Source organism: Protomyctophum parallelum (assembly GCF_964188405.1).
Source record: "Protomyctophum parallelum genome assembly, chromosome: 18".
In the NCBI taxonomy this organism is placed as follows: Eukaryota; Metazoa; Chordata; class Actinopteri; order Myctophiformes; family Myctophidae; genus Protomyctophum; species Protomyctophum parallelum.
Window position 1 is genome coordinate 41999732 of NC_139716.1, and position 144179 is coordinate 42143910.

The following is a 144179-nucleotide window of genomic DNA, read 5'->3' on the forward strand; positions in this document are numbered from 1 at the left end:
TAGTGCTCACAGAGCCCAACCTGTGGTGCAGTAGAGCTCACAGAGCCCAACCTGTGTTGCAGTAGAGCTCACAGAGCCCAACCTGTGGTGCAGTAGAGCTCACAGAGCCCAACCTGTGGTGCAGTAGAGCTCACAGAGCCAACCTGTGGTGCAGTAGAGCTCACAGAGCCAACCTGTGGTGCAGTAGTGCTCACAGAGCCCAACCTGTGGTGCAGTAGTGCTCACAGAGCTCAACCTGTGGTGCAGTAGAGCTCACAGAGCCAACCTGTGGTGCAGTATAGCTCACAGAGCCCAACCTGTGGTGCAGTATAGCTCACAGAGCCCAACCTGTGGTGCAGTAGTGCTCACAGAGCTCAACCTGTGGTGCAGTAGAGCTCACAGAGCCAACCTGTGGTGCAGTATAGCTCACAGAGCCCAACCTGTGGTGCAGTAGAGCTCACAGAGCCAACCTGTGGTGCAGTATAGCTCACAGAGCCCAACCTGTGGTGCAGTAGTGCTCACAGAGCCCAACCTGTGGTGCAGTATAGCTCACAGAGCCCAACCTGTGGTGCAGTAGTGCTCACAGAGCCCAACCTGTGGTGCAGTAGAGCTCACAGAGCCCAACCTGTGGTGCAGTAGAGCTCACAGAGCCAACCTGTGGTGCAGTAGAGCTCACAGAGCCCAACCTGTGGTGCAGTAGTGCTCACAGAGCTCAACCTGTGGTGCAGTAGTGCTCACAGAGCTCAACCTGTGGTGCAGTAGTGCTCACAGAGCTCAACCTGTGGTGCAGTAGAGCTCACAGAGCCAACCTGTGGTGCAGTAGAGCTCACAGAGCCCAACCTGTGGTGCAGTAGAGCTCACAGAGCCCAACCTGTGGTGCAGTAGAGCTCACAGAGCCAACCTGTGGTGCAGTAGAGCTCACAGAGCCCAACCTGTGGTGCAGTAGTGCTCACAGAGCCCAACCTGTGGTGCAGTAGTGCTCACAGAGCCAACCTGTGGTGCAGTAGAGCTCAGAGCCAACCTGTGGTGCAGTAGAGCTCACAGAGCCAACCTGTGGTGCAGTAGAGCTCACAGAGCCCAACCTGTGGTGCAGTAGAGCTCACAGAGCCCAACCTGTGGTGCAGTAGTGCTCACAGAGCCCAACCTGTGGTGCAGTAGAGCTCACAGAGCTCAACCTGTGGTGCAGTAGAGCTCACAGAGCTCAACCTGTGGTGCAGTAGAGCTCACAGAGCTCAACCTGTGGTGCAGTAGTGCTCACAGAGCTTCAGTCTTCCTCAGACATGCTTAGACGTCAGTGTTGATTTTAACAGAACATTTAGATTTTAGTTTTAGTCATAGTCTTTTGAATTGTTTCCATTTAGTTTAGTCGACTAAATCTGCAGTTAATTTAGTCGACTAAAATACATTTTGGCGGGCCTCGATGCCGTCGTAATGAATGATTTTACACGTGTTACGCGCTATGCAGCGCGTTATGAGCTTGTAGATCGGCCATTTTCAGCATACAACAAAGTGTAAAATGACTTATATATACTGGATCTCTTGTCCACTATAGTCTAGTTTGTATTTGTTGACTAAATTGTCAATTTTTATTTAGTTTAGTTTAGCTTTAAGCTTGTTTTCATGCATTTAGTCTTCATCAGTGAAAAAAGGTAGTCGACGAACATTTCTCGTCATAGTATTAGTCAGTTAATATTAGTAATCAACAGTGCTTTGACACGACGATGGGAGGAGCCATGTGGTGGAACCGTTGGGCTGCTCCGCCTCCTGAGACACCGCCACCACCACTGGGTGTAGTGCATGATGGGATACGATAAGATAAACCATTATTGATCCCCGTAGGGACATTCAGGGCCATCATTGCTGCAGCTCTATTTCCTCACGACGAGGCTTCGCAAGTCTCTCTCTCTCTCTCTCACACACTCACATAAAACACAAGGGTGTGCACGGCTGCACGCATGCATGCATGCACGCACGCACGCACGCACGCACGCACCCTCTCAACCGCCATCCACATCTGTCTCTCTGTCATTGCAAGTCGACACCAATGGCATCTCTGTCATCCCCAACGGCAAAATTTGCACCGACCACTACCGACGACCGTAAAAACGACTCTAAACACGACCTAGTCATCATGATTGGCTAGCTGCCTCCTAGTGACCTTACTAGCAGTCGTGATTGGCTGCCTCCTAAGCCAATGGGAGTCTGAACGGCATAAAAAACCCATAGTCTCTGAACACCGCAAAGCGGAGGGAGTGGCTACAGCAGCTAATGTTATGAGCTAACTAGAGCTACAGGAAAGCCATAACGAAACAGTGTGTGAACCAACAAAAGAATGCCGGAAAACGAACGAAAACGGGGCTACAAGAGCTTGTTGCAAGTTATTTTCTTGTATTTAACTGCTTGGGGGACTAAGGGCAGTGGCGCCATGCCCACTGAAGACAACAGACGCATGCACGCACACACGCACACACACACGTGTAAGTGTGTGTGCGTGTAAAGATTACATTCACCAACTCATGGATATGTCCTCATGAGACACCACACATGTCACTCAGCACTCCATGGGCACAAGTAGCAGTATATGGCAGCAGAGACGGCAAAATACTTTGCCAGCCGCATTCTGCCTCGTCTTAGGGTGGGTTTGAAAATACAGCTCTTATATTTTTGGCAGACTCCTTTATTTCCTTTCATCTGTGACTTTGTGTTCTCTAAATGAATTGGCATTTTGAATGTAGTGTCTGTATAGGAATGTGGTGAAGGAGACAGGAATTATTTCCAGCACACTTTTCAATCACCATAACAGCACAAATAATTTATATGGACATCTCTGAGTGAACATACTGTGTGCTTTGCCCTAATGCCAAGTGGTACTGAGCTACACAAAACTGATTTAGTTTCATTTAAAATCAAATAATCATATATAGCATACAATTATTTCCTACTTGCCTCTAACATGAACAGTACAGTACAGTACAGTACAGTCTTATTTTGCGTTGATGGATTGCTTATAAATTATGCTCAGGTTCTAAAGTCAGCAACAAAAGTTTGGAAACTTAACTTTGGTCCATTATTTCTCTACTTTAATAATACCAATTGGTATTGTATTCCACAAACACCCGATCCTTACCCCATCTATACCCCATTGTAAAGGTGACTAATCAACGATTAAAATGATATAAAATACAATATCAATTGGTATTAATAAAGTGGAAAAATAATGAACCAAAGATAAGTTTCAGAACTTTTGTTTGTGAGTTTATATAAGTTTGTTCAAAAAGACAATGAAGAAAAGAGTCCTTATGCACACCTAGGACACGACGGGTGGAACTGGAGAAATAGAAAAAAATCACACCTGTGTGAAGTGAGAGGTGTTAATATATGAAAGTCTAACTCATGTTGATTAGGTGGTGTAATGGTGATGTAAAACAAACGGTGACAAAACAAACATTTAATGGCATTTAATGTGTTAGTGTTAGGGACAAGATGACGTACATTTTCCCTTCATTGTCAATGGCGTTTTTAAAACAAACATTGAACTAAAAACAAACATTAAACCGTCAATGGCGTTTTTAAAACAAACATTGAACCTTAGGAGGGGCTAGCGCCCCTCAAAAATGGGGGGGGGGGGGGCGCCGGGGGGCGGCGGTGGCTCAGGGGTAGAGTGCCTGGATGGTAACTGTAAGGTTGCCAGTTCGAACCCGGGCTCCCCCAGAGTTACTGTCGAAGTGTCCTTGAGCAAGACACTGAACCCCTAATTGCTCCCGATGTGCTAGTTGGTGCCTTGCATGGTTTCCGCTGCCATCGGTGTATGAATGTGTGTGTGAATGGGTGAATGTAAAGCGCAATCTCTGCAAAAGCGCCTTGGATAAAGGCGCTATATAAATGCACCATTTACCGTCTTCACTTACAGCATAATAAGAAAGAATAAAAAATGAGCAGACATAGCAACACTGATTACGATTTATGACATACTAGTCTGGCCATGGCAAGGTTGTTCTTGGTGTGACTCACTGTCTGCTCTCATAACAACCGTCTGCCGTGTCTGGTGTGTCATGAGCTAAAGTGTCTGACATCCAGGGAGACGTAATGACTAAGTGTTGACAGTCTTCGTCTTTGTCAGCGTGCAGCTATGGGGGAACTGGCAATGAGGACCGAAGAACAACACGTTATGTCACCCATAATGTGCGGTCCCCGATGTTTCATCTTTTAAAACGCCCAACGTCCATTAAGCCATTCTGACCGGGCACCCATTTTGGTGTCGGCATCACGTCGTGCTTTAGCTATTTAAAAATAGCAGATCTACAAGCTCATATCGCGCCACCGAGTGGCGCGATATGAGCTTGTAGGTCTGCTATTTTTTTTTAATCGAAGAACGACTGACATTTTTTTTATCTGATCTCAGGTCAGAATGGGTTCATCAGACCAGTGTGTGTCCGGCGGAAACCTCGTATGAATCTGATCTCGGGTCAGAATGGGATAAGCTAATCTGTGGCAGAAGTCTTGTTCGGCTCCTCTCTGGCCTTTGCGGAAGACAACGCAGGCGTGTCGTCAGTGTTGTTAATGCCTGTGTGTGTGCGTGTGTGTCTGTGCGTGTCTGTCTGTCTGTCTGTCTGCGTGCGTGCGTGCGTGCGTGCGTGCGTGCGTGCGTCACTGCATGTGTCACTGCATGAGGTTCACTCCTAGTTCAATATACTTTGGGATGCAGTGGTGGAAAAAGTACTCAATGCATTTACTTAAGTAAAAGTATCAATACTGTAATGAAGAAGTACTCTGTTACAAGTAAAAAAATCACACCCGTGTGAAGTGAGGGGTGCTCTTATCATCATACATCATCACCATTCATTGTCAATGGGAATTTAGTTTTGTGCAGGACAAATATTGCCGATTTGCCCGTCCACATATGACATAAAGGCACTCAGGGGGACACTGGGGAGGCACTTTGCAGACACTGGGCAGACACTGGGGTGGCACTTGGGGAGGCACTGGGGAGGTACTGGACATTTAATATCACACACACCATGATTCACTAGGCCCCTCAAAAAATAAAAAACAGCTTGGCATGGCGCGATTTATTTCAAGCATGGCGCAGCGCCATGCCAACAACATTGTGCAGGAAACCCTGGCAGTGTTGCATGTACAGTACATGCACTATGCAGCCCTGTAGTGCTGCATGTACAGTATGTGCACTGGTTATTAATATTTGGTTATGTGTGGCTTTCTGGAAAAAGATAAATGTTTACGTTTAGGCACCCCCTGCGATAGTCACACTTTTTCTGTTAAAAACTGACCCTGGCCCCCATCAGAGAAGGGAAACGTTATGTGGCCCTCACAGGAAAAAGTTTGGGGACCCCTGATCTACACACTAGCTGAATATACGAGGGGATAGAACCCCTAATGAATAAATACGGAATTAAAAATGTACTAAAAATGACTGTCTTGGCTGGTACAAATAACCACGCCGAAAAGCCGAACAGACTGAAAAAATCACTCTCCAGTCTCTCCCCTATTGCTCTTAGTGCGCCTTGTTCTATCATCCAGTCCAACAATAAGGGATCCTTTGCAGGTCTTTTCATCCAGGGCCAGGTGACGTACGAGGGCTCGAGTGCTGTGCAATTACCTGCCTCCCTTATGGTACCCTGTTCCACTCAAGCCCCGGTTCATACTTTGCCATACGCCGGACGGTGTGGCGGCTCATCGAAAGCAGACGATCTACAAGCTCAGGGCGTGCCGTGAATGCGTTCTCCGTGAGCTTGTAGACCGTATATTTCCGCAGAGTGACGCTGTCACACGACAAAGTGTAAATAAACCTCTCACAAGTAGGTAGCTTCACAGCTATAGTGAGGCCATTTTCTCTCAGTAAAAGCTGTCGCCTGCATGGACAAGACATGGGGAGGCCACTTCACACACGGGAGGGGAAAAGTGCTCAAGTATGATGTGATATACTTTCTACGGGAGATGAAAGAGCAACTACTGCCTCTCGCTGCTGGTTTAACCCATTCTGACCTGAGATCAGATTAAAAAAATGTCAGTCGCTCTTCGATTTTTCAAAAATAGCAGACCTACAAGCTCGTATCGCGCCACTCGGTGGCGCGATATGAGCTTGTAGATCTGCTATTTTTAAATAGCTAAAGCATAACATGATGCTGACACCAAAATGGGTGCCCGGTCAGAATGGGCTAAGCTCACCGTGTTACTGCAGAAGTGTGTAAAAGAAGAAACGCATGAGCTGAAAACACCACTATTATAAAAAGGAGAACTTAATGGCACCTCTTCTTTTGTATCCAATCACCTGTGCCTTTAAAAATCACACACGTGTGAACTGAGTGGTGCAATTCCCCCCCCCCCCCCCCCCCCCTCTCTCTCTCTCTCTCTCTCTCACTCTCTCTCATTAGAGTCACTACCCCTCTCACTGTTTCTGGCGCCCCCTACTGCTATTATTAAGTCACATACTCATGCTCACACAGACAGACACACACAAACAAGTACGAGGACATTGCAAGCTGGTTGTAGGAGTGGTTGCACCACTCAAAAATATGCTTGTACTGTACATGTTAATATCGGCCACATCGGCCACATGGCGTCTTACGTCGACTATAGGCAAGCCAAGTGATGTACGTCATGAGGGCTCTATAAACAAACATTGTAATATCCTTTAATCCATAGTTTTGGCTGGCAAACGATTTACGTCATACAGTAAATGCTCTATAAAGAAACGTATATAGACTATAGGCTGCCATATGACGTAATCTTCAAAAGCCATACATTGGAGGTGCTGCTCAGAAATGGAGATTTTAATTTTGGGTGTCTGTGAACCCTTCAGTAACACTGTGTACGCTGCGGTGTCATTTTATAATCGATGTATAAAAGGTAAGAACATGTGTGCGCATCACTCCTATTTCTCTCTTTTGTTTCCTCATATTCCAGCACTTTTCAATGCTGCACTGCGGTTGGCTGCGAGATGGTCATCTGTTTTTTTTTTTTTTTTTTTAGATCGTAGTATGATTGATCCCCATTCTAAATTATAATCCCCGATATGTTTACTCCACTGTTCCCGTGATAACATGACTGTAAAATAAGAATGTGTTCTTTGTCAACTTGCCTACGATATGGGTTAAAAATAAAAAAGTCTTTGGCAGATACATTGCTTTCTCCTTCCTGCGTTTTCCCCTTGCATTTAGTGCATTAAATGCATTTATTGTGTTGTTTTTGATCGAATGTATTAATGTGAAAATACGTATACGCAGGTAATGGTATACCCACAATATACCCCAATACTAAAGCCTGCACTGTAGGACACAACAAACAGTCAAATATGATGAATTCCTGTTCTGTTCTTTAGCTACATAGAAATGTCTATTTGTATGTCTCTAAATGTTTGTATGTCTCTAAATGTTTTGATGAATTGAACAATGTGGACCCTGTTGTAAACAAGTGTAATGCTTAATTGGCTCGTCCACTCACAGTTAACAGTCTTTGTATTGAGTTTGTGCTTAAAATGTACTGTAAATTCTACAAACTGTTAATAAATATTTCAATCAATCAATCAAAAAAGTCACAGACCATACAGTGTCCACTGTGGACACTACATAGTGTATATTGTGGAAATCAAGTATGTTTACAGTCCACTTACACTGTTTACCACAAGATACAGTATGTTCTGCGACATAGCTGGGGGATTGACTTAATACTCACATATACTAACTTATCACAACAGCACTGCAAACTCGTGTTGCTAAACTGCTAGGTTTTAAGGAGATTATGCTTTGGATTTAAAAATATAAGCTCAAGAGAACAACTTATTTGCAGAGGGTTGACTTGATTTTTGTGGTCGGCTTTTTAGCACTTTTCGCAAAACATATGTTCCACTTTAGAGAATGCGGTTCTCTAAAAAGCGGAACTTGTTTTGTTATGACAGACAAATAATAAGTAATCTGGGTACGGTGGCACAGTCGGTACTCGGTAGTGCTGTCGGCGCACAGCTAGAATCCTGGGTTCGATTTCCCTGGCCAGATGATGGAGGGGAAAGGAACTGGTTGGAATAATGTGTTCATTCCACGCGCTACGCCCAACCGGGGAAACTCCCCCCTGTCACATGGAAAGAAGCAGCTTGGGACTCCTCATGCATTGAAGGAGGCATGAGGTCAGCTGCTCTCCCCAGGTTGCCAGAGAGCCCATGGGATTACATTAGATAATTGACAAAAATGGGTTATAAAATTGTGGGGATAAAAAAAAAAAAAAAAAAAAAAATACCAAACCTCTGCGAATAGGCTGCGTGGGTGCGTGCATGCAATACGTGCATAGCATGTGGTCATGATCATTGGTCTCGTATGCGCCCACGGTCGCAGCCGCTGCGCCGGTTGCTCCCTTGCCCTGCTCACCTGGAGTTGTACACCGGGTCACCCTTGACCCCGGCTCTGCGCCTCTCTTCCTGCTCCCTCCAGGCTCCTCCCTGACCCACCGAGCTGCATCTCCCACTGTGCCAGCCAGCCTCCGGGACTCCATCCACCTCCATCCACCTCCTCCATCCAACTCCATCCTCCTCCTGCTTCCAACTGCATGCCCTCTGACCCACTCGCACCGTACACACACCGTCTCTTCTTCATGCCTTCATGCAGCACTGCACTGCACCTGAAATCAGTGGTGGAAAAAAAGTACCCGCATGTTTTAGTATCACTGCTGGAATGTAGAAATACTCTGTTGCAAGTGAAACATGTATTGAGTAAAAGTACCACAGTGTTGGTATCAAAATGTACTAAAAGTAGTAGGAAGTGGCACAATTAAGGCTCAAGGCTCCACCAAGTATACACAGGTCCACGAGTACAGTTTTGAGTATAGTTTATTCCCCAAAGGTTCATTAGACAGTGCAAGCCAGCAACAAATACAACATTAATAATAATAACTGGGCAAAACTACGTTCCAAAAAACAAACAGGAACTTAACCCATTCTGACCGGGCACCCATGCTCAAGCATCATGTTATGCTTTAGCTATTTAAAAATAGCAGATCTACAAGCTCATATCGCGCCACCGAGTGGCGCGATATGAGCTTGTAGGTCTGCTATTTTTTGAAAAATCGAAGAACGACTGACATTTTTAGAATCTGATCTCAGGTCAGAATGGGTTCATCAGACCAGTGTGTGTCCAGTGGAAACCTCGTATGAATCTGATCTCAGGTCAGAATGGGTTAATACTGCTAACAGCTATGCCTTCCATGAGGCCCAGGCAGCTCTCCCCTGGTGTTGTTAAGCCTCAAATCCAACTGAACATCTGCTCACCTGCAGCACAAACGAGCAGGCAAGGCAAACCAAGCACAGTCACAGTAATTTGTGTCAGTGGCTACGTTTACATGAAGGGTGATCATTCCGAATAAATACTTCAGAATAAAATACATCCGATGTAATGTTTTTTGCAGCGAGTTTACATGGGAAATGGTCATTCCGAATGAGTGTTTATATGGAGAAGTGATAGAAGACATGATACATGTTAATTCACGTGAAACTACGCCATCTGTTGGACACATAAAATATAGGCAGTTCATTCATTGTGACTTTCAGACGAAAGACGACACTTTGAAATCATTTCATTCCGCAGTAGTTTTGAGACTGCTGCTTGGATAGGGACGGACATATTATGTTTACCGTCTTTTTTTCCCCACCTGCTGCCTCCCCTTCTCCGCTGGGAAGGTGATCATCTCGTTTTTATGTGTAGCCTACTTTATTATCTACAGCACGGCCAGGGCACGCAACACACTGATTATTATTGTATCGGGTCGCTCGTTATTTTTGAGAGAGAGAGAGAGAGAGAGAGAGAGAGAGACACCGTTGAACACACACACACACACACACACACACACACACACACACACACAAAATGCACGAAATAACGCGCTCTATGTGCAAACTCCTCGGCGCGCCTTGGATATGAGGCTTATGAGCGCCTTGGAGTTGGAGCGCAATGGAAATGAGCATCAGAAAGACCAGAATTAATTTACATCCGAAGCAGTGTATACATGAGTCCAATTTTCTTTCAATCACATTGAACATCGGAGTAATCCGGCCAGTGACATCGGAATGGTTTTTAGATCGCATCGAGCGTTTTCATTCGGATGTAAGTTTTTGTAGGTGTTTACATAACAACGTTTAATAGGATTGAACTTCTATTCGGAATGAAAAGGGGATTTAACTGCTCATGTAAACGTAGCCAATGACTCAAACCAAGGCCCCTGAGTTGATCTACAATTACATACTGCTTTTCAAACTTATTTTCAATGAGTACAATTCAATAAATATGTCAGGCGCCAAACACAACATTACAATAAACATATTAACAAACACCCCTCCTCCTCTACCGTGGTTGGCCCCTTCCAATCAACAGGATTAGACTGCCAGCACTGCAGAGGAGAGACAGGTGACCACACAGTGTCAATAAATAAAGAAATAAACCTATTTAAACGTCTTTCAATGCTTGTGTTTTACTTTAAAATGTCAGATGTACATACTGTACTGTACATTATGCCCTTGATTGTGTGTGTAAGTCTGCCCTAGTCATTTATGCAGATTGTCCCAATTTAAGTTTGCAAATGTATAACAACATTTTTGTGTGGTATGAATTGTATGTAATATTAATAATCCAAATGTACAAAGTTTTCAAATAAACTAAAACTAAATAAAAAAATAAAGTTTTCAAATAAATGCAGTAAAAGTAAAAGTACAATATTTTGATCTGATATGTAGTATTTAAATAAATGTACTTAACTAAGCTATGATGATGACTAAAACTAACACTAAATATATTGGCAATTTTGTCAACAAATAAAAACTAGACTGGATGAGAGAACTAGTATGAGTAAATACACCAAAAGTCATTTTTTTCTAATGAACTGTAGATTTAGTCACGTACACTAAAACATTCCAGGTGACTAAAATGTGACTTAAACTAAATGAAAACTATTCAAAAGACTACGACAAAGTAAAATAAAAATTTGCTGTCAAAATCTGTCCTCCTCAGCCCGATGAGCGCGGCATCGTCCAACTGTCTGTATTCTCTTCAAAGGCAAGATGAGGCAGAGACAACAGAGACTGAAACACTGGATATACTGTAGACCTGCAAGTGAGTGGGTTCCCTCCTGTCACCGCTCAGCCCCAGAGCTGTGACAAGGAGGGGGAGACGGACGTGCCAGCAAAAAACATCATTTATTTAACCCATTCTGACCTGAGATCAGATTCATACGAAGGTTTCCACTGGACACACACTGGTCTGATGAACCCATTCTGACCTGAGATCAGATTCTAAAAATGTCAGTCGCTCTTCGATTTTTCAAAAAATAGCAGACCTACAAGCTCATATCGCGCCACTCGGTGGCGCGATATGAGCTTGTAGATCTGCTATTTTTAAATAGCTAAAGCATAACATGATGCTGACACCAAAATGGGTGCCCGTTCAGAATGGGTTAGAACTAAATGGAATAAATAACAGAATAAAGGGTTATGGAGAATGCATGTCAGTCAAGACATTGGTGTCTTGACTGCATTTTGTTGACAGTATGGTATGGTTGCAGTGGTGTAAAGTCCCAAAGTGCCAACCAAACTGAAAAGGTGTCTGTCTAGATCCAGGAGAGAGACAGAGAGAGATTGGGGTAGTAGTTCCCAAACAGTGTGCCTTGGGATTATATGACAACCGCACATTGTTATTGCACTGTGTACACGACAAAAACCTTTGCATTGTTTTATTTTATTTTAATACCATTTAACTTTTTCTTTTTACAGGCAAGTAATAGCAGATCTATACACGCTCACAATGCGTTGCCCTGCAATGCATTGTGAGCTATTTTCGGCGAAGATATATGGTTAATAACCTGGGGGTGCCATTAACACCAGGGGGCTCAAATTACTTGACAATTTGGATCAGTCCTATGGGGCGATATCCATCAAACAACACCGCTGTTTGGGTGGAGGAGGTTTTGAAGTGCTGTGGAACAACTGTTCGTCTGCATCATAATATTATGCTGTTTGTCTCTTGTGTTTGTGAAGTTTGTTATTGGTTTTCTTTTGGTTGTCGTCTATCGTCTAATGCCACAGGACAGGTTGGATGTTTGTCGTCCCGAGCGCCGCTCCATCCGCCTATCTTTAAAAGTGTTCCGGGGCTTTGTTCTCGCAGCAGTCTGACCTCCGTTTCACCTCCTCTCTGTAGGATGTTCCATTGTTTCCGCTGATGAAGCCCACTATACTGTTTGCTCTCTGAAGATGCTCCAGTCTGTGTGCTTGAAGCAGTTATGCAGAGCTTAGGTGGCTCCCTCTGGCCAAACTATGATTTGTTTTGTGCTTGGTTGGTTTGTGCTCTCCTCAGCAGCGATGCTGAATGAGCAACGGCTGAGATACGAGTCCAAATTGAGGGCAGGGTGTTGTGGGAGAGCCTTTGTTGTTTGTGAAGACGTCATCCAGCATGTTTTCTCCTCTGGTAGCAAAATTCACACACAGGCCCAGTTTTGGTAATACTTTTAGATTTACGTAATAATCCCTGGCAAAAAAAATAAGCCATTGTTCATTTTTCTTGCCGTTGTTGTAAACGTTGTATTGTGATTGATGCTATTCAAAACATGAATTTAGATTTCACACACAATCGGCTTCTTGCCCTATAGCTTAAAAAAAAAGAAAAGGGTGATGTCCAGCCTGGTCCCGTGTGACACCAATCTTCACAAATATACTGTATCTGTGTGTGTATGTATATATATATATATATGAAAATATGCAAAACATAAATTATGAAAAAGATACTACTGTGGAAGGGTTATCTTATGTTAATTGACTTATATTGATCCTATAAACAATGTAACTCATAGCCAAATAAGCCAATAACTTCAGTATCGTGTTTTCATTAACTCCCGGAGTGCCAATGACTTATTGCATGTGTTATTTAGCCTCCCATTCATTGATATGAATATAACATAACCGCATAATAAGGCTCCCGTTCGATCGATAGCTCTCGGCTCGATTGACTTTGCCTGGAGCCTAATGTAGATCTGCACACAATGGAGAGGCATGGAGGAATGTATAGTTTTTTTGTCTCATATTTACGGCTCTTATCGCGCTGCGGATAAACAAAGCGACTATGTTTAGTGGCTCAAATAGTAACTATGTTATCTTGCGGGCGTTTCAAAAGACTCTCAGATAGATCAGCGTGATATCAGCGTTAGCTTCTCCCCCGTAGCTGCTTTAGCCCATTCTGACCTGAGATCAGATTCTAAAAATGTCTATTACATCCTGACAGTTTAATTATTAACCCATTCTGACCTGAGATCAGATTCTAAAAGTGTCTTCGATTTTTCAAAAATAGCAGACCTACAAGCTCGTATCGCGCCACTCGGTGGCGCGATATGAGCTTGTAGATCTGCTATTTTTAAATAGCTAAAGCACGACACGATGCTAACACCAAAATGGGTGCCCGGTCAGAATTGGTTAGGGGAGGCAGAAGTGCTCTTCTTCTACAAGCAAAAATTGAACGGGAGTCAACAGTGGCAGGAGCTGAACTATCGCTACTGCCCCCTGGCGATGGATGAGTTTTAATATAGGTATGATTTTTGCATACTCAATTCATAGCTAACGTTCCAATTTTGGAGGTCTGGCTCATGGACTAAGAATCCAAAAGAACTGAACCGGTCCCCAACCGGTGGAAAAGAAGGCCACAGAGAAACCCAACACACAGCTGCATTGCATCGGTTTTAAATACACGCGTTACTATAACATCGTGGAATAATTTCTGTCACGTGACATCATGCAAGTCTGTGTGACACTTGAAAGATGCACTCTCTGCTCTCATGAACTTGAAAGCACGTACACCCCGAGTTCAGTTGACGTGAACATTTGTCCCAAGGCTGCTCTTTGCTGTTATTGAGAAACAGCCATTCTTGTTATCTGTTTAGGAGCTTGGCTCTGCTAGATAAGCTGCGAGGGGTGTTGCTTTTGTTGCAGGTCCCAGGTAGCCAGGACAAGCACGCAGATAATATTGTCCTGTTAAACAGGAGAAAGAAGCACACAGAACGTTTCAGTTTGCAGACTGGTTGCTCTTATTAGAATGTATTCACACAACAAAAAAAAAATCACAAATCCACAATTCACTTTGTTTCCCATTTATTTAGTTTCCTTGTATTATTATTGCATTAATATTGCAATTTCAGATATTCTTCTGTGGATACTACCCTGCCCATCAAGAGGAACACGACCTCTCACATTTCCAGATGTTCTGAGTAGGGACACAGAACTGACTGCACGAACTTGGTGTGGCGATGAGCAACAGAGACCAGTGGAAGCAGCTTGTGTCGCAGATCTCGAGGGCTGATGATGATTGCGAACGCACTGAGCACTAACTATGAGACCCTGCAGATCGTGTCTGTCTGTGTGTCTGTCTGTCTGTCCCGCTGTGACACCACCCGCCCGCCACCAGAGGGCGCAGCTGTAGCACACACACACACACACACACACACACACACACACACACACACACACAAACAACCACACACACACACAGTAGAAAACTTAAAAAAATTACTAACTAAAAAGAAAAAAAAAGTACGTAATTTATTCTAATTGTTGTTATTGCAATTTACGAGCTGCGTTCGCTTCCCGCGTTTGCGCGTCTTACTTGTTATTGCAATGTATTTAACTTCATCTTCAACTCTGTTTTCACCAAAATACACAATAAACCATCACTGTATCACTGGAGTTATTATTTACCATTACAATACTGCATGTTTTCCCATATTCTTTTACATAGCAAAGCTGGTACACTTCATCACTTCAAAACATACAATAAAGTACCATAATTAGACCTTCATTCATTGCGTTCTCTTTCTCAGGAATATTCACCTTTAACGCTCATTTAAGTAATTATACTCCTCATTTTCCTTAGTTTCTGCAATAACAGCTTTGAGTTACTGTACTTACTGTAAATATTTAATTATGAATCCTGAGAGCTTATTTATAACCATGTCCAAATTCAATAAAATAGCTGGTCACACTTCTTACAATACACATACCAGTAGTTCACCATTACAAAAACATAATACAAAAAGGGGAGCTCTAGAAACTAGGATCAGTTCCCTTGTAAAACATTGCACATGGACGTCACCATTTTGTATTGTTGCCACAGCCAAACTGTGTTCTGCCCTGAATTCACTCAAAACCAATAATCACATCTAGCAAACACTTTAAAGTTAGGCTCCACCATCAGAACGTGTACTTAATGTTATTATATTCACATAGATATCATTCAGTGAGTTGATGCACCAAAACTAACCTGTTAAACAGGAGAAAGAAGCACACACAACGTTTCAGTTGACTAAAATGAATCAATGTTCCCAAACGGTTACACTCCGACATTCCGATGCATCGCCATTCCGACTCTCTACAGTATGTTGTCCTCAGACTAGCCCTCCATCGTCGCTTCCGCAGTCATCCCGGTTCTCAAAATAGAATATCTGGCCATGGTTCGTTGTGTATCATTCTTCAGTACACCCACGTGTGTTAGTGTGGGATGTCCTCGTGATCGATGACCGTGTGTTGGTTCCCACAGCACCAATTTGCTGCTCGACAGTTCTTGATGTCTTTGGCAGTGTCCTAGTCTCCTTATCCTGGCTGCGATTTTCTGGCTCACCATCGGCATTCCTTCACACAGAATCTTGTTGGTAACATGTGTATTCTTGCTGATGTTAAGTACTGCACACAACATTCTGGTGTAGCAGCCGGAAGAGACTTCTGCAGGGTTGGTTTCAGGGTCCAGCATTCACTGCCGTATAGAAGAACAGACTCTACCGCTGCGTAGAAGAAGGTTTTGACGGGGGAGGTTGGAGTTCCATACACTCGTCAGAGTCGTCATGCCGTTCAGGGCCCTCCATGCAAGTGCCCCATTACTAACCCAGTCACTAACCACTCGTGGAAGCCATGTAGTCAGAATATGGCAGTGTGTCGGAATACCACTCGGTCCCCTTCCCAAACTGCTCTACCTCCTGGGCCACTGCCCCTGACACTTCATTGGATCCTGACAGCTGTGACCCACGACTTACACAGCCCTGGCTTTGGGAAACCCAGCCTGGCGGAGATATGCACTCCCCTTTGTAGTTGTTTATTTTTATATGATACTACATTGGCTTATAATAATGTGGAATTTGCCAAACACTGGTAACTGTAGTTGAAAAACTCAATAGAAAGATTTTGAAAAGAAAAACAGAAAAAAGGCAGGCTGATAGGCAGAGCATGGGGGCCATGACACCAAGACCCTGACTCGAGTGTGTGTGTGTGTGTGTGTGTGTGTGTGTGTGTGTGTGTGTGTGTGTGTGCAAGATAAAATGTGTCAAAAGTAGTTGTTCCAGCCTGTTAACCCTTAGACTACCAGTCCCAATTTTTTGGTTTGGGTAACAAATTGGCATATTTTTAATTCATCGTTTTAACATACAAGAAAGATCTGGTGGATTGAAGAGATGTTTTTCTTTTTTCATTCATAGCAAATGTATTCTCTCGATTCGCCACCAGATGGCGGGAAAGCATCATTATGCAGATTTTGGCTAAAATAGACAGATCTTCCTAAGTCACTTCCGGTTCAACGATCAACAACAACCTGTAGTATTTTGACCCTAGTCAATAGCTTGGCTGGTCCGGATTGCTAAGCTAATGCTATATTTTTCATAACTAAGTCAAATTTACCTCAAATCAACCCCAAAAGATCGCAAAATATCACATTTTTTACAGCGACGCACATAGAGACGGCGCGGGGTGCACGATAGCGCACGATCACGCGGATTTCGGCCGTTTTTTGGTAAATTACATCCAACATTAGTGATATTAGCGAAAAAAATATTAATTTTTGCTCTTTTGACCCCGCGATAACTGATATTGATTGTCATTCCGTTTTTTCCGTTAACGGGAGGTTTAGATTTTCGATTAATTCCGTTTTTTCCGTGAATTGTAGGCCAAGGGTTAACACGCAGCCCAGTTCCTAAAACAAAATAAATGTCGGTGCACACTAAAGGTCGCTGCGTGTTCCACATGTGTCTTTTTGGTTCGGTCGCACGTGTTCATGTGAGAAAATAAGGTTTCGCGTGACATGTATTCATTTATTTGGTTCATTTCACCTCTGTTGGATGGATGATAAATGAGGGCAAAACAGTATGAATACCATATGCATACATGCATTTGACCATATTGTATATGTGCATCTCCTGGAAGTGGGCGGATGAGCTGCACACACATACTTGTGCGTGCGTGTTGCGTGCGTGTGATACACGAAGGTCTCCTTCACAGCCCAAGAGCACGTCTTTGGAGAGCAGTTCTAACCCATTCTGACCTGAGATCAGATTCATACGAGGTTTCCGCCGGACACACACTGGTCTGATCAACCCATTCTGACCTGAGATCAGATTCTGAAAATGTCAGTCTCTCTTCGATTTTTCAAAAATAGCAGACCTACAAGCTCGTATCGCGCCACTCGGTGGCGCGATATGAGCTTGTAGATCTGCTATTTTTAAATAGCTAAAGCACAACATGATGCTGACACCAAAATGGGTGCCCGGTCAGAATGGGCTAACATGGTCCTGCTGATACTACTCCGTCAATGGCTGTCAGTTGAGCGTAAGGTACACAGCACACACACACACACACACACACACACACACACACACACACACACACACACGAAGCTGTCAGGCAACCAGAGCCACCGGTGATAGGCACAAACCTACAAGCATACCAATGCCATTCCAGCAGCGAAGGTGAACTGGGAGGGCTTCGGGAATGACGAATGGCTCAGAGGAGCGTAAATGACAAACAGGGAGCATCCGCTCCGACTAGTACTATAGCTTTTCCCCCCCAACTCGCACACGTCCTTATTTGCATTTCAGCCGAATTGCCAGTGTTGCCAAGGGAAATTATTATTAGTGTAGATGCCAGGGAGCGAAGCGTCGCTCCTTTTTCCTCTCCATTTCACACCCGTTGACGTCGAAGCATGGACATTACAGAGTCCTTAACCCATTCTGATCTGAGATCAGATTCTATACGAGGTTTCCACTGGACACACACTGGTCTGATGAACCCATTCTGACCTGAGATCAGATTCTAAAAATGTCAGTCGTTCTTCGATTTTTCAAAAATAGCAGACCTACAAGCTCGTATCGCGCCACTCGGTGGCGCGATATGAGCTTGTAGATCTGCTATTTTTCAATAGCTAAAGCATAACATGATGCCGACACCAAAATGGGTGCCCGTTCAGAATGGGTTAACTAGATGAAAGGGATCCGAATCCAATCAAAGAGGCGTTTTGAGTTACGATGGCCCTTTACGTTCCTCGGCCCTCTGTATTAATTAACGTTCCTCTCAAGCCCGGGCGCACGAGGGCCCGGTAATGAGGACGGCGAGTTAATGATGTCCCATTATGACGTGTGAGAGCCCTCGTCGCGCGCTCGCTCGCTCCGCTGCTGTCCGGCTCCCCGGGAATCTCAGCAGGATTCAGAATGTCAATATGACAGAAGGCAGTGGAAAGAAACACAACTGGTAATTGAGTCAGCGATAATGGCATGCGTTCACGTCTAGGTAAACATACAAAAAACTCATTTGAACCAAGTTATTATTAAAGTTAAATTAACACTGGAGAATTCTAGTGTCCCTGTTTAATCCATTTAACCCATACACCCTTTTGGTGTTTTTAGCATTATGTTATACTTTAGCTAGATCTTTGCGCTTGTAGATCTACTATTTCTTAAAGCTTGTGAAAATGTGGCGCAAATCTTTGAATATATATTCTTTCAGAGCAAACTTTTTTTACTCAAATCTTTGCATATGGGGGTCCCTGCAGGAACAACATATTTTCAGATGGGGGTCCACGGCCAAATACATATATTTCTGGGGGTCCTTGACATCATGAAAATGTTTGAGAAGGATATAAACATGGGGTTTTTCAGAAAACTGTCAGAATGCGAGGTCCGTTTGATGCCGCTGTGAAATGTGGCCACGGCAGAGAGAGAGAGAACAGAGGCAAGCGGAAAAAGAGAGAGAGAGAGAGAGAGCCACGTTTTTGTCATAGACTGTAAAAAATATGGACAAAGCGTTCCCCGGGTCTAACATGAACGTAAAATGAAGCCTGAAATCCCTTGCATTCTAATGCACTGTAAATCGCCATCTTTCTAGATCCGTTTTGGACCAGCTGGCCATTGGCTGGCTCCGTTTGGGTCCAGCTGGCCATTGGCTGCCCAGACAACGAGGCGGGACTTCCCCCCTTCTTCTCCGTTGGTTTTTATTTTGACTCGAGTGGGAGGAGAAGACTCTTGAGTGGGAGGGGAATCCCGATCATAGACGGTAACGGTAGACACGCCCCTCAGAACATACGCGACTTTATGGTCATTATTTTAATTAATGGGACAATAATTTTCCAAAAATAATATTATGACATTAGAAATGAGACTTTAAACTAGTGACTGGAAGCAGAAAGTATTCATGACCATGTTTATTAAGGTAATACAGTCTAGGTGAAGTTGGGCCAAAATACATGGGCCTCTATGGAGCTATGGGGCTTTTTGGGTCCAGTCCAGCGCCACAACAGGCCATTATATGAACTACCGATTTCAAATGAGGCTTCACGAAATATCTGGCTGACTGCCCCCCTGGTTTTTGTGCCATGTGTGTACGAGCGCTCCGAGGGGGAAGGCGGGGGAGGAAGAGGCTTTTTGAACACCTGGGAGAAGCAGGTGCGGGCCGGGGTTCTGCTGTGGGGAGCCACCGCGACATGTGGTCCATGTCACACCAAGGTTGCGCTGAGGAGGAGCTCGGGCCCGCACGGAGCTCCAGCCAAAACCCACACGGCGACAACCTAACATGTCCTCTAACGGTAGAGACCCTCTGGAGACAGGCATATAGTATGTCTCTGCTGTCGAGGAGGAGAAACCACCTAACTCCAAAATGTTCATTGTTCAGGAAATTAACCCATTCTGACCTGAGATCAGATTCATACGAGGTTTCCGCCGGACAAACACTGGGTCTGATGAACCCATTCTGACCTGAGATCAGATTCTAAAAATGTCAGTCGTTCTTCGATTTTTTTCAAAAATAGCAGACCTACAAGCTCGTATCGCGCCACTCGGTGGCGCGATATGAGCTTGTAGATCTGCTATTTTTAAATAGCTAAAGCATAACATGATGCTGACACCAAAATGGGTGCCCGGTCAGAATGGGTTAAGAAAACCTTATATTTCGAAAACAACGTTTTTCGGGGCAGCGGTGGCCTATAATGGGTTAGAGGAGCGTCCCTTGTTGCCGAAAGGTTGCCGGTTCGATTCCCCGGACGTCATCACTCATCCAACACCGCTTAAGTGCCCTTGAGCAAGGCACTGAACCCCCAACTGCTCCCCCCTGGAGTTGCTTAGTGGCTGTGGTTGTACTGGTCAGCTCCCAGGTTTTAACCCATTCTGAACGGGCACCCATTTTGGTGTCAGCATCATGTTATGCTTTAGCTATTGAAAAATAGCAGATCTACAAGCTCGTATCGCGCCACCGAGTGGCGCGATACGAGCTTGTAGGTCTGCTATTTTTTGAAAAATCGAAGAACGACTGACATTTTTAGAATCTGATCTCAGGTCAGAATGGGTTAATCAGACCAGTGTGTGTCCGGCGGAAACCTCGTATGAATCTGATCTCAGGTCAGAATGGGTTAATGTGTGCGCTCGTGCGTGTGTGTGCGTGCGTGTTTGTGTTTCTATGTGCAGGGCGTTGCTGAAAATGAGCACCTGTGCTCAGCTACTTCCCTGGGTAAATAAAAGGATAAAAAAATAAAAAATAAATAAAGTAATACTGCTCAATCAAAGTTGGTGCTGTGAAGTAATAATATGGTCAATTACTTGCATGAGAGGGGGAGAGGTGGTGGAGTTAGTTGCTTTAGCAGACAGTTTGAGGGTCCAATGGAGTTAAGAGGTTTTGTCCAAAGCGTTTTTTTTTGGACAAAACCTGGAGTTAGGTGGTTTCCTCCCGACAGCAACGTGAATAAACCGCCATTAACCCATTCTGACCGGGCACCCATTTTGGTGTTGGCATCATGTTATGCTTTAGCTATTGAAAAATAGCAGATCTACAAGCTCATATCGCGCCACCGAGTGGCGCGATATGAGCTTGTAGGTCTGCTATTTTTTGAAAAATCGAAGAACGACTGACATTTTTTAGAATCTGATCTCAGGTCAGAATGGGTTAATCAGACCAGTGTGTGTCCGGCGGAAACCTCGTATGAATCTGATCTCAGGTCAGAATGGGTTAAACGAAGTCATATCCCATGATAGACTGTGTGTGCTTAAAAACACTCACAGTTGGTGTCCACTGCTCTCATTGACAGGAACGACAGTGTTGGCAGATAATGGCAGGGATGACACAAGATAATAATAATAATAATAAAAATAAATAAAAAACACCGGCTGGTCAGATCGCAAGAAAAGCGTAAACCTCGTATAAGTTGGAAGCTGGTGGCTACGACGCAGTGGCGAGGGTCACACTAAATAACGCTAACCTGGGCATTTTATAAGAACTCCATCCACGATTCCACGCCATCTGCTGATGACAGCGTGGCAGGTTTTAACCCATTCTGACCTGAGATCAGATTCATACGAGGTTTCCGCCGGACACACACTGGTCTGATGAACCCATTCTGACCCGAGATCAGATTCTAAAAATGTCAGTCGTTCTTCGATTTTTCAAAAATAGCAGACCTACAAGCTCGTATCGCGCCACTCGGTGGCGCGATATGAGCTTGTAGATCTGCTATTTTTCAATAGCTAAAGCATGACATGATGCCGACACCAAAATGGGTGCCCGGTCAGAATGGGTTAAAGAGGCTCCCGGGCGCTCCGCTGATAGACATCATTTCGCAGCCCGTCTCGTTCCTGCGTGTGGGCCGGTGGGCGCCCGGTATGAGGCCGCCGCGCACGCAGGCCTTCATGAGTGCAGTGCGGCCCTCGGATGGCACATTAAGCTGGGACTCAATTGGTTGCCATCAGGCCGGCATTGACCTCTGCAATTAGATCTGCCTCCTCCATGCTCTTTAATGGGGGGGGGGGGACATAATTAGCCCCTTGTCTGCCATGGCCCCGTCGGTAATTTTCTGTCAATTATAAGTAAATACAGGGATGTAAAAATGTACGGGCATGCAGAGGGGGGTTGCAGGAAGCCTGGACATTTTTGCTGTGTTCTGCAGCGCATGCAGTATTCACACAGACGGTGCATTTTGCATGCCAGTACAGAGAACCTGAACAGACAAGACAATACGAAAAGAAAAACAAAACAATAACCCATGAAGAAATCATCACAATAGTAGGATGTAAAAAGCTAAAACTGCCTCTGCCCTTATAAACTCTCGCACAGTATACCGGGGGGGGGGGAGACTTACACCATTGCCTGAAAGGCTGCAAATAGTACTGCGAATGGATACAAAAATAAAATAGTTCATTCTTCGGGCTCCCCGTTCAGTTTATCCTTTCATACCTTTCCACCGTGCACAGACACCAGCCAGCACTCAGCGTTTCTGCAGCTTATCAGGAATTATTATTTGTGTTGTTCAGGGGGTGTGTGTGTGTGTGTGTGTGTGTGGGGGGGGGGGGGGTCCACTGAGAAAACAAGGGGTATTGTTAGTGCTGACCTCACCCAAAAGTCACAGAAAAAAGGAACTAAATTGGGCTGGGGCACTGCATGCGAAGCTCCCAGGGCGTCGCATTTGCATTTCGAAGGCAAAATTAGCGACATCGCACACTTTGTCATTGCCGGAGGAAAACTGATGTTAAAACCGTGGATCGACACGTGTTTACTATTCAAAACTTAACCCTTTAAACAACTGTCGGGAGACTCGGCAGGCATCATGACCTTTTGATGCCCTTTCCGACCCAAACCATCCTTTGTGCATTTAAAGAGAGAGACGTGGCGGGGTCGACGCCCGTCACATCCAATAAGTCAGAGGTAAATAAATCAAAATGACAAATTAGTGCCCGATAACTGCCCTTGCTTGTGCATGCGAAGAAGACACCACTCTCTCCTAGCCATGTTTATTGAAGTTTACTGGAGTAATCAGGCGAGTTGAGGGAAAGTGGTTTGAATGATACGTGGGTGGGTGTGTGGGTGCGTTAACCCATTCTGAACGGGCACCCATTTTGGTGTCAGCATCATGTCATGCTTTAGCTATTGAAAAATAGCAGATCTACAAGCTCATATCGCGCCACCGAGTGGCGCGATACGAGCTTGTAGGTCTGCTATTTTTGAAAAATCGAAGACACTTTTAGAATCTGATCTCAGGTCAGAATGGGTTAATAATGAAACTGTCAGGATGTAATAGACATTTTTAGAATCTGATCTCAGGTCAGAATGAGTTAAGATTCCATGCACGTGCAGACGCTCCGCTTTTTGGACAGGAGACTGCAGGCCCATCAGAGTGTGTATCATTGAGCATCAATCACACCATCTGTGATCAGAGATGCACACACACACACACACACACACACACACACACACACACACACACACACACACACACACACACACACACACACACACACACACACACACACACACACACACACACACACACACACACACACACACACACACACACACACACACACACACACACACACACACACACACAGAATACAAGTATAATTATTGTGGGGTTCCTCAAGGAAGCTGTTTGGGTCCTTTACTTTTCATTATTTTTACTAATGATCTCCCTTGTGTGGCTATGAACACCCATACGGTAATGTATGCTGATGACACAACTCTGTATAGTACTGCCCCTTCATTGAATGAGTTAGTGAGTCATTTAAATCTGGATCTTGAGAGGGTATCTAACTGGGTGAAAAATAACAAACTATAGCACTGAATGTTGCCAAAACAAAAAGTATTGTTTTTGGCACCAGGCATATGCTTATTGGTGACCCTCAGCTGCACCTATCAATGTCAGGTATACCAATAGAACAGGTTAAGACAACTAAACTGCTTGGAGTTCTACTGGACAGTGAATTATCATGGTCAGACCATATTGATGGCATTGTAACTAAGATGGGTAGAGGTATAGCCATGGTCAGGAAGTGCTCCTCATACTTGACATCCTCAGTCATGGGTCAGGTGATGCAGTCATTGGCGACTCAAGCAGACCTGAACAAACTACAACTTGTTCAGAACCGAGCTGCTAGACGGAGACTGGCACTTCATTGTTCTACTCGCACAAATATTGAATATATGCATAAACGCCTGTCCTGGTTATCTGTCAAAAACAAACTCCATTGCAGTGTCCTCATGTTTGTAAGAAACACAATTTCTAATCAGACACCAGATTACTTTTTCAAACAGTTATTAAAATCAAGTGACAGACATAATCATAACACCAGAATTGCCAGCCTCGGTCATTTATCACTCCCTGCTCCAAAAACGAACCTCCTTAAACAAACAGTTATGTATCGATCAATATCATTCTGGAACATGTTACCGCCTCACATTAATATAACACAACATAAATTATCTTTCAAATATGCTTTAAAGGAAACACTTGCTACAGCTGACCACATGACCATAATGTTATTCTCATTATGTTGCATTTAATTTTATAGAATAAATTGTAATTCTGTATTTTCATGTATTTAACTTCGTTGAATGTATTTGTAATTACCGTATGTATTTTTTTGTATGTATTTTATATGGACCCCAGGAACATTAGCTGTCGCCACGGCGTCAGCTAATGGGGATCCATTCAATAAACACACACACACACACACACACACACACACACACACACACACACACACACACACACACACACACACACACACACACACACACACACACACACACACACACACAAGAGAGCCTACATGACCTCCCAGAGAATTACAATTTAGGCATTTAGCAGACGCTCTTAATCCAGAGCGATTTACCTTAAGCAAGAACAAAAGCATGGGAGTACATCACAAAAAAGCATTTATCATAAAACATGCGTAAGCTAAGAAAGTAACAGTGGAATATCTATATTATGAGACTATACATATAAACTATATATATACTACTATGCTATACATTATGTACTATGGCTGTCTACATAACATGCTATAAGTCTGTATCAGATGCTATCTAAGTCTACAGAAATGCTATCTAAGGGGGTAGGGTAAGTGCTATGGGCCATGATGGAGTCTGAAAAGGTGGGTTTTCAGACTACGGCGGAAGATTGGGAGTGATGCTGCAGTTCTGACTGCAATGGGAAGTGCATTCCACAGTTTTGGAGAATGGAGACCTTATAAAGAGCCTCACGGCCTATTGTCTAATATCGCAGTGTGTGACTACTACTTGTGTGTCGATCTGTCTCCCTAATAATATGCCTATAATCCATGTGCATGCAGTGCACGGGCCAACGCGGCGCATCGTTCAACGCAATTACATCCTCGGCGAGCTTTGCCTGCCGCCATGCAGATCCCTCCTGGGGGGGGGGGGGGGGGGGGGGGGGGGGGGGGGGGGGGGGGGGGCGTTGAGTAATGATCATTGAAATCCATGACAGAAACTCAAGTTCACCTCCCCGATCCCGATCAGCTCAGACCAACAATGGACAGCCCGGCGAGGCTATTTCGGAGATAGTCGAGGAGTGAGGGTGAGGGGAGGGGGGCGTGGGAGGGGGGTGTTGCAAGTGAGGGTAGTGGTTAACCCATTCTGACCAGATTCATAAGAGGTTTCCACTGGACACACACTGGTCTGATTAACCCATTCTGACCTGAGATCAGATTCTAAAAATGTCAGTCGTTCTTCGATTTTTCAAAAATAGCAGACCTACAAGCTCGTAGCGCGCCACTTGGTGGCGCGATATGAGCTTGTAGATCTGCTATTTTTAAATAGCTAAAGCATAGCATGATGCTAACACCAAAATGGGTGCCCGGTCAGAATGGGTTAAATGAGCGTTGTGTTGGTGCGGCCCGACCTGTAATTATAGATAAAAAGCCCTTTGCATCAGACCATCATGTGCATCGTCAACTCACCCCCCCCCCCCCCCCCCCCCCCCCCTCATCCGCTCTTAAATCACTTATCGAAACGAGACCAGTGCAATACCCCCCCCCCCCCCCCCCACACACACACACACACACACACACACACACACACACACACACACACACACACACACACACACACACACACACACACACACACACACACACACACACACACACACACACACACACACACACACACACACACACACACACACACACACACACACACACACACACACACACACCTCGCCCAGATCTCTGTCTCTAAGGTGTTCGCCTCATCCGTGCCCATATACCCATTTTACATACGCTGGAAATACTTCACATCTACATATATTAACAGTATATACGTCTGCTATGCCTTGACTCACCTTGAAGTGGGGGGGGGGGGGGGGGGGGTTGGGAGGGGGGGGGGGGGGTCTTTTTCCTTTTTGAACTCACCAGAAATACATTTTATTATTTTTATTATAAAAAATAATAAAAAAGGCGAAAGCTCGCCTTTATTTTTTTCTTTTTATGGAGGGACAGACAGTAGGCTGACAGGAAATGCCGTAAAGGCCGTCGGGATCGGGAGTCGAACCCGCGGAACACTGCCAGACTGGGTTACCAGCATAGACTGTAAAAAATATGGACAAAGCGTTCCCCGGGTCTAACATGGACTTAAAATGAAGCCTGTAATTCCTTGCACTGTAAGTCGGCATATTTCTAGATCCGTTTGGGCCCAGCTGGCCATTGGCTGGCTCCGTTTGGGCCCAGCTGGCCATTGGCTGGCCCAGACAACGAGGCGGGACTTCCCCCCTTACTCTTCGTTGGTTTTTATTTTGACTGAACGGGGGGTGGCTCCCGTTCATAGACTGTAACGGTTGCCACGCCCCTCAGAACATAAGCGACTTTATGGTCATTCTTTTTATAAATGGGACCATCATTTTACCAAAAGAATATTATGACATGAGAAATGAGACTTTAAACTAGTGACTGGAAGCAGAAAGTATTCATGACCATGTTTATTAAGGTAATACAGTCTAGGTGAAGTTGGGCCCAAATACATGGGCCTCTATGGAGCTATGGGGTTTTTTTGGGCCCAATGACAGCGCCACAACAGGCCATTATATGAACTTTCAGGAAGTCCGATTTCCTTAGTGGCTTCACGAAATATCTGTCCGACTGCCCCCCTGGTTACCAGCCAAGGTGCCTGGACCACTGAGCCATGGCCCAGGCCCAAAGAGAAGATTTGTATGGCTCTGGCAGTGACTCTCTAGCTCAGAGATTGTACAGATGGAACCAAACGGACTCAATTTGTACACTCTCTAGTAACGGGTCCATTTGGTTCCATTTCTACACCCTCTGAGTTACAGTCCTTTTGGTTCCTAACTATCATTTAGCTGGGGACCCCCTGGAAGGACCCCTGGGGTTCCCCGGACCCCACTTTGAACACCACTGATGGGCACTAAGGTGGTAGCACTTCGATAGGTCCACAAAGCAGCAGCATTATTGTACATGACATAATTATAGTGCAAGAGTGTCAACATATTGTCAGGTTACCCCATTCTGACCTGAGATCAGATTCATACGAGGTTTCCACTGGACACACACTGGTCTGATTAACCCATTCTGACCTGAGATCAGATTCTAAAAATGTCAGTCGTTCTTCGATTCTTTCAAAAATAGCAGACCTACAAGCTCGTATCGCGCCACTCGGTGGCGCGATATGAGCTTGTAGATCTGCTATTTTTAAATAGCTAAAGCATAACATGATGCTGACACCAAAATGGGTGCCCGGTCAGAATGGGTTTAACTGCATAGTTCACAAACTAATGCAACCCGAAATGCTGGCTATGTTTCTCCAGAAATAACTTTATGCATGTTTTATTTATGAAACGTATCTAAATCTGTTCAGTAACCTTCCCCTCTGCATTAGGGTAAATAAATACTGTATGGTTATTAGAGAGTTTTATGTAAATCTGTGCTGTTATGGTTATTGGAAATGACACTCACACAGGCATTCACTAGCTTCTGCTGTCACTTATCTTGAAAAAGAATCAAATCCTATCTGCTTCAAACGCCTCATTTTAAGGGGTATAAATTCCCATACAAACACTACATCCAAAATGCAACAGAACAGAAAACCACAGATGAAAATGTAATATCTGTAATTTCAGACATGTTGATTGCACGGCACATAAACTATATATAGCCGAGTTTGTAGATCAGAAGAAGTATAACATGGGGCTTAATTGGTTCATGTATGTTTTGTTATCTAAATCTATGAAGTAACTTGTAACTAAAGTTCCCATATAATAGTAGCCGTGGAAAAAGTACAATAACATTATTTGCCTCTGGGAGTAGATGTAGAAATGTAGAAAGCAAAGTAGAAACGCCTAACAAATGTTCTTCACTACAGTACTTGGTTTGAGTGAAGCTAAGTATGTACATTGAACCTGACTGAGGTGAAATGGTAGAAAAAAAAACGAAAAAAAACCCTTAAAGATTATCTAGTACACAGCAAGCTAAAATAAATCAACACACCAGCACGCGAGGGACCAGAATACTTCAAACCCAAACAATTAGTCAAAAATAGAACTACAAAACGCGTGTTAGAGATTAAACAACGAATAACAACCAGAACCAGCAACTGCATTTACTTAATCACATGTGACAAATGTGGTTTACAATATGTCGGAGAAACGGGTAAAACAATAGGTACAAGGCTGGGACAACACAGGTACAATATTAACAATGGAAAAAAAAGACAACCACAAGATTTGTGCAACATTTCATGGCTCACGGCATTGAAGCTCTAAAATGCGCTGGACTTCAACACAATCCCAACTGGACAGCAGGACAAAGACGTTTTAATGAAAAACAGTGGATTAAGAACCTCAACACGGATTTTCCTGGAGGCTTAAACATGCCTAAAATCAGATCTTGAACACAACAAAAACTTAAACTCAGGATTAAACTGGAGAAATCTAAAAATGATTGGATCAGACTTCCTTCAGATACATGGCGAATGCATTTATTCCTTGCATTGTGCCTACACATGTTGGGACCTGCAGTTGCAACATGTGTAGGCACAATGCACTGAAGTTTTTTAATCCCCCCCCCCCCCATCTCTCTCTCTCAAATTGTGTCTATTCTTCTGCCATCTCTACCTCTCTTTCTTCCCCAAGGTCTGTCTCTATTGCTCGACTGCAGCTACCAGTCTACCTCGGACACTAAACCATGTTGCTTGTATCTGTGACCTGCAGTTGGAGGCAGGTTCAGGGAAACAGGGGAAGGTGATCTTTATGTCATTCCCCCAGTGGCATAACATCATGGTGAGAGGCCCCGGGGCAAATATGTGTTTGTTTGCATCAGGCACAAACAAATCAGTCGGCTCCGTATATGGGCACAGAGGGGGTACATATGTGACCAGATTTGACTGAGAGACTGCCATCGCGCACATTCCAGCTTTTCATTAAATGAGTTAATTGCACAGGCAGACTCTTCCCATACTAGAGCAAGTCTGAAATAAGTGTCAAAGCTGAAATTGACATGTAAATATGAAAAAAATGCTTAAACATGTAGCTATTGTAATGTTAGAGACCACAGAAGTGAACCTTTCAAGCCTGTTTTCTCAACTCGCTGTTTTCTGCAAGACATTACTCTATAAGCCATATCTCCAAAACTGGTGGGTCAAACTGAACAACCAATATATCAATTTGAAGCTATGATTCCCTGCTTTCATATGACATGAAAAAACAAAAATTCAAAAGAAATCCAATGGCAGTCTCCCAGTCAAATTTGGTCACATACGCACATATATAGGCATAATGCTGAAAGATCAGGCTTAAAAGGAACAAAGTCTTTGAGACGCCAATTATCTCCTGAAATGGACGCCAATTATCTCCTCAAATGGTGGTCCGTGTCTCAAGTGCCGAATATGGGCCTTCATATTAAAAAGGTTGAAAACCACTGCTTTAGATTGGTTAAATAAGTCATGATTGCAGCTTTAACACACACTCCCTCTTTCTAACACACACACACACTCCCTCCCTCTTTCTAACACACACACACACACACACACACACACACACACACACACACACACACACACACACACACACACACACACACACACACACACACACACACACACACACACACACACACACACACACACACACACACACACACACACACACACGCTTTTAATTCTCACTCGTTTTTCTGGGACACTTTCCTCGTTGTCTACTTAGCCGACTCTCTCATCCTCTCTCTCTCTCCCTCTCTGCGGGTCCCCTCCGATTCCCGATTCGCAAACGACATTAACCCATTCTGACCTGAGATCAGATTCATACGAGTTTTCCACTGGACACACACTGGTCTGATGAACCCATTCTGACCCGAGATCAGATTCTAAAAATGTCAGTCGTTCTTCGATTTTTCAAAAATGGCAGACCTACAAGCTCGTATCGCGCCACTCGGTGGCGCGATACGAGCTTGTAGATCTGCTATTTTTCAATAGATAAAGCATAACATGATGCTGACACCAAAATGGGTGCCCGGTCAGAATAGGTTAAGCCGCCCATTAATGTGAGGGCAATCTACATATGAAATGTAATTTGCGGGCAAATTAATTTCTACCCTCCATCTGTACGTTACGGTGGCTCTCTCTTCTGTATATTTCCATTTTAGGAGCAATTTCATTGGTCACCGACCATCTGGGCACTCAGAAAGAAGAGCTCCGCTTAACCCATTTAGGACGGGATCTGTGTTGCTGTAGCTTTTAACCACTTTTAACCATAATTTCAAACTTTAGCTGCTGAAAAATAGCAGATATACAAGCTGAAAATGTGGCACAAATCTTTGAGTATAATTATATTATTTCCCGGTGAACGCTTTAAACTCAAATATTTGCTTCTGGAGGGGTCCCTATAGGGAACAACATGGGGTTCTGTGGCCAAATACATACAGTAAATGACATAGAAACATAGGTTTTTCTGAACCTCCTGGACATTTTGAAGAATTTGGTCTCAGTCCTAAATGGGTTAACACCATCAGCGGTACATGGGCACCGCCACCGCGTATAAAAAACTTAACCCATGCTGACCCGAGATCAGATTCATACGAGGTTTCCACTGGACACACACTGGTCTGATGAACCCATTCTGACCTGAGATCAGATTCTAAAAATGTCAGTCGTTCTTCGATTCTTCAAAAATAGCAGACCTACAAGCTCGTATCGCGCCACTCGGTGGCGCGATATGAGCTTGTAGATCTGCTATTTTTCAATAGCTAAAGCATAACATGATGCTGACACCAAAATGGGTGCCCGTTCAGAATGGGTTAAAATGGGGAGAGAAAAAAAAGCGCAATACATCCCTATCATGTTGAAGGGACACAGATGTCATAACTAGAAAAAGTGCCCTTCCGGGCACAGGTCTCCACCAGGTTATCCACAGATCCGTGCAGTTAGAGGTAAAAGCACTTTTTGGCCAGTTATAGCGCCACCTTGAGGCTGAGTTGAAATTGTTCATGTGGCATTTCGTCCTCGGCCTAGTGGGAATGTGGGTGCACAATTTCACGGAAATCACGCGATGTGTTCATGATTTGCAGCATTTTGTTTGAAACTGAGCACTCCTGTGAACTTTGGAAGCCAATCTTAACCAATCAGGATGGAGTCTGATAAATCTGAAAGACCCGTTTCGTTGAATGGCTCTAGAGAGACTGTGTAGCAATTTGCGTGATGTTTGGACAAAATCTGTAGGTGTACTGTGCAAAAACGTGTTTTGCACAAAGCGGCCTCCTGGTGGCGCTATAACAGGCCGTTCTGGAAAGTTTGGGGCAGAGGTTCATGGTTGGCATCCAGGGAGTGTGTGTGCAAAATATGGCATTGAAAAACTTGTTTTGCACAAAGCGGCCTCCTGGTGGCGCTATAACAGGCCGTTCTGGAAAGTTTGGGGCAGAGGTTCATGGTTGGCATCCAGGGAGTGTGTGTGCAAAATATGGCATCGACCGGGTTAACGGTGGCCGAGATTAGCTGTTCACGGACACACGGACACACGGACGGACGGACGGACGGACGGACGGACGGAGTGCAAAACATACTCTCTCCCCATGCCTTCGGCCTGGTGGAGACAATAAACATTCAAAGTGGCTCTCGTTAACAAACACAAACACCACTTCAGAAGAGAAATAAATAAATAGAAACCTCCCCGACACCAGATGCACGCCATAACATTGGGGTTTTAATAGGAGAGTCGTTTCACACACAGGCGATGGCATAGACGGCATCAAATCGACCCACAGCCCACCCCCGGCACACACTCTACTATCTCTGTGATCGGTGCCCACACCGAGTGGCAGCAGAGCCTCTTGTTATGGCCGGGGCTGATGGGTTTGTTTACCGCTTCCCCGCGCCAACCAACCCTCGCAGAAGCCATACAAAAAACAGTCACTGCTGCCGCCACCACACCGCCACCATTGTGGGCAACTGGCAGCCACCAGTTCAGAGGCAGGAGGAGAATGGACACGCGGAGATGAGAGGGGGAGAGAGAGAGAGAGAGAGAGAGAGAGAGAGAGAGAGTAAAAGGCACAGGGCAGAAGCACATGTTCTTGGCTCGGCCTGAGCCAAGCCTCAATTAAAGCATTTCAATCAGCGACTAGGCAGCACTCTGCCTGGGGGTCGCGCCGAGTCAGTGGAGGGAACGGCAACGGGACTTTGGAGAGGAGAGAGATGACGAAGGGGAGGTAATGGAGGGAGGGAGTTCTGGGAGAATGGGAGGGATGAGAGAACATTGGAACTGTTGGGCAGCAGCGAGAGCAGCAGCAGCGGAGAGGCTGAATAGCGTGAGGCGGCTGGCAAATAACTTGGGTCAGAGTGCACGCCGCACTGTTCCCCTCACAGGGGCTAAGAGGTGTTTTAGATCACAGTTTCCCAAAAAGTGGGTCAGGACCCATTTGTGGGTCGCAGAATCATTTGTATGGGTGCCTTAACCCTACAGTAGAACACTAAACATGGGTGATTTTCACCCGGACGATGATATTTTTTGCAATTTACATAATGTTGCTGATGTCTGAGGTGGGTGGGTCTTTCAGTACCTTGATGATGCTCAGTGACATCAAAGAAGGTAGGTTTGTTTCCCTGCCCACATCCCTGATTTTTCCTATAGGCAGGTTTTCGGGTGAATTTCACCCGTGTTTAGTGATAGAGAAAAAAATGCAGAAAAACCCAATACACCCAGAAAAAGGGGTCTCCGCCCGAAATGGGTTAAAAAAAAATGGCAAAAATAGCAGATCGACAAGCTCGAGATGTGCGCTTCCAGCTTGCAGATCTGCTCCTTTTGCGTGACGCCGTCGTATGACCAAACAGGGTCGTAAATGTACCAAAAAAAATGAAGATAAGTCTGCCCGACAGCAAGAGGCCATTTGCATATGACTAACTAGTGACTGTTCTCCTCTCACTACATACACCGCTTTTCTTTTCTTCTTCACTAAATCACTCCAGCAGGAGGATGCACAACATTTGCATCACCTCGGGCCCCCAGCGAGCTGCATTTGGAGAGGAGGCCCCACGGGGGCCCCCCCGAGTGAAAGAGCAACGGGGAGAGGCAGCCAGACACGGAGGGGGTTACCGCTGAGCGCTACGCGCTCACGTGCACCTGGGGCGCCTTGATGGATGACGAGTATAATGACTGATGATATCTGGGAGGCCCAAGGGAGAACACCTGAGTGGTTCCATCAAGCACTCACTCACACACACACACACACACACACACACACACACACACACACACACACACACACACACACTCTGACACACACACACTAGAGCACTAGTTTAGACGTGGTCACGGTGCCAAATCAACATGCTATACAGGATAACAGAGTGTGGAAATATTAGCCCATTCTGACCTGAGATCAGATTCATACGAGGTTTCCACTGGACACACACTGGTCTGATGAACCCATTCTGACCTGAGATCAGATTCTAAAAATGTCAGTCGTTCTTCGATTTTTCTAAAAATAGCAGACCTACAAGCTCGTATCGCGCCACTCGGTGGCGCGATATGAGCTTGTAGATCTGCTATTTTTAAATAGCTAAAGCATAACATGATGCCAACACCAAAATGGGTGCCCGTTCAGAATGGGTTAGACCAGTGTTTCTTTCCCGAACGTCTGTGGATCAAAAGGGCTCACTTGAAAATAGTCTGCCCGCCCATCTGAACAACACACGGTTGTTTTATCTTTGTGTGTTTTGTGTTTTGGGCCGCGGTCAAATATTTAGGTGTCCTTGAGAACCGTTGGCCTCATAGTATATTATATACACTGGATTGATACGCACTTCATGGCTGCTGTTCTGAAGGGGAGCCGCTCGCATTAGTCCGACAACGTGGCTTTGGCGTGCGGTTAGGGTTAGTAATGGGCAGAGTCGGACCAACGCGCCGTCGGAATAGAGCACCGAAGTCCTGACGTAACTCGCTCATCCCTTCCATTCCCCTGGTTCGCGGAAGTAATTTCTCTATGGAGAATAACATGGGGTGATCTTAATATCGTCTACTCTACTATAAGCGTTGTGGTCCAAAAATAAACAAGCTGTCTCTGCGTTATTGTCTGGGAGGTGTCTCTGTATCGTTTGCAACAGTCAGTCACTCATATATGATACAGTCTGCTTCTAGCGAAAATCTAACTAATTCAGCAGCAGTAACATTAGCGTTTTCTCTCAGTCAGTTGATTCTTCATATCCATATGAGTGAAGCAGCCGGGGTGACATGTTTATTTTTCAAACACAGTTGTTATATGAGGCGATCTAAAATCGCCTCAATGGGGATTTCAATGCAACTAAACAAATACATGAACCTGGGGACTGACGCCCTCTACTGAAAGTGACGTCAGACTTCGGTGCTCTATTGTCTAAGGGTAAGACAGTCAGCAATGCTATCTCAGCAGACCAACAAACGCTCTGTGGTCGATGTTGAATTTTGCTTGCAGAGCTCAGCGGTAATGTATGATCAGGCTGTGCAAGTATAACAGTGCATGGGGCTAAACACACAGCCATATATAACAAGATGGCTTATGCGCAGTACACTGTAGGTTGAGTCACATGCAGGTGCATACAGCACATTGCAGAGGTAGCAGGGTTGTTCTTGTCTTGTTTTGTTTTGTTTTTCAGACCAAGGGCATGTCGTCGCTGTTGGGGCGAAAACCTGAGTCATCTCCACATGTTTCACATTGTTCCGCTTTCCATATACATACATCGATGCCCTGCTTCATGACACAACCGACCATAACGTGAGCCTGTAGATCTGCTTTTTTCCCCCCACTATCGAATTTTCTTTTCTTTTCCTTTTTTTCAAAAAAGCAACGATTTAGGACAACTGAAACAGACCGAGTATAGCATGCAGCGCAGGGACAGAGCTTTGCACTGAAGATGCCCACAGCATCCTACTTACTGCGTTATACAAAGTCATTCATTAGTCTTCTCTCCAATATCTACCGTAGGGAGCCAACAATTTTGCTGAATTGCTTTTGGATCATTTCACGTTTTATTCTTAGCAGAAAAGCCATATAATGTTCCTATCAAGTTGTACAACCATACCTCTGCTAAAACCCTGAGTTCCCTCTAGAAATAGACCATTTACACTGAAAGATGCATGGTTACCACGACATGAGCTATGGGAGTGAAAATGACTACCAGAAATACATGGATGCAACTGGCCCACGTGCTCCGCTCTGCATTAATCATTCCCTTAATTTAGCAAAACAAAGTCCAAGGAATTCAAAGCAAATAATGCCCTTGTTTTATTGAATAAAACAGCATTCCTTGTTTGGTAAGCTGTTCAGCAGGGTTGGGAAGAGAAGCCACTGCTGAGTGGTTCATAATGTAAATGATAAATGACCTACAGGTGTGTGTGTATATATAGAAACCATTGTTCATCCTCTCCGCTCAATTCCTCCTACTCCCCATCTGCTTTAACCCAACACTGGGTTGGTACTCAAAGTTTATTACTTATTTTTACTCAATCTATGGCAAATGCCAAGATTCGCCTGTGCCAGACGAAGATAATCCAGTCATCTATTTCTATGAATCCAGAATGAATAGCGCTGAATGTAATTGGTTAAAGGGTCAGGACTCCACCCTGAAAAGTGAAAAGTGGGGAATCCGAGCTTTAACCTTAAACCTGTCCACACAGACCATTTAGTATCAGTTAACGGAACTCTAAGGGACTAAATGGACATAAATTGGCCTGTAACACTGTGTACCGTTGCATCTAGATTGAGAATTGTGGACAGTACATCTCAAGGCCATCTGGATGGATTCACCAATTAAGCTACATGCGCTGCCAGAAGGCAGTTTACAGGCACAGGTTTACAAAAAGCTTGTAGATCTGCCATTTTCTCGACATTGGGTCAGGGAACCACCAGGGAACCACCAGGGGTCCAAATGGACATGAATTTGAGAGTGTAGTAGTGTACACGTTTGTAAGCTCTCAGAGTTAATCCATTCTGACTGACCGGGCACCCATTTTGGTGTCAGCATCATGTTATGCTTTAGCTATTGAAAAATAGCAGATCTACAAGCTCATATCGCGCCACCAAGTGGCGCGATATGAGCTTGTAGGTCTGCTATTTTTGAAAAATCGAAGAGCGACTGACATTTCTAGAATCTGATCTCAGGTCAGAATGGGTTAATCAGACCAGTGTGTGTCCAGTGGAAACCTCGTATGAATCTGATCTCAGGTCAGAATGGGTTAATCCAACTCTGAGGATTTGACAGTGCTGATTTGGGGTCCCAGAGATACATGGCCTATTAAATGCATACAGTATCAAACTGGGGGTCATTGCAAAAACAAACAAACACATAAAACAGCTTGAGAATCACTGTAATAGACAAGCTGGAGTGAATAAGCAAATGTAAGGATTTGCACTGAACTCACTTCTGCTCACACACCCCTGCAGCGACCTATGGTGCGTGCGTGCATGTGTGTGTGTGTGTGTATTACTTGCACTATATACTTGTGAGGACTGCATGTATACAATTTGAGAGACTTTCGCTGAAGTGAAAAGGTAGTTGGAGATAGGTTTACAATTAAATTTTGTTTATAATCAATTAATCAATCAATTAATCAATCAATCTGATCTCAGGTCAGAGTGGGTTAATAACTGTGGACGCCATTTCTGTGGCATACTGAAAACCGTAGAAGCTCATATATGAGCTTGTATGTCTACTATTTTGGAAAAATCGTGAAAATGTGGCGTAAATCTTTGAATATATATTATTTCAGAGCGAACGTTTTTCAACTCAAATCTTTGCTTCTTGTGGTGGGTCCCTGGAACGACATATTTTCAGATGGGGGTCGGAGGCCAATTACATATAATTTTTGGGGTCCTTGACATGAAATAGTTTGAGCACCACTGACACAGAAACGTAGGGTTTTTTCCAGAAAACTGTCATGATTTAGAAGACATTTTGTAGAATGGAGCTCAGGTCTAAGTGAAAGTGCTGGTGTTCAGCTCGGTCAGTGAGGAAACCATAAGTCCTGCACGTGGAGGACGCGCTAACAAAAAGCAGTTACATTAAAACTCTGCAGACTGGGGGAGGCAATAAAGACCGGCGACAATCTCAGCGTCCTGGGCTTCTATGCATTTAAAGCACATGCTTAACGCACCTCTCTGACCTTATCTGCATTGCACAGTGGCTCACCATCATCGCAATCAATGTAAGCTACTGTCTCATTCACCGCCGTGCGTGTATTGTTTAGCTTTTCTGTTTGTTTGTTTGATTTTTCAGTATATCTTCGCTGTCGGGCAGAAACCTCTTATCTCTATATTTTAAAGGCGCAGTGAAACGGAAATAGTGAACAACATGAAAATGGTGTTTCCACATGAAACACCGGTCTGAAGTTTCTGAACCAATCAGAGCGTCGCATCCCTTCAGGCGATGGGACGGTAGCTAGGGACGGTAGCTAATGCTATGCGCAACAGCGTGGTGTTGTTTGTTTATAAATCATATGGTCGGCCAGCACAACCAGTTTACTGTTATGTGGCTTATTTCTACCCTATAATGTTTTCAGATACATATTTTAGCGTGATGATTAAGTTGAAAGCGAGTAATACACTGTCTGGATGTTATCTGGAATGGAAATAAAAACGGAGGATTCTGTAATCAATAGCAGCTGTGATGGATGGACAAGCAAATATGGGAAATTAAACGGGTGAGCTTCATTGTTATTGGCTTTTATCGATGTGTATCTCTACACGTCATCACGCAGCACATTTTCGTTTTAATAAATAAATAATGCAATCGTTTTTATGGACCTTTGATATAAAAACACACAGAAATGAGAATTTTCACATTTTTTTGGCATCCATTGTTAGGTATGGCCATATAATGACCACGGATATGGTCTAAAAGTGTGAAAAACGTCTTTTTCATTTCACTGCACCTTTAACTGTTTTTTTCTTTCAAAAGTATTGTTTTGAGCTTGTCGATCTGCAACTTTTTTTTTTTAATCCTGAATTTGAATCAACAGTTTTGAACACATGAGGTTTCCACCTGACAGACGACGACAACCAAGTCTATACTTGGTACGCCTCCTTTTTCTCTCCTTAACAGCAAAGACCTCTGCCTAAAATAGCCGCTCTACTGTACAAGCTCACAATGTGAAGAAGATACACAGGTTGTGTGCATTAATTCTCGCCGAATATTTGCCCCCAGAATGTGGCTAAACTTTGGTTTGGTGGTTTGGTGACGGGTGCGTTAATAACGGTGCTTTGCCGTTAATCGTCCGACACCCCGTTGTTCCAAGCAGTGGCGGTTTCTAAGTTAGGGATGTAATGATACCAAAAACCCACAATACCATATCATCACCATAACTGCTATAGATAGATAGATAGATTCTTTATTTCTGTGTCATGCACCAAAGGCGCCCAGCCCACATGGACTTACAGGACACACCATAGCATTGCTTCAATATTGCATTGTGTAAAAGAAACATTTTTACACAAACAAAACATTCTGCCTCATTTCCCACGATTTGCATAAAAAGTCTGCCAAAGCAAAAATACCCCTCCCAAAACAAAACTCCAGCTTCTCATAGTCCTCCAACCAGAAAAAGCCAGCACAGATGTTTGTCATCTTACAAAACAATACATGTCTTAACTCTTCATATAAAGGGCAGTAAAACAAAAAATGAATTTCATTTTCAATTTCTTTCAAATCACACACTACTAGACACACTCTGTCCTCCTCAGGAGTACCAATGAATCTACCCGTTTCTAAAGCTAATGGTAAGGTCCCAGAATGCAGCTGTGCACAAAAAGATCTCTGACCTTTGGATATATTTTGTGTAACATAAGGATCAGGGCCATAATTATTTTGAATAAGACGATATGTTCTTAGTTTAGGTTTGTACCATAAATCAACAGCCCAACTCTCCTTATACCCAAGGAACATATAGTTCTGTATTTCATGAATATTACAGCGCAGTCTATTTAAATAAATAAATGATGAATTATTCTTAAAGAATAAAGATTTTACTTCATTAGCCCAGTGGTAACCATTAGAAATGTCCCAGTTAAAAATATTTTTGGTCAGTCTGTCATCGGACATATTAACAAGTCTATTCCAAAGTCTCAACATCTCACCTTTGTGTCTGATATTTACGGGCATCCATCCCATATCGCCGCTAATAGCCAAGATAGGCGTGAGCTTATGAACTCCAAGAAATGACCGTATGGCTCTATTTTGAATTGTGTTACAACTTTCATTGTTCGGAAAACCCCATACCCCGGAGGCATAATCCGAAACAGGGCATACACAAGACTGATATAATTGTGTATATGTATAATATCCTAAATCCTATAGTCGTCATCGCCAGGGACGTGCAGAGTGTTAGAGGGGCATAAATAAAATCCCGTAAAAGGGCACTTTTGGACAAACAAAATCTGCGAAAAGGGCAGATCTACAAGTTCACAACACGTCGCGCTGTGGCGCGTTGAGAGCTTGTAGATCAGCAATCTTTCGGGGTGCAACCCAGCACTCTTTGGCTATAGAGAGATGCAGTGTATATACGACAGATTCCTAAACAAATTTGTTCAACGCAAAATACTGTTCACGTTCAGGAGACTTCGGAAAAAAAGCTATTCCGGCATGGCATGGAAAGGAGAGGAGAGGAGAGGAGGGCATTTGCATTTCTTTCACCATGTAGTAAACGCTGCATTCGTGGTATGGAGAGGGCAGTTGTTTTACAGTCGGGTAAAAGGGCAGGGGCTGAAGCCCCCTTCGATGTCTATGTGCGCACGTCCCTGATCACCACACTATTTAATACTAACACATGTTAGTACATATGTCAGATGTTCATGTGATTAATGATGAGATTCACTCTGCTTGTTTGAGGCTTGTATGACTTTAGCTTGCGTCTCTTGGCAGCAGTTTTGACTAAAGCTACAGTATGTTAGCCACTAAGCTAAATGGCAAGGCTACAGTGCTCTGCCAACAACAAAGGGTTATAGTCTTCTTATCTTAACCCATTCTGAACGGGCACCCATTTTGGTGTCGGCATCATGTTATGCTTTAGCTATTGAAAAATAGCAGATCTACAAGCTCATATCGCGCCACCGAGTGGCGCGATACGAGCTTGTAGGTCTGCTATTTTTTGAAAAATCAAAGAACGACTGACATTTTTTAGAATCTGATCTCAGGTCAGAATGGGTTAATCAGACCAGTGTGTGTCCGGCGGAAACCTCGTGTGAATCTGATCTCAGGTCAGAATTGGTTAATGGAGCGAGAGTCGCTACAAAGTATAGAGGTAGGCTGTTTTACACCCGTCACTCGACTCACTGCTGTTCAAACAAAACAGGAACCACTGCGTTCCACTGCGTTCTCACTATATTCATGTGACTTATCTTGTGTATCATTTACCTTTTCCCTAACACCTTATTTTGCGGTATAACAAGTACAATGAATAAAATAAGAGAAATGGGTTGATTTGCTTTTATTGGGTGTGTCACAGCACCAGATGCCATTTGAACATTCATCGCACAAAACCTCACAGATGGCGATTCAGATTATATATTATGTGAAGAATTTATGCAGAATCGTCTTTTTTGGCAAATACAGCTCATTATTATCCACTCTGCCCTGTGTGTGTGTGTGTGTGTGTGTGTGTGTGTCGCTCTGTTACATCAACACCAAGCGTGGGCTCCTGCAATTTGCATTTGTCATATGTTTTGATCCTCTGAGGAAAGTCCCTTTGAGACACAATTGCTGAGTACACACACGTGCGCGCACGCATGCACTCACGCACGCGCACACAGTCACACACACACACACACACACACACAACGTGCACACACTTACGATGTTAAGCCTAAATGTTGCACTGACGCACAATGGATGTTGTTGTGCGTGCAGAGAACGGCAGGGAATAGCACACCTACAGTACAAGCTCTGAGGCAATTCTCTGTGCAAGACACTGACGCAAGACAGAGTATGAATCTCCTTCTCACACTAGTTTTCCTGAATCCGATGTTTAATCGCCGTTGATCAGGCAGTGTTTGTTTGACACTTAACACTCCGATTGCCAGGGGTCATTTAATCCATTAAATCATAACGCCCATGTGATTTATAGCAACGGAGCACTTTTACCGACTTTTTTCATATCAATAAACTTCGTCTTTTGTATACAACGATTTGATACGATATCGATACTTTGGGTGCTGATTCGATTTATATTGCAATTCTAAAAATATATTGCGCTTCAATTTGATATTGCAATATTTGATATTAGTTACTTTGCTTTTTATTATACTAGAACATTTTAAAGCAATTCCAAACAATATCGAGCATGAAAAGTTCAATCACTTCAATGTAGCCAGATCAGGTCTGTCAGTCTTTCTGGCATTCAAAATGAATAAATGCATAAATAGCGGGGGGGGGGAAATCGATTCTGAACTTGGCGATTCAATATTGATATTGTGACATTCAAAATTGCGATATAGGTCTATCACTGAATCATTTTTTTTGCCCACACCTAATAGGGAACTTATTAACCCATTCTGACCGGGCACCCATTTTGGTGTCGGCATCATGTTATGCTTTAGCTATTGAAAAATAGCAGATCTACAAGCTCGTATCGCGCCACCGAGTGGCGCGATACGAGCTTGTAGGTCTGCTATTTTTAAATCTATCACTGAATCATGTTTTTTTGCCCAAACCAAATAGGGAACTAAGTTTCCGTGCCAGGAATGAATTACTCCAGGTTATTGTCGCTGCCATACACGACAGACCCGCCTTTTGTTTTATGTGTTTAATCTGCCGTAATGTAATAATTAAAAATAAACTCCGTCTTCGTCGCAGAGATAGAGACTAGACGCATTCGTTTTGATGACGAAACCGGAAATCGTCACATGCTGTGGGCTGCTAGGGCTTCTGGGAAATCGAGGCCAATGCAAACGAATGGGGTTCAACGCCTCATGGAGGAGGCTCCTGTGCTGCGTCTTCCGGGTGTACCAAGATGGCGGGTGGTGCGGTCGTTCATAACAAACGGGGGAAGCTTTTTTCGCTCGATTTTCACAGATTAAAAGCCCAAATAATTCAGCGTATGCTCTAAAGGTAATACAACAATCTCGGCAGTGAAGGGGGGTTGATTAAAATGCGGGTTAAGCGTGTAAAACAGTCAAACTGTTAACCGTTATCTCTGCACAACAAAGAAACAAACAAAGAAACAAACAAAAGAAAACAAAGAAAGGCTGAGACAATATCAGGCCCCAATTAAATCACATCTAACATCAAGGAAAAGCTCTACCAAAAATATTGCCAACAACAAAAGAAAAAGGAAAAAAAAACACTTCCTGGAAGGGTGTGTATATAAGCTTTAATAACCCAGTCTGACCTGAGATCAGATTCATACGAGGTTTTCCACTGGACACACACTGGGTCTGATGAACCCATTCTGACCCGAGATCAGATTCTAAAAATGTCAGTCGTTCTTCGATTCTTTTCAAAAATAGCAGACCTACAAGCTCGTATCGCGCCACTCGGTGGCGCGATATGAGCTTGTAGATCTGCTATTTTTCAATAGCTAAAGCATAACATGATGCTGACACCAAAATGGGTGCCCGTTCAGAATGGGATAATAGACGCTAACAAACAACTATGAAAGAGACAGACAGATGCGATGCGCGGTGTGAGCCAAAATAGAAGAAATAGCTCTCAACGTTGTTGTTGACGTGTGTGTTAATACATGAAATATGCATGCATGCATGAGTGGAGGATTTTAATTAATAGGCCTACATGATAGCCTCGACTGCATGCATGTTTGCGCAACGTCTTAATTAATACACGACATGCTCATGTTGCATGTTTGTGTGCACATGTTGAGTACTGGATACATGTGGATATAGAGGCACATGTGTGGTGTGTGTGCGTGCGTGCGTGCGTGCGGGGGGGGGGGGGGGGGGTTGTGCGTGCGTGCGTGCACACTTTTATTACTGTACTTGTGAGAGCCGAGTGACATCATGATTTGTTTAATAATTTGAAGGGACATACTGCACGCACACACACACACACACACACACACACACACACACACACACACACATACACACACACACACACACACACACACACACATGCACACACACACACACACACACACACACACACACACACGTATATTTTGCATGCGTGCGTGCTGCATTAGTTATGTCTTATGTGCCAGGCAGTGACCTGACAGAGTGCTAGGGAAGGGGTGATGAATCTGACGCAGTCAGCTGCTGTTAACCCATTCTGACCTGAGATCAGATTCATACGAGGTTTCCACCGGACACACGCTGGTCTGACGAACCCATTCTGACCTGAGATCAGATTCATACGAGGTTTCCGCCGGACACACACTGGTCTGATGAAACCATTCTGACCTGAGATCAGATTATAAAAAATGTCAGTCGTTCTTTGATTTTTCAAAAAAATAGCAGACCTACAAGCTCGTAGCGCGCCACTCGGTGGCGCGATACGAGCTTGTAGATCTGCTATTTTTCAATAGCTAAAGCATAACATGATGCTGACACCAAAATGGGTGCCCGGTCAGAATGGGTTAATCAGGCTAGTGGTGACAGGCCGGCGTTCTTCGGTGTGCAGCAGTGCGCGTATCGCCGCTGCCACTCGCCGTCCCCGTCAACTATGAGACCAACCTCATGCACGTTGTCATAGGTTGTGGACCCACAGGGAACAAGTGGGGACAACAACACAGCCATAGTGGCATAACAGCCTGGGATAATTGGAATTATCAAGGGGTCGTACAAAGGTTAATTGTGACATTTTTTCCATGCCTTTTTCATATTTTTCAATAATATTACAAAAATAGCAGATATTATGCAAGCCCTGCACAGCGCATCACAAAGTGGCACGCTGTGAGCTTGTAGATCTGCTGTATTTGAATACCCGATATATAATTTTGGCCACATGGGATACGTTTCCAAAAAATTGTTTGCAAATCATTCTATAATTACAATTGAGAAGTGAACAAGTTGTGAGCGAACACTTCGTGCGCAGTTCAGTTGGCCAAGTCACACCAAGGGGACTAATGTAGTACTGTCACCTCATAAACACATGAAAAACTGAAAAAAATATAAAAATCCCAACACTCATTAAAACAATGTACACAGACAGCGGACACACAATATTCACGGAGAAACAACAACAACTACAACAACACAACCTGCCCAGCACGGAAAGAATGTCAGCGGACACACAACATTCACAGAGAAATGACCAAAGATAATTGTCTCCACCAGGCCGAAGGCATGGGGGGAGAGTATGTTTTGCACTCCGTCCGTCCGTCCGTGTGTGTGTGTGTGTGTGTGTGTGTGTCCGTCCGTGTGTCCGTGAGCAGCTAATCTCGGCCACCGTTAACCCGGTCAATGCCAAATTTTGCACACACACTCCCTGGATGCCAACGATGAACCTCTGCCCCAAACTTTCCAGAACGGCCTGTTATAGCGCCACCAGGAGGCCGCTTTGTGCAAAACAAGTTTTTGCACAGTACACCTACAGATTTTGTCCAAACATCGCGCAAATTGGTACACAGTCTCTCTAGAGCCATTCAACGAAACGGGTCTTTCAGATTTCTCAGACTCCATCCTGATTGGTTAAGATTGGCTTCCAAAGTTCACAGGAGTGCTCAATTTCAAACAAAATGCTGCAAATCATGAACACATCGCGTGATTTCCATGAAATTGTGCACGCACATTCCCACTAGGCCGAGGAAGAAATGCCACATGAACAATTTCAACTCAGCCTCAAGGTGGCGCTATAACTGGCCGAAAAGTGTTTTTACCTCTAACTGCACGGATCTGTGGATAACTTTGTATGCCAACTCCCTAGTTTACTTTTGTTGCCCTTTTATCCAACCACCAGATGAAGGCAAGCTGCAATGTCCTACATTCCTATCCTGGTGGAGACCTGTGCCCAGAAGGGCACTTTTTCTAGTTCAATGTCTGCCTTCGTTCAAAATAAACGTTTGTGTGTGTGTGTGTGTGTCACTCGGATCACACTGTGCCACAGACACGTGGCGTCGCAAGCCTATAGTTAACCAATTCTGACCTGAGATCAGATTCATACGAGGTTTCCACTGGACACACACACTGGTCTGATTAACCCATTCTGACCTGAGATCAGATTCTAAAAATGTCAGTCGTTCTTCGATTTTTCAAAAATAGCAGACCTACAAGCTCGTATCGCGCCACTCGGTGGCGCGATATGAGCTTGTAGATCTGCTATTTTTTCAATAGCTAAAGCATAACATGATGCTGACACCAAAATGGGTGCCCGGTCAGAATGGGTTAACCTACACGAGAAAGAGTCAGTCAGTTATTCGTTTATATATATATTTTGGTTAAGTGCTCAGCCCTAGTTTCATCGCACGCAAAAGCCAAATTCCAATACCAAAGATCTGACACTCGCTCACACTCGGTCACTCCAGCATGGCAAATTATGGTGAAATTGGTGACCTGCCGAAAAATATGTGACCATCCAGCGAGTGGCCGAGATTTGGGGAATTGGAATTTGGCTACAGATGCAGCATGTTGGGTTCTTGCTCATCGCTGCCCTGGACCAATAGGGGGCTGGTCTTGGAGCAGAAACTTGAACACTATGCCCTCTGCTGGTCAGGATGACTAATTCCAGGAATGTGCAATTTGTCCTTGGGAAGAAATGCAAGTTAACCTTGAGCAGCAATCATTCGCCAGGTGAAATTGGTTCATTTCCAAGGATTTCCTGACTCGCATCCACATCTGGGCAGGAAGATTATGTGTTTATTTTATTTTTGTTATCCTGGGCATGCTTTTAGCGCATTGGATTTGCTTCGGATATCACAAACCCACTTTAGCTTTGAGGGTTACTAGCAGGGAGTGTTGTACTCATGATGTAAAGGGGATTTGGAGCCATGATTTGTGCATTTGTGCTCATGTTCTTTCCCCGAAAGTAATTAAAGCTCGATATGAGCAAACGGAAATCCTTAGCAAATCACTTTTGTGTCTGAGCGATAGGATTGTTGCCTAGTGAGCTTACGCTCCTAATTACACTTTAGCCGCGTGTCTTTTTGGAATATAATAAAGGCAGAAGAACACTCTGGTTGCCACTCAGCCACCACAGTCTGGAACAGCGGACGCGCTGGCAGGAGCAGCCCCGTTGATGGACATCTTTAATTAGCCAGGCTTGACGGCTTGCACGCGTGCGTGCATGCATGTGTGTGCGTGCATGTGCGTGTGTGTGTGTGGGAGAGAGTTTTCCTGATGTTTCATTCATTCTGAACTGCCAGTGATTGGGTCAACTCCTTTTCGGCACTGTCCCAAATCTTGCTAAGGAGCCATTTGATGTGGCCGGCTTAAAGTGGTCGTCTCCATGGCGATAAGGAAATCCATGTGTGTGTAGAGGCTTACAGCACACCGCGCAGGGATATAGGAGCGTTTCCTTACATTTTACCCATTATTAAGACCTGAGAACAGACCAAGGCTAAGTCATTGATTTATTTGTTTTTTTTTCACGTCATGAAAGCAAGGAATCGTAGCTTCAAATTGACATACTGGTTGTTCAGTTTGACCCACCAGTTTTGGAGATATGGCTTATAGAGTAATGTCTTGCATGCGGGAAAACAGCGAGTTGAGAAAACAGGCTTGAAAGGTTCACTTCTGTGGACTCTAACATTACAGCTACATGTTTAAACATGTATTAAATATTTACATGACAATTTCAGCTCTGACATTGATTTCAGACATGCTCTAATCTAGTATGTGAAGGGTCTGCGTAAAAGTAAAAATAAGTCAGTTTTTCTCCTCTCCCGAACATTTAGTCTCGACATGACTGTCTCTGTATCAAAAGGAGTCACAGATTATACGAATGTCTTCTAAATCCTAAGCGTTTTCTAAAAACCTATGTTTCTTTATATCAGTGGCGCGCAGACAGTTTGACAGTGTTCTGAAAAACGTATCAGTGGTGCAATGGTCAACAACCCCCAGAATGATTTGGCCGCAGACCCCATCTCAAAATATGTTGTTCCAAAGAAGCAAGGACAAGAGTTAAAAAGCGTTTGCTGTGAAAGAATATACACTATATTCAAAGAGTTGCACACATTTTCACGATTTTTCAAAAAATACTTGTTAACCCATTCTGACCGGGCACCCATTTTGGTGTCGGCATCATGTTATGCTTTAGCTATTGAAAAATAGCAGATCTACAAGCTCATATCGCGCCACCGAGTGGCGCAATACGAGCTTGTAGGTCTGCTATTTTTTTGAAAAATCGAAGAACGACTGACATTTCTAGAATCCGATCTCAGGTCAGAATGGGTTCATCAGGACCAGTGTGTGTCCGGCGGAAACCTCGTATGAATCTGATCTCAGGTCAGAATGAGTTAAAGTTACTAAAAGCTAAGGTGACGGATGCGTCCTGGGATCTAAATGGATTAATCTGACCCTTATCTACAGGATGGATAGATACAGTAGATACAGTAGATAGATCTCACGAGACTCAAGAGAGAGCATTTCTCAGTACCAACCGCGGACCATACAGGGCCGGACCATACGTATATATAAAGAAAGAGAAAGTTTTACAGCATATTATTCTGCAATATTCATATCATATTCATATTAAAACCATGTACATTCGACATTCGAAATCAATCGAAATTTTTTCGAATGCATGTGGTGTTTTAAAAGGAATATTCTAATATCATTTTTGGCCAATTATGGCAGCACTATCACACACACACACACACACACGTCCATCTCAAATCTTCGTATGACTATACTGTAACAAGCGACAACTCTTTACTCACAACCTGCCAAAGTTGACAGCTCATTAGACTGAAGGATTTTCAACCTTTTCACGGAAACAGCACTTAAATTCCCGGGTTCTCCCGGTCCCCCAAAAGCCTGCAGAAGAATCTGGCACTGGGAAAGGAAATGGGGAAGGAAGCGTTGGAAGGGTTTAGGGGGGTGTGGGGGGGGGGAATCTTATTAAACAAATTCTCTAAAGCATTGAGACCAACTGGTATGGCGTGCACTGATAACAGCTGGCCATTTTGGAGTGTCACCTCGCTTTGGCAGCTGCACCACTGCAGAGAAGGCGAGGGGGGAGAGAGAGAGAGAGAGAGATTGGTTGGTTTAATGGCTCTGGCCTGCAGATTTGAACACTGTTATTTTGGCAACTTTTTAATTATCTCCAAATGAATGGATTGATAGGACCAGTCATAATAACGAGACACGAGATAGGAGGAAACTGTTCTGTTGAGGCAGTGTTTTTTCCCCTCATTCTATTTCTCTCACATGAACAGAATATATCTCGAGCGAGATGGCATCCACAGGAAGCCATTTGAAAGTTTCATCATGGACAACTTGGCTAATGTTTAATTTAACCCATTCTGACCTGAGATCAGATTCACACGAGGTTTCCACTGGACACACACTGGTCTGATGAACCCATTCTGACCCGAGATCAGATTCTAAAAATGTCAGTCGTTCTTTGATTTTTTTCAAAAATAGCAGACCTACAAGCTCGTATCGCGCCACTCGGTGGCGCGATATGAGCTTGTAGATCTGCTATTTTTCAATAGCTAAAGCATAACATGATGCCAACACCAAAATGGGTGCCCGGTCAGAATGGTTTAATTTAATATTGTACCTCTGGGGGGGAGCCGAGGTTAATGTGCGCTTGTCTGTGTTGTTCCGTGTGTTATCAGGAGGGAAGCTTGAAGTCAGCGCTATATGCAGTACAGTATCACACTCAGGCTATGCACAGCCAAAATCTGGAACGTTAATGTAAACCCTTTAGGGGTCCAATTTGTCAAATCAGCACCCTGGATGTGTCTGCTGTGTAAGGGCTTTTTTCCCCTGCTTTCTGTAGGAACAATTACAGCAGCGATTGGGAAGTCACTTATTTGTTTTAAGATTTAGTGTGAGTTCACGGCATCGCTATAATAATGCGACAAATGTATGTTTTCCTGAAAGAATTACGTGCGGCACGAAAATGTATCTCCAGATGTAATTGCTGCTACATTAACTTCAGACGTGTGAACATCAATCCAAATGTTGCATGTTTAGGTAAACATATGGCTCACTGAAGAGTGCTTTTCTTGTTGACAGTAAACTCTAGGCAAACACCGTCTGCTGGAAACCTCGTAGTGACACACGGACACACTCAACCGGAACCATGACTCGTTAATGACTCGATAACGTCACTGTGACTCGATAACGTCACTGTGACTCGGAGTCCGACATAACCATAAACAAATCTCAGATGTCCATGAAAGGGGACAAGGATAGGCCTATGCAGAGATCTACATACATTGGGGCCGCGCACTAGTTTGCAAAAATAACAAGCAGTACACATGGAAACACATTGTGAGCTTGTAGATCGGCTATTTTTGGGGGACTTTTGTGTGACTCTATGGCGAAGTAGAACATAAATTCACAAAAAAAAATCTAAAAACATTAAAAGTTGAAATATGGAGATACAAGGTTTCTGCCTTAAAGTGACGGTATGTATAGGCTATGCAATTTCAGGTGCAGATTTCCAGATGCATCGTACCAGAAGGAAGAAAAGAGATTGCACACCCAAAGTACTAGAGACACCAACTGGATTTATCCCATTCTGACCGGGCACCCATTTTGGTGTTGGCATCATGTTATGCTTTAGCTATTTAAAAATAGCAGATCTACAAGCTCATATCGCGCCACCGAGTGGCGCGATACGAGCTTGTAGGTCTGCTATTATTTTTTTTATCGAAGAACGACTGACATTTTTTTAGAATCTGATCTCAGATCAGAATGGGTTCATCAGACCAGTGTGTGTCCCACACACACTGGTGTATGAATCTGGTGTATCTGGTGTATGAACAACCTCGTATGAATCTGATCTCAGGTCAGAATGGGTTATTCAACCGCCATTTCAGCATTTGGAAGAGCGAGTGCCGTGGGACTGTTCTCTGCAACAGCAATGGCGCCGCAGCAAGCCAGGAAAAAAGTCCCCGCGCTGCTCAAAGTTGACAGCAGTGCAGCAAATCTCAGTCTGCCCAGGACAAAATGGAATGGAGTTTAATTGGCCACTTACATGTGCACATATACAGTACCTGGCCACGTGTAGCCCACATACAGTATGGAAAGGTGGGCAGCATAAGATGGGACGCATCTCTCCATACGGAGGTTTTTCGTATGAAGGAACACGTTACTGTGCATCCGTTTCTCATTATAAAGCAGTGTGGGTGTGTGTGTGCACACACGTGAAAGGCACACGCATCCACCACCATTTTATTCCTAAATGGTTAGGAAAAGCCCTATAGCATTAACCCGTTAACACCCTGCATGCATGTTTTAGAGTATAGTTAACGTTGGTTAAACGACTGAAGAAGCATAACCAACAGAAATCTAAGCTTTAAAGGTATATTCAGTGATTTCACTTAATTCAAATATCACTTATTTTTTTGTTTTGTTGTGATAATCCTCTCTACTATAGAGTGTGCTGACCATATAAGGAGTTCCTCCCTGTCCCCAGTTAACCCCTGGGGGTCAAAAAACCTTTTTCGTTTTTGACTCTCTATCCTGATTGGACGAAAGGCTGGGTCCCACAGCCAAAAACGAAACCTAAGGTTTTTTTTTTAGTGAAATCACTGAATATACCTTTAAATGAGGTAGAATACTAAAAGCAGTATTACAGTATTTGGCAGCCTAGTAGTGGCCTAGTAGTGGCCCATAGCACTTACCCTAACCCCTTAGATAGCATTTCTGTTGGCTTAGATAGCATTTGACACAGACTTATAGCATGTTATGTAGACAGCACTATAATTGTATTGTATATAGTCATAGTACATATGTATAGCATAGTAGTGAATATGTATAGTTTATTATGTATAGTGTATGTATAGTTTCATCATAAAGATATTCCACTGTTACTTTCTTAGCTTACGCATGTTTCATGATAAATGATAAATTATGTGATGTATTCCCATGCTTTTGTTCTTGCTTAAATGTAAGTCGCTCTGGATTAAGAGCGTCTGCTAAATGCCTAAAAAAAATCACACACGTGTGAACTGAGTGGTGCAATTCCCCCCCCCCCTCTCTCTCTCTCTCTCTCTCTCTCTCTCTCTCTCACTCTCTCTCATTAGAGTCACTACCCCTCTCACTGTTTCTGGCGCCCCCTACTGCTATTATTAAGTCACATACTCGTGCTCACACAGACACACACACAAACAGGTACGAGGACATTGCAAGCTGGTTGTAGGAGTGGTTGCACCACTCAAAAATATGAAGCAGAAATGGAGAGGACAGGGAGAAATTGCTGTGTGTCGTATAATTATGCTATATGCAATCAAGGAGTAGCCTGGTGTAGCCACCTTTATATAGTTTTACCAACACTTCAAAGCGTGTGTACTTCACATTCACCCATTCACAAAAATTATGGCCATTTAACCCATTCTGACCTGAGATCAGATTCATACGAGGTTTCGGCCGGACACACACTGGTCTGATGAACCCATTCTGACCTGAGATCAGATTCTAAAAATGTCAGTCGCTCTTCGATTTTTCAAAAATAGCAGACCTACAAGCTCGTATCGCGCCACTCGGTGGCGCGATATGAGCTTGTAGATCTGCTATTTTTAAATAGCTAAAGCATAACATGATGCTGACACCAAAATGGGTGCCCGGTCAGAATGGGTTAAGATAACAAAAACATTTCCAAAGAACTTGCTCCCTCAATAAGGTACACTAATGAACGAATAACTAATGAATCCCAAAGTTCCCCGCTCCGTTCAGACAAAACTTCCATAAACTGAAGTGAGACTTCAAAACAGTGAACTAAGTGAAAAAGATAAAACTGGGGCTAATGAATGGAACTCGACTGGCAGCCGCATCTCCAGATCCATCTGTTGTATCAGATGATGTTTTGTGATCATTAGCAAAACGGACGACGTGTGGGCAAGCTATGAAGTCCGCCGCCGATGCCAACGTGCTTGGAATGCTGATTAACCCATTCTGAACGGGCACCCATTTTGGTGTCGGCATCATGTTATGCTTTAGCTACTTAAAAATAGCAGATCTACAAGCTCATAGCGCGCCACCGAGTGGCGCGCTACGAGCTTGTAGGTCTGCTATTTTTGAAAGAAATCGAAGAACGACTGACATTTTTAGAATCTGATCTCAGGTCAGAATGGGTTAATCAGACCAGTGTGTGTGTGTCCAGTGGAAACCTCGTATGAATCTGATCTCAGGTCAGAATGGGTTAAGCAGCAGAACACGGGCACTCCCGAGTCAATGCCAAGAGGCAGTGCAGAAAACAACTCCGCCGTACTTTGAGAGAACAGGATAGTTTGTGTCTGTCATGGAAACCCCGCTGTTCCAAAGCAGAGGTTGCCACACTTTTCCATATACCATTGAGTCCCTAAAATAGGGAAGAAAACAATCTACAAGCTCAACGCATGCATGCATTTTGCCATTTTCATGGCGTTATGAACATTTTAGACAACAATGGCACAGCCCAAAATAGCCGTGCAATGTTGAAAGCGATGAAACGGTTGCAATAAGCGTATGAATTTAAATGTGATTTGTGATAGATAGCCTATTTGTATTTTCCTTTCATTGAACCCTGCCACACACACACACACACACACACACACACACACGCACGCACACAAAACATGCTCTGTAGAGTAACATGGTCAGTTGTCAATTTGGACGCCAACGTGCCGTACACGTGTTGTCGGAGGGGATGGATGGATATCTCAACATTCAAGCGTGAGGATGCGGTTTCCTTTGTCAAAGTGCTTATTTGCCAAGCGATTGAAGCAAAAGCGTGAACGGAGGGAAGGAAAATCATTCCAGCCGGGGATTTGGGTGACGATCAAAAGGTTGATTGTGAGGCAGATGGAAAAAGCGTCCCTGAAAGAATCCCATCCTTTTGTGAGCGGCTATACTCTATACACGCTGAGTTGGCGCGAGCATCCATGCTGTGCCGACATGAACCTCAAGGAAGTATAGGCACACAGTATTTACTTACCACTCAGACTTAATAACACTGCAATTCATCAAACTCTCTCTTTGATTGTGTTTAATGCTGTATATGATCTATAATGAAGGCGGAAATGTCAGGACATAACTGCGTCTGCCGGTAATGATAAACAATGTTGTTGTGTCTTCAAGGCTGGGAAAAACAAAATAAAAATAATAATACAATACACTGTGAAAGCGCTCTGATTGAGTGGCCATCTACTCTTAACACATTCTGACCTGAGATCAGATTCATACGAGGTTTCCACTGGACACACACTGGTCTGATTAACCCATTCTGACCTGAGATCAGATTCTAAAAATGTCAGTCGCTCTTCGATTTTTCAAAAATAGCAGACCTACAAGCTCGTATCGCGCCACTCGGTGGCGCGATGTGAGCTTGTAGATCTGCTATTTTTCAATAGCTAAAGCATAACATGATGCCGACACCAAAATGGGTGCCTGGTCAGAATGGGTTAAAAGATGGAGTGCTGGGATTTTTGAGTGCTGGCTCCCAGTTGCTACGGCAATGAAGTATGAAAAGGAATAAGAGGTTTTCTTTTGCATTTTTTTTTTTTAATCATAATTTATTATTGAATTTGTAGTAGGCATAAAAGTTATTCTTTCATTTTGATATTGCAAAACAATGTTGCCTTATACACCAGATAAAAATAAGAATCAAATTTAATGAAGGAAAATAGAAGAATAGAATAATATATTCATGATAAGACTGTTTGTTTTCACCACCAATGCTGCTGGCTTACTGGTACAGTATACTAGCCCATTCTGACCTGAGATCAGATTCATACGAGGTTTCCGCCGGACAAACACTGGGTCTGATTAACCCATTCTGACCTGAGATCAGATTAAAAAAATGTCAGTCGCTCTTCGATTTTTCAAAAATAGCAGACCTACAAGCTCATATCGCGCCACTCGGTGGCGCGATATGAGCTTGTAGATCTGCTATTTTTAAATAGCTAAAGCATAACATGATGCTGACACCAAAATGGGTGCCCGGTCAGAATGGGCTAGACATGCTTTGAGAAATTAGCAAACAATAAAATGTAATATTAAAAGACCAGAAAAAAATCACAAATAATTAAAGTTTGCTTAATTAAAGCAAACATATTTTGCGGCTCCAGATAGAATTGTAATACGTTTCTGGGCCAAAAATGGCTCTTCTGATAATAAAGGTTTATACCCCTCATGGGATAGGGTTATATAAAGTCACAAAAGATGCTGTATTTTCGATTGGGCCCTGCTGTAATTGCTGTATTATCCTATAACCCATTCTGACCGGGCACCCATTTTGGTGTTGGCATCATGTTATGCTTTATCTATTGAAAAATAGCAGATCTACAAGCTCATATCGCGCCACCGAGTGGCGCGATACGAGCTTGTAGGTCTGCTATTTTTGAAAAATCGAAGAGCGACTGACATTTTTTTAATCTGATCTCAGGTCAGAATCAGATCATCAGACCACTGTGTGTCTGGCGGAAACCTCGTGTGAATCTGATCTCAGGTCAGAATGGGATAACCAAGTGAGTGCATGTGCCCGCGTGCGTGCATGCCTGTGTTTACACTGCCAAGCTCAATTTATCGATAGCATTTACCACCCTGAAGGACACTGGCACCTCAGAGGTCTTCCCAGGAGTGATGGATTATCAAAGTCTACATCCATGAATCACCCCATTAGTATGAGTCATCCAGGAGGAGGTAATTGAGTTTACCTAAAATGCTTATGTCCGCACTCACTTCATGTGGACCAAAGTGATATTGGCAGGTTTCAAAGCTTGTGATTCTGCTCATTTCTAATAGTTTAAGTATAAAATAAGGCTTAAATGGTTAATTGATTATAGTGCACGATGATGATGCACGGTATGTGATTCTAAAATGGACATTCTGCAAAATGCGTACTTTTAACTTTTGCGATTTTAAGTATAATGTGCTGCCAATACCTTTGTACTTTTACTCAAGTACAATTCGGAATGCAGGAATTTTACTTGTAACGAAGTATTTCTACTGTACATTGTGGTACTGCAATTGTTTTTTAAGATATGTTCGTGGCATTTTGCCTTCTGGGCGGGAACCTCTTTTGGTGTTTTAACTAAGAATTATGTTATACTTTAGCTATTGAAAAATAGCAGATCTACAAGCTCATAGCGCGCCACCAAGTGGCGCGGTACGAGCTTGTAGGTCTGCTATTTTTGAAAAATCGTAAAAATGCAGCACAAATATTTGAATATTATATTCTTTCAGAGCAAAGGTTTTCTTTATTTCGACGTCAGGTCAAAATGGGTCAATTGATAGATTATCAGTAGTTTGTCAGGAAAGAGGGAGAGAAATGGGGGTTGAAGACAGTAGTTTGTCAGGACAGAGGGAGAGAAATGGGGGTTGAAGACAGAGGGAGAGAAATGGGGGTTGAAGACACACAGCAAGGTTCATCGGGATCAGGACTCAAAAACTCACAACAGGGATTACCAGCCTAGGTGCCTGGACCGCTAGGCCGGCCCAGGCCCAATGGCATTACTATACTTTTACACAAACATCCGAGGGCATCTTCCACCACTGGCCCAGACTAAGAACACTGGCCCAGACTAAGAACACTGGCCCAGACTAAGAACACCGGCCCAGACTAAGAACACTGGCCCAGACTAAGAACACTGGCCCAGACTAAGAACACTGGCCCAGACTAAGAACACCGGCCCAGACTAAGAACACTGGCCCAGACTAAGAACACCGGCCCAGACTAAGAACACTGGCCCAGACTAAGAACACCGGCCCAGACTAAGAACACCGGCCCAGACTAAGAACACTGGCCCAGACTAAGAACACTGGCCCAGACTAAGAACACTGGCCCAGACTAAGAACACCGGCCCAGACTAAGAACACTGGCCCAGACTAAGAACACCGGCCCAGACTAAGAACACCGGCCCAGACTAAGAACACCGGCCCAGACTAAGAACACCGGCCCAGACTAAGAACACTGGCCCAGACTAAGAACACCGGCCCAGACTAAGAACACCGGCCCAGACTAAGAACACCGGCCCAGACTAAGAACACTGGCCCAGACTAAGAACACCGGCCCAGACTAAGAACACTGGCCCAGACTAAGAACACCGGCCCAGACTAAGAACACTGGCCCAGACTAAGAACACCGGCCCAGACTAAGAACACTGGCCCAGACTAAGAACACTGGCCCAGACTAAGAACACCGGCCCAGACTAAGAACACTGGCCCAGACTAAGAACACCGGCCCAGACTAAGAACACCGGCCCAGACTAAGAACACCGGCCCAGACTAAGAACACTGGCCCAGACTAAGAACACCGGCCCAGACTAAGAACACCGGCCCAGACTAAGAACACCGGCCCAGACTAAGAACACCGGCCCAGACTAAGAACACCGGCCCAGACTAAGAACACTGGCCCAGACTAAGAACACCGGCCCAGACTAAGAACACTGGCCCAGACTAAGAACACTGGCCCAGACTAAGAACACCGGCCCAGACTAAGAACACCGGCCCAGACTAAGAACACCGGCCCAGACTAAGAACACCGGCCCAGACTAAGAACACCGGCCCAGACTAAGAACACCGGCCCAGACTAAGAACACCGGCCCAGACTAAGAACACCGGCCCAGACTAAGAACACCGGCCCAGACTAAGAACACCGGCCCAGACTAAGAACACCGGCCCAGACTAAGAACACTGGCCCAGACTAAGAACACTGGCCCAGACTAAGAACACTGGCCCAGACTAAGAACACTGGCCCAGACTAAGAACACTGGCCCAGACTAAGAACACTGGCCCAGACTAAGAACACTTGAGCATCTTCCACCACCGGCCCAGACTAAGAACACTGGCCCAGACTAAGAACACTGGCCCAGACTAAGAACACTGGCCCAGACTAAGAACACTGGCCCAGACTAAGAACACTTGAGCATGGTGTATCAAGGCGACAAAGCACAGTCTCAACTCCAAAGAGGTGAGGGGAGCGTAACGGGCCTGGAGACAGACAGCCTGACAACCCTTTCATTGCATGTATTCTGGCTGTGTGCTCCTATAGTATGCGTGCGTGCATGGATGTAACCGCTCACAAATATACATATACAGCGTGCAGCGAGGCAAAATACTTAAACACAATCTTTTCTTTTCCATCCTTGATGGAAAGCATAAGAATAGTAATCAGCTAAATCAGCAAATGCTTTCATGATTTCAGACAAGTCCCAGTCACACTCCAGAGACAAGTCAAATTACTCCGCAGTAAAACAATCCACTGATGAACAAAGGTTCACAAGGTTAAAACACACAGAAGTCACAATCTTAAGATCATTTCAGCTGTGACGACGACGCCGACTTCGGTCTCTTTGGTTGTGAAAGCAATCACTTTTGATTTCCTGAAGGCATGCAGGAGGTCCTGCTGTGTTCCTCGTGTGAAATATATGACATGCCTCTCTCGCAGCAATGTTTGGTTTGATGTGCCTTTATACTGCAGTGTCTCACGAGGCACACTGCAATATACTCACAGATTATAATAACATAAGCAGCCACATGTAATGTGTTTGACAGCAATGAGAGACAGAGCATCCACTTGGATGCTGCACAGTGTGAGCAGTGTAAACAAGAGGAACAGATTCCTGCATTATTTTACATTGCATTTGTTTTCCGTTTTCGGATTCAAAATCAGCAGCATTAAGAGAAATGTACATTGAAATTGAATCTCTTGGAAGAGCCTAATCCTGTATTTTAGGAATATAATATGCTGCCTAAAATGCTGCCTATCATCGTACATCACCATACATCATCTCATTCCGGCCAATAAGAATTTGCGTCCTCACCTTCATCTTCAATGAAGCGGCCATAGAGCACCGAAGTCCTGACGTAACTCGCTCATCCCGACGATTCCCCTGGTTCGCGGAAGTAATGTCTCTATGGAGAATAACATGGGGTGATCTAGTATCGTCTACTATAAGCGTTGTGGTCCAAAAATAAACAAGCTGTCTCGGCGTTATTGTCGGGAAGGTGTCTCTGTATCGTTTGCAACAGTCATATATGATACAGTCTGCTTCTAGCGAAAATCTAACTAATTCAGCAGCAGTAACATTAGCGTTTTCTCTCAGTCAGTTGATTCTTCATATCCATATGAGTGAAGCGGCCGGGGTTTATTTTTCAAACACAGTTGTTATATGAGGCAATCTCAAATCGCCTCAATGGGGATTTCAATGCAACTAAACAAATACATGAACCTGGGGACTGACGCCCTCTACTGAAAGTGACGTCAGACTTCGGTGCTCTATATCTTCCAGGCACCCCAAGCTTCTATTTTGAAGGAATCCTGGCACTGACTGTGTTAAAAAAAATCACACCTGTGTGAACCGAGTGGTGCATCTCTCTCTCTCTCTCTCTCTCTCTCTCTCTCTCTTTATTATTTTGGCTCTGCCTTTCCTTCTTTAGCGAACCTAGAACGGGTTGCACAACAGCGGTCCCGTTATACAGGCAAACTAAAAGCTGAATAACTCCTAATCTAAACTCCTAATATAAGTCAATTAGCACGATGTTCGGAGGTCTTTGCTGATTATCCGGTGGTCTAGATGGAAACATTGGTGCTTTCTAGAGCAAGGATGGCTATATTTTAGCTCGCTAGCATTGATCTGTTTCTGTGCTGCGTGCGCAGCCTCTCCAATTTCACGCATGCACACACCACTCGTGCTCACACAGGTACACAGGTACACGGACATTGCTGGATGTACGTAGGAGTGGTTGCACCACTCAAAAATGGGGGGGAACAATTTAAAACTTGTGTGAAGTGAGTGGCGCTCTTATTATACATCATCATACATCACACAGTACACTCCGTGCTCACCCAATCAAATAATTCCCGTGGTACACACACAAAGCTGGGCATAGCGCCCCTCCTAAAACGTATAATGCAAGTAAAAAGTGAAATCAAATCACTTATCTGTGCGAGTCTATCTTTCTTTTGCTGAAGGGGTCTAATTTGGTTCAGTACATGGTGACTATAGTGAAGAAGGGTCCTTCACCTATCTGCCACTAATATAGAACAGGTTATCCCATTTCTTCCATGGCAGTGAACACCTGTTCTATGGTGCAGGGTTTAGCAATCTTAGATTATTGGCTAAACAATGTCAACCCAGCTGTTTCAAGGTCGCTTCATGTCATCCAAAGAGGAGACATAAATGGGTTATGTACAATTGTTTTTAAGGGCCAATAGTAAGTGTGTAACCTGTATTTACTGAAAAATATAAATAGGATCATTGACAGGAGAAAGGAAGAGCTGTGGACCGGCCAACACTCATGCGTACCCTTGTACTGTACATGTGGGACCATGAAGCTTCAACTGAAGAAAAGAAAAAGAACATGCATTCCAGAAGTCCTTGAGCACACAAACCGAGAATCTACTGTATAAAAAGAGTGGAAAAGAGCAGCTATTTTAAAAGCTATTGTATAAAACCGCACGCTACTGATGATTTAAGTGCTGAGCTTTTCTTTTTTTTTTAGCCCAGCCTGAATAAAAAGCACACAATCCTGTCAGATATTGATAGATGGATGCACTTTAGATTCCTCTCTTTACTTGGTCCTGTCTTGTATTGTGGAGGATAATGCCGCGGTTGCAACGTGACCCTACTCACATACACCATCTCCACTATTATCTGCCATCAACCCCCTTCTCTTTTCAAATGCATAGTCTTCTCACGCAGCCCGACACCCTGGCAGGGTATTCTGTCACGAAGTTATTAACGCTGAATTGCACACAATCAATCTGTGGGTGTGAATTGTCTCACAACCGCATTATTTTTCTTTGCTACTGTATTAACCCATTTTGAGATCAGATTCTACATCCCGACAGTTTTCTGAAAAAGCTATGTTTCTATGTCAGTGGTTCTTTCGATTTTTCAAAAATAGCAGACCTGCAAGCTCCTAGCGCGCCACTCGGTGGCGCGCTATGAGCTTGTAGATCTGCTATTTTTCAATAGCCAAATCATAACATAACGCTAACACCAAAAGGGGTTCCCGCCCAAAATGGGTTAAGACCAAAGGCAGAGAGAGCGAGAGAGAAAGTTACAGACAGTCAAATTAAGTCTCTAGAAATGAATGTTCACATTTTGAAAGTGTATGAATCATATAGGTTTGATCAAGACGTAGAATAAAAAAATTAAATGCATTTGGGTGTGCAAACACAGAGTGAGTGTCACTCAATTATGGACTCAATTATGGATTATGAACTAAGGTTCTGGGCCATAAATCAATATCACAATTTTTATTTCAAACATTTTCCATGATTATGACTAATTAACAATTATTTTATGACATTGTTCATGTGAAAATAGCAGACCTACAAGAGAAAACCTGTACAATGATGTCGTACAAAACTAGTCAATCTACAAGTAAGCATATACATTGTTGTCTCCACCAGGCCGAAGGCATGGGGGGAGAGTATGTTTTGCACTCCGTCCGTCCGTCCGTCCGTCCGTCCGTCCGTCCGTGTGTGTGTGTGTGTCCGTGAGCAGCTAATCTCGGCCACCGTTAACCCGGTCGATGCCAAATTTTGCACACACACTCCCTGGATGCCAACGATGAACCTCTGCCCCAAACTTTCCAGAACGGCCTGTTATAGCGCCACCAGGAGGCCGCTTTGTGCAAAACAAGTTTTTGCACAGTACACCTACAGATTTTGTCCAAACATCGCGCAAATTGGTACACAGTCTCTCTAGAGCCATTCAACGAAACGGGTCTTTCAGATTTCTCACACTCCATCCTGATTGGTTAAGATTGGCTTCCAAAGTTCACAGGAGTGCTCAGTTTCAAACAAAATGCTGCAAATCATGAACACATCGCGTGATTTCCGTGAAATTGTGCACCCACATTCCCACTAGGCCGAGGACGAAATGCCACATGAACAATTTCAACTCAGCCTCAAGGTGGCGCTATAACTGGCCGAAAAGTGTTTTTACCTCTAACTGCACGGATCTGTGGATAACTTTGTATGCCATGTCCTACATTCCTATCCTGGTGGAGACCTGTGCCCAGAAGCGAGAAGGGCACTTTTTCTAGTTCAGGTCTATTACAAAACATTACAATTCTGTCATGTTGATTTGTTGATGTACTGATGTAAAAAGTTTACATTAATTATAACAAATGGCTGCTTCTCAATTATTCTATTAATCTACAGTAAACAAGCAAAAATAAGTTGGTTAGATGTTGTAAATGTCAGTTTCAATATATTTTCTGTTAATTGCCCATCCCTACGTTTATCCAAAACATAATCTCTTCCCGGGGAGCCTAGTGAACACTGTAATTCATGAACATCTGCCAATCCGCAGTCTCACGCACACACGCACGCACGTGCACACACACACGCACGTGCACACACACATGAAAGTAACTACAGTAAGTACGTTACTTGAATATTTCAACTTCAATACTACATTTCTACTCCACTACAGCTCAACTGCAATTATCTGAACATTTTAGTTACTCAACACCATGTTGTGATCATGCGACACATTGTTTGTTAGGCTACTTTTACTTTGATAGATTCGCTCACAGCAAAAAAAAAATATTTTATTCAATTTTTATTTATTTTACTTATTCCACGACTGCCAATGGAGTGTGATTAAAAGTGTAATTATACATGATTCATGGCTCTGCTTGGAGAGGCGGTCGCTGTTGTGTGACATTTATTCATCCTTTTTTTTATTTTGCCATTCTTCTGGAAACCCAAGGCAACAGAATAGGCAACATGTACTCTTTGTTTTTTTGTTGCTCTATACGGCGAGACGAAGCGCTGAATGGGACAGAGCTCAGAACACAATTTGTGCTTATCCCATTCTGACCTGAGATCAGATTCATACGAGGTTTCCACTGGACACACACTGGTCTGATTAACCCATTCTGACCTGAGATCAGATTCTAAAAATGTCAGTCGTTCTTCGATTATTCAAAAATAGCAGACCTACAAGCTCGTATCACGCCACTCGGTGGCGCGATATGAGCTTGTAGATCTGCTATTTTTCAATAGCTAAAGCATAACATGATGCTGACACCAAAATGGGTGCCACGGTCAGAATGGGTTATTTGAATGAGAAATATAACGTGATTGCAGAATACAAATCAGCCATTTGTTGTGACAGCGACAGATTGGAGGCAGAAGTAGACTGAAGCGAATGGAAACTGAGGCCAGGTGTGCTTCACATTTTCCTTTCATTTTATAATATAATTCATCCCGTTCAAATTGCATGTTTACGTTTGGAATATAAACCCCATTTCCAGTGAGCAGAAGGCGAAGAGATTGAACTTTTAGCCACTTAAACCCTATATAATTTCGTTTTCCCCGGTAGTTTATCCTTGGCCCCCTCCTCTCGTCTACTGTATACCTAATCTCTTCGCTTGTAGATTTGCTATTTTCACCGAATGTTCATGGTCTGTCTGTCTGTCTGTCTGTCTATGTTTGCATGCAATGTCAATTGAAGAAGATGATATTCAATTGTCTTCTTTTTTTTCATGGCAAAATAAATGGAACGCACAAGGCAGCAGCATAACGCAATACGACAAAGGTTATTTTGTATAGAACATTTCACAAAAAAACAATTCAAAGTGCGTTGCAGTGCACAAGGCATGAAAAACAACAACAAGACAGCGAGCAAAACAGCGGCTGTCGGCCATAAACATTTGACTAGCACATAGGCAAAGGCTTTCTGGAGGGGTACATATGTATGTAGGGCCGATCTACAAGCTCACAACGCATTGCGATACAATACGTTATGAATCTTATCTTACTACTTTTTAGAAATCTTCTATTCTGGCGGTTTCTACTGTAGCACAAAGTGAGTATGGGAGCTCTGACCGCAAGCGGGAGTTTATTGTGATGGACATTTTTGCAGATATAAATTCACAGACATTTTTTAGAGCTGGGACTCGATTAAAAAAATCAATCTAATTAATCAGAGGCTTTGCGATGAATTAATCTAGAATTAATCGCATTTTAATCGCATATCATTATTTGACCCGAGAACAGTGAGAAAGCAATTTTTTCAAATGGATGTTGGTATACTAGTGAATCAATGAATAGTGAATACATAAGTTTAAGCAATATAACATTGTTTTTGTAGTAATAGGGGTAATAATTCTATATTGAATAATTGCACACAACTGTGCTGTAATCCACGCTACCATCGGATAGCCTTTTAAATCCTATTTCCAATCCACGGGGACAAGCAAAGTGATCTCAGCGGCTTCCCCCAGTCTGGTGAACTGTCTGCGGTGTCTGGTGGTGACACGGACACTTGGTGCGCAGGTCCGTCTGAAAACTGTCCAGTGACAACGTTCCGCGGTGAAAAAAATAGTGCGATTAAAATGCGTTAATCTTTTTAATGCATTAATTTTTCTGTAGTTAATTAATCGTAATTAATCGCAATTAGTCCCGGCCCTAATAAATTCATATAATCACATAAATCGAGCAGTCAATAATATTACCAGAACCACTTACTTCTATCCCGTATGCTCGTGTGGACTCCAAATGTAACAGTTTATGTTCCAATGTGCTACATAATATATAAAAAATATATAGTTTTCTCCATATTATAAAGAAAACCTGGAGAGTGGCAAGTCAGCCACCGTATACAAGCATCAATGCAGCGTACCGTATGGTAGTCCGAGTCAGTTCTGTGTTTGGGATTTCAAAAATTAAATCTAATCAGTGTAATAATGTCAGTGCTTGAAATGTAAAATGTTTTTTTTTTGGTGAAAACAAATATGGACAGATCTTGTCAAGGACAACGGACACGTCGACGACCCCCCTGCCCTGTTTCGGGAGTCGTGACACTGCGGTATTAAACTGGTATGTGAGCACCGCACGTCTGCCACGATTACCAACACGCACAACAACACACTCAGCAATGTCATTCATCGTTTTATGAATAATAATGATGACGTTGATGAATTATTTATTTGAACCTTTCACGTATAGGCTGGCCCCTCAAAGATGGAGATCAACATCAAATGCGAGCCTGTGATTCTCAAGGTGGCTCGCTGGGCTGTGTGTGTGTGTGGAACCACACACACACACACACACACACACACACACACACACACACACACACACACACACACACACACACACACACACACACACACACACACACACACACACACACACACACACACACACACACACACACACACACACACACACACACACACACACACACACAACTCTAATGGATGAATTGTGATCAAGATGAACATGTATGGTATGCAGATTTCAATTGTCCCGCAGCATATGGCATCTCATTTGTATGAGTTTGCATACAGTGCATGAATTAATGTTGAATTCCTCTCATTGTTTTTGGACCCATTAACGCAATCAGCGCTGGGATTTCTTTCAAAATAGAAGGTCGGGGTGCACGGAAGATATGGCCACTTTTTACTCTGGAAATCTTTGAAAATATATTCTTTCACAGCAAACGTTTTAAACTCAAATATTTGCTTCTGGGGGTACCCTGGGACAACATATTTTGAGATACGGGTCCTTGGCCAAATACAGATAATGTTGGGGGTCCTTTATTCATTAAATGGTTTGAGAACCACTGACATATAGAATCGTAGGTTTTTCAGAAAACAGTCAGGATTTAGAATACATAACATTTGTAGAAACTGATCTCAGTCCTAAATGGGTTTAACCCATTCTGACCGGGCACCCATTTTGGTGTCGGCATCATGTCATGCTTTAGCTATATAAAAATAGCAGATCTACAAGCTCATATCGCGCCACCGAGTGGCGCGATACGAGCTTGTAGGTCTGCTATTTTTTGAAAAATCGAAGAACGACTGACATTTTTTAGAATCTGATCTCAGGTCAGAATGGGTTCGTCAAACCAGTGTGTGTCCGGCGGAAACCTCGTATATGAATCTGATCTCAGGTCAGAATGGGTTAAAGTACAGCACAACAGTACAGTACAACAGCAAAAGGCCCTGCAGGGCACTTGAGGACCACGTCAGAAACGTGGCCCTCTATACAGACCGAGGACTCCCGCGACTCACAGACAAGGTCAGAGAGAGCGAGAGAAGGATGAGGCTGGCTGGGCACTGTGTCAGACAGCCCAACCACACTGTGGGAGCCAACCCTAGAGAGGCTGCAGCCCAACGACACTGTGGGAGCCAACCCTAGAGAGGCTGCAGCCCAACGACACTGTGGGAGCCAACCCTAGAGAGGCTGCAGCCCAACGACACTGTGGGAGCCAACCCTAGAGAGGCTGCAGCCCAACGACACTGTGGGAGCCGACCCTAGAGAGGCTGCAGGGCTGGGAGGGGAGGCGGGTACGTATGTGCCGTGACAGCGAAGCTATAGCTCCAGACACTGATGGCGGATATAAGGAGGGAGAGTGTGAGGGCGCTCCTTCGCCTGGAAAGGAGCCAGCTGAGGTGGTTCGGGGCATCTGGTTAGGATGCCACTCGGGCGCCTCCCTAGGGAGGTCCTCGACGCATGTCCCACTGGGAGGAGACCCCGGGGCAGACCAAGGCGCAGTTGGAGGAAATACATCGACTCTCTGGCCTTGGAACGTCTCGGAATCCCCCAGGAGGAAGTCACTAATGTTGCTCGGGAGAGGGAAGTCTGGAGCTCTCTGGTGGAGCTGTTGCCCCCGCGACCCGACTACGGATAAGCGGTTGAAGATGGATGGATGGATGGTGTGAGGGCGCTGAAACAGGAGACCTGCGTTGATGCAGGCAGCATCACATTCCATTTAGGCATGACGTCGAAATTTAAAAGAAATGTCTTCAAAATCCTGACTGTTTTCTGTAGTCAGTAGTGCTCAATATTTCATGTCAAGGACCCCAAAAACTATAATATTATGCCTCCGCCCCCCATCTGAAAATATGTTGTTCCGGGGACGCCCCAGAAACGTTTTCCTACGTATGCCAACCTGTATAAGTGCTATATATTTGTTTTTCTGCATTTCTTTCTCTACAACTTAGCAATAGTTGCATTACAGAAACAGTAGAATCGACAGCAGAGAAACGCATCCACGCACTTTACCGTCCGTCCTCCAAATGAGTGCACGGACCCATCTTCATTATGCGAGCTCCCTCTGCGATTAACATACTGTTTGCAAGGCGTCCTTCACATTAGAGTCTCAATTGCCGTAACCATGACAACCTATGCTGACAAAATATCAGCCCAGTGCTTGTTATTGCTTCATTACGTTTGAGATTTTCTCCTCTCTTTTTTTCCCCTCCCTCTCCTCCCTAGAAACCTTGGAGCAGGAGATAAATGAGCTGTGGCTCCTTCAAAGGCTGCCCTCCATGCTCACCCCCCCTTCCCTCCTCCTCCTCCTCCTCCATGAACCTCAACATAGATCTTTCTTTCTTTTACTCAAGGATGGAACTCTTGTCCACCATGACTGACACACAACACGTTCATCAAAAGTCAGTTTTTTCCCATAATCGTTTTATTTGATACAAAAAAAAACCCTGTTATGATGGACTAAATAAATCGACTGATTAACCACATGAAGCTCTATTTCATATACTTCTTTCATTTTAACCGATAGCTGATCTACAATAATATGTGCAATCATCATGGGAGCTGCCCACTTCGGTGGCCTACTTGTATGTGTGTTAGATTAGACGTATAGAATGATGTAAAGTGTAATCCATGCTGAATAGATAGTGAACATGCAGACTGGTCTGTCATCCTTGCTTGTGGAGTGCCTTGAGAGATTCCACCAACAACAGCTTCTGATTCTGAACCATTCTTCGGCCCATGGTCACTAAATGAACTAAATGTTGAACCCGTCACAAGCACAAACAATAATCGCAAGATTTTCATACTAAAAATTGCTATTTTCATGAGAGAAAATCTACTTTATTATCGTCCTCTCTCTGTCCCAGGAACACACACACACTTGCGGGATCTATAGCACCAGTATACAGTGTTGTTTTTGTCAATCAAACATTTTGATTTTAGTTTTTGTCAGTCTCTTGAATAGCTTTAATTTAGTTTTAGTCACATTTTAGTCTCCTGGAATGTTTGGTCTAGTTTTTGTCGACTAAATATCATAAGATTTTAGTCGACTAAATCTACAGTTGATTCAGACGACTAAAAAGTATTTTGTTGGGCCTTGATGCCCGTTGTGAGCTTGTAGATCTGCTATTTTCAGCATGCAACCAAGTGTAAAATGACTCATACTGGATCCCTTGTCCACTAGTCTTGTCCACAAATTGTCACTATATTTAGTCTTAGTTTTAGTCATCATAGCTTAGTTTCCAATTAATTTCCATTTAGTTTTCTTTAGTGAAAAAAGGTAGTCGACGAACATTTTGCCATACTTTTAGTCGACGAAAACAACACTGCCAGTAAACATATAGGACATTTGCAACATTTGCCGTCAGATGAATGATTTCAACCCTCCTTTTATCTTTGGGGTCAATTTGATTCAATTTAAATTATTCTCCCTTCACAGGTCACCTTTGTGTATTTTAACCAATTCAGGACGGGAACCCCTTTCGGCGATTTAAGCATTATGTTATACTTTAGCTATTGAAAAATAGCAGACCTACAAGAGCCTCCAGAGGCTCCAATACATTCGAAACAACGCAGCTATGGATGCTGACGAGAGTGCGGAAATATGACCATTATTACACCCACCCTCTGTTCTCACTGGCTCCCCATCGCCTTCAGGACTGAATACAAGATTTCACTTCTCACTCACCAGTGCATTTACGGCAATGCCCCCCCCACACCTTAACCCATTCTGACCTGAGATCAGATTCATACGAGGTTTCCACCGGACACACGCTGGTCTGACGAACCCATTCTGACCTGAGATCAGATTCTAAAAATGTCAGTTGTTCTTCGATTTTTTTCAAAAATAGCAGACCTACAAGCTCGTATCGCGCCACTCGGTGGCGCGATATGAGCTTGTAGATCTGCTATTTTTCAATAGCTAAAGCATAACATGATGCCAACACCAAAATGGGTGCCCGGTCAGAATGGGTTAAATAACTCATTGACCCAAAACCCGCCACCCGAAGCCTCCGCTCTTCCAACACCCACCTTCTCCCCGTCCCTCACACCAATCTCCGCACCATGGGCAACCGGGGCCTTCTGCCACACATACTGATGCTTTTAAAAAACCTACCTACCTAAAGCATTACCGTGACCTTTTCTCCTCTTACTTAGCTTTAACCTGACCCTTATAGTTTAGCTAGGCTGGGTACCACACAGTTGATTGTTGTATAATGCTGCCTTTTACTTTTTTGCCATGCTTTTAACTCTGTAAGCACTTTGAGATTTGTGAGAATATAAAGCACTAAATAAATAAAATGCATTCATATTATTATTATTATTATTATTATTATATCTGCTATTTATTTATTTTCATGAAAATGTGGCCCAAATCTTTGAATCTATATTCTTTCAGAGCGAACATTTTTAAGTCAAATCTTTGCTTCTGGGGGGGGGGGTCCCTGGAACAACATATTTTCAGATGGGGGTCGGCGGCCAATTACATATAACTCTGATGCTCCTTAGTTTGAGAACTCACTGACATAGAAACAGGTTTTTCTAGAAAACTGTCAGGATTTACAGGATGTACAAATATTTGACAACTTCAGTTACTATAGATCTTGATTATAGTATTACAAAACCTACAGTAACCACTTCAGACCAGCCCTATATGCATTTTCGGACATTTGAAAATAGTATTGTGACTGACCTTGTAGATCAGCTATTTTCAAAATATTTGTATAGGCCTATACATTTGAAAACTTGAAATGACACATTCTGCATAGTGAGTACTTTCTTTTACATGTTGATGCCACTACTTTTACTCAAGTACATTTTGAATTCCGGACTTTGTAACGGAGTAGTTCTGTAACATTGCAGTATTGATACTTTTTTTTTTAACTTCTTTCCAGTGCACTGCCCCCCCCACATCAATAGTAGCTTGTTTCGTGGACCTCGTTACCTCACCGAGAGAGACTTCAGCTCCTTTGCGCCACAGCCATCAATTACCACCTTGAGCGGTTGTTGTGTCGATATACAGAGCCGGGGGTTGTGTAAGGACCACATTTCAATATGGGACTGCCATTGGATTTTATTTAACTTTTCGTTTTTTCATGTCATATGAAAGCAGGGAATCATAGCTTCAAATTGACATATTGGTTGTTCAGTTTGACTCATCTTTCAGTTTTGGAGATATGGCTTATAGAGTAATTCATGTCTTGCAGAAAACAGCGAGTTGACAAAACAGGCTTCTGTGGTCTCTAACATTACACCTAGCTGCATGTTTAAGCATTTATTTCATATTTACATGTTGATTTAAGCTCTGACACTTATTTCAGACATGCTCTAGTATGTGAAGAGTCTGCCTGTGCTATTAACTCATTTTGGATAAAAAACATTAAAAAAGGTTTTTCTCCTCTGGTGAAAAGCTGGAGTTTGTGCGATGGAAGGCTCTCAGTCAAATCTGAACACATATCGTTAAGACTAGAAACTGTATTAGCCCATGGCAGTGAGTGGTTTGCAAGCTTTTTGGATCAGGGCCCACTTGAAATCTCAATGTATTTTCAGAGAATGTTTATTTTAATAACCAGTTTCGGCTTGGATCAATGCAGCTAACGTGGTATACATTAAGTTATTCATTATCTGTAGCCCATAGCTACAGATAATACATATGAAAGCAGGGAATCATAGCTTCAATTTGACATTATTGGTTGTTCAGTTTGACCCACCAGTTTTGGAGATATGGCTTATAGAGTGATGTCTTGCAGAAAACAGCGAGAAAACAGTTGAGAAAACAGGCTTGAAAGGTTCACTTCTGTGGTCTCTAACATTACACCTGCCTGTGCTATTAACTCATTTTGGATTTTTTATTTTGTTTTTATCCTCTGATGAAAAGCTGGAGTTTGCGCAATGGCAGGCTCTCAGTGAAGTGGTCACATTTTACTAGTTATTTGGGGGCCCACTTGCAATAAAAAAAATGTGCGCATTCGTAATGCACAAATGCAGAATAGTTTTTTACAGATAGACTTTTTTTTTTTTACGAATACAAAATCTTTTTACGAATGCACACTTTTTTAATGGAGGCACACTTTTTCTTTCTTTCAAATACATCTTTTTACGAATGCACACATTTTATCCACATTTTTGGCCCTTTTGAGGCCCTTCTTGATGGTTCCCAGCCCCACTGGGCACGAGGCACCGACTGTCCCATTTGGAATGAATGAATGTATGCCGTTCATATAATGAGGGATGCCCCCATCGTATACAGTGTCTGCATTAACAACAACAAAAAAAAAGTCTGCTAATGATTTTCGACATTTGCCATTATATGACATGGGAAATTGCCTCTACGACAGACTGGAACGTCGCCAAGGTATTGGCATCTCATCCGTGCACTGCGTGAATGACACTTGAGACACAAGCACATGACACAATAGAGTATTCAGCACGCCATGGACGCCACGGCCATGGACGTCCCAGGACATTGCTAATAAATCACTAGCCCATTCTGACCGGGCACCCATTTTGGTGTCGGCATCATGTCATGCTTTAGCTATTTAAAAATAGCAGATCTACAAGCTCATATCGCGCCACCGCGTGGCGCGATACGAGCTTGTAGGTCTGCTATTTTTGATTTTTTTTAGAGCGACTGACATTTTTATAGAATCTGATCTCAGGTCAGAATGGGTTCATCAGACCAGTGTGTGTCCGGCCGGCGGAAACCTCGTATGAATCTGATCTCAGGTCAGAATGGGCTAGTGTCAATTCTCCACTCAGGAACGCCTCGTGTGCCGCAAAGCAGACAATAATTGCATTTCCACAATGACAAGTGCTTCAAGGACACAAACACAGTGTGCACCATCTGTGCACACCTCGTCTCTGTTCTGCTGGGGGCCCCGTTTCGGTGTACTGTTGTCACAGCCATATTCAAACACTCCTATTTATCCCATTCTGACCTGAGATCAGATTCATACGAGGTTTCCACTGGACACACACTGGTCTGATGAACCCATTCTGACCTGAGATCAGATTCATACGAGGTTTCCGCCGGACACACACTGGTCTGATGAACCCATTCTGACCCGAGATCAGATTCTAAAAATTGTCAGTCGCTCTTCGATTTTTCAAAAATAGCAGACCTACAAGCTCGTATCGCGCCACTCGGTGGCGCGATATGAGCTTGTAGATCTGCTATTTTTAAATAGCTAAAGCACGACATGATGCCGACACCAAAATGGGTGCCCGGTCAGAATGGGTTAAACTGCAAACGGATGTGCTAGTTTTCCCCAATAGATTGTATGGTTCAACAACTCACAAGATGGACACTGACTGGAGCATAATGCATTTATCTTCCAGGAACGGCTGTACAGACAGACCGTTGCCGGGCACAGCAATAATGGGCATGACCTCATAATATGCCAACCTGTTTCTAGGAGTGTGGTAGGAGATAATCCCTTTGAGCTCATCCAACCCCTATTTGGACAATTTACAATTTACAATTTAGGCATTTAGCAGACGCTCTTAATCCAGAGCGACTTACATTTAAGCAAGAACAAAAGCATGGGAATACATCACATAAAAGCATCTATCATGACACATGCGTAAGCCAAGAAAGTAACAGTGGAATATCTATATAATGAAACTATACATACACTATACATATAGACTATACATATTTACTACTATGCTATACATAATGTACTATGGCGTGCTATGACTATATACAATACAATTATAGTGCTGTCTACATAACATGCTATAAGTCTGTGTCAAATGCTATCTAAGTCAACAGAAATGCTATCTAAGGGGGTGGGGTAAGTGCTATGGGCCATGATGGAGTCTGAAAAGGTGGGTTTTCAGGCTACGGCGGAAGATTGGGAGTGATGCTGCAGTTCTGACTGCAATGGACAAAAGAAAGATGGTGTAATATTCGTTATGCAAAGTGAAGAACATGTGTGGAGACAAGGCCAGGCTAGGCAACTCTCAATACTGTGAGCGGTAAGACAGACACACACACATCATACAAGGACGATTCAATAGTTAACCCATTCTGACCTGAGATCAGATTCATACGAGGTTTCCGCCGGACACACACTGGTCTGATGAACCCATTCTGACCTGAGATCAGATTCTAAAAATGTCAGTCGCTCTTCGATTTAAAATAAAATAGCAGACCTACAAGCTCGTATCGCGCCACTCGGTGGCGCGATATGAGCTTGTAGATCTGCTATTTTTAAATAGCTAAAGCATAACATGATGCCCGTTCAGAATGGGTTAAAGAGTCAAGAGAATGTAATATAAGAATAAGTTACGGTGCAGAATAAATTAATCAAAAGGCTCAATACAAAGGCAGCAGCAAACAGAAAATGTCACCAGTACTTGTACTGGAATCTGCGGACATATGCTCAAAAGACAAATCATAATAATGAATAATGAGACAACACAAGAATTCGGAGTTATAGAGTATAGAGATTTACTCGAGTAAGGAGACGAGACTTACATGAACCTCCTCATGTATTGGAAACCCAGTCTAGCTCCCAGAATGACAACCAACGACAGCTTTTATAGCTCTTCTCTTCTCCCACACGACAACCCCCAACAATAGCCACAAGGCATTCACCACATGGGCAGTGACGTCATAAAACACTTGGAGTATTCTTACAATGTTTATCTCTAAACTTCCACGACATTACCCCACTTTTAAACATTTAAAAACTCATAAACACCATTTTATCAGTACATTGCAGATGCAGGCAAAAACCTGGAACACAAAATAAACACTCACTCATATCGTACGGGCAGGCGAAAAACCCCTTTTCATACAACATTATCTCGTAACGTTCTGGGAAAATTCCTACACCGGCCTATCTCATAAGAGAAAACGACCACCACATGGCTTACGACATGATAAAAACATAAAATCAACAACATAGTATATACAACAAAACACATCAGAATACACAGGTATTCAGGCACAAACATAAATCAATATACAGTGACACAATGGTTTTATAACAACAAACAAATAAGGCAACGCCAAAATTAAACATACAATAACCGTTGCCGACATTGGACCCAAGGAAACATCTCAGCACCATAGTGTGTCCATTCAGAATTGTCCATCAGCCCACTTTGAGGAGCAAGCCAAGTCTTTTTAGTTCTTTCACAATGTGCAGGGCCCAGACATGTTGCGAATTTGCAGATTGGCCATTTTCAACAGAACAGCACACGTCCCGGCTTCCCGAAAGACCAGAAATTGTCACCCCACAGGTGACATTCCTGGGGCACATGACCGCACATGATCGCCGGATTCAGAGTTCAGAGTGCTAACAGCACTCTCATTTAGGACCCTCAGTGTCATAGTAGCAGACATGATCGCACATCATCATCATCATCATCCTTCATCATCATCATCATTCATGTTGTCGTCTTCATAGGATCATATGGAGCTGGAAAAAACATACTACAAACCAATTTTTTTAAAAGCCCTACTCTATCTAGTCTACCTAGAGTGTTGACGGTGGACTCAACACTTTGTAATATGACGGGAATATGATAATACTTTTAACATGGACACATATATATATACCAGTCAGCTGTTACTTTATAGACTGTTGATACAGCTGTCTACCATCTGACATTCTGACCATCTCCTAAAATACATTATCCCGTCTCCTTAGTACACACAGCATTTGTTATGTCTATGTACTGCTTTAGTTTCTTTGTATAGGCCTATCATTTAATACACACATATTGTTCACCTTTCCGCTCCTAATTTTTTCATAACAAGAGCCAGCCATGACAATATAACTACAATATAACATACAGCAGTATCAAGGAAATCTCTTCAGAACATCAAAATGTTGCATTTAATACTCACAGATCCGATTTCCACAATCCAATGATACTTTTCCCTGTAATTACAGCGATATATACACTTTCGACGCGCATGCACAATTAGGTTAGTCATTCCATTAGTAACCATGCTACACACATGTGAGGGATCAATAAATCAATCTCATGACACAACACGCATCTGCTCGCCTCCTCCTTCTTGGACCTAATCATAAACTGAATCAAAACATAACATTTGTACAGGAAACACACATGTATTTCCATACTTTGTCTTTATTTCCGGGGCGTCCCCCACACATCAGAATCTTACTCACAGGCCTCATCACGGACTCAATTTTACTGCCTTCCTATTAGAGCATCACGACCGTGATCCACTATTATTCCCTGTTTTTATTATTTTCCCGGATATTTCCCTATGATGACACAAAACAGCTTACAGAGCATCAACCATTATTTTAAAAATGTTCACACCGGCCATATGTAGTCAGATCAACAGAGGTCCATGTACTGCTAAAACCCTTCCCTAACTTAGTTCTATCTAATCTGTGGTATACAGCCCCTTATCGGACTTTTTGAATAATCGAACAATGTATAACTCATAAATATAAGCCTAGCCTATTTTTAATAAGCCTAGCTTATTCCGGCTTGATCATATTCTGACCATGTAAACAGGTTATCCTAGTACAGTATGTTTTACATTTAACTCACACAATAGTAGTCATAATCACTATTATTTTCTTGTCCTGATGTCAGTGTCTTTCCCTTATTTATTTTACTTATTTAAATTGCATCGCTCTTACTAATGAGCATTTGCCTGTCATAGACATGCACAGAGCAAGTTCAGTCAGGGAACCTCAGTCAGCGCGCTGGCCGTTAATTGGACCACTGCAGCATCAGGCTCTCATCCACATGATTCACTCAGCCAATCACAGCTCACCCAATCTCTCATACCGGCTATTTTAACCAAAGGTTTTGCATTCATCCTCCTTCTTGCTCGCTTACTGTTGTTGTATCAGCGTGCTGCTGTCACACAACCTGCACTCAATTCTGCTTTCGTTTTGGATCTACTGTTTAGGTACGGGGGTTTCAGAGTCCCTATGGTCGGGACTGATGCGCTTGACCTGAGTACCTAAAAAAACAGATCCAATACATCGCCAAACCATAACAGATATATTGCATTGATTATCTTACATCAATAAATATATATATTACATCCTCCTTGAGTTGTCTGACTGAACTGTATTGAAGTTCCGCTTCTGTGACACACATTACACTAATACTATTCAAATCACTTGTTATTTAACAAAACTATGCCTCAATATACTGTACTTATCCTAATTACTTCTCTAACCGATCCAATACTATGTAGAGTTTGACTGATTTTATTCTGTTCCATTGTTGATGACATAACAGGGACGGATCACTATACAACCCCATTTTGTGATTATGTGACGGATTTTGATCCAACATTTCCGCAAAATGGTACACCGCCGCTTTCCCAGCGGAATCAAGAAACATCTGCAGCGCCCCTGTCTTAGACTCAGCTGCCTTTTTTCCATAGAGTCTGCAAACCAATTTCCCTCTGATACTGTATGGATAGTGACTGATTATTTTACCTCGACGTGACCTATATGACTGCAGTAGAATTCTAACTGTTCAACTTCTTATTTGAGTGCACACGCATACCTATTTCTCATGTAATACTGTACTATTGAACTGCACTAATTTATATTAGTATTGTAATATCTAAACTCTGACCAATTCAGTTCAGTGGCCTTGTGGTTAGAGTGTCCGCCCTGAGACTGGGAGGTTGGGTTCAATCCCCGGCCGGGACATACCAAAGACTGGGACTCCCTGCTTGACACTCAGCATCAATAATTGGACTGGGCAAGTTCCCGCGACACACTAGCGTCATGTCCAGGGGGTGTACTTGTACATCAGATGCCTCACGCTACAGAAGGAGTTAGGCTCCCGCCCCTCTGGCCTCATGGCTCAGCAAGGCTAGCTCTAAGCAGCTGATTATAGTATTGTGGCTTGACCATGTTGTAAAATCATTAACATTCAGGAGGAGGGGTTTTATTGTCTCCACTATTAACCATGTCAGATGACCTCAGATAAGTGCCGACAGCTGGAACCTTAGTTCCCTGTTAAGACAAGTTTACGTCCTGTCACTCACAGCAACCACAACCTACTGTTTTCCATAGCAGCTACAACTACACAAACGCAACTCTACTCACTCACTATCATTTTGATCCCAATGTACACCTGTCGGCTTCACCTCATCCCTCCATCACTGCAGAGAAACACAATCAGTCACAAAAATAGCTTCCTTTGCACTCAGCTGTCACAAGCAGGTTGGTTCGAATCGTACTCCCAGTTTTTCAGCGATTCCCAGTCCGCCAGTGTTTTCCATCTCACAATGTCAGTTCATCAATGTCCATTTAGTGACCAATGTTCAATGTTCAGTACGTTTATGCTGTATCAACCCTCCTCATACTGGAAAAAAAACAAAACCAGTAGGTTGGATTTGATCGTGGTATCCTCTTCTCAACGGAACAGGATGAAGCTTTGTTGACAGTTGTACATTTATCTTTCCATAATATTGCAATCCTTTGCATACTAAATTTTGCAATTTGTAGTTGTAGCTGTTATGTCCCCTCCCGTATTTTAACTTTTGGGTTCCTGTCCTTCAAATAATCTCATAATACTATTACATGCTCATTAAATGTAGTTTTTCATGTCGGCATATCTGGTTTATTCATCTCTGCATTCACTAACTAGTGATTGTGACTCTGAGAGGGCACATGCTTTCTACAACAACAAGACCCTCCCGACTGGCAGTGTTGCCAGATTTTGGAAGAGAAACAAGCAGCCATGTCTATGGAAACAAGCCCAGAAGAAGCCTGACTAGGCTATTATAATACAAGCCCAAAAACGCTTATAATAAGCGGACATGGCAACACCCAACTGCTCCGTCTCTGTGACAGTGGGGTTGACAGTGAGAGAGACGCTGTGAGCACTGATTTTCTTCCTATATAGACCACCAGCTGTTTCTCCCTGTTGACTATTTCAACTAACCACTACTACCCCCCCTCTGGGGTCACTGGGACAATCACCAGCTGGGAGATATGGCCGAGGCCGACACCTGGGGGCACATACCGGTGCATGTCGATTTGAACCATAGTTACTTTTGGACGAGACTGCATGTGGAACCAAGACAGTTCTTGTCTATATGCCACCAAAGATGAAGAAACTTTGACCAGCTGTAGCAGCTGAAAGCTGCTTTGAGTAGTATGCAACTGGTCATCTGTCACCCTGTTGCTGTAACAATACAGCACTATAGCCTAACCTTATCCTTCCATCCGCACTTCGTTAACCTCCTATTTTTACCAAGGCAAGAGGTATTTATAATTCGGCCCACATGCTTTTATCTTAAACCTCAACCAGTTTGACATTAACAACATACTATTATCTGTCACTATTACTTTTCCTTTTCTCAATCAACTCACTTCAAGGACAACATTCAATACTGTCTCTCTCACACCATCCACACAGGAAAGTGTAAAATAAAAAAACAAACAACCATAGAAATGCTACAAGGTAACTATCCTGGGAAGTAATCCTTTACATTCATAATAGGGGACCACCTAGCTTTGGTTAATTTCTACAATGGCTTCATAATGTACTTACTCTCCTGTCTGTAACATGAGCCGTCACACAGGGGCAGAGGAGCCCTCGGAATAGCAAATAAACAATACACCAATTACAGGGGTAATTATCTCACAGCATGACCCCAGGCTAGCATCAACACTAATTCTCACCGTTTCATTACTTTACTTTTTAACAACATGCTTGTAGAACTGCCATTTTTTTAACTCTTTCCTATCGGTATGCACAAATGTATCATCTTAAAAGTCACTGTCCTAACAATTTCCTTAAATTTAGGCTATGTGTTCTATTTTACTCAAACTGCTCCACACTAGCAAGTCAGTCACTGACTTCCTGCATGCACTCCACAGCTGTCAAATGCACTCAATCACTCCCTAATTTACATTTTAAGCAACTGCTTTGTCACAGAATCAAATTACCCATGCAGCTATATTGTTTTTGACTAAGATAAAACTTGTAGGCTTAACAACCCACATTAACCTATACCTAATTTTACAAAGGATATGAAATGTCCTAAATGTGATCATTTACAATGAGAAATATATCTCATCTACCTAGCTTGGACCTTCTAATTTTAAACCTCCCTGAGGCTCTAGCACATACGCTCTCAAACCGGAGCGATTTACAAGAATACCCATAACATACTCATACAACACGTCACGTATTTTCTCTTAAACTAACTTACAATATTAATCAGGGCAGGGCCTGCCTGGGGAATTTAGATTACATTTTGTTTTTCTACATAAAACAATCCTAAATTTTATGACAACTCCCCTTGCAGGGAGCCATATAGACTGCCATCATGCCAGGTTAAGGAGGAAGAAAAATAAATAGTCCTAATTCAGACATTCCACTGCACATTTGAGGTATTTCCGCAGTTACCATTTCCATCAAGAATACTTTGACCCCACATATAAAATGTAGTTGATAGATTAAACTACCATAGGCTCACTATTTCATCAAGATGTACTTTTAACTCCACAAATTACACAGTAACAATATCTAAAATAGAATATCTTATAATTTCAACACACCAAATATAATATGCCAAGAAAAAATGAAACCATACCACTCTCACACTCTCCTTCGTTTCACATCCTTACTTTCATCCATATTATGGAACCATTTCCATTTTCTCGACTCGAGAATTATGTCATATCATGTGACTAAAATGTATTACCATATCTCCATTTTAGATCATCAAAATCTCCCATTTCCACATATTCTCTCCCTGTCATCCTGACACCCTGCCTCACTCACAGTCACACACACACAGGCAGATAGGCAAACACACTCAAACACTCACACACCGTAGGCCTACGTTCACACACTGGCTAGCCAACTTTCGTTGTTTCTTAAAACAACAGGATACCCCTAGGCAGGATCTCTTGTCCCCCTATTAGACAGCAGGCAACTTAATGAATGGTTTATTGAATAGACTACTTTTTCCTAGCCATTCAACCAACCAAACACTATTCCTCCGTCTCTCATATGCACATATGAAAGGCAAAACTTCACAGTTTCCCTCTTTAGTATAGGCCATCCAAAAAAAAACAATTGTGATCACAACCAACTTCATCACTATACTTTAAAACTCCGAATAAAAGCAATACCTCATTTTCTGAACATCCAAACAGACCCATATACTCACTTGCGCGACGTCGGCCCAGCCGAAAGACAGAACTTTACCCCACCGGGCCAACCCGCCAAGCACAGCACATCTCGGTAGGACCTCCAAATTGTACTGGAATCTGCGGACATATGCTCAAAAGACAAATCATAATAATGAATAATGAGACAACACAAGAATTCGGAGTTATAGAGTATAGAGATTTACTCGAGTAAGGAGACGAGACTTACATGAACCTCCTCATGTATTGGAAACCCAGTCTAGCTCCCAGAATGACAACCAACGACAGCTTTTATAGCTCTTCTCTTCTCCCACACGACAACCCCCAACAATAGCCACAAGGCATTCACCACATGGGCAGTGACGTCATAAAACACTTGGAGTATTCTTACAATGTTTATCTCTAAACTTCCACGACATACTTGAATTTCATAAATATTTGAAATACACCAACAATAGCAGAAACTATGTTTGGAATGCAGCAAAATAAAGAATCAATTTCTAGATGGGGAAAATCATAAAAAAAAGATTATGGGGATTTACATACTGTATGCTATCCATCAAAAGGATCCACTCCTCCACTGATCGAAATACAATCTTAAGGACTGATAGTATCCAGCCAAATACTCTCACAGACAATATTCCATTTGGTCAGTGTGTATGTGACACAGAGAAAGAGTTTGACGACAACGATACAGACATGGCCACAATTTACAATTTACAATTTAGGCATTTAGCAGACGCTCTTAATCCAGAGCGACTTACATTTAGGCAAGAACAAAAGCATGGGAATACATCACATAAAAGCATTTATCATGAAACATGCGTAAGCTAAGAAGGTAACAGTGGAATATCTATATGATGAAACTATACATACACTATACATAATAAACTATACATATTCACTACTATGCTATACATATGTACTATGGCGTGCTATGACTATATACAATACAATTATAGTGCTGTCTACATAACATGCTATAAGTCTAAGTCAAATGCTATCTAAGCCAACAGAAATTCTATCTAAGGGGTTAGGGTAAGTGCTATGGGCCATGATGGAGTCTGAAAAGGTGGGTTTTCAGGCTACGGCGGAAGATTGGGAGTGATGCTGCAGTTCTGACTGCAATGGGAAGTGCATTCCACAGTTTTGGAGCCAGAAGGGAGAAGAGTTTGGGACGTGTGGAGCGTTGTCCCGGCGTTTTTAGTGAGGGTACTTCCAGTTTCCCTGCGTTGGCTGATCTGAGTGCGCGGGAGGGTTTGTAGGGTTCAATCATACCACCAGCTCAGTGGCCTTGTGGTTAGAGTGTCCGCCCTGAAACTGGGAGGTCGGGGTTCGATCCCCGGCCGGGTCATACCAAAGACTCTAAAAATGGGACCCAGTGCCTCCCTGCTTGACACTCAGCATTAAGGGTTGGATTGGGGGTGGGAAGTGAGGACGCTGGCGTCGACTGTTCGCCGCTTCACCTCCCAATGTATGAATGAATGAACCATTGTAAGCGCTTTGAGTAGGCACGTAGTGCATAGAAAAGCACCATAAAAATACAATTCATTATGGCGAACTGCTTCACTGTACAAAATAAATACTAAAGTAGTGGATAAATCACTTCAAAGGAGCCAAGTCACTGAATACTAAACAGTTACCCCCAACTAAAAAGAAGACACACTAGTCTCCCAAAATCCACAACCAAGCCTGTTTGTTCAGCAAACAGTTTTCTCCTGCAGATGGATTATAGGAGATGAGTCATCATCGGGCAAAGTCAAGATCTTTGAGTTGGGAAAACGCCAAACGGAGTCCACTGGAGGCCCGTGTTGGCTCACTTTTAAACTGCAAAAGCTAAATGGCTGCCAAGTGGGGTAAACGCACAGCGCTTCCGTTATTTGGTTGGCGCTCGGTCAAGATTCACCAAATGTGACTAGATTTGACTGAGAGCCTGCCATCGCGCAAATTCCAAATTTTCACCAGATGAGAAAAACTCATTTTCAAAATGAGTTAATAGCACAACTGTGTAACAAGTAACGGAAAATCTCGTTACTGTAACGACACTACTTTGGTCGGTAACGAGTAATATAACGACACTACTCATCCAAATTTGATAATCACACTACAGTTACTGGTCGCTGCAGCGCCTCGTTACTTGCGTCATGTGGCTGCTTTCAGCAGTGTTGCTTTGGAGAATAATGCACACAACGGAGATGAGTTGAACATGAACACTATGGTGCGCTGGCAACGCAGTACGGACTAGAACATGTCAGAACCGGTGTCAGATCATCAGCAGCACAGCATTTTTCGTTACTGTCGTGGACTCGTAGGGTGGCCAGACGTCCGGTTTTAGACCCACCTGTCCTCCTCCCAAATCAACCTCTGGCCGGACAAATCATTATCCGTTTTTTTGTGATATAGCCTACAGTGCTTGTGTCATAACTGTCATTTTCGTTGTCTCGGTATTAAAATCACCGCAGCACTTTTCCGCTGCACAGCAAGCTCCCAGTCTCCCACTGTCACAGAGACAGAGCAGGCGTTGGGGTGTTGCCATGTCCGCTTATTATAAGCGACTTTGGGCTTGTTTTATAATAGACCAGTCAGGCTTCTTTTGGGCTTGTTTTCATAGACATGGCTGCTTGTTTCTCTTCTAAAACCTGGCAACACTGCCAGTGGGAGGGTCTGTTTGTTTGTTGTAGAACGTGTGCTCTCATAATCACTAGTTAGTTAATGCAGAGATAAATAAACCAAATATGCCAAAATGAAAAACTACATTTAATGAGCAATGGAGCAGGGGACTCCACATCATAAAGAAAGGGATCCTAAAGCACTGTGAACATATAGGCTACTGATTTATCTCAGTCTCATTATTTTTATTTGAATATATATTGGGAAAGTTAATATTTGCCTAGAACCACATGGTACAGTGGTTTTCAACCATTTTCATATCAAGGTCCAGTATGTATTCTGCATTTTAGCCATGGACCACCATTTGATGAGATCTGGCCTCACAGACCCCAAACTAAATAGTATGTTGTTGTCGTAGGATAAGATTTATTATTTGACAATGCATCTCAGGCGATTTTATAGAGTAACGCAAAAGTAATGTAGTGAGTAATGTAACTAGTTACTTTCTCCAGGGAGTAATAAAGTAATGTAAGGCATTACTTTTTTCAAAAGTAATATGTAATATGTAGTGTATTACTTTCATGAGTAACAGACCCCAACTCTGCTCTTCACATACTAGAGCATGTCTGAAACAGGGGGGCAGTCAGCCAGATATTTCGTGAAGCCTCATTTGAAATCGGTAGTTCATATAATGGCCTGTTGTGGCACTGGACTGGACCCAAAAAGCCCCATAGCTCCATAGAGGCCCATGTATTTTGGCCCAACTTCACCTAGGGTCCTAGACTGTATTACCTTAATAAACATGGTCATGAATACTTTCTGCTTCCAGTCACTAGTTTAAAGTCTCATTTCTAATGTCATAATATTCTTTTTGGAAAATTATGGTCCCATTTATTAAAAAAATGACCATAAAGTCGCGCATGTTCTGAGGGGCGTGGCTACCGTTACAGTCTATGATCGGGATTCCCCTCCCACTCGAGTCAAAATAAAAACCAACGGAGAAGAAGGGGGGAAGTCCCGCCTCGTTGTCTGGGCCAGCCAATGGCCAGCTGGGCTAAAACGGATCTAGAAAGATGGCGACTTACAGTGCATTAGAATGCAAGGGATTTCAGGCTTCATTTTACGTTCATGTTAGACCCGGGGAACGCTTTTTTATTTTTATTTATTTATTTTGGTATGGTCTGAAATAAGAGTCAAGAGCTGACTCTCATTGCACCAACTTCTAGCTGGTGAAATAACCTTGAAATAAAACTGTTCGTTTTGCTGGGGACTCCCTGGATCCCACTGTGGCCCAGACACTACTTTGTAAATAGTGGGCCTACAGCACAAGCTCACAATGCGTTCCCAATGTGACTTGTAGGCCTATGGCTGCCATTTTTGGCATGCGGCACAGTCGTACAGCACAGCCTAATGCAGTCATAGTCAGTTGCATTTTTACTATAATTAAGAGACTGATTTATTCCAACCAATGCAATGTTACGGGTGTGAGTATGGTGTGATTGTGTGGCAGAGTGTGTACCGTATGTGGGTTTTGTGTGAGAGGTTGAGTGTTCACTTCCAGGTGCTGAATTCTGTTTTTTATTCTAGTTTATTTTGCTAGCTTTAGTTATAATTAAAGATTATTAAGTTAAATGCTGCAATAAAAAAAAAAAAAGGTAAAATATGACTCAGAATGTCGTTGAAGTGGAACATCACTGCTTATGCATTAACCTTTAGTCATTTTTGCTACATGTCTGAGCACTGGGGCACGGAAGCCTGCTTTCTGTATTCAGCCATATTGTGTTAGATTAATTCTGACCTGAGATCAGATTCATACGAGGTTTCCGCCGGACACACACTGGTCTGAAGAACCCATTCTGACCTGAGATCAGATTCTAAAAATGTCAGTCGCTCTTCGATTTTTCAAAAATAGCAGACCTACAAGCTCGTATCGCGCCACTCGGTGGCGCGATATGAGCTTGTAGATCTGCTATTTTTAAATAGCTAAAGCATAACATGATGCTGACACCAAAATGGGTGCCCGTTCAGAATGGGTTAAGTTAGAGTAGACAGTATTAGGGTTTTGTTGTGACTTTTTGTGTTTGTCAGGTTAGTATATGTAAAACTCAAGGTTAGGTTTAGTATGCTTCTGTTCATTTCCCTGAGTTGCTCCGTGTGTCCGTGTTCTTTTTAATTCATGTAACACTTTGAGGGCTTTAAATTAATATATCCAACATACAGAGGCTGCAGCCAGGATTGTTTAATTACCTTTGGAGCATACGCCAAAGTATTTACGCCTTTGATCCATGAAAAGCCCCCTGGAAGTAGTTCCATGGCTTGTTGTCGAACCGAAAAATATGCCACCGTCACAAACAACAGGCTGTGAGAGCTGCTGAAAAATATGCCACCGTCACAAACAACAGGCTGTGAGAGCTGCTGTAGTCCAGTTGAAACTACGTTTATGCATTTAACTCATTTTCCCAGAAGCCCTTGCAGCCCAGAGCACGAGTCGATTTCCGGTTTCGTCATAACGCGCCGGCCTCGCCAACCAGATTAAATAGTGTGGAAAGCGGGTTATGCAGTAGAACTGTTAATAAAATAAAAACAATTAAATGTTATCATGGCGACCCTCCAGACATTTCTTTCTCCTTTCTGAACCGATTATCCCATTTGCCTGACCCCCGGTGACAGCGGATCCATTCAGAGAAGGCCAGAGGGAGCTGGGATCTGTTATCTCAGAGCTCTCCCTCTTGGATAATATTGGTTCACTGATCTGAGCTCCCGCCCCTGCCCCTCTCCGGGCCCTTCCCTCCCTGGTAGAAAACAGCAGAGAAAACTTTGCCTCACTCTGATGTCAAAGAAGTGTGGGCACCCCTGGCCTAGACTATTCACTTACCGCTATTTAAAGGGGACTCGACAAGTCGACGTGCGTTGTGCACTTTAACTCATCCACTATATGCTGTATGTCCAGTTTCGATTATTTTCAAATCGACAACATAGCCAGTCCAGTAAGTCTATCCCGTTTCAATTTTGAGAAGGAGCGCTCCGCGGTTGTGACAGTGATAGGAATAGTCCGAAAATAATAGGAAGGCTGTGCAAACCTCACTGAATGTAGAGGTGACGAGGTGGTCACTGCTGGCAGTGCTGGGTGGTTTACAATGAGCATTTTAGCTAGATCAACAATAGACTTTTGTTTTGGTATCTGGTCCCTGAAACATGTTCTGAAAGAAAGCAGCTGGCCAGGGAAGCTGTGGGCTATGTCGCGACGGTAGTGCTCACTAAGCCGTCGGGCAGCTTGGTGTAAACTTTACACCAAGCTGCCCGACGGCTTAGTGAGCACTACAGTCGAGACTTTACACTGTAAAGTCTCCTCATCCTCCTGAGCTTCCAACAGTGTGTTGGGGTGAATTGACTCGAACATATTTGCAGTTCCATCTAAGCTGGTGAATCGTTGGGAAAGTTGCCATGTGATTATTATGTCGAGACAGGCGTAGAAAACGTTAACCTTTCTTGCCCTGGTTATTTCAAATTGTGTTCGACTGCCCCATTTAGTCGCTATAGAAGAGTTGTGGATTTAGCCTCACATTTCCCCCTGTACTCCTTCAAAACAGTGAGACTACAGAATTACCCAGTCTCCATAACATCTACACCACTCGCTGTATGAAAAAAGCCCATAACATCATGGAAGACACCAGCCACCCCGCAAATACCCTGTTCAAACTACTCCCATCCAAAAAACGCTACCAGAGCATCAAATCTCGTACCACCCGTCTCAGTAACAGTTTTTACCCCCAGGCAGTCAGGCTGCTGAACAGCTGACCTTGAACTGTATTGCACTTCACTTCACTTGCACTTTTCTTTTCCTGTTTTTGTCTTTTCTTGCACTATAGATGTTTGTTTATGTCCTGTGTGTATGTAAGACTGAGAGTGCTCTGAGCAAAATAAATTTCATTGTATGTATACTCTGTATCTATACAAATGACAAATAAACCTGAACCTGAACCTGAGTGCTAGAGGCTTTGAGGGTATCCGCGTGTCGCTTACATTAACTGAGAGGCAACGTTTATACTACATTGCAAAATCTTGGTATGCATGTTGACCAAAAATATAAAACTACATTTGCTGATTGCATTCTTTAATGAATTTGCTTCATAGAACTCTTTTTTTCCCCTCAATGGTAAGGTTTATTTTGGTAAGGGCTTTTATAATGTCTCCATATCTGTGCCTTAACGCAACAAGCGCATCATGGCGAGAGGACCAGCGGGTTGGACATAAACACTTTGTGATATTTCTGCTCTCTGGCATCATCAACTCAATAAGCAAAGCCCATCTTTTGATACCATGAGCGCCTCCACAGTGCCATGAAACTGCTTTACTTCAGGGGCGTCTTTAAAGGAGCTAGAACATAAAATTCAACTTTTTCAATTTATTTTGTGTTTTTGGGGCTCCCATATGTGTTTTCTATCACCACAAATAACCAATTTTGAACAATCATGCTTTCTATATCATATAGGTGCTTTAATGGAAATTGCTCTCAGGAACAGCTCAACTGATTTTGATCTCATCGTGATGTCATCAATGTCACCCTACTTTGTATATTTCCTCCTTCAGTCTTCAGTTTCAAATTTGCATTTCCACTTTGTTTACAATGTCCACAATTGTTGATTTTCCAAGCTGGCATGGAATGGAAACAAGCCTGGTTTGATCTAGCATCAGTATTATAACGACTCAAATATTAAATAATCTGGATATCAGCACCCTCTCCACCTCAGGACATTGTGGTATTGCAGCTAAAACTGCTTTCAAAGTAAAGAAAGAATTGACAAGGACTGGTTATATCAGAGTGGTGATTGAGGCTCAAACCATTAGAAATAACTTTGATGGACATGATATGATATTGATGATATTAAATATTAAAAGCAGTTTTAAAATGCATGTTATTTGCGCTTTAACAGTCGTTGAGGGAAAGAAGGTTAAGATTATGAGCGGTGCAATGAACATATTGCTTGTATGCCTGAATAGACACCACTCATATTAGCAGCCCCATCATATCCTAGCCCACGGCATTTAGACACATTCTAATCTGTTCTTTTCTTTAGACAGATTCTAATCTGTTCTTTTCTTTAGACAGATTCTAATCTGTTCTTTTCTATAGAGCCCTGGATTTCGTTTTCAAGCTCTGTCTGCAGCTGATGAGCCTACAGTCACTTCAAACCCCCAAAACACTGCATCCACCTGTATATCTCTAGCTATATATACTAGGGGTGTCAAAAAAAATCGATTTGAATTAGAATCGCGATTCCCGTTATGAACGATTCAAAATCGATTCATAATTTCCAAAAATCTTTATTTTTTTAGATTTTATTTCTGGTTAGTTACAGGAGTTTTCACTACATGGTGTTTATAATATGAAATGTAAGCTCACCCTAACCCTCACCCTTACAGTAAACATCATGTCTTCAGTCATTTTCAAGTTAATCACTTCAGTTGATGAAATCCTATGTATTGAATCAAGAATCATTTTGAATAGAGAATAGTTTCGAATCTGGAAAAAAAATCTTTTGAATCGAATCGTGACCCCAAGAATCGGAATCGAATCGAATCGTGGGACGCCCAAAGATTCACAGCCCTAATATATACACTGGTCTATCTTGGACACTTCTTGCGTTGTGAGGGTGGAATAAAACGGCCGGGCATCATTTATTGCATCAATGATGTTAGCATTTGGGGGGGGGGAAATTTAAAAATATTCAGTGCACTGTGCCTACACATGTTGCGACCGCAGGTCGCAACATGTGTAGGCACAATGCAAGGAATAAATGCATTCGCCATGTATCTGAAGGAAGTCTGATCTAATCATTTTTTGATTTCTCCAGTTTAATCCTGAGTTTAAGTTTTGTTGCGTTCAAGATCTGATTTTAGGCATGTTTAAGCCCCCAGGAAAATCCGTGTTGAGGTTCTTAATCCACTGTTTTTCATTAAAACGTCTTTGTCCTACTGTCCAGTTGGGATTGTGTTGAAGTCCAGCGCATTTTAGAGCTTCAATGCCATGAAATGTTGCACAAACCTTGTGGTTGTCTTTTTTTCCATTGTTAATATTGTATCTGTGTTGTCCCAGCCTTGTACCTATTGTTTTACCCGTTTCTCCGACATATTGTAAACCACATTTGTCACATGTGATTAAGTAAATGCAGTTGCTGGTTCTGGTTGTTATTCGTTGTTTAATCTCTAACACGCGTTTTGTAGTTCTATTTTTGACTAATTGTTTGGGTTTGAAGTATTCTGGTCCCTGGCGTGCTGGTGTGTTGATTTCTTTTAGCTTGCTGTGTACTAGATAATCTTTAAGGTTTTTGTTTCTTCTGTAGGCCGATATCATTTTATAATCTTTTAGAAGATCATCCGTTCGTGGGGGGGGGGGGGGGGGGGTGGTAACATCCACAGACCCTGCACTAGGCCAGGTTGTTGAAATGAGAAGCCATGATGGCAGAATGTATATATCCCCTCCTGGCTCTGCGTGAGCTCTTGCTGTTGGACAACACACTGGACTGGACTGGGCTGAGTGACTGGCCAACGTACCTCCTCCTTGGACTGGTTCCCATGCAGGGCAAGCTCTGGACCGCATGCAGGTAGAAAAGGAGGTCAAGTCCCTCCCAATCCTTCAGTACACCCGCGTAGGTGTTTATACCCTGCCATTACAATAATACTAGTCATTTGTATGATGCCAAGCTCTGAGCCTATAATCTTCATGAAGCGTACAGTAAGTCTGTGCTTTTTTTCTTTGTTTCGTTCTCCTTGTTTTTCCTTTTTTTTGTTTTTGCCAATCAACGTTATATGGCTGTCTTCATGGGCCTCTGTGATTTATTTTGCAGTCATTGCATAACCCATTCTGAACGGGCACCCATTTTGGTGTCAGCATCATGTTATGCTTTAGCTATTGAAAAATAGCAGATCTACAAGCTCATATCGCGCCACCGAGTGGCGCGATACGAGCTTGTAGGTCTGCTATTTTTTGAAAAATCGAAGAACGACTGACATTTTTAGAATCTGATCTCAGGTCAGAATGGGTTCATCAGACCAGTGTGTGTCCGGCGGAAACCTCGTATGAATCTGATCTCAGGTCAGAATGGGATAAGCATGGTTGAACACATCTGTATTCATGCACCCACACACATATGCGCACACACACACACACACACACACACACACACACACACACACACACACACACACACACACACACACACACACACACACACACACACACAGTATTTGATGGTTTGTAATTTATGAGTAATGCAGCTCCTCTGAAATGTCAGGCACCTCATTTCAGTGCCGCTTATCTTGTTTAGTATTGAATTTATTTCATTCTTTTTTAAGATTTGTTTTCTGCCTTCATTCTTTCTGTCATTTTTCCACATTCGTCTCTCTCTACCTCCCTCTCTCCCTCTCTCTCTCTCTCTCTCCCCTCTCTCCCCCCTCTCTCCCCCTCTCTCTCCCCCTCTCTCTCTCCCCTCTCTCTCCCTCTCTCTCCCTGTCTCTCTCTCTCTCCCCTGTCTCTCTCTCCCTCCCCTCTCTCCCCTCTCTCTCTCTCTCTCTCTCTCTCTCTCTCCTCTCTCTCTCTCTCTCTCTCTCTCCTCATCCCCAGAGCAATTAATCAAGGTTCGCACATTGCTCTTAGTCGTGACTCCTCCGCAGCATCGCTGCTTCGTTTGTTCGCCTCCTCACAAACAGCCTTATGTCGGGATCGGATTTTAATTTCCTGTAATTGTCGCGGTGAGCATGTGCAAACGGTGAGCACGATGGAAGGCAATAGAGGGAACGCCAACGCATATCCCTCATGAGTGACATGGGAAAGAATATGGCCGATAGTGACGCCCCGAGATTACTGCATTCGACACCGCCATCCTAGTGTCTCACGTACATATCTGGGGACACAACACTGGCTGCTGGCAAATGAATGAGTGTAAAGGCATTAGTACACGTATTTTAGTGCCGGAAGTATAGAAGCAAAATAGAAGCTCCGGGGTGCCAGAGTTGTCTGATCGCTTTTACTCTGAAAGCCATGAACCGGAAACACTTTCCTAAAAAAGTTGACTTTACAAAGGGACCTCACATCCCCGATCATCTTAATTATTTTTTTTACGCTCCAAAAAACGTTCATATTTTGCGGGAGAGACGGATGAGGAGCAGAAATGAAGCGCCAGCATATCGCTCTATTCATCACCACGGAGAGCGCCCTGGATTAGGAGATACGAGTCATTCTTTCCGCCGCGCTAACATGGGAGTCAATGACAAGCTAATAGTTGCACTGAGCGTTAGAGTACGGAAAGCGAAAAGCGAAATGCCAAAAAAAAATTAGGAAAAATTCTGAATATTCTCATCTCGCCCCGCGTCACTGGGACGTCGCTAGGACGTCCTCAGACGTCTTAGGCACTAATATTTCGGGATCCTTATGACGGCCTCATGCGAACTGAAACGGTTAATGGTATCAATAGCGGTCTGTGAGAGATGAAAGCTATAATTGAGAATTAAAAAAAAGAGACCTGTGTAAGATTTGAAGTGACTTTTGATGATGAGGTATGCACAGATACTTGGAAATAAAAGGAGAGAGGAGATTCGCACACCGTTTTAACAAGTCGACTGCCACCTGGTGGACATAAAGAGCCAACGCTAGACTGCCGACCCGGACGTACTTTGTCTTAGTGCGTTGCACGCTGGATACACGTCCGGCTTGGGGTGGCCATCTTAGATGCTAAATAATTAGCGGCAATGCTAGAGAGGTAAAATGAAGCCATCCTTGCTCTAGAAAGCGCCAATCGGGGATCACCACCGGATAATCAGCAAAAACCTCCGAACATCGCGCGTTTTATCAAAACCATGGCAAAAACCGGCCTATAGGATCGATCAATAATATCGATCAATAATAAAGCTTATCTGACAGAACGTTCAACCGCCAACAGTGCTTGCCGGTTGAATTCTAATTGGCGGAACGTTCCGTCACAAACAGTTAATTTGTTAAAAGCTCCAAAAATAAATTGACAACATTGTCATACCTGACAAAGAGGTGCACGCACGTGGATGAGTGTGCACTTCTTGACCATTGCCGTTTCAGAACTTCACATGGCCTGCCAATGCCATCAGTAGATTGTCAGTGCATTGTGGGGGACATTTGCCAAGGTGTTATACAGTTAGTAGTTCATTCTAAGATATTTTTGCGGCTTACGCCTTTTATTGGTTTTTTGAAGGGACAGACAGTAGGCTGACAGGAAACGGGAGAGAGATGGGGGATGACATGCAGTAAAGGCCGTGTCGGGCTCGGGAGTCGAACCCGCGGCACACTGCGACTGGATTACCAGTCGGGTGCCCAGACGGTTACGCCACCGCCTGGGCCAGTAGTTCATTCTATTCAGATTATCTGGATAGATAGAGTTCCTCTGCTGGACACTTAGCAAGGCTAATGAGTGAATAATATCTGCAGGGAAAATGTGAAATATTTTTGAAAACCTTCAGGAAAAGATCAGCAAAGCGTGAAGGGTTGGAATGGCACGTCTGCCATTTGCTCTTGCTCCAGTATTTAAAAGGTAGGCATTATCTCATGGCCCTCACATTTGCTCTCACTATCATCTTTGTGCACATGGCCAGCCTTATACAGCTCTACTGTATGTGTGCACATACTCAGCCTTTACAGCTCTGTGTGCAAACTGTGCATTTGTATGATGAATTCTTCTGCAAACTGTTAATAAATACTTCAATCAATCAAACAAGCATACTGCCTCACAGCTCTGGGTGGACATACTCAGCCATACACCGTTATTTCCCAACTCAACCTGGACCTTGGAAACAACTCAACCGGGAACTGCATTCTGATGTATTTTTCCATGTCCCATGCCTTTGCTACACCCGTATAGTTAACACAATCAGCCCTGAGATTCCTTCAAAATAGGAGCTCTGGGGTGCCGGGAGGGAAGATATGGCCGCTTTTACTCTGTAAAGTATAAAATTCAGAATATTCTTCTCTTGTTTGATATCATTGAAGATGCGCTAGGACACACACACAAAAACACCCGAGTTTAGTGATGGTGTGACAGGGATGTTTAGTGTTCTAGGGTTAATTATAATAACGTGTAAGCTGTATTGTACAGTATACAATTACGTAAACAACAGGAGTTAAAGCAGAATCATGCGAAATTCACTGAGCTATTTTACAGCTGCATCTGTGTGTGTGTATGTGTATGTGTATGTGTATGTGTATGTGTATGTGTGTGTGTGTGTGTGTGTGTGTGTGTGTGTGTGTGTGTGTGTGTGTGTGTGTGTGTGTGTGTGTGTGTGTGTGTGTGTGTGCGCGCGCGCGCGAGAATCCCCCTGAACACCTTTGTTGCTCCCAGATGTGAACACAGCCGCGTAGACACCCACTCCCATCCCACCCATTTCCACAGCCCGCCCCTTTATATACGCTCATTCATTATTCAAACACAGACTCTTAACAAAGGCACGCTGCTTCAATCACTCTCTCTCTCTCTCTCTGCACAAAGCACCTGCTTGAGTGGGGAGCACACACCGCAGCATTAAAAAAAAAGAATTGGTAAAAAAATAAATAGAAGTAATACTTTCATGCTCCTTCCCGTTGTGTAACTTTTTCCGGTCTGCCAAGCGAGGAGGAACACAGGCAATATGGCTGCCTCGTGGGTTCTATCATCTCTGGTGAAAAAGATGTGTGGCTCTCTCTCTCTCTGCTTATAGGTTCCACCCCGCTATGGGCAAGGTCACCTGCCTCATCATTTGCATTTGTTGGAATAGGTGGAATAGGACGTTTCTGATTCGTATGTATTTTATTGTGTGCGTGCCCCTAGGATCCGCGTTTGGCACGGCCTGCAGCATATTCAGCAGCATCCCATATGGGTCTAAGACCTGAGGCCGATTCTGCAATTGCCGTTTGAAATCAGTAGTACTTTTCGTGATTAAAAATGATTCAACGTTTTCAAGATACAAAAGAAATACAATTAAAATAAAGCAGATTTCGGCAATTTAATAGCCAACGCAAAAATCGAAAATGATACAGATCCCCTCCTGGTTTCATGGCTTAACCTAGAACAAATCCACTAAGATTAGATAATATAAAATAGAATTTGACAAGATAAACCATTATTGATCCTCGGAGAGCATTTCTTTGTCATAGTTTTAAATCGACGATTTCAACACTAGAACATATGGTACATCCTAGTAATCCATGTGCAAGTGTGCAACTCAATGCAGGTCACTCAAGCTAGAGTCAAAAGTAATTTGTATGTGGTGGAATTGAGTTCAGAATACAGATCACATTATAGATCCAGATCAAATGTTAACAGTCTACATGTAGACTTGCAACCTTGTTGAACTCTGAGAGTCTGATATAACCCATTTTGGGACGGGAACCCGTTTTGGTGTTAGCATTATGTTATGCTTCAGCTATTGAAAAATAGCAGATCTACAAGCTCATAAGGTTGTAGGTCTGCTATTGACATAGAAACATAGATGACATAGAAACATAAGATTTTTCAGAAAACTGTCAGGATGTAGAGAACATTTTTTGAATCTGATCTCAGGTCAGAATGGGATAAAGAAGTGAGCATGTTTCTTTGAGGCAAGGTCAATATTAATGTTTATTTTTTTCAGGGCATCTCCTAGCCCGGAACTGTTCCTGTGTGTCTGCACGCCAATAACACGACAGCATGCATACTGTACTGTATGTGTGACCTTTTGATTATGTTTGCATACATGTGGAATCATGCATGACTAAATGAAAGTCAATGTGTTTTTTGTGTGTGTGCGCATGACTGTGTAATGTGTGCATGTGCCATCAGGCTGTTTGTTTGGTTCATTTTATTGTCCATAAAAGCGTGGGATATAACAGACAAACTTGTGTATATAACCCATTCTGACCTGAGATCAGATTCATACGAGGTTTCCACATGGACACACACTGGTCTGATGAACCCATTCTGACCTGAGATCAGATTCTATAAATGTCAGTCGCTCTTCGATTTTTCAAAAATAGCAGACCTACAAGCTCGTATCGCGCCACTCGGTGGCGCGATATGAGCTTGTAGATCTGCTATTTTTCAATAGCTAAAGCATGACATGATGCTAACACCAAAATGGGTGCCCGGTCAGAATGGGATAAGGAGAATGATTGATGTCAAGCTGTGAGACGAGATGAGAGGCATATGAATTATGTCCATAACGGCAATAGTATATCTCCGGAGACTATCTCTGCATGACGCAGGTTTTCATTATAGCCAGGAAAAAATACTCAAATAGTCACGTTGTCGTGTGGCCAGTAGACCAGCAAATAAAAAACAAAAGCACAGATGCAGCACACACAAATGTCGCCAACAATGTCACCTATATTCAACCAGAAAGGGACGCTCTGCTGATGTCTGCCTGTGTAATTTTGCCTTTGCTTTTGCACTAGGCCCAACTAGTACCTCGTAAGAAGAATGTGACATTGGCAGGTACGTATAGTATGCTGTGTGGCACTGCATTAACCCAAAAAGCGGGTGTTGGGACACGTGCTCGCATATCTTTGTTGTCGGGCAGAAACCTAGAAAGCATCCTAAAGTACAGGTGCAAATCCACAAGATGCAAGCGCAGTGCGAAGCATGCACATGTTGAGCTTGTAGGTCTGCTACTTTTGACTCCTTAAAAGTAACAGTTTTGGACATAATGAGGTTTCCACCGGACAGACGATATACTAAATGAGTGGGTAATAGTATGTCATGGTGTCACGACTATGGTCGTGTGTGGTTATGATTAATTATGAGTGTTATGATTTATGAGTGTTATTTTGGATTATAAATATATATATATATGTTTATTGCTAATATTATATATATATATTTATATGGTGGGTGTATGTGGAATTGTATGTGGAATTATCTTAGGCCTAGATGTCTTCTAATATGTATATATATATATATCTATCTATACCTGCGCAGCAGTTGTTATTAACCTGTATTAGACTAACTCTCCTCCCATGCAGAGTATACTAATGGGTCTTCAGACAGACTGATTGTCATCAGCTGTGTGTCTGGGTACTCCCGTTGGCCATGACCATGGAGGCCTGATCATCCTCCCTGATTGGCTGACGGTCACGTGAGGGAGCTAACGGCCGTGGCTCTCACACTATATAGCACATTCATTCCCAGACAGGCACTGGGGAAACACTGACTTTCAAGGTCTTTCCCCCATCCGTCGTATCACTGTCGTTTCCAACTGTTTTGCCTTATTTTGTGAAGTTGAACCTTTTGTTTAGTTAAGTTATTTCCCTTCGGAAAGGAGTAACTTTAGTTTTGTTTTGAGATTCCGTTTGATTGTATTTATTTGAGTTAAGAGCCATTATTTTGTAAACTATTGTTGATTTTTATAATTTATTCATAATACTTTTGAATAAATTATTGTATCAAGACCTTGGTTTCATTTCTCCTCCATATATTACATTACCTTTACCCCTAGACATATGGTTTTGTAACACATGGCAGGATTATGTTGGCTTTTTTGTGCTTCATTTATGCTTAGTGCAAACAAAACTGAGTCACTTCAAAAGGTCCTGGAAGATGGCCTTAAAATCGTTTCAAGTTGCCTCACAAAGCTATAGTTTCCAATCTGCATAAATATACAGTGTAGTAGCCTACTGTACGTACACACTATTCTACTGGGACACCAATGTCTGCAGGGGAGCGTGCCCAGAAGATAAACCGGAGAGAACATAAAGGGATGCAATTGTCTCTATAGAGCACCGAAGTCCTGACATAACTCGCTCATCCCGACGATTCCCCTGGTTCGCGGAAGTAATTTCTCTATGGAGAATAACATGGGGTGATCTTAATATCGTCTACTATAAGCGTTGTGGTCCAAAAATAAACAAGCTGTCTCGGCGTTATTGTCAGGGAGGTGTCTCTGTATCGTTTGCAACAGTCAGTCACTCATATATGATACAGTCTGCTTCTAGCGAAAATCTAACTAATTCAGCAGCAGTAACATTAGCGTTTTCTCTCAGTCAGTTGATTCTTCATATCCATATGAGTGAAGCGGCCGGGGTGACATGTTTATTTTTCAAACACAGTTGTTATATGAGGCGATCTAAAATCGCCTCAATGGGGATTTCAATGCAACTAAACAAATACATGAACCTGGGGACTGACGCCCTCTACTGAAAGTGACGTCAGACTTCGGTGCTCTATAGACCATATTCACATGGCGGCCATCTTACCATTAAGTTAATGGTAGGGTGGCAATTGACATCCAAACAGAAAAGTACGGATTGTATTAAACAACATCAAACTCACCAACATTGCACTGTACTAAAAGCTTTATTTATACTCTTAGTACAAAGTTTTTTGTTTCATAAGAATCCAGTGTAGACATGTTATGAGTTATTATACCTTTCTGTCAAGAAGTTCCTTGCATGTGGTTATTGTTTACGTGTTGGAGATTGGAAGCGCTCATTGGCAATCACTCGACGGCCCTGTGTATAGCCCCTACCACCTGAAATTGCACATAATGCAGGAGGCAAGCAGGACATTTCTTTACTGAAAACAGAAAAATCATCTGTGGATTGTTATGAAACAAAAACTTTCTAAAAGGATATTTCATGCTTTTCGTACAGCTGCAATGTTGGTGACTTTGACATAGTTTAATACAATCAGATTGCGAGACTTTTACAGTATGTATGTATGGGCTGTCAATTGCAAATGGCGGCTAGTTGCCACTAGAGATGTCCCGATACTGTATCGGTAAATATGCCAGTTTAACGACAGATTCGAACAAGGGGTAAGGGGTTGCTTTTGAGTTGCTCAAACTGCAAGTGCACATTTCTGGCTCCAAAACTGTGGAATGCACTTCCCATTGCAGTCAGAACTGCAGCATCACTCCCAATCTTCCGCCGTAGCCTGAAAACCCACCTTTTCAGACTCCATCATGGCCCATAGCACATACCCTAACCCCTTAGATAGCATTTCTGTTGGCTTAGATAGCATTTGACACAGACTTATAGCATGTTATGTAGACAGCACTATAATTGTATTGTATATAGTCATAGCACGCCATAGTACATATGTATAGCATAGTAGTAAATATGTATAGTTTATATGTATAGTGTATGTATAGTTTCATTATATAGATATTCCACTGTTACCTTCTTAGCTTACGCATGTCTCATGATAAATGCTTTTATGTGATGTATTCCCATGCTTTTGTTCTTGCTTAAATGTAAGTCGCTCTGGATTAAGAGCGTCTGCTAAATGCCTAAATTGTCTAAATTGTAAATTGAGTGAGGAGTCTGCTATAAACAAAACACAAGATATAGCTAGATACACTATTCCCAGTCGATGGACTTCAAAATAAGATTGTATTTATTTATTTTTTATTATAATATATTTTATTCTCTGGTATCTGTTTATCGGTATCGACTAACACAGAAATGGTGGTATCGGGATTGGTTTGGAAAGGAAAAAAACAGGGACATCCCTAGTTGCCACCCTTCCATTAACTAAATAGCATGATGGCCGCTGCGTGCATATGGTCTATATACGACTCTTATTATTGTGGTTTTGTTTTGCTCTAAAACTTTGTACTCTGTAAAGAAGCAGAGACAGAGGCTTTAGCGGCTCTGAACTATAATCCCCAACACCATCAGAAACTCATCAGAGAGGAAAAAAAATAGGAAATTTAAGCTCATTATCTCTTGAGCGCCAATGGGAATTAACCCATTCTGAACGGGCACCCATTTTGGTGTCAGCATCATGTTATGCTTTAGCTATTGAAAAATAGCAGATCTACAAGCTCATATCGCGCCACCGAGTGGCGCGATACGAGCTTGTAGGTCTGCTATTTTTTGAAAAATCGAAGAGCGACTGACATTTCTAGAATCCGATCTCAGGTCAGAATGGGTTCATCAGACCAGTGGGTGTCCAGTGGAAACCTCGTATGAATCTGATCTCAGGTCAGAATGGGTTAAAAAGCACCTGGCACAGCTGTGTAGATGGGTGTAAGGTCTAACACTGATGTTCCGCTGATATCTCCATATCCATTTTTTCCCCTATCCTCCTCATCCCTTTCTGTCGATCTCATGTGTGATGCTATAATCAGCCTCTCTGTCACACTTCCTGCAGAAATCACCTCTGAAGTGAAGGCTGCTTATAAGACGTCTTTCTTTATCAGGAAACGAAAGTCCTTGTGAGGATAGAGGAGGAGGAGACCAACACCGTGAACTTTTTGATTGCCATCTAGTGGTGTCAAAAGGCACTACAGTATTATACCACCATTAAACACATTTAGTACAGGAAGTGCCTTCAAAATAAAGGCTATAGAGTGCCAGAGTTGTCTGATCGCTTTTACTTTGAAAGCCATGAAACAGGAAACACTTGCCTAAAAAAAGTTGACTTTACAAAGGGACCTCACATCCCCGATCATCTTAATATATTGTTTTACGCTCCAAAAAACGTTCATATTTTGCGGGAGAGACGGATGAGGAGCAGAAATGAAGCACCAGCATATCGATCCATTCATCACCGCGGAGAGCGCCTTGGATTAGGAGATACGAGTCATTCTTTCCGCCGCGCTAACATGGGAGTCAATGACAAGCTAATAGTTGCACTGAGCGTTAGCATACGGCAAGCGAAAAGCAAAATGCCCAAAAAAAAAATAGGAAAAATTCTGAATATTCTTATCTCGCCCGCGTCGCTGGGACGTCGCTAGGACGTCCTCACACGTAAAAAGTACTAATATTTTGGGGTCCTTATGACGTTCTCAGACGTCCTATGTATAGAATCTGTTAACCACCATTAATACAGGCTTCAGTTTTGTTTACGGGTCAGCGCGGAGGAGGAGGGGGTTGTTAGCATTAGCCGGCACTCTTAGCCTGTCGCCAACAGGTTGGATGTTCGGGAGTGGTGCTCGACAATGTCACAAAAGACATCTGAAAATCGGATGCGTGAATACCTGGCCAATCACGACCAGCTAGCGGGCTCGTTAATCTATATTGATAACGATCACCTTATCGAGCAGGCTTATCGGGCCGGGGTCCTTATCGAGTGGAGCACCCAGGATTACATCATTGACACTGGGACCCCTTTTCCACCGGTTGGTTCCCAGTGGGAACCGGTTCAGTTCTTTTTGGTTCTTAGTCCATGAGCCAGAGCTCCAAAATTGGTGGGCAAACTATACCCTGTATTAAATTGTTTATAGGATCAATACAAGTAAATTAATACATGATAACCCTTCCACAGTAGTAGCTTTTTCATGTTTTGGATTATTTTGCATATTTTCCTACATAATGCCTCATTTGCATATTAAAAAATGTAAAATTTGTAATACAATAAATCATTGTCTTCGTGTAAGTACTCAATTGGGGAAGTTTAATGGTGATAACAATCTAATATAGGTATGGTTTTGCCCACTCAATTCATAATTAACGTTCCAATTTTGGAGCTCTGGCTCATGGACTAAGAACCAAAAAGAACTGAACCGGTTCCCACTGGGAACCAACCGGTGGAAAAGGGGCCAGAGAGCAATGGGTCCCGACTCTATAAGATGCAAATGATGGGGGGAGGGGGGCACCTGAACTACATAATTATGGCAACATGGCCAGCTAACATGATGTCCAGCTCGCTCAATTTGACTAACTTGATGAGCGTAAATCATTTTCACTGGACACTAAAGGACATTAGTGGAACTTCCCCCAGAGCACGCTTCGTGATGAGAAAATAAACATCATCATCACTCATACTTTTCCGACCGCTCCACTGTCCACGGCCTGGGTCCATTACCGATTACCAGAGATGTGGTTTGGAGTTTGCAGCTTTATTCAGTAGCTTTATTCAGTATGCAGTTAGGCATATTAAACACATCAATTAGCCACTGGGAACAGTATGTTATATTCAAATGCAGTTCTGCACTTCTAAGCTAGCCAGCTCGCACAGCTCGTCCCAGTCTAATTAGACAGCAAACAATCAACGCGTGTCCTCGTTTTGGTTTGACGTTCTATAAATGGCTGGTGGTTTGAACTGAAGGACCATTAATATCGCTCCGAAATCAGACGGACAAGCGGCTTGCTGGCTGAATGCCTTTCCTGGAACCAGAGAGAGACCTGTGCAGTGTCTCTATAGGAAAGAGCATGCATGCATTAGTTCTCCACAGTGGTGGAAAGTAAATAAGGACATTGAGGTACTTTTGAGGTATTTGTACCAGGTATTTCCTGTCAATACTTTGACTTCTACCTCACTACATATCAGATCCAAATGTTGTACTTTTACTCCACTACAATTATTTGAAAAAGTTTTAGTGACTACCGGTAGTTACTTTGTAGATTTGGATTATTATTACATACATACATTAACCTCTTCAGCCCTATATACATTTTGGCCATTTGAAAATAGCCGATCTTGTACAAGCTCACAAATGCATTACGATGTGACGCATTGTGAGCTTGTAGATCTGCTATCTTCAAAAGATGAAAACTTGAAATGAGACGATCTGCACATTGACTACCTTTGTTACTTTAACCCATTCTGACCGGGCACCCATTTTGGTGTCGGCATCATGTTATGCTTTAGCTATTTAAAAATAGCAGATCTACAAGCTCATATCGCGCCACCGAGTGGCGCGATACAAGCTTGTAGGTCTGCTATTTTTGAAAAATCGAAGAGCGACTGACATTTTTAGAATCTGTTCTCAGGTCAGAATGGGTTAATCAGACCAGTGTGTGTCCAGTGGAAATCTCGTATGAATCTGATCTCAGGTCAGAATGGGTTAAGTACATTTTGATACCAGTACTTTTACTCAAGTACATTTGAAATTCTGGACTTTTATACCTGTAACAGAGTATTTCTACATTCCAGTATTGATACGTTTACTTGGAGCCATTGGGAAAGGGCATGCAGAACTAGGTTAGTTCTGGAGTGGTAAACATCCTCAGTGGAGGTCACAGCCCTCTGTAGAACCTTTAGAAGACGGTATACGTAGCCATTGTGCAACCTTATCGTTATGGATCTTCTGTCCCGCTGTGTGCCACTGTGGTGAAGCGTCTCCTCCCCAGCAGCAAGCTCAAACTTAAAGCAGATTCTCTACACACATTCTCCAAGGTCATTAAAACGTTATTGAACTTATCTGAATAACCGAGACGGTGTTGGTTAAACGTCATTGCGCCTTTTAATAAGACATGGACGTTTTCATTCTATTTTGTTAAATCAATCTTTTCTCCAATCGGGCTATATTGAGTAGGGTACGATCTCCTTTTTAAGCAGGGTAAAGCCTCATTTTTGTAGATCTCCTTTTTTTTTTTTGCAATTTTCTGTCACTGAATGGTGACACTATAGCCTGGCTAGGGGCACTAGGGTTTAAGGCGCAGGCCACACGTATATGGATATTTTGCTAAACGCACATTATGTTGTGCGTTTGGGCCTTTCAGCCACACACAAACAGCGTTTTCAGCCACACACAAACAGCGTTTTCAGCCACTCAAACGGAGGTTTTTGGAAACTGATGAATAAGTGAAGAAAATATCCTGATCAGTGGAGCTGTGTAGTCATGGGAAACGGCGCGAGCAAAGGCTCTGCTGCATCCAATAATAAATATATCAGCCTACTAGTCCAGTGCGGACTGTTGATTGTCTCCACCAGGCCGAAGGCATGGGGGGAGAGTATGTTTTGCACTCCGTCCGTCCGTCCGTGTGTGTGTCCGTGAGCAGCTAATCTCGGCCACCGTTAACCCGGTCGATGCCAAATTTTGCACACAAATTTTTCAACTCAGCCTCAAGGTGGCGCTATAACTGGCCGAAAAGTGTTTTTACCTCTAACTGCACGGATCTGTGGATAACTTTGTATGCCAACTCCCTAGAGGCCAAGGAAAAACCTTTGCCTGGAATTTTTCACATCTGCTCATCCTGTTGGAGACCTGTGCCCAGAAGGGCACTTTTTCTAGTTTAATTTGTATTGGTGCAGAGTGCGAAGCTTGAACAATAGGTTAATTGCGGACCGCTACAGATAAACTGTGGATATTAACCTACCAATAAGGACCCAGGCCAAATGCCATTGCGCAGTAGCCTACACCAACAAGTCTATGCGTGGTGTGCATAGCCACATGTGCAGAGAGAGAGAGAGAGAGAGGTGTGAATGGAATCACATCAAATCGCTTGTTTGGTGAGAAGAAAGTATACAGTGGGTCGCCGTGCGCATATGTCATCTCTCTCCTGTTTTGGTAATAAAGGGCGCATTCCGTTGTCACTGTGCCTGCATGCCGACAATGCGCGCACGTTAACTTTTATTAGCCTACATTATAGCCACTCTACAAGCTCACAACTGGTTGTTGACGCGACACTTCTATAGGTCTGACTCTGCTGTTATTTTCTGAGCAGGACTTGCCAAGTCGCCAGAGCAATGGTAAAGTGTCTATCATTTTTTAATTATATGGAGATAAAAGTCGAGAGTCGGGATTTGGAGATTTACGCACATAGTGTGACATGCTGACAGACAATGAAAGAAACATGTTCCACTTCCACTCACAATTTAGGTGGCTGGTATTCCTTCATTAAAGAATATGATTGGCACCTCATAAGTATATAAAATCAAATATAATATACAGTAGCCTACAATTGAAACCTGCTACTGCAGTGATTTTATCCTGTGTTCAATGCGTTTCTGCGTCTGTGTGTGGACATAGATATCTCTGTCGTATGGGCAGGGATTTTTTTCTAAAACGGAGGACGGAAATATCTGTTTAGCAAAAGATCCATGTACGTGTAGGCCTGGGCCTAAGTTAATTTCATCTGATGCTCAGTATCTGGAATTATGCCATCATCAAAGCATTCACTCACTCATTGTAACGTACTGTATAAATTATGTCAGAGATGGGTGACCTTCACTGGCCTTGCAGAGACTCGCTCACTGGCACATATTTATTTATGAGTCCATCCTTGGGCTCCTTTTTTCTCTTACCTTTACTGTATATACTGTTACTGTATATCTCACACGCAAGCAAGTAATTATAGTTTGAATGCAAAATTGAACCCCTAAGGCTTGAACTGAACTTGGCAAAATCTGTGCCGCTGCCGGGCCCCTGCGACCTGGTATACTGTACCCCTTGCAGACATGCATGTCTGCAGCTAGCCCATTCTGACCGGGCACCCATTTTGGTGTCGGCATCATGTTATGCTTTAGCTATTGAAAAATAGCAGATCTACAAGCTCATATCGCGCCACCGAGTGGCGCGATACGAGCTTGTAGGTCTGCTATTTTTGAAAAATCGAAGACACTTTTAGAATCTGATCTCAGGTCAGAATGGGTTAATAATTAAACTGTCAGGATGTAATAGACATTTTTAGAATCTGATCTCAGGTCAGAATGGGCTAGAGGAACTAATCTTGTTCAGTAAATGGTTTGAAGGCAGATTCAGTTTCCATTACTAATGTGTTTTCGGTTATTACTTGCGCAGAGCAGAGTAAGCGCAAGTACTAGTTTCGCCCAGGGCCCGTATGCACTGTCCCAGCACTTTTGATGCGTACGCACTGTCCCAGCAAATGACGTAATGAATACTTGTGCCTGATACGGCAGTGGTGCCAGATTACATACATGTATACATAGGAGCATTACCTTTAATCCTCCCGACACTAAAACATATCGTCATTACGTCACCACATCCCATGTGGTACAATACAATCGTCTTGCACTTTTAAGCTCAGCATCCATATTCTGAGCCAACTGAGGTTCAGTTGACTGAGGTGCTATTTACACGAGGATGGTGTTCATATAAAACGTCAAAATAAAGTATCGTTTGCTGCTGTCATTTAGACGAGAACCGTGTTCTCAGGAGGTGAAAACGCAACGAAGTGAAACCACCTCCCAGAGTGGAAATCTTTGAGAACGCCGTTTCCTATGGTCTCCATATAAACAGGCAAAACGGTGGATCCGCAAAACGTATGACATCATGGCCCACGTTGGCTCACAGCGCATATGTTTATTACATTGATGCAGAGCCATATCATTATGATATAATGGAGTTCCTGAACAAGCCTCCCTCCTCGCCTACAAAGTGCTGCTCATCAGCGATGGTGAATGTAAAACCATGATGTAAATAAAAAGCCTTGTGATAGACGGCAGCCGCGGCAGCAGCGTTTATGTAGCCTAATGTATTATAAAATATATACCATTCCGTGGCGCGCTTTGCCTGCATGCTCTGCCCAGAGCAGTGTTGCGCAGGCTTGCGTGAAGGTTTCTTCTTCTTGTACGTGGGTGACCTGTCTATTTGGCAGCCCGTTATCGCCACCTAGCGACATTATAGCATAATAGCAAATTAAAGCATAACGTGTGCGTTCTCGTGTAAAGGGTAAGAAAAAATGAGAACGCAACAGGACTTTGACGTGTTATATGGAGATGGTCGCCGTCTAAAAGAGGCCTAAGTCTACTTTGGATGCGGGGTGCGTGGCCAAATACATATAGAACCACTGGTATTTGTAGAATCGGCCTCAGGTCTTAATAATTGGTAAAAAAATAAAGGTCTAATAAACAACCTAAACTAATAAAATAACGTCAGTCTAGCAGATCAGCGGTCCCTGACACATCCCCCTCTTTCTCTCTCTCTCTCTCTGAACTTGAGCCGACTCTTCTGTCTTTGCGTTCTCCAGTGAACCGGGCCATCATTTACTGCCGCATGTAGTCCCTTTAACACGGTGTTTGTCACATTAATGACATAAGTGCTGTGGGGAAGACATGTGCGCAGAGCCAATTGTTCAAAAAACAATCGCGGGGAATAGTGGCCGTTTCGGATGTTAATTAGTGCCGCGGTCTCGCCACTGGCAAATGGAAGCCGTGGCGCTCTCTTTTTGTCCGCCAATTATCCAATACTATACCGAGAGCTGCGCACGTACGCGGGACCTCTGCCACATTGTTTGGAATGCCTTGCAATGATTAACACATTCTGACCTGAGATCAGATTCACACGAGGTTTCCCACTGGACACACACTGGTCTGATTAAACCCATTCTGACCTGAGATCAGATTCTAAAAAAAAAACCTACAAGTATCGCGCCACTCGGTGGCGCGATATGAGCTTGTAGATCTGCTATTTTTAAATAGCTAAAGCATAACATGATGCTATAACACCAAAATGGGTGCCCGATCAGAATGGGTTAAGCATCACAACAGAGATCTACCTGCACAAAAGATGCTGCACAAAAGAGCTGCAGTCTCATAATAATTAATTCATCACCCTTTGTTCAGGGTGTAATGTATTTACAGGGCGGTGCCTAGGGGGGGGGGGGGGGGGGGGGGGGGGGAGAGACGTATAGAATTCTAATTTGTCATCGTTGTGTCCGTAAATCCGTAAAGCCCGTCCAGTCCACAGATAATCTCGCAAACCACTAATAACTACACCAACATCAGCATCACATTTATTGTGTGCACTTGCTGGTAGGTCCAATGCAGTCAGTCCCCTTTATGTTTGATCACATTTTGTGAATTCATGATCACATTTTGTGAATTCATGATCACATTTTGTGAATTCATGATCACATTTTGTGAATACATGATCACATTTTGTGAATTCATGATCACATTTTGTGAATTCATGATCACATTTTGTGAATTCATTATCACATTTTGTGAATTCATTATCACATCTTGTGAATTCATGATCACATTTTGTGAATTCATGATCACATTTTGTGAATTCATGATCACATTTTGTGAATTCATGATCACATTTTGTGAATTCATGATCACATTTTGTGAATTCATGATCACATTTTGTGAATTCATGATCACATTTTGTGAATTCATGATCACATATTGTGAATTCATGATCACATCTTGTGAATTCATGATCACATTTTGTGAATTCATGATCACATCTTGTGAATTCATGATCACATTTTGTGAATTCATGATCACATTTTGTGAATTCATGATCCCAATGGAGGAATCCACCATCCTCCATTGGGCCAGAATGACGTCAGAGATTCCTAGAGTGGTTGCGCCAATTATTACACAGTCTTGTTTTAGTTGAGTGGCCTTCAATAAATACAACTAAATAAATACAATTATGTCGATAATAAATACAATAAAAAATAATGTTTAAGTAGTAGTAGTAGTAGTAGTATAATTGATTGATTGATTCTTTATTACAGACTCAGGGGAATCCATATCACAGTACAGTACAACAACACAACAGGCCTTGTTGTCACCTAGCTTCAGAACAGTTTCATAAATCTCCCCAGGAGTGACAATGACATCATCATTCAACTCTGCATTATCCACTACAAATTGATTACTTTTCACACAGTTGAACAGTTCTGAATATTGTTTCTGCCATAACTGTGAGATTGCATCAGAGCCACTTACCCCATCTATATTAGATGGGAGACATGTTTTACAATCTATTATAATATTAGAGAACTTGTACCCAACACATGGCAAGAAACCCAAAGCCACAACAGCTACGTCGCTATTGCAACACCCACAACACCATCTTACACACTACACCCACACACACTCACACGGCAGTGACGTCACACACTTACCTTCGCAGTGTTCGGGACCTATCTCCTCCTATCGCGCCGAACGCCAAAACTCGACACCACGGTCCGCCAAACACTGGCACTGGCACTGCCACCAAAAATGCCTCCCGTCCACACTCACGCCGCCAATGCATTTGTTTACTACAAACATTATCGCCCGAAGCACCCACACCCCCGGAACACTGTTGCCCTTTCACCACGCTAAATTTGCCAGGTCTATGCAAGTTAGCACAAATGACATGTGAGAAAATTCATTCACAAGCCCACAAATGCCATTCAACACACACTACGACTCGCTTACAATTCGCAAACCTGGCAACTACTACTCCGTCTTTTAATTGGCTACTAGCTCTGCCTGTCAGCCTCTGCTGCTCTCCGACTCTCCCTGACAGTCCTGTCCACTGTCCGGACTCCGCAGCCCGCAGGAGAAAAAAACGAGGAAGGAGAGGAATTTTCGCCTCACGATTTTGCTTATTCCTTCTAAATCTCTGTATATTAAATATCGATCTCTCAGCGAATCTCTTAGTTACATCAACATTGGTGTTTGACATATTTTGGTTTCTTCCAAACTATTACAATTACACCGTTCGAATTCGCCATTTCGCCTGCCAGCCATACTGCCGAGTACATTTGATTGCGCACACACACACGCACGCCTGGAAACCACGATCTCTCTCTCTCTCAGACCCTGAATCTGATCTCAGGTCAGAATGGGTTAAAAGCATTTCTATCCTCTAGATGGAGCTCTTGTACATGGTCATTCCACCCTGGCTTGGCATTGTACACTTTGGCCTTGTGTTCACAGAGAGCCCTGCTGGAGATGCACAGAGACGCCACAATAGACTCATATAGGGAACATAATACATTACAATGAAGTGGGTTTTTGCAGTTCATGTCTCTCTACACATTACCACATCTTTTGGAACTTTAATATTACCCAACAAGGCATCTGGAGTGGTTCAAGTAATTATCAAGATCTCTCTTGCACAATTTAGACCAGTCTACTTTACCCGTATAGTTATGTCACAATTGACAAACAAGGCATTACTGCAAAAGATCAGCCAAGGCATTGATTGGCCCACATGATGACCTGCTTAACACTGTCATAAGGCAGACACATGGAGTCATCAGAGCCTCAGGCGTTGCAAAGACCATCCTGCAAGGCACCGCGTACAAGGTGGCAGGAGACGAGGGAGACAAAGGACAAGCTGGAAGACAACATCGGAGGACTTACTTGAAACTCAGCGAGGCGATGAGAGCTGCCGAGGACAGAGTGGGTTGGAGAGAGCTGCATGGTGACCCAACGACCGCCCGGGGTTATGTGATATAGGACGAGTTTAGTTTGGGTCCAAGGCAAATGCCTAAAGAAAGAAAGAAAGAAAGCTAAATGCTTGCATGACAGACACACGGGAAGCTGCAGACATTTGCCACATATATGGGCCCTATCTTGCGCGCCACCTTCCTCTTCCTCCATAAACAATTTGAATATTTGTAGCCGATCAACATTGACACGTTGTAACCTCATAGATCGGCTATTTGAATATTCAAAAATGGGAAAAAAAGAAAAAAAAGGGAAAATAAGTTTAGGGATAAAAGGGGTAAGGCAGTGAGGGAAATAGGGCCCATAGGGCGAATCCCAAACCCACCCAGCAGCCACACCGTTATTAACCCATTCTGACCTGAGATCAGATTCATATGCGGTTTCCGCCGGACACACACTGGTCTGATTAAACCCATTCTGACCTGAGATCAGATTCTAAAAATGTCAGTCGCTCTTCGATTTTTCAAAAATGGCAGACCTACAAGCTCGTATCGCGCCACTCGGTGGCGCGATATGAGCTTGTAGGTCTGCTATTTTTAAATAGCTAAAGCATAACATGATGCTGACACCAAAATGGGTGCCCGTTCAGAATGGGTTAAACCCTGTTGAGTTTTTCCTCCTCCAAGGTTTGACTAACTGTAATTACAAAAAGGCCAAAAACCAATGCAGTGCTAATCACCACAATACTCACAAAAATGTAATTAACGGTGCCTTTAGAAACAGTATAATGACGCTGGCACTTAAATTAAGTGAGAGTTTGCTTTGTTCAGTGTACAGCCCCTCAGGGTATAGCATCCACACATTTAATATCCACCTTTGCCACTTTCGGAAATGTGCATGCTGGCCCAGCAAGAACAAACCAGACAAACTGAACAGTGGAATGTGTCAGCATTGTCGAACAAAGTGGCAGCGGCTGAGAAGATCCTATGAGTAGGGCTCAGGGCTGGACTAGCCACAGGACGTACCGGGCATATTGCCGGTGGGCCGCGACCGTAGGGGGCCGCCATGATATAAAACAGGACAGGCAGGCAGGCCAATAGGCGGCAGGCCACCAGGAAAGGTCTGTGCATGCTGCCATTCTGCCAGTGCCATCATGATGTACGTACCACCTGTATCAGTGAGTGATGATACCCTCTACAAAGGGTTGTGTAGTTAGTTGTCTGTTGGTTTGTATCATGTATGTTGTTCTGTAAAAGCGGTGGTATTAGGGCTTGTTTGTTTGTTTGTGTGTGCCTCAACAGAGCGGGCGGTAGAGTTTCTGCTATCTGCGCGCTGGTTGTGGTGGGCCGGCCGGTCTGGGCCAAATTCACGAGACAATGGCCGGGCCGAATTTTTGTCCCAGTCCAGCCCTGGTAGGGCTACAGGCGAAACAACTTAAAATTAATATTCACAGTTATTTCAAACTTTAGCCTTGATTACAATTAATGAACTTTCTTTGTGTGCATGTGAAAATAGCAGATCTACAAATTCGTAGATTGGCTGTTTTTAACTATTTTAGGTTAACTAAAGATCAATTTAGTTAATTACAAAATAAATTTGATTTGTATTGTAAGTATAACAATACTAATCAATAACAAATAACTGCTTCTCGATTACTCGATTAACCCAAATTTTGCGCTATATTTTGGGTTAATAGCCCAGGGTTATGTCTGCGTGCGGGCCAGCTGGACCATGGGGTAATGATTTGATAAACGGATCCAGCTTGACTTGCAGCACAAACCAGGTGGTGACCATGGCTCCAGGAAACCAAACGTCTACTACTGCTTAGCCAAAGGTGAGTCTCCCCTTGCCAAGGGAGATATTAGGCTTCTGCAAGGCTATACCGTGCTACACAAGGTCAACATGTTTACCCACTGAAATGGATGATTGGATTTGTTTTTATTTATTTTTCTGAAGGGCAAAAGTTTAAGGCTGGCAATAATGACTTCAAATCAATATTTAGGCCTATAACTCAAAATGTTTGCCTTGATACGATTTAATGAACACACATGCACTAGCCTCAACGACCTCAAAGGTGTATGCAAAGGCTAAAGTTCTAATTTAGATAGCGCTCTATAGTGTATACTCATAGTTTCATTGTACAGTACAATATATTATACTGTTAGACGGATCGGTTCTTAGCTTGCTTAATATGATCCTTGAAGACTATATTTATATGTACTCTATTTGATTATGTATTGTTCTTGCTTACTGTAAATCACTCTGGATTAACCCATTCTGACCTGAGATCAGATTCATACGAGGTTTCCACTGGACACACACTGGTCTGATTAACACATTCTGACCTGAGATCAGATTCTAAAAATGTCAGTCGTTCTTCGATTTTTCAAAAAATAGCAGACCTACAAGCTCGTATCGCGCCACTCGGTGGCGCGATATGAGCTTGTAGATCTGCTATTTTTCAATAGATAAAGCATAACATGATGCTAACACCAAAATGGGTGCCCGGTCAGAATGGGTTAAGAGCGTCTGCTAAATGCCTAATTTGCAAATATCAAAATTGTAATGATTGCTTTTGTTTTAATGCGTCGCAATGTGATGTGATGTGAGCTTGTAGAACGATCAGCTATTTTCACTCTTTTTGTAGGAATATTATGCCACCAAGTAGTTAAATGGGACTAATCAGATTAGTTGATTATAAAAAAGAAATAATAAGAAATCTATTGGAATATCTTTGTGTCAATTCGTTGTACAAGAAAATAAGAACTGCCTCTCGTTATCTGATCAACCTACAGTACATTACTTACTTTTCTCGATTCATCTGTTCGCCCGGACTACACTAAAACAAATGTGCACTTCTGTTACAGGTATAAAGTTATGGAATTCACCAAACCAGGAGTTGAAGAGTTGTACAACAGTGTTTCAGTTTAAGAAAGTGTTTAAAAAGGAAAAAATGATAAAATATGAACTAGAAGGTTAGATATAAGTGTTATTTTGTTCCCTCAGCGTTGTTTTGTTTTTGTTTGTTCTCTTGTTGAGCTCTATTTTCTTTTGTCTTTGTTGTTCCTTTTTTTTAGGGTTAGATGTTTTATTTATTTTATTGATAGGGGCAGGTATAAATAAGATTTATCTTCTTCCTGCTCCTTTTCTTTTCTGATGTGGAATATGTAAAAAAAGAAGTAAAATTAATATAATCATGTAAAACCATGACTGAAATGAAATAAATAAATATGAAATGAAATCAAATTGGCAAACGTAGAAGATCAGCAAGCTGAAAACGTGTGAGAAAATATTCAGATTTTCTTTCTTTTGAGTTGGCCATCTTGAGTTGGCATGCACGTTGTCGTTCACTTCCCCGTTTACCGTTTGCAAAGAAAGGCTCGCCGCGGGAAATCTATAGGGAGCTCTCCCTATAGAAATCTATAGGGAGCTCTCCCTATAGAAATATATAGGGAGCTCTCCCTATAGAAATCTATAGGGAGCTCTCCCTATAGAAATCTATAGGGAGAGCTCCCTATAGATTTCTATAGGGAGAGCTCCCTATAGAAATCTATAGGGAGCTCTCCCTATAGAAATATATAGGGAGCTCTCCCTATAGAAATCTATAGGGAGCTCTCCCTATAGAAAACCCCGGCGCTGATTGTGTTTAATGTGTGAGAAAAACAAAAACACAAAAAGTTTAAAATATGGAGATAAGAGTTTTTCTGCCTGACAACAACAATATCAGTTTCAAGATATGTTTGGTTAATTGCCCAGCCCTGCATGATCACGTACTATACAGCATCTGCCATGGCAGTTTCACAATAGAGCGTCGTTTAAGGGAGGGGAACAAGCCTTGTTACTGTATGTGCACATGGGTTGTCATGCTTCATTTGGGGGATTCTTTGTGTAGTTATACTAGTTAAGAAGTTAACAAGCCTCTGCTGCCGTCACTGACGTCTTTCCCCCGGAGCGAACGGCAACGTACATTAGCGCGCGCGCACACACACGCACGCACGCACACACGCACACACGCGCACACACACACACACACACACACACACACACACACACACACACACACACACACACACACACACACACACACACACACACAATACAACACAGCTCCCCCAAAACATGCAAATGGAACACACAAGGATGACAGAGCCTATATTGAATATAAACTGTGTGTAAGGCACATTGGAGGAGCTCCTCCAGCAAACAGAAACACATGAACGTGCACAGTGGATGAACGGGAAGTAACTCAGACAGTAGATTTGCATACAAAGCTCAAATATGCACACACACACACACACACACACTTGCACGCATGCATGCCGCCATGTCATGTATATATACTTGTGAGGACATTTTCCCAATTCTTTGGGAGCTTTTGAGACTGAGATATAGTTGTGCGCTGGTATCACACTGAACATAGCAGATCCAAAAAGCCACCAATACGTCGCAGTGAAAACAACTGATCTACCAACTGATCTGATCTCACAACACATCATGCTTGCAATGCTCTGAGAGCTTGTACATCTTTCGGTGCTTGACACTGTCTGGCACATAATAACCCAACCTCTAAACATACACTCTAATCCTCACCTGCATGTTTTCTTCATTTGAAGACTTTTTTCACACTGAGAACTAACAACATCGTTCACCATTGGAATTTTTTTCCACACCATTTTTTTCAAATCATAAAACAACCATATATTATTGTGATGCATGGCCAGGATAATTGTCCTCAAAATGTCTATTTCTCAAAGTCTACTAATCATCATGGGAGTATAGTGTCACACACACACACACACACACTTTACGTTTGGCTGCGTGGCCTACTTAAAAGTAACAGTTTTGGACATAATGAGGTTTCCACCGGACAGACGATATACTAAAAAAAATCGAAGAACAACTGACATTTTTTAGAATCTGATCTCAGGTCAGAATGGGTTTAATCAGACCAGTGTGTGTCCGGCGGAAACCTCGTATGAATCTGATCTCAGGTCAGAATGGGTTTAATCAGACCAGTGTGTGTCCAGTGGAAACCTCGTTATGAATCTGATCTCAGGTCAGAATGGGTTAATACTCTCTGAAAAATAAGAAAGCACAAAATGCTCCTGTGCAGATAATTACAATGCAAATGTAAAAAGCTGGTTGAAAGGTTGCAGCGCAATAGGTTGACAGGAGCAAAGCTACAGTATGGAGATTCTCTGCCTGGCCTCCCGCCTCACCGGGGGGGAGAGAGCGAGAGAGCGAGCGCCAAGGGCAGATGGAGATGCTTCAGCGGGGCATATCGGCCCCTACATGACCCGGGCCAGCAACTTTGGTCCGCTACTTTAACCCATTCTGACCTGAGATCAGATTCATAACGAGGTTTCCGCCGGACACACACTGGTCTGATGAACCCATTCTGACCTGAGATCAGATTCTAAAAAAATGTCAGTCGTTCTTCGATTTTTTCAAAAAATAGCAGACCTACAAGCTCGTATCGCGCCACTCGGTGGCGCGATTTGAGCTTGTAGGTCTGCTATTTTTCAATAGATAAAGCATGACATGATGCCGACACCAAAATGGGTGCCCGGTCAGAATGGCTTAATTAATGAGAGTTGTGTTTTGTGTGTGTGCATGTTGTTTCTTGTAAATATGTAAAATATGCAAGGAATCAGTGAAGTGGAGAAAGTTTGACGTGGGGGAATCTATTGAGTATACCCTCTCTTCTGCCCGAGTCAGCATGGTTGCAGTCAGACCCATTTTCTGGGCACTGTATGTAAATCAGTCTTGAAAATCCTGAAAATATTTGAGAACAATTAAGTCAACTATGCTTGTGTGATGAGGAGGAGTCATATTTCAGTCAATTATTTTACCATCCAAAGACAATTTTGCGTTGCAAGAAGTGAAGCAATTAAAAGCACGCCATAGAGTGCCGAAGTCCTGATGTCACTCACTCATCTAATCCCCTTGGCCTGGTTTACGGAAGTTTTTGTCTCTCAAAATTAGGGCTGCACGATATGGACAAAAATTCATATCACGATATATATGGCAGATATCTCGATATCGATATGATACGATATATCGTGCAGCAACATATTTTCTTAATGGGCGTGGCTAGCGATTCAGGGCTGGAGCCAGGCTACAACAGGACAGAGGGACAAACGGTGTGATGGTTTATTTTCTGAGGGGCACAGGCTAAAACAGAGGGCTGGCTTTAGAAGTGGACGATATATCGATATGTCGACGATATATCTATATCGCGATACCGTTGCCTTTTTGCGATACTGATATTGTGCATGTTCATACCTCGATACCGATACGATAACGATATATTGTGCAGGCCTACTCAAAATCATCTCATAAGAATTGTGGTCCAAAAATAAACAGGCGGTCTTGGCAATATTGTCGGGGAGGTGTCTCTGTATCATTTACGACAGTCAGTCAGTCATATTTGATACAGTCCGTTTCTAGGGAAAAATAAACTAATTTGCGTTTTCTGTCAGTCAGTTGATTCTTCAAATCCATGAGTGAAACGGCCGGGGTGATTTGTTTATTTTTCAAACACAGTTCTTAGATGAGGCGATCTGACCACGGATGGATCAGAAAAACCATGGACAGCGGAGGGGTGTGCAAAAATCCTGGTGCTGGGGGTGACGGAGGCGTTGCCTAGCAACCGGACCAATGTTAAAAGCTGATTTTCGGCTAAACCACTTTGACGTAAAGCTTTAGGTACGAACATGTACGTAGATGGTAATAAAAGTTAGGCTGCATACTATTTGGCCAAAGATAAAACCATATTTTTCGAAAATCTTCAATAACCATGACTGCAATATCCAGCTAAATGATGGGGAAACTCATACTGTATTTTGCTAATTATTTGGGAAACCACTTGCAATATCCTTGTGGCCCACCAGTGGGTCCCAGCCCACCCGTTGGGGACTATAGTACCCTATAAGCCTGAGGGACAGGAGGGTCACCTGGTGGAGATTAAAGATGGAGGACGGCAGATAGTGAATGTGTATGAGAGAGAGAGAGAGAGAGAGAGAGAGAGAGAGAGAGAGAGAGAGAGAGACATGACCATCGCCAGCTATAAGATCTCTCAGGTCCTGACCCGAGAATTATTCCATTTTCAGAACTCTAAGGTACTGAAAAGGTCTCCTTTGAGTGTCTGTCAGGTATGCATGCGCATGTGTGCGTGAGTGAGTGAGTGAGAGAGAGAGCTGGCATGGCCACTTCTACCCAGTACTCCACTGATTGATGTGAAACTGACAGCTATCAAACTCCATTTTGGCAGCTTACTGCGTGGGGTAAAGTGCCGTACTTCAGCTCCCACCACAGATGCATCATCGAGCCAGCTTTTTTAAGCTACAATCCAGGACTTATTTTAATTCCTTTAAAGTTGTATAACCATCGGTGTGGTACGTACAGAAAAAATACAAGTGGTTCTTAAATGCTGAAAAGGTTGTTATGGCTCCACAAAGAAACATCACATACTAAAGAACTTTCTAGAACATTCTGGAGAACCTTTTACGTCTGGTTTCTCAATGAACCTGTTTTGCAAACATGGAATTCAAGCACCGCCAGCGACTTCTCTCATAGGAATAGTGTATTCTTTTGCGGCAGTCACGCACATCACACCAAACATGCAAATTGCCCCGGGACGTTGCACACTGCGGGATGCCACAATATGTTGCAAATAGTTGTGATTAATAACAAGTGTTCTAGAAGAAAGGGTAGTGTTGATCCTGCAAGGAATGCTGCATGCATGCCGGCAACAGAAATACAATTTAGTTTTCACAGTGGCAGGACATTTGCTATGCCAATTCCACCCAAAGTAGGAGGAGGACCATTTGTTGTTCTATTAACTAGCAGCCACTGTAAACACAAGGTGCAAATAATTGTTTTCACGTAATCTGATGATAGACAAAAGTATTATGTTTATTTCTATATGAGCTTTACTGAACATGTAAATGTGTGATCATCTGCATGCACACACAGGTTTGTCACAGCTCATTCTACTTTGCATGTAAATTAACTTTAGAATGGGCAGGCATTGTAGTCCACAGTATGCGTTATTATTTTCCCTACTGATGGGGGCATGAAATCCAATCAAATATGAAACCTTATCAAACAATAACAAAAAAAAGGTTGTTATTACATGGCATTCATCAATAAGTAAAACTTCATGTGGAGCATTACGGGAGGCAGAAGGTTTACTACAAGACCCAGAACCAAGCCTGTCATCGCTACAACCACGGTGTCTTTGTGATGGTCACCTACGCCAGTGGTTCCCAAAGTGGGGTCCGGGGGACCCCTAGGGGTCCGAGAGAGTTCCAGGGGGTCCCCAGCTAAATGATAATTATGAACCAAACCCTTATGAGTCTGTAACTCAGAAACCACCATGTGCCACCAACAGTGTGGATTGGGGACCCAGAGATGATCCAAACTAGGGATGTCAATTATTGATTAATTAATTCACTGATAATTGATAACCGTATCGGTCGATTAACCGGTTATTTGAAAGCAGCAGTTAAAAAAATTATAATCTGAGAATCTGAATTTCTCTCAACATATAAATCAACATTTTACTGAAATACGTGCCTCCTCCACGTCATCAGTGCCCATACCTGAGGCAGGGTTGGCGAAAGGGCCTTTCTGTGTGGAGTTTGCATGTTCTCCCCGTGTCCCCTAGGGTAGGTGCCCTCACAAAAACCTGCCGTAATCCTGGTCTCTAAACTACCTCCCCCTGGCTAGCCGGGGGACCTGATGGAGGGGAAAGGAACTAGTCGGAATAACGTGTTCCTTCCTGCTACGTCCGGCCGGGGAAACTCTCCCGTCAGGTGAAAAGAAGCAGCTTGGACTCCTCATGCATAGAAGGAAGCATGAGGTCAGTCCGCTGCCCCCCCCAGGTTGGCAGAGGAAGTGTAGCGCCCAGGATTGCATTAGATAATTGACACTGGGTGAAAAAAATGGGTTACAAAATTGTGGGATAAAACATTTGAAAAAAAAAAAAAAGATTGCAGATCTACTAAGCTCACAATGTGTGGTGATTCTCGCCAACTGCTGTAAAAACGGGACTACAGTGCCTGAATAATATTGTGAGGTAATTAACACAAATCCGCCTCAATGAATCCAACAGTGACCCATTTATTCACAAGCAGCATAACCAAAAGCGAGCGCTCTCCGACGCAGACGAGACCAGCCTTTATGTTCATAAGCGATGACTACCACTTAAGGTCTGATCTTGTCTGTGCGCTGCCCTCCCCTGCTGGTCTGTGGCTGGGCAAATTAGTTCCATTTAAAGGATATAATCCCCAACAAGCTGCTGATGAAGACTTTCCCTGTTCTGTGCTGTCAGCGGAAATCAAGATCTGGGTCCTGAATTTAATGTGTCCTAATGAGACTGAATTATGGATCATCAGTACCCCCGGCCCTTTAAGGCCCTAGCAGCAGTGTGAGCCAAATTAAAAGTGAGCTTTATTGCTGAAGGGATTCTCACTAAATGACTCAAACAAGCATTGTCGGGGGCACGTAAGAGGTACCTTCTTTTTTTTCTTTTTTCATCGAGGTGCAGCCAGGACAACCTGCACACCACATACACCGGCTACAGTTCATTGGTGCAAAGTGTGCCCTCTCTTCCAAAGTAGGCCTACAGTGTAATGGTAATATAGGCTCGACACAACGAGTGCGTGTGTGCGTGCGTGCGTGCGTGCATGTGTAGTGGTTAAAAGCCTGCTTAAAGTAACAATATCTTGCTTGAATCCAGTGAAAGTCAACCACAACAAAACCACAGGGAGACATCATTAAGGCTTGTCCTGTTGTGCGGGACAAGTAATAAATCTTTCCGGACAAGTGCATTAAAAATGTATACTTGTCTGACATTATTGTCTGGTTTCTCTTTACTAACACTGTTGTCCGCCATTCCGTTTCAGGTGTTATTCTGCTTGTTTCTTTAGTTTCAAAGGGAAATACTACATCACTAATGTATTTTAAACGGCAAATGGCCATCATCATGACTTTCTTTGCTCATCATGGTTGGATGATTACACATTTAAAACCTATTTTAAAATCAAATCAAGTAGATGAATAAAATAAAAATAATAATAAAACTATACGGTATTCAGCAAATAGACTGCCCTGGCCAGATATTGTCCTCTAGTTCTATATTCATTGAAAGTTCCAGCCGGACACAGACATTCTCGAGCGATGGGACCCGGAATGAGTGCAAGGACTAAACATAGCAAAACGTTTCCTTCCTTTGGGAAGCACAAATGTACGGGGCACACAATCAGCAGGTGGTGTGATTAATTCCCCCACACCAATCGCAACACACCTGTCAATTGTGTGCCCCATACGCTTTGTGCTTCCCAAACATCGACTGTCCCCAAAGGAAGTTTTCAGTCAGTGTTCAGTCCAGCAGTCATTTCAGGTACGGCCTCGTCTCTGACAGAGAATGTTGTCTGTGTGAATCTTGTGGAAAGGTGGTGACATTTAAATGCATGTTTTCTGCCATAACTTTCAAATGGATATGAAACTAGGGGACAGTATCTGACTCCCAAGTCTTAGGAATTCATTATTGAAAGTGCACACAAGTTTAGCTTATAAACTGAGAATATTCATCTAATATTCAAACGTGTATTCACCAAAACCAACTTAGTGTTAGCTGGTTTAAAATGTATTTGTCTGCTCGTGCTCCGGACAAGGACGACAATAAGTGCCTCAAAAAGTTTATGTCAAGCCCTTAATTATTAACCTCAAGAAACAAAAAACACCGAAAAATGGGTTCTTCTCTTTACACTTCACTTCACACTATTGAATGTGATTTGAAAAAATATTTTAAATGAAGCCATGCAGACTGGATCATTTGTCCCAGTGTCATTCTTTCAGGTCAATGATCTTACATATTAGTCCTACAGTACTGCATGCGATTAGAAATGTCAATGTTATTGAAACATTTTAACACTAATCTTGTACTGGGGGGTCCACGATATTTTCAGATGATATCTGGTGCCAACTACTGTAGCCTACATATATTAACCCATTCTGAACGGGCACCCATATTGGTGTTGGCATCATGTTATGCTTTAGCTATTGAAAAATAGCAGATCTACAAGCTCATATCGCGCCACCGAGTGGCGCGATATGAGCTTGTAGGTCTGCTATTTTTTGAAAAATCGAACGACTGACATTTTTAGAATCTGATCTCAGGTCAGAATGGGTTCATCAGACCACTGTGTGTCCGGCGGAAACCTTGTGTGAATCTGATCTCAGGTCAGAATGGGTTAATCTGGCAGTCCTTGACATGAAAGAACCACTGCTGTATATACAGCACTGCATGTCTGTATTCTTGTGTGCGTGCGCTCTACCAACCCCCCAGTCACAGTACGTAGCATGAAAAATGTCACCCTTATTATCCCATGTAAATAAGCGAGAGTGTTTATTGCAGAGGCAATATAATTTGCTGAATATCTACAAAAAAAGGAAAAAAAAGCTACAATGGTCCCCTGAGCCTTATCCCTCTAAAACACATTTATTTATAAAGCCATGATAATACTATTGTGCAGACTAAGAAGCAAGAAACCAATTATTTATCCTATTGCAGGGGAAAATGACCTCAAACGGTCAAGCGAGCGAACAGATGGGGTCAATCGCTCTCTGGGAGATTCCAGCAGGCACTAAACGGGCTTTTGGATGGCGAGGAGGGAGAGACGGGGGGGGGGGGGGGGGGGAGATACGGAGTGGAGGGGAGGGGAGGGGGGGAGAGGAGAGGCACGATGGGGTTTCTTACAAGTCAGCACTCCCCGAGCCGACGCACAGCACAGGACTCCTGGGCTGTGCACACAGCAGACAGCATCCAGAGGCTCACTAATGAGCCAACCCTACCTATACGGTATATCCCAGATGAGCCCACCTAAAAAAAAAGAAAAAATAAAGAAAAAGAAAAAAAACACCCATGCCAGCACTCTTCACATTTTATTTTATTTGCTCACCCCCCCCCCCCCCCCTTCCCTCTTTTGTCTACTCCTGCAGTGCACACACTTGCTCACTGGTGTTCTCATTTGTTCCAAGGACCAAACAAGGGGATGTTTTAATGATGTTGTGTAGACGTTGGTCAATTATTATTGTACTGCGGTTGTCAAAGTTTAGACGGTCGGTATAATGCGCGGTATAATGTGACCGGTCTAAATACCACACTGCACCCAAAATACTTTCAGTCTGCACATGCCGCCATCATTATTAGGCTTAGGGATGCACCGATCCGATACTCGTATCGGAGATCGGCGCCGATCCAGGCTAAAATTCTAGATCGGGTATCGGATCGGTGGCCGATACATTATCCGATCCGATCCGATCCGATAATTATGTGTAATTACAGTATGAAAACAACTCTACCTCCTCTGTGACACAGCAGTGTAGTATTGACAGTATAACATGTGGAATGCAGCCAGGCTAGCCTGCTCACACATTAACCTGGTCTAATTGTTGCACAGTTATTTAATAAATAATTCAGTGCATTTATATCTGTGTTTGTTACATTTTGTTTTACAAAGTTGGGAAAGTAATGTTTAAGTCAAGCCTTGATGTTGTTGCCTTACACAAAATAATGATTCCAGACTCCACACAGTGAGGCATACAGCTTAATAGGTTATTACGTTTCTTTGTGGGGGGTATCGGATCGGTACTCTGTATCGGCAGATACTGGACCCCCATGTATCGAAATCGGTATCGAATGCCAAAAAGCCGGATCGGTGCATCCCTAATTAGGCTGTGCATCCCGAATTAGTGACAGCAGGTATGGTAGAACGAATGATTATCAGGGTGTGAAATGACAGAAAACCCACACTTTTATCACATCCAATCAGGGAAGTTCAACGACATGTCTCCCCCCTAATGATTAATCTGTCGGTGAACATTCTGAAACATATATCCAACCGCAAAAAGAAAAAAAATGAAGAAAAATAAAGGATTTCTCTCAATCAATACTAATTGTTTCGAGTAATGAGGTGTCAAAAACGGACCACTCCGTCTCGCCGCGGTGAGAGAAGCATATATTCCTGCATGGCCGCCGTCGGCATGTTCATCTTCTAAATGTCAACCAGGTCCACATTGCTGGAACTCGACTCATTAGATATAATGGACACATTCCTCACAAAGCCGGGCGATGGCAAAATGCCCCAGCCCTCTACATGGAACTGATCAATCTCTTCAAGTGCCAGTCATGACTGTCCATCCCCCCCTCTCTCAGTCATGACTGTCTCTCTCTCTCTCTCTCTCTCTCTCTCTCTCTCTCTCTCTCTCTCTCTCTCTCTCTCTCTCTCTCTCTCTCTCTCTCTCTCTCTCTCTCTCTCTCTCTCTCTCTCTCTCTCTCTCTCTCCTCTCTCTCTCTCTCTCTCTCTCTCTCTCTCTCTCTCTCTCTCTCCTCTCCTCTCCTCTCCTCTCCTCCTCTCCTCTCCTCTCCTCTCCTCTCCTCCCCCCCCCCCCCCCCCCCCCCCACTTGTGTTTTCCCAAAATGTGAGCCCTATAGAGCACCGAAGTCTGACGTCACTTTCAGTAGAGGGCGTCAGTCCCCAGGTTCATGTATTTGTTTAGTTGCATTGAAATCCCCATTGAGGCGATTTGAGATCGCCTCATATAACAACTGTGTTTGAAAATAAACATGTCATCCCGGCCGCTTCACTCATATGGATATGAAGAATCAACTGACTGAGAGAAAACGCTAATGTTACTGCTGCTGAATTAGTTACATTTTCTCTAGAAGCAGACTGTATCATATATGAGTGACTGACTGTTGCAAACGATACAGAGACACCTCCCTAACAATAACGCAGAGACAGCTTGTTTATTTTTGGACCACAACGCTTATAGTAGAGTAAGTAGACGATATTAAGATCACCCCATGTTATTCTCCATAGAGAAATTACTTCCGCGAACCAGGGGAATCGTCGGGATGAGCGAGTTACGTCAGGACTTCGGTGCTCTATTGGCAATATAAGGCCGTGTCAGTAGAGCATTTATTTTCCTCCACTATGGCCATAAGAAGGTTGCTTTTTTTTCGTACTGATTGATCTTCGTAATGATTTTATTTTTGACATGTCAGAGCATAAACCACAGCACAGAAGGTGGAAGCAATAAGACCAAAGAAAGGAAACATTTCACCCCATTTAATACTTATGTTTGGTAGTGTCCTGGGCTTTTAATGAGCCATAGGGCAGATATCCCAGCATGTGGTGGGGATGGCGCGGGTGCTTAGGGCAGTTTTGTCTATTAACCTCCCGTCATCAGTCTTGCAACCTACGCAGTAAACGTCCCCAGAGTGACGAGCTGGTTTTAGTGACTCAACCACACCCATGGCTACACAGCTCGCCATTCTCACCGCCCGCCAGCAGGCGGACTGGGACCTCCACCTGTCCCCTCCTGGTCTTGTAGTCCTACTGGAGCACAGCGTACCCCAGTGGGATTGCGAGAGACATTGCAGGTGAGGTGACACACAAAGTGACCCGTGGAGCGCTTGCCCGAGGCCGCGGCCCATGTAGAAGTGGGGCTTGCAATTCCCAATGTGCGGGAAGGGACTTTTTGCTCCAGGGGCTCAGACGTTTGGGTATTTATTCGCCAACCTCCTGGGAAAAGGGGTTGTGCCACCTAAGCTTTGCATCAAGTGGAATGGGTCATGTACTGCACTGGACCAACTGTTGAACATGGTCTACCGGGTGCAGAGGGTGGGAGGGGATGTGGTCCTCCACTGGGACCTACTGGCACCTTACCAACCTCCCCAGGTCCACCCAGGAGATACCACAGCTCCCAGGGCAGGGGGAAAGGAGAGAGAGAAGAAATTACAATTGCATCAGCAACTCTGGGACTTTGTGTTGGGGGAGTGGGACACCGAATAGAGATGAGGAGTGGAGGAGTGGAACCCCTTGGGTGGGGGCTGTGCAGCTTTGTGTATTGTTGTATTATCATTTCAGTGAATTATACTGTTGTTATTGGGAATGTGTTTTGTGGAATATCTGTTGTCAGCTAGCCTGGTTTCCAGCCCACTCAACTGAGCGCACTGGTGGAAGCTCTCAGAGTCTGACGACCAGGCTAGTTGTCAGCCCTATAGTTGTGTGGTTAAGGCAGTGATTCTAAAACATTTTCATCTCAAGGACCCCCAGATTGATTTGGCCACGGACCCCTATTTGACTATTTTTGTTTTTTTTACCAATGATACCAATCAGAGATGATGTGTCACGAATTGTCAAGATTGTTTGAAATAGCAGCTCTGCAAGCTCACAGTGCACTTTGAGAATCAGTGGTATACTATCAGGCACATTATGTTGGCATGTGATGTGATCTGCCTTATAGTCCAATTGATAGCTGTTGTCATGTCCCGTCCTTCAGAAGAAATGTGCTGGTATAGAGCATCCAAGTCTGACGTCACTTTCAGTAGAGGGCGTCAGTCCCCAGGTCCATGTATTTTTTTAGTTGCATTGAAATTGCCATAGGAGGATTTTTAGATTGCTTCATATAAGAACTGTGTTTGAAAAATAAACATGTCATCCCGGCCGCTTCACTCATATGGATATGAAGAATCAACTGACTGAGAGAAAACGCTAATGTTACTGCTACTGAATTAGTTAGATTTTCGCTAGAAGCAGACTGTATCATATATGAGTGACTGACTGTTGCAAACGATACAGAGACACCTCCCTGACAATAACGCCGAGACAGCTTGTTTATTTTTGGACCACAACGCTTATAGTAGACGATATTAAGATCACCCCATGTTATTCTCCATAGAGAAATTACTTCCGCGAACCAGGGGAATCGTCGGGATGAGCGAGTTACGTCAGGACTTCGGTGCTCTATTAGCTATTAGAGACAAGACAACATGCCTGCTTGATCCTTATTGCTCAAAGGACCATATCGGTGGTGGTCTGGCATGACACACAGTAAACTTGACAGTGCTGCCGACCATTTTCCAAAGCACATCATGTTTGATTTCAGAGTCATTGGATTCCATTCATTGCATTACGGACGGTATGACAATCTATTTAGCCGAGGAGTGAAACTTGCTTGAGATTTAGTGATCCAACAAGCTGAAGTATATAACTTAATTATTTTTTTTGGAATGCATTTTTTTTGGAATGCATTTTAACCAATTCTGACCGGGCACCCATTTTGGTGTTAGCATCATATTATGCTTTATCTATTGAAAAATAGCAGATCTACAAGCTCATATCGCGCCACCGAGTGGCGCGATACGAGATTGTAGGTCTGCTATTTTTGAAAAATCGAACAGCGACTGACATTTCTAGAATCTGATCTCAGGTCAGAATGGGTTCATCAGACCAGTGTGTGTCCAGTGGAAAACCTCGTATGAATCTGATCTCAGGTCAGAATGGGTTAAAGCATGGATTGATCCATGATAACAGTCTAGCCGAAAACAAGTCCAGAGAGAAAATATCGATTGGACATCTAAATTCCAATGTCCGTGACTAATAACGCTGCAACGACGTTTAGCCAGCCAGCCCCACATGGACTCAATTATCCCATTCTGACCTGAGATCAGATTCATACGAGGTCTCCGCCGGACACACACTGGTCTGATGAACCCATTCTGACCTGAGATCAGATTCTAAAAAAATGTCAGTCGCTCTTCGATTTTTCAAAAATAGCAGACCTACAAGCTCGTAGCGCGCCACTCGGTGGCGCGCTACGAGCTTGTAGATCTGCTATTTTTAAATAGCTAAAGCATAACATGATGCTGACACCAAAATGGGTGCCCGGTCAGAATGGGTTATTCATTATATGGTTGAAGCAGTGAATAGACAATGACAATAATATTGATGCCAATGAGGTCCTTTAATTCCCCACACAGTCATAGAAATGCACTTGTGCTGTGAACTATTATAGCAACTGGAGAGCGGCTGTCTCTGCATCTGCACTGGTCAACATCGCTCCAGTCCATCTTCTACCCGGCAGCACAGAAGATCTATAATCACCGCAATTTCAAGGTGGGCACCTAAGATTATATATAGTGGCAGCACCCAATCAATATTGGGCAAAATGTGAAATATCTTCTTCACAGTCTCTCCCCTCCTGTTCCTAAGTTATGTCATTCACCAATTGAAACCGAGAGAGAGCGAGAAGAAAGCGAACATTTTCTAATACAAATCTTTGCTTCTGGGGGTCCCTCCCAGGTCCCTGGAACTAAATATTTTGATATGGGGGTCCATGGCCAAATACATATACTTGTGGGGGTCCTTGACGTGAAAAAGTTTGAGCACCACTGATATAACAAGAAAAGATATTTGTAGAATCGGCCTCAGTACACAGGTGAGTTAAATTATTTCCAGATATATTTGACGTAACATACAACGGTCACTTCACCATTCTAAGACATTAACCCATTCTGAACGGGCACCCATTTTGGTGTCAGCATCATGTTATGCTTTAGCTATTGAAAAATAGCAGATCTACAAGCTCATATCGCGCCACCAAGTGGCGCGATACGAGCTTGTAGGTCTGCTATTTTTGAAAAATCGAAGAGCGACTGACATTTTTATAATCTGATCTCAGGTCAGAATGGGTTCATCAGACCAGTGTGTGTCCAGTGGAAACCTCGTATGAATCTGATCTCAGGTCAGAATGGGTTAATGTGAATGCCATAGCATATTGCATTCATGAGCTATAAGATAGAGATACTGTAGAGTTATAAGTAGGGTTGTCCGATCCGATCACGTGATCGGAAATCGGGGCCGATCACATCATTTTCAAACGATCGATCCGATCACGTGATCGGAAATCGGGGCCGATCACATCATTTTCAAACGATCGGAATCGGATCAGGAGCAAAAAAAACATAGTATCTATATTATGTATCCATATCATGATATTAGAATGGATATGGTCTGTGATTTTGGATATTTTACTATCACTATAGTGATATGGCATAAGTGTAAAACATAAATATCGAATCGGGAAAAATCGGTATTGGCAGATACCCAAAATCAAATGATGGAATCGGGACATCCCCATATAGACCGATTCCGTAGCAGTTTCATGGTCGCAGCCTACGTATTTCCTGTAGGCGGAGCCGACATAGCTGCGGGGTTTAAACCCTCACCAGGCGCACCTCTTCCACTACAGTGAACGGCAGAGTGACTGATGTTTAGTCTGCCTCAAACGTTACTCTTTTACCTCCTTTTTACTAACACTAACATTATAAAGATGCCCAGAACATCGTGATGAACCTGTGTCGTTTATGGCTGCTCCAACAGTAGTGGCAACATAAAAAAGAAAAAGAAAACGGAATGTCAAAATATCCACCGCGGTGGCTGAGACCAGAGCCATTGAGACGAAGCAGTGAAAGGTCCTGAAAGATACATAACGTCAGTCTTACCCAATACCCAATCTTTCTGTTTTATGAACACAAGGCTGCTGTACTTTATACCTCATACTTTAAATGCTTAGTATGAGGTATAAAATACAGCAGCCTTGTGTTCATAAAACAGAAAGATTGGGTATTGGGTAAGACTGACGTTATGTATCTTTCAGGACCTTTCACTGCTTCGTCTCAACCATTACTCAATGGCTCTGGTCTCAGACTCCGCGTGGATATTTTGACATTCCGTTTTCTTTTTTATGTTGCCACTACTGTTGGAGCAGCCATAAACTACACAGGTTCATCTCGATGTTCTGGGCATATTTGTAATGTTAGTGTTAGTAAAAAGGGTGCCCGGTCAGAATGGGTTAAGTTTGCTCCACCATAGCGACACTAGGGTTCATAGTGGATAGCGACACAAGGGGTCAGAATATACGGTCATGGGGTCACGTATTACTTCAAATCGTTCTTATTTTTCGTTCTTATCTTGGCTCCCACCCTAACTTAAACTGAACAATGGTTCCATTACACGGCGAGTCAGGAGCACGAGGCTGTGGAGTGCTCGACCAGAAAGATGGAATTTCAGCTGCCCCGTGATTAAAGGGCCTGCAGCGGCAGATGGAAGTTTGGGGTGTGAGGGAGAGGGAAAAAGGGCTGAAGAATGAATGGACAGAGTGAAAGCATGGAACGCACAGGAGCAAGACAGAGGTGGCAGGCTGTCAAAGTGGCAGTTACACACTGTAAATAAGATCTCCCCACAGGGTGCTTAACTCTGGACCGCCTTTGTCTGGCCTTTAATAGCTCACAGGGCTGAGAGAGACAGATTAGAGCAAAAAACGGCAGGCACCCAGAAATATAGGCTTTTGTCTAGAGCTTGGGATTTATCTCCCACCACCCCGGGTGTGAACTTTGTTTTACTGGAGGCTTCCACTGTGTTGACTTGTAAAAACCTGAGTTGTGCCTAAGTACCTCTTGCCCATAACTGATGCTTTTTCATTAGACGCTCGCTGTCTGAGTGTCTGCATGCTCTCTTTCTCTCCCTCTCCCCATTTAATTCTCAAAACCGTCGTCGACAAACCTTGCCCATGCTATTGTAGCTGCCGATGTCTGACACAGCCTTTGACTCCTATGACTTGTGTTGGAATGCATTCTCCGTGCTGAAGCCAGAATAGCATGGAAGGAAGCGGGCTCATTAATCAAAAACCCCATCCTAACGGGAAAACCACCTCGTCTACATTAATTTGCACAGTACAGTGACTGAAATAATTAATATATTACCATGAGGAAACAGCTAGGTTAAGAAGCCCTGATTACCGCCATGTGATCGATCAATGAGCAGCTGTTTATTATTTACCCATTTATTATTCAATGCAAAAAGGGGTCTACCATAATAGAAAACACCCATCTGTATCATACTCATCCCCTCCTACGATTATGTGCACACAAATCATTCCTAAAATGCACACACAACCAGCCATACCAGAACCGGGTAAAGAAATGTAAAGTCATTTACATAATATACCTCACATTTTTTTAAATCAGGTGTTGTTCATATAATGAGCGCTTGTGTTTGAAGGAGCACTTCATTAGTCAGATATGAGCATGTGATTGCCGGGGCTTTGATGTGACTTCACACGGAAGAGCTGGATTTGGGTTGGTTAATGAAGTTCAGTTAAACGGCCGGCGAGTTCACTGAATGCCAGCGCTTCTTTTGACATTAAAACTTAAAACAAGAGACCCCGAGTCCCTTTGATGTTATACGCCCGACATTCCCCGGGAAAGCTTTTGATACTTTAGTCGAACGAAACTTGGAAAGGCTAGGCGTACAAATTGTAACATTGTGCATCCTCTGCAGGCACGCGGAAGTGCCGGATGCTCAGAATAACCCTATATTCTGATTGATCCAGGCTTCCTTCGTCTAAACATAGCACATGGAAATATGTTTCTTTCTTCATTACAGCTGTCTTTGGTAGGTACGGTAGATCAGTCAGTCATATCAGAGGAAGCACAGCCAACCTCGTCTCAACTCGCCCGTTTTCCCCGACAGCGGATGTAGATTTCCAAGTTGTCAATCACACGTGCCAATCACACGCAGGAATTCATTTCAATTTGGTACGTTCTTATGTTGGGGAGCTGCGTTTTGGTCTAGTTTTGATCATCCTCCTCACGTGTCTTTTGGTCGCCAAAAAAAAAAAACGCATTTCTGCGAGCGTTCTCTCGGCTCCTACAAGCGACGTGGCGGCACCTGCATGTTTTGATGGCAGTATGCTAATTGGCTGCCGCATGAGCGGATACTCCTTCCGAAAGAGAGAGGAGAGCCTAATTAATTTCCAGGTTCGAGCTTTGATGTGTCTAATTGCTCTAAGCTTCCCAACTTCATTAGTCAGCGAGCTTCCTCGGCGGACAGTGAAGCCACACGGTCCCCCACGGTTCACCCACGGAGACATTCACCTGTTTATTTTTAGGCCCTGTTATCATTAGTCTGTTGCTGACACTTGGGCTCTGCATGGGCTATACAACCTTGAGAGGTACTACACTTAACCCTTGGCCTACAATTCACGGAAAAAACGGAATTAATCGAAAAATCTAAACCTCCCGTTAACGGAAAAAACGGAATGACAATCAATATCAGTTATCGCGGGGTCAAAAGATCAAAAAATAATATTTTTTCGCTAATATCACTAATGTTGGATGTAATTTACCAAAAAACGGCCGAAATCCGCGTGATCGTGCGCTATCGTGCACGCGCGCCGTCTCTATGTGCGTCGCTGTAAAAAATGTGATATTTTGCGATCTTTTGGGGTTGATTTGAGGTTAATTTGACTTAGTTATGAAAAATATAGCATTAGCTTAGCAATCCGGACGAGCCAAGCTATTGACTAGGGTCAAACTATTTCAGGATGTTGTTGATCGTTGAGCCGGAAGTGACTTAGGAAGATCCGTCTATTTTAGCCAAAATCAGCATAATGATGCTTTCCCGCCATCTGGTGGCGAATCGAGAGAATACATTTGCAATGAATGAATGGAAAAAAACATCTCTTCAATCCACCAGATCTTTCTTGTATGTTAAAACGATGAATTAAAAATATGCCAATTTGTTACCCAAACAAAAAAATTGGGAATGGCAGTCTAGGGGTTAAATGGAAAATAAAATACTATATTCTTGACAACCCTATAAGAGATTTGTCTTCCTCCCTGACTATAACGTACTGAACGTAGGTGATGCAATTTCCATGCGTCACTTTTCGTTCTCCTCCTTAACCCACCTGGACATGTTGTCTTAAAGCTTACTGAAGAGCATGGCTTTCATATTTTCCGTTATGTCTACTCGACAAAGGGGAAAATCTAATGCTGAAATGTATCTTTATGTATCCAGAGAATACTAGGGCAGCCACAGTGTAATCCTCTGTTTTGTGAAACGGACCGGAAAAGAGTTGTCGGCTCTGCTGAAAATCCACTTGTAGGATTGTGTTCCTCACTGACTGAGATTGTATTATTTTTCACGGCACCACCGGGCCTAGATATGATGTCTCTTTCTGCCAACGTCATATCTCTATAGAGCGATTCCGTAGCGGGTCTCATGGTCACAGCCTACGTATTTCCTGTAGGCGGACTCGACGTAGCTGCGGGGTTTAAACCCTCACCAGGCGCACCTCTTCCACTACAGTGAACGGCAGAGTGACGGATGTTTAGTCTGCCTCAAACGTTACTCTTTTACCTCCTTTTTTTTTTACCGAATGGCGCGATACGAGCTTGTAGGTCTGCTATTTTTTTTAAATCGAAGAGCGACTGACATTTTTAGAATCTGATCTCAGGTCAGAATGGGTTCATCACACCAGTGTGTGTCCGGCGGAAACCTCGTATGAATCTGATCTCAGGTCAGAATGGGTTAAAATGACTAAGAACTTATATCAGCAAGCCATATTGTGCCACGTGGTGGACTTGTACATCCATTTTAAGAGATTTGGTGGTGAGGGGAAAAAAGGAGGGCCCATACTGTAGATCCTCTGGGGGACTACTGTATGAAGTATAGGGTTGAATTGAATCGAATATATATTTCCACACAACGATGCATGAACCAAGGCTTATGGCAACGGCCACTCCCCGACGGGGAAAGGATTTAACCCATTCTGACCTGAGATCAGATTCATACGAGGTTTCCACTGGACACACACTGGTCCGATTAACCCATTCTGACCTGAGATCAGATTCATACGAGGTTTCCACTGGACACACACTGGTCCGATTAACCCATTCTGACCTGAGATCAGATTCTAAAAATGTCAGTCGTTCTTCGATTTTTCAAAAATAGCAGACCTACAAGCTCGTAGCGCGCCACTCGGTGGTGCGATATGAGCTTGTAGATCTGCTATTTTTCAATAGCTAAAGCATAACATGATGCCGACACCAAAATGGGTGCCCGTTCAGAATGGATTAAAAATGTACTTAGCTTGGTGGTCAGCCAATGTACATTTAATATCTCAGGCGTTATGAGCAATGCTTTCTTTTTTTTTTCTTTTTAGATATTTTTTTTTGCTGCTTACGCCTTTTATTGATTTTTTAAGGGATAGAAAGTAGGCTGACAGGAAACGGGAGAGAGATGGGGGGATGACATGCGGTAAAGGCCGTGTCGGGTCCGGGAGTCGAACCCGCAGCACACCGCGACTGGATCACCAGTCCGGTGCCCAGACCGTTACGCTACGGCCTGGGCCAGCAATGCTTTCTTTAGTGGGTTTTTTTCCCCCCCAGAGTCAGGAGGTGGCATAGAGAATAAACGATAACCAAATTTGTGCATGTTTTTTTTTTTTATATACAGTACATTACAGAAATGGTGATGGTGGTGTTGGGGGGGAGGGGGGAGTTCACAACCTGGGCCAGAAAAAAAATCAATACTGTGACACTCCACTTTTCCGTCAGCAAGAAAATACACCCGAGGATGAATTCATCATCTGCATACAGTACCGTGTTACCTTTAAACGGCCTGACACAAGTAATACAAATGTTATTCACTTGCCAGGACTGGCCATGCTGTGCTGAGTGTGTTGCCTCGCGATGCTTTTATATACAGCTGTGCTACGGCTCCAAAACTTCTTCCCGAGTTCATGACATGATTCCACGAGAATTGATCTTATAATTGTTAGACTGACATCTCTTGTTGTGTGGGTGCCGTCTAACACACTGCCACCTTATGTGCTCCAGCAGCCTGGCATTGTTTTGTTGCTGTAGTCAGTGCCTTAGGCTCTCTCTCTCTCTCTCTCGCTCCATTAAATTATCGCCAACATCAATAAATAAAACTGTTTGTCTCCTGATGGCCTTTATGTCAGCGTTATTGGCAGGTGAGCATGTTGAAATCTTTTAGGGAGCATATTGTATTCCGTTACATTTTATAAGAGTGCCTGTGCCGTTTTATATTCAGCTGATCACACCGAAGACCTCCCGCAGGCAAAGGAAACAATAATCACCAGTTTAGCCCCGGTCTTCCGTACCTGACCACCTCGTTATGGAATCATGTAAATAAGGCCATTAGCATTCAGCCCGTCCACTCGTGGCTATGCCCACGCTGGAAAATATTCATTATCCTTAATCATGTTTCTGAAGGGCTAAGCTTTTAAAACATGAGACAGTTATCTCGATGTACCCAACTCGTCTTGCATGGCGAACAAAATATGTACCACTCGATCAAAGGGGTATCACCCCTTGGCCAAGGGGCCTATTACACTTCTATGTTTCCCCAGCCACGCGTTCCCTCCCTCAGGGTCAGTGTTGGGTTTAGAGTTAGGGTTTGATTGATTGTCTCCACTCTGTCCGTGTGTCCGTGTGTCCGTGTGTGTGTGTGTGTGTGTGTGTGTGTGTGTGTGTGTACAGCTAATCTCCGGCACCGTTAATACATGTCATCAACAACTATGCTATACTTATGGAGGAGAAAGATGAAAAAGGTGTGCGTATGGCAGTGTATGTCCTATTATGACATATTTCTTTTAGATTTTGAAGTTGATTATCTTTGAAACATGAAAAAGGTGTGCGTGTGGCAGTGTATGTCCTATTATGACATATTTTAGGGTTAGGGTTAGGGTTAGATTTTGAAGTTGATTATCTTTGAAACATGAAAAAGGTGTGCGTATGGCAGTGTATGTCCTATTATGACATATTTCTTTTAGATTTTGAAGTTGATTATCTTTGAAACATGAAAAAGGTGTGCGTATGGCAGTGTATGTCCTATTATGACTTATTTCTTTTAGATTTTGAAGTTGATTATCGTTGCCCATGAAGCTTTCAGAAGGTTCCCCTCCCATGACCATCATCATCCATCATCATTCCATCATCTCAGAATAAGTTTTTACATCTGAAACCTTTTCTAAATATGGATTTAAGCATATGCTACTTCTGTCACATTTTACTCCAGTTATACGAATGTTAAAGGAGGTTTAATATCTTAACTTGTAGTTTTCTGACAGATGCTTTTTCCAGGATGGTTTTGATTCACATCATTTAATGGATGATGTCGGGGCATATTATTCCAAGTCATGGTGGCATAGAAGTGGACATTTAGGGTTGAGAGAAAATGCACACAACCCTGGCTACAGGCTACTCTGCTGTACAGTATTGCATAGCAGAGTTGTATAAATGTTGTATTAGTCTCAAATGCCCATAGAAGTTGAGTTTGACTATGACAACTTTGCTTAAAACAAATGTTGGTGACACCACAAAGCAGCAGGCTGTGCAACCTTGTGAACTCATAGACACTAGATGCATGGCAGCAGACCAGACTAAACCCGACACGGACTCGCCCAGAAACCACCTTTGACATATATAGCGCCACCCCGGGCTTAGGCCGAGTTTTGACGTGTGACTAGTTGGGAGTTAAACAGAACACGATTACCTGGCTCTCACAGTCAAGGCTGAAGGATCGCCAAAGCATACATCATGGCCAGGCTGCTACTTAAAAAGTGTAGCTCAGTTTTCTTACAGGTGCCCAAAAAGCATGGAATACAGATGTGTATTATTACAGGAAACTCCCGTTAAACTTTCCAACAATCTCCGGTAAACTCTCGAATTGTACCATCACACCTGTATATTACCGTATATTACTGTATATGCCTGCTAAACTTGAGGTTTACGGGCGAATCTAATGCCCATAATTGCCCGTTAACTTCTCTTGTCACGCAGTGTTGGTTTACTGCGTTGTCACTTAGAAGTGAGAGACAGGAGTGCATATGTGTCTCAGTTCAAAGTCACACATCTGTAGGCGTTGTGACTCTCTCCGGTGTAAAATTAGACAATGTGACAAAATGCCTTTAACCCATTCTGAACGGGCACCCATTTTGGTGTTGGCATCATGTTATGCTTTAGCTATTTAAAAATAGCAGATCTACAAGCTCATATCGCGCCACCGAGTGGCGCGATACGAGCTTGTAGGTCTGCTATTTTTGAAAAATCGAAGAGTGACTGACATTTTTAGAATCTGATCTCAGGTCAGAATGGGTTCATCAGACCAGTGTGTGTCCGGCGGAAACCTCGTATGAATCTGATCTCAGGTCAGAATGGGTTAAACTACAGTTGAAGAAAATGCGTCTACTCAGAAAGTCTAATCATGTGTACACCAACACTTGTCACGCACGAAGGCACAATATGCGTCCAAACTAAACCAGCAAACAAAATTATTTTGACAGTGGATTAGCGATGACCATGCTTATGCGCATGTTGGCTAACAATGGTAATTACTACACACAGCACCGCATTCCCCTCTCCCTCACAAGATAAAACATTTAAGCCATTAAAAACGGGGAAGTGTCTGTGTTATCTTAGATTAGAATGTATACGTTGGCAAATCAAAAATTAGCAGATATACAAGCTATACGAGCTTGCACGTCTGCTGTTTTTAAGTGGTGCAACCACTTCTACATCCAGCAAACAATGTCCGTGTACCTGTTTGTGATGTACCTGTGTGAGCACGAGTGGTGTGCGCATGCGTGAAATTGGAACGAGAGAAGTATGTGACATGGCTGCCACCTGCTGGACGCAAACGATACAGAGAAGAACTTGGAACGATACAGAGAAGAAATTGGAATGATACAAATTGGAACGATACAGAGAACCAATAGACGGGAGTTGCACCACTTGGTTCACACTGGTGTGATTTTCGTATATTTTTTGAAAAATGCTGAAAGTGTGAGTGAGTGCGTGCGTGCGTGCGTGAGTGAGGAAATGAATGTATAAAGTGAGTGTGCAAATGTATAAAATATTATGATTATTAGTATTATGGGGGATATTTTGCTCTGGACTCAAACTAGTAAAAAATGTAGCAGATTTAGAAGTGTACGACGTGTGGCTTGGCACATCCAGACTGTTGTTGGTTAATAGCCCATTCTGAACGGGCACCCATTTTGGTGTCAGCATCATGTTATGCTTTAGCTATTTAAAAATAGCAGATCTACAAGCTCATATCGCGCCACCGAGTGGCGCGATACGAGCTTGTAGGTCTGCTATTTTTGAAAAATCGAAGAGCGACTGACATTTTTAGAATCTGATCTCAGGTCAGAATGGGTTCATCAGACCAGTGTGTGTCCAGTGGAAAACCTCGTATGAATCTGATCTCAGGTCAGAATGGGATAGGTTGCATTAAGCCCATCAAGTGGTGTGGTGTGTGATAAGCAGTCTCACTTGGCCCAGCGCGGCGGGGCTGGAGGATGCTCATGTAATGAATGGCTGGAGCACTGCAATCATTAACAGCCTGATAATTACTCCGGATACCTCGGTGGAACGACTGTGTGTGTGTGTGTGTGTGTGTGTGTGTGTGTGTGTGTGTGTGTGTGTGTGTGTGTGTGTGTGTGTGTGTGTGTGTGTGTGTGTGTGTGTGTGTGTGCATGTGTGTGCAGAACTGCAGATACAGACATTACAATGTGTGAGGCCTCAGAGAGTAATAGATAAGCAGCGAGTGTGTATTTTTGCTTTGCTGGTTAACCCATTCTGACCGGGCACCCATTTTGGTGTTATCATCATGTTATGCTTTAGCTATTGAAAAATAGCAGACCTACAAGCTCGTATCGCGCCACCGAGTGGCGCGATACGAGCTTGTAGGTCTGCTATTTTTTGAAAAATCGAAGAACGACTGACATTTTTAGAATCTGATCTCAGGTCAGAATGGGTTAATCAGACCAGTGTGTGTCCAGTGGAAACCTCGTATGAATCTGATCTCAGGTCAGAATGCGTTAATACGCTGTGCGTGCGTGCGTGCTACTTTGGCACCGTTTCATTTTCACACTTTGCCAGTCGCAGATACAAGGCTGGCTGTCCTCCGCTGTTTACCGCTGACTTATTTGAAACGGCTTGTTTGGTGCAGTTAATACGAGATGACACCGGGCTAGTTAAAAAGGCGTGATTGATGCTGTGTACTACATTTTTTTCCGTGAATCTCCATATTTTTCTCTGCATCCGACAGAAAGACAAAAAAATAATAAATAACGTTGCTGTGGCTTTGCTCTTAGCACAAATTAAAATCCCTCACTCGAGTCTAATTTTGACAAAGTTCCCAGATTTCTGCCGTGATCAAGACAAATGTCCTCCATGCCACCCATAATACATGCTGTCGCTGTCAGGCAGAAACCCTGTATATGTCCGTATTTAACCCATTCTGACCTGAGATCAGATTCATACGAGGTTTCCACTGGACACCCACTGGTCTGATTAACCCATTCTGACCTGAGATCAGATTCTAGAAATGTCAGTCGCTCTTCGATTTTTCAAAAATAGCAGACCTACAAGCTCGTATCGCGCCACTCGGTGGCGCGATATGAGCTTGTAGATCTGCTATTTTTCAATAGCTAAAGCATAACATGATGCTGACACCAAAATGGGTTCCCGTTCAGAATGGGTTAAACTTTTATATTTGTTCCCCCCCCATAAATTAATGTTTAACTGTACAGTTAGTCAGGCTACAATCTTATGATATTTAGATTTAGATTTAGATTGATATTTAGATTTATTAAGATTTATCTTCTTCCTGCTCCTTTTCTTTTCTGATGTGGAATATGTAAAAAAAAATAAGTAAAATGAATATAATCATGTAAAACCATGACTGAAATGAAATAAATACATATGATATGAAATGAAATGATATTTAGTAGACTATAAAACTAGATTAACACTAACATAACATTCCAGGTGACGAAAATGTGACTAAATCTAAATTAACCAATTCTGACCTGAGATCAGATTCATATGAGGTTTCCGCCGGACACAGATTCTAAAAATGTCAGTCGCTCTTCGATTTTTCAAAAATAGCAGACCTACAAGCTCGTATCGCGCCACTCGGTGGCGCGATATGAGCTTGTAGATCTGCTATTTTTAAATAGCTAAAGCATAACATGATGCTGACACCAAAATGGGTGCCCGGTCAGAATGGGTTAAAACTATTCAAAGACTGACTAAAACTAAAACTTGCTGTCAAAAACAACACATGCTCCTGGTATGGGGAGCTCTCAGTCAGAGATACAGTAGGAACACATGCTCCTGGTATGGGGAGCTCTCAGTCAGAGATACAGTAGGAACACATGCTCCTGGTATGGGGAGCTCTCAGTTAGAGATACAGTAGGAACAAGCTCAACCAGGCTAGTAAGATCATTGGAGACAAACAATTGAAACTTCAAGACATACAACCGCTCCAAAAATCAAAAGGCAATTCAGATTTGCAATGACTCTACCCACCCTCTTAGCCATTCATTTGAGCCGTTTCCATCTTAAGGCCTATTCATAGTCTGGATTTTCGGTGGTGAGGTGACCACCACCGCTCCGGTGGTGAGCTGACCACCGGAGCTGAAATAACGTTGAGCGGTGGTGAGTAAAAACAGAGAGAAGGGCTGGAGCGGTGGCGGTGGTTTGCTCTTCACCGCGGCTTAGTGACGTCATGTTGTAGTTCGGTGGTCACCTCACCACCGTAAATCCAGACTATGTACTGTATGAGCCTTTAGAGTAGGCTACTATTAGCACAAAATAAATAAAGGTTACAAGACTTCGTTTGTGCCATCTGCACATTTTAAATAAGAACATTTTTAAGTAGCTCTATACCACCCAATCGCTACAGCCCAACCTCACTGCTGCCGTGTCATGGGAATGCATTTTGACATTGTATTTCAACGCATTTGTGTGTTCCATGTAATGATGTAATGCAGTGTATCGACTGCCAGTGCGCCAAAGGCAAATCTCATTTTTATCTGTATTACATTTTAACCAATGAAAGGTAGGCCTATTAACAAGTTCTTGTCCTTTTATTTTTGTCCATTTCCTGAAAAGTTACATTTTGGACATACAAGGTTTCCGCCCCAACAGCAGCAACGATTAGGTGTTGTTTGTGTATTCCCTACCAACGTGTTCCCTTCGGTGCTTCCATTACGCTCCATTCACCTTGCATCAATTAACCCATTCTGAACGGGCACCCAGTTTGGTGTTAGCATCATGTTATGCTTTAGCTATTGAAAAATAGCAGATCTACAAGCTCATATCGCGCCACCGAGTGGCGCGATACGAGCTTGTAGGTCTGCTATTTAAAAAAAAAAAAAAAAAAACGACTGACATTTTTAGAATCTGATCTCAGGTCAGAATGGGTTCATCAGACCAGTGTGTGTCCAGTGGAAACCTCGTATGAATCTGATCTCAGGTCAGAATGGGTTAAGCACCAGCAGGATGACTGAGTGACGTCTCCATGGAAACAAACCCCCGCCCGCAGCAGTGCCAAAACAACATCATCGACTAATAACCCATTCTGACCCGAGATCAGATTCATACGAGGCTTCCCCACTGGACACACACTGGTCCTGATGAACCCATTCTGACCTGAGATCAGATTCTAAAAAATGTCAGTCGTTCTTCGATTTCTTTCAAAAATAGCAGACCTACAAGCTCGTATCGCGCCACTCGGTGGCGCGATATGAGCTTGTAGATCTGCTATTTTTAAATGGCTAAAGCATAACATGATGCCAACACCAAAATGGGTGCCCGGTCAGAATGGGATAAGGACAAAGACAACGAGGCTCTCGTGTGCAGTGCCACTCCAAAGGCACTGAATGGCTCAATGAGTACACTGAGCGCTAGTGAGAATACCCCACTGTAGGGCGATGGAGGGCCCTGAACGGCCTGGCCAGTGTATGGAACTCCAACCTCCCCCCCCTCAAACCAAACTCAGCTTATTGTCTCCACCAGGCCGAAGGCATGGGGGGAGAGTATGTTTTGCACTCCGTCCGTCCGTGTGTGTGTGTGTGTGTGTGTGTGTCCGTGAGCAGCTAATCTCGGCCACCGTTAACCCGGTCGATGCCAAATCTTGCACACACACTCCCTGGATGCCAACGATGAACCTCTGCCCCAAACTTTCCAGAACGGCCTGTTATAGCGCCACCAGGAGGCCGCTTTGTGCAAAACAAGTTTTTGCACAGTACACCTACAGATTTTTGTCCAAACATCACGCAAATTAGTACACAGTCTCTCTAGAGCCATTCAACGAAACCGGTCTTTCAGATTTCTCAGACTCCATCCTGATTGGTTAAGATTGGCTTCCAAAGTTCATTTACTTTTGTTGCCCTTTTATCCAACCACCAGATGAAGGCAAGCTGCAATGTCCTACATTCCCATCCTGGTGGAGACCTGTGCCCAGAAGGGCACTTTTTCTAGTTCTACAGTGTGTTGTCCTATACAGCAGTAAATGCTGGACCCTGAAACCATCCCTGCAGAGGTCTTGAGATGGGTGCTACACCAGGATGCAGTACTTAACATCAGCAAGAGTACACGTTACCAACAAGAATCTGTATGATGGAATGCCAAAGGTGAGCCAGACAATATAGCAGCCAGGAAAATGAGACTATGGGAACCAACGCATGGGGACCAGACACCAGGATGTCCCACATCCCATTTAGGCCTGACCTCAAAATAAATAAATAAAATCTTCTAAATCCTCCAGTTTTCTGAAATAAATATTTTCACGATTTTTCAAAAATAGCAGACCTACAAGCTCGTAGCGCGCCACTTTACAAACAAATAATCAATAATTGTATGAAATAATCAATTAGTAATCTATCCTAATTTTATCTGAAAAATGTTTTATACAAATTCTTAAAAAAATAGTGCAAAATGGCAGATCTATGCAACACAGTAGATCACAAATTCACAATACTAGGCTGGGTTGTTAATCGACAGTCTCAGCCCAAGACCAAACTTTAAGCTCGTGGAAGAATTCATTGAGAATCTCACCTCTCCAAAAATAAATAAATACCTTGAGAAAGAACCTTGAGGAAGGAAGGTCCTGTGTGACCCGAAACGTCAATCCTTATATAAAATCTGTTCAATGTACAGTAGGTGATCCAGTGTGTATAAGCAATTATTAGCATGCTGTACTTTCTGGGGCTTTCCGGGCTATCAGAAGACAGGAAGCAGATTGGTGGTTTTGCCCATATCCCGCCCTTAGCTCACGCTGATTGGTCCGGTACGGAACGGATTTTTGTCAGCTCAACTCCCTGAGAGATCCCAGATGAAGGCTGTGTTGGGGAACATGGTTACCCAATACCGCCCTCATCTGGCAGCGTCAGGTTAACAACTCAGGACATCAAATGTACCTTCAGCGCTATGGATTTGTCTTCCCGGCCTAAATCAGAGGGTAATGTTGTACAGTATCTCTCTCCCACTGTAGGGAGCCACTTGGACTTGAGGCTGAGACGACTACCTCAGACAACACCGTTTCCTCATTGTGCCGCGCCACATACTCCTCTTCTCCATCACCCAGGAGGTGAGATGAACAACAATGCAGCAGGGACTCGTTTTAACCCTGGGGCGGCGGTGGCTCAGGGGTAGAGTGCCTGGATGGTAACCGTAAGGTTGCCAGTTCGAACCCTGTGGGCTCCCCCAGAGTTACTGTCGAAGTGTCCTTGAGCAAGACACTGAACCCCTAATTGCTCCCGATGTGCTAGTTGGTGCCTTGCATGGTTTCCGCTGCCATCAGTGTATGAATGTGTGTGTGAATGGGTGAATGTAATGCACAATCTCTGTAAAGCGCCTTGGATAAAGGCGCTATATAAATGCACCATTTACCATTTTAACCCTCGCATGGCCCATGATGCTTGGCCAGAACCCAGAGTGGTGTTTAGCTTGAAGCCAAACGTTACTCTGGCCTATAGCCGAGTCCACGGAGGCGTAATTGTATAGCGGAAAACACTCATGGTGTGAAGGAACGTGTAAAGTTCATCTATTAACCCATTCTGACCTGAGATCAGATTCATACGAGGTTTCCGCCGGACACACACTGGTCTGATGAACCCATTCTGACCTGAGATCAGATTCTAAAAATGTCAGTCGCTCTTCGATTTTTCAAAAATAGCAGACCTACAAGCTCGTATCGCGCCACTCGGTGGCGCGATATGAGCTTGTAGATCTGCTATTTTTAAATAGCTAAAGCATAACATGATGCTGACACCAAAATGGGTGCCCGGTCAGAACTACTTTCCTGGAGTATTTTCAAATTTCAGTACTTTTACTTCTACTCCACTACATCTCAAAGTCAAATATTGTACTTTTACTCCACTACCATTTGAAAACTTGAGTTACCTACAGTAGTTACTTTGTAGAGCTGGATTATTATTTATTACAAAACATAAATTAACCATTTCAGCTCTGTATAATACAATACATTTCGGTCATTTGAAAATAACCAAGTTCACAATTGTTAGCTTGTAGATTGGCTATTTTCTAATAATTTGTATACATTTGAAAACTTGTGAAACAGGGGTGTTCTGCATAATGAGTACCATCTACTTTTGGTACTTTAAGTACAGTTTGAGTACAGTTTGAATTGATACCAATACGTTTGTACTTTCACCCAAGTAAATTTTGGGTGAGATTTTACTTAACCCATTTTGGTGTCGGCATCATGTTATGCTTTAGCTATTGAAAAATAGCAGATCTACAAGCTCATATCGCGCCACCGAGTGGCGCGATACGAGCTTGTAGGTCTGCTATTTTTTGAAAAATCGAAGAACGACTGACATTTTTAGAATCTGATCTCAGGTCAGAATGGGTTCATCAGACCAGTGTGTGTCCGGCGGAAACCTCGTGTGAATCTGATCTCAGGTCAGAATGGGTTAAGTAAATCTGTGAGTATACTTTTTCCACCACTGACAACATTGCAGCAGCCTCTGAATCAGACAAGGGGACACACAAAACTGCAGGGCAAAATGTGGAGAAGACCTCAGACAGCAGCAATTAAACAGACAAATTACGCGTGAAATGACAGGAAAGAGAAGGGGGAGGTGTTGCACAGTTAAAATAAAGTAAAAAGAGCAAACAGGGTTAAGAAGGGGAAGTATAGAAACGTAGGAGTCGGTGAGAAAAAAGTCGAGGTGAGGCTGCGGTGTTTTGAGAGTTGAAAGCCATCTCCAAAAGTTAAGAATAAGCAGACAGCTAGAGAGGCAAGCGAGGAAGATTGAGGCTTTGCAAACAGCCAAGTTGATGTGTGCAAGTCAGTCAAACGTGGAGAAAGCCCATTGTGTATGTGAATACTGTATCTGAGTGACAAAACCTTGGTCCAAATGTATTTCAAGCTAGAAGATGGGAGCAGTCATATATCTGAAGTCTGCTATCATCCAAGAACGTATGGTTGAATGTGGAGAAATACAGAGATGATGTGCAGCTGCCAATATTTGAGGTTTCCCCCCCCCCCCCCCCCCCACATTCCAAGTATATACAAACTTATTTTCACTATGCAATATTTACTCTATATTCAGCTGCAGTGCTCTGTAAAGCACTGTAAACTAAATACCACCTTTTGTTGAAAAGAAGAAAAAAAATGGTGTTTCATTGAAACATCACAGCGTAATTGCCTATTACTTAATCACTTAATCAATAGCATTGTGATAATATCCAATGATCTTCCGCAGCCTTTGCATGCCCTTTCATCCTGCCCATCTACTGTACCATGATCCATGGTCTGCTGACACCTGTCCAGCTCCATAGAGCTCCCCTCTCTGACATGTGGACACATGCCTGTCAGTCCATCTTCCTCCATCTCTGTTGGATCACAGACAGCCAGGGAAATGATTTCCAGACCTGTACAGGTGTCAGGACAGAGGCCTGAAGAGAAGCTATACCACAGACGGATGGCTCCATGATCTGTAGCGAGGCAAAGGCCCCCGATAGGCTCTTGGCTGTATAGTTACAGATTTTCGGAAGGTGGCATTCGCAGGAAAGGAAATAGGTATGCAACCGTCTTGAAAACCATGCGACTACAGTTTAGCTCTTGAGCCCGTTCAAGACCTCAGTAGCAAGCAGCAGTCCCCACCCACCCACTCCGTGTATGTATGTCTCTAACTCCAGAGAGACGTTGGTAAAGCTCTGCTGCCAAAACGCATTTGAAGAGATCATAACTCAACGGAACGGAACGTTTGCCGCTCCTTTGAGAAAATGTCATCATTTCGGGTGACCGTTCTACTGCGGTACCGAAAAAAGGTCTTCCAGAAGGCCGTTTGCTCCGATTTGGTCATTGTCAAGGTTGAGTGCTGAGCTCATGTTGTCAATTTCCATTCGGTACAAATACATATGTAAGGGAGACACAAAACGAGGAAGGCTTGTGGAAAAGTGTCGGGGTCAGTGCCAGGGTTTGTTCGAGGCCCTATCAGGACCTTGAAAGAACTCCCCTGACCATTATGAAACAACACATACAGGCTAGAGTTTCTTGGAGTTTTAAAAGGTGTCGAGACCTAGCAGAGCAACCCAAAGTATCCGTATCCAGACCGGTGTGTTAAGGCTGTGGTTCTAATCAAATAGAGCACCGAAGTCTGACGTCACTTTCAGTAGAGGGCGTCTGTCCCCAGGTTCATGTATTTGTTTAGTTGCATTGAAATCCCCATTGAGGCGATTTGAGATCGCCTCATATAACAACTGTGTTTGAAAAATAAACATGTCACCCCGGCCGCTTCACTCATATGGATATGAAGAATCAACTGACTGAGAGAAAACGCTAATGTTACTGCTGCTGAATTAGTTAGATTTTCGCTAGAAGCAGACTGTATCATATATGAGTGACTGACTGTTGCAAACGATACAGAGACACCTCCCTGACAATAACGCCGAGACAGCTTGTTTATTTTTGGACCACAACGCTTATAGTAGACGATATTAAGATCACCCCATGTTATTCTCCATAGAGAAATTACTTCTGCAAACCAGGGGAATCGAAGGGATGAGCGAGTTACGTCAGGACTTCGGTGCTCTATATTATTTTCTTTGCAATGGAATCCTGTTTGTTTCCATTTGTACGCTCTCTGGGTTACAGACCCGTAACTCCTCAACTCCTGGCCGTCCACATTCCCTACTTTGAGATAATTTTTTTATATTATATTAGAGTCCAAGACAAGTTTATATTCCTAAAAGGACTCAAGAGTTAGCGTGACCTAATGGAAGGTGTTGTGTGTTGTGAGCCCAGGCCACAGCGTGGAAAATTCATCCCAGTATTGAATTGGATTTATATTTTACACGACTGAGAGGTGGCTTCAGTGGCAAATTGACTTCACACTTTCATCCACAATAAAGCTAGGCCTAGCTGCAATGTGTGGGAGAGGACTGAAGGTCCACATGCACGAGTACAGGCAGACACACACACAGCCCTAGCATGTTTGGTCCCACATATAATATCAGTGAATATAATGGCTGAAATGGAGATGTGTGGAAAAACAGTAAATCTATTACCTATATCCAACCGC